At 42.5% G+C, this 142,936-nt stretch overlaps 4 protein-coding genes across 14 annotated transcripts in view; 3 read left to right on the top strand and 1 right to left on the bottom strand.

Moving 5' to 3' along the window:
- CDKN2AIP (CDKN2A interacting protein) overlaps nucleotides 1-3,710 on the top strand; it is a 4,768-nt gene extending 1,058 nt beyond the window's left edge. For 2 of the 4 annotated variants that reach the window (XM_074992964.1, XM_074992967.1), the window contains one exon: nucleotides 553-3,710. In XM_074992964.1, the coding sequence (XP_074849065.1) occupies nucleotides 553-2,675 (2,123 nt within the window). In that variant the 3' untranslated portion in view covers nucleotides 2,676-3,710. The remainder of the gene's footprint in view (nucleotides 1-552) is intronic. The other 2 variants (XM_074992965.1, XM_074992968.1) reach the window with 2 other exon arrangements.
- Nucleotides 3,711-12,372: 8,662 nt separating this feature from the next.
- ING2 (inhibitor of growth family member 2) lies at nucleotides 12,373-23,304 on the top strand. 2 transcript variants are annotated; one of them, XM_074991851.1, is made up of 3 exons: nucleotides 12,373-12,729; nucleotides 13,493-13,546; nucleotides 21,990-23,304. In XM_074991851.1, exons 1-3 carry the CDS (start codon nucleotides 12,534-12,536, stop codon nucleotides 22,655-22,657), a joined length of 918 nt encoding a protein of 305 aa, XP_074847952.1. In that variant the 5' UTR covers nucleotides 12,373-12,533; the 3' UTR covers nucleotides 22,658-23,304. The 2 variants fall into 2 exon arrangements, with proteins under 2 accessions (XP_074847952.1, XP_074847953.1); XM_074991852.1 differs by lacking the exon at nucleotides 13,493-13,546 and having other exon boundaries at nucleotides 21,990-23,300.
- A 54,915-nt stretch (nucleotides 23,305-78,219) lies between these two features.
- On the bottom strand, nucleotides 78,220-85,298 carry RWDD4 (RWD domain containing 4). Of its 3 annotated transcripts, none has more exons than XR_012645248.1 (7): nucleotides 85,134-85,298; nucleotides 84,165-84,245; nucleotides 82,165-82,274; nucleotides 81,931-82,075; nucleotides 80,492-80,609; nucleotides 79,861-80,058; nucleotides 78,220-78,700 (listed from the first exon to the last, which is right to left on the bottom strand). XR_012645248.1 is itself a non-coding variant. In XM_074991849.1 (7 exons), the coding sequence occupies exons 1-7, from the start codon at nucleotides 85,155-85,157 to the stop codon at nucleotides 78,668-78,670; spliced, it is 561 nt and encodes a 186-aa protein (XP_074847950.1). In that variant the 5' UTR covers nucleotides 85,158-85,298; the 3' UTR covers nucleotides 78,220-78,667. The 3 variants fall into 3 exon arrangements, 2 of the variants coding, with proteins under 2 accessions (XP_074847950.1, XP_074847951.1); XM_074991849.1 differs by having other exon boundaries at nucleotides 80,009-80,058; XM_074991850.1 differs by lacking the exon at nucleotides 85,134-85,298 and having other exon boundaries at nucleotides 80,009-80,058; nucleotides 82,165-82,270; nucleotides 84,165-84,215.
- A 358-nt stretch (nucleotides 85,299-85,656) lies between these two features.
- Nucleotides 85,657-142,387, top strand: TRAPPC11 (trafficking protein particle complex subunit 11). 5 transcript variants are annotated; one of them, XM_074992961.1, is made up of 31 exons: nucleotides 85,657-85,951; nucleotides 86,237-86,383; nucleotides 86,850-87,073; nucleotides 89,225-89,394; nucleotides 90,141-90,211; nucleotides 91,345-91,459; nucleotides 95,108-95,207; nucleotides 96,210-96,283; nucleotides 98,715-98,811; nucleotides 99,760-99,893; nucleotides 100,742-100,889; nucleotides 108,476-108,569; nucleotides 112,866-112,945; nucleotides 113,040-113,118; nucleotides 113,211-113,265; nucleotides 117,350-117,495; nucleotides 118,932-118,993; nucleotides 119,090-119,222; nucleotides 119,952-120,082; nucleotides 121,130-121,285; nucleotides 122,324-122,511; nucleotides 123,198-123,346; nucleotides 127,200-127,321; nucleotides 128,418-128,537; nucleotides 132,943-133,008; nucleotides 133,116-133,272; nucleotides 136,675-136,786; nucleotides 139,063-139,154; nucleotides 139,484-139,617; nucleotides 139,915-140,082; nucleotides 141,359-142,387. In XM_074992961.1, exons 3-31 carry the CDS (start codon nucleotides 86,870-86,872, stop codon nucleotides 141,401-141,403), a joined length of 3,402 nt encoding a protein of 1,133 aa, XP_074849062.1. In that variant the 5' UTR covers nucleotides 85,657-85,951; nucleotides 86,237-86,383; nucleotides 86,850-86,869; the 3' UTR covers nucleotides 141,404-142,387. The 5 variants fall into 5 exon arrangements, with proteins under 5 accessions (XP_074849062.1, XP_074849061.1, XP_074849063.1 ...); XM_074992960.1 differs by having other exon boundaries at nucleotides 86,175-86,383; XM_074992962.1 differs by lacking the exon at nucleotides 86,237-86,383.
- The last annotated feature ends 549 nt before the right edge of the window (nucleotides 142,388-142,936 follow it).

Genomic DNA, 142,936 nt, shown 5'->3' with positions numbered 1-142,936 from the left:
TTGTTTTAAAGAAATTCCTAAAAAGAAAATGATGTTTTGACTAGGAAGCAAAACAGAGGTGTCCAAGCCAGAACTTTGCATTTGAACCTTATATGTATATTTGTGTCCTTGCACCCAGTTACGTTTTACATCTCTGAGATTTAAATGTCCTGGAAATTCCAAGGTGACATTTGGACTCAGATTTCAAATGCTTGAGTTTGTGGGTGTTTAATGGTTCCCTTCCTTTCCAGATTGTTGTATACCTTTCAAGAGTCTGATATATCTTCCCTACACCAAGCTTCACCTCACTTAAACACTACTTGATTACAAGATCAGACATAAAAATACAAAAGCTTTAATATGTTGTAGACGAGTTAATGTACCACTTGGCAGAGCTCTGCCCAGAATTAAACATATCCTTGGTTGAGAGCCACCTGTTTAATCAATTTTAGGGCCAGAAGAGATTTTTGTTTGCTCTAATTTCTAGAAACTTTCAATCAATTTCCAGTAGACAAGGAGCTTACATGTCGTAGTTCTGGATTTAAGGACATAACTCTTATTTGTGTTTTTTAGAAGGGGTAGAGGAACCTTGCAAGAAACGAGCTGTTGACAAAAGCAGCAATTCTAAGAATGTTGGAAGTGATGCTAAGGTGACAAAGACAGAAATTTCCAAGGCGACAGAGAGCATGTTGCTGAAGAAGCAGGAAAAAGATTCTCGGAAAGATTCAGAGTGTTCACTTCCGTGTTCTAGCTCGAACCAAGAAAAGAGCACAGTGTCAGGAACGGGATTGGAAACAAAAGTAGCTAATTACGAAACCACTAAGAAGCATAATGTAACTTCAGCATCTGCTTCATCTGGAACGGAATCAAAAATGGATTGTCATTCAAATCCATCCATGGAAACTAAATCTGAAAATATGCTGCTACCTGAAAAGAAAAATGCATTGGCCACAGCCCCGCCGCCGGCCGCCAAGCCCGCCGCCTCCCAGGCCGGCGCCCCGCCACCGGCCGCCAAGCCCGCCGCCTCCCAGGCCGGCGCCCCGCCACCGGCCGCCAAGCCCGCCGCCTCCCAGGCCGGCGCCCCGCCACCGGCTGCCAAGCCCGCCGCCTCCCAGGCCGCCGGCGCTGGCAAGCCCGCCGCCTCCCAGGCTGGCGCCCCGCCACCGGCCGCCAAGCCCGCCGCCTCCCAGGCCGGCGCCCCGCCACCGGCCGCCAAGCCCGCCGCCTCCCAGGCCAGCGCCCCGCCACCGGCTGCCAAGCCCGCCGCCTCCCAGGCCGCCGGCACTGGCAAGCCCACCACCTCCCAGGCCAGCGCCTCGCCGCTGGCTGGCAAGCCCACCGCCCCGCCTCCGGCCGCCAAGCCCGCCGCCTCCCAGGCCGCCGGCGCTGGCAAGCCCGCCGCCTCCCAGGCCGCCGGCGCTGGCAAGCCCGCCGCCTCCCAGGCCGGCGCCCCGCCACCGGCCGCCAAGCCCGCCGCCTCCCAGGCCGGCGCCCCGCCACCGGCCGCCAAGCCCGGCAGCGCCCCGCCACCGGCCGCCAAGCCCGCCGCCTCCCAGGCCAGCGCCCCGCCACCGGCTGCCAAGCCCGCCGCCTCCCAGGCCGCCGGCACTGGCAAGCCCACCACCTCCCAGGCCAGCGCCTCGCCGCTGGCTGGCAAGCCCACCGCCCCGCCTCCGGCTTCCAAGCCTGCCACCTCCCAGGCTGGCGCCTCCCAGGCTGGCGCTCCACCGCTGGCTTCCAAGGCCAGCGCTTCGCAGACCAGCACTCTGCTGCTGACTTCCAAGACCAGTGCTCCACCGCCGGCTTCCAAGGCCGGCACTTCACAGACCAGCACTCTGCTGCCGGCTTCCAAGACCAGTGCTCCGCCGCCAGCTTCCAAGGCCAGTGCTTCACAGGCCAGCACCTCACCGCTGGCTTCCAAGTCCGGCACCCTGCTGCCAGCTACACAAGCCAGTGTGTCACAGGCTGGTACCCCACTGCCAGCTTCCAAGGCTAGCGCCCTGCCTCCGGCTTCCAAGGCCGGCTCCCAGGCCAGTGCTTTACAGGCTTTTACTCCAGTGGCTTCCAGGGGCGGCGTGCTTGCCAGCACTCCTTCAGCGCCTTCCAAGGTTAGTTCACTAGCCAGCGCTCTGCTGGCAGCTTCTAAAAGTGGCACCAAGACCAGCACTCTACCAGTGGCTTCCAAAAGCGGTTCACAGGCTAGTGAAAGTCCTGCTAAAGTATCATGGAAGCCATTAACAAATGAAGATGCAAAAGAAAGACAGCCTTTTTTCAACAGACTGTACAAATCAGTAGCCTGGAAACTGGTTGCTGTTGGTGGTTTTAGTCCCAATGTGAATCATGCAGAACTTTTAAACTCATCCATTCAGTCTGTGAAAGCCACTTTAGATGTGATTTTTGTTCCACTGAAGGAACTTACAGACTTGCCTCAAAATAAAAGCTCTCTAGAAAATATAGTTTGTGAACTGAGATGCAAGTCTGTTTATTTGGGTACTGGCTGTGGAAAAAGTAAAGAAAATGCCAAAGCTATAGCTTCAAGGGAAGCTTTGAAGTTATTTCTCAAGAAGAAAGTTATTGTAAAGATATGTAAAAGGAAGTACAAAGGACGTGAAATTGAAGATCTGGTACTTCTTGATGAAGAATCAAAACCCTCAAATTTACCTCCAGCTTTAAGACATCCGCAAGAGATCCTGTAAAACACACAAGAACTGAGGGGAGTTATCTTTGTATTCTGAAAATGTAGGCTTCCAGATATTTTGTATTTCTCAGTTTTGCAGAACAATTACATTTGTGTTCTTTCACGCGGTAGCAATTGTAAATAACTTAAGGATCACAAGAAGTGTGCATTTAAAGGTATGCCTTAATATAGAGCACACTATTGTGCTGTTTTATTTGCTATATAGTCTACCTAGGTCTTCTATTTTTAATTGAAAGATTAAGGTACAATTTGATTCAAGTGTAATAATTTTGTAATTCTTACAATTTGGGGGCAGTGTGTTCAGTTGTCTACTATGTCTTTTTAGCTGCATAGAAATGTATATAGGGACCATAGGTGGTAAATATCAATGAAAAGGTTGTCTGTTTGAAATTTGTTCCTCATGATGTTCACTATTAGTGTTGAAAAGAAATAAAATAGTTGGCTAGCTATTTTTATGAAAAGTTGTAACATTTTAAAGTTAATCCTAAAATATGTGACCCCATTTAACATTATTAAAATAGCATGTTGTCAATAAACAATCTCCAGGGTGATTTCAACCACCAAAAACTCATTAAGCAAATTAAATTTACATTTTGTGAAATACTGTTTACACTTTGTTTTTCAGATAAACATGGATTTCTATATAAACACATTTTATGACTGCTACTATTAAAAACAATAAACTTCTGGGATGTGTCCTCACTTTTAATATTTTGTTTTAGCTATTAAATGCTTTAAAACCAGACCATTTTGATAAATATTGGTAACCTCTTTTTTCAAAATGAATAATCTTTAGACATTAAAGTGAGTCAGGCGCATCTGTAAAAATGATCAACAGACCAGTACTTCTTTCTTTTGATATAATAATGTACACTGTCTTCAGTGTGGATGGGTTTCAGATTGTCGTTATTGTTGGTTCTTATTCTGATGCACAAGAGATACTAATGTAAAACTAGAGTAAAAATATTTTCCAATCAGTAATGGAATGTATGCTATTCGTACTCTACTGTCGTAAATTAAATATGAGGGCAGATGAAAATGCAAGTGCTTCTGTTGTCTTATGTGTGTGTTCTGAAACTCAGAATTGACTTTATACATCTTGAGTGTTTTACTTTGTTTACACACTTAGTGCTCACAGTAATATCAGAAAATTTCATACAAAGCTCAAGGAAAATCAGGGCCCTTTAGGTGCATCAGTCTGGAGAAATTGTATAAACAAGATATATAAAACACTGGCTGGTAAAAGTAAATGCTGAGCGCATATAGTTCATAGTGTTTTTCAATAGTGTGAGGAGTATCTCAACTTTAAAACAGTGACAGACACTTTTCCTGTGTAAAAATGATGCTTTCTTACTCCACAGAAACTCTGTATACCATCAGTATCTGATTCCACACCTATGTGTGTGTAGAACTAATGAAGTTGAGGCATAGTGTGCATGGTACACTTCAGTCCTGTGAATTGACAAAACTGAACTACTTTGTTTCCTTAATCTCTGTTGGTATTATAGAAGGCAGAAAGCAGTTAGGTGGTGAGTTTGCTAGACCAGATGGAAAAATCTACTTGCCATCAGACCACCTTGGAAGAGGATAAGAAAATGTACTGGAAGGATGGGGTAGTGTAGTGGGTAGCATAGTGGCTTTTGCTACTGGAGATATGGTTCACATTACTGCTTTGCCCACAGGCTTCGTTTCATCCTTTGATAAAGTAGATTTCTAAATAAGAAAGTAGTCAAGTTGCACTTTAAAGACTAACAAAACAGTTTATTAGGTGAGCTTTTGTGGGACAGACCCACTTCTTCAGACCATAGCCAGACCAGAACAGACTCAATATTTAAGGCACAGAGAACCAAAAACAGTAATCAAGGTGGACAAATCAGAAAAAAAATCAAGGTGATCAAATCAGAGAGTAGAGGGGCAGAAGGGTGGGGGTGTCAAGAATTAGATTAAGCCAAGTATGCAAATGAGCCCCTATTGTGATCCAGACAATTCCCATCCCGGTTCAGGCCACGTGTTAATGTGTCAAATTTGAATGTAAAAGAACGTTCAGCAGCCTCTCTTTCAAGATTTCTCAATATCTTTAAAGACTGACCTCTAATCTGTCTTAGTTTCCCATTTGTAAAAATGGGGTGATGGTACTTCTCTACTGCAGAGGATTGTTGTTAGAATAAATGTTAAAGATTATGAGGAGCTCAAATTCTATGGTAAAATCCTAAAAGTACCTGATCTCTAGATAAATGATTGTAATATATTACTGTGGTGGTTCTGTAGCTGCTTTGCACAATGAACTTATGTAGCTTTTGATTTCGGTAAGTGGGTGCAGTGCAGCTGAAGAAGTGGACCCAACAAACAAATGTGAATAAATACTAACCAAAGATCCAATTTCACTCCACTTCAAGCAAACTGGAGTCAGTCAGAATTTCTCCTAACTTATGGAAGGAAATGGTGTTTGCTGGACACATTAGAGCACTGAGTCAGAAAGCTGTTTTTTTTCCTCTAGTTCTCACAATCCCTTTGTAACCTCCATGTCCCCCAGGGCAGTGGGTTGGAGTGTGGGGATTGCAGGAGTCAGGGCAGGGGTTGGAGTGTGTGTATGGGGGCAGGGGAGCTTGGAAGTGGTGTGGTCATGGTTGGTTACCTGCTCCTAACTCTAGTCTCCTCCCATGCAAGCTAAAAGAGGTGTGGGTGTTCAAGTGATTCATGCAGGCAACAGCAGGGATGCACAAAAACCACCCTTCCCTCTTGGGCTGCACACTGGAGGGACAGCACATGCGTGTGCTGCATCCAGACAGCATGATAAGGGACAGCAAGATGGGCTGGCAGCCCCATTGGAGCATATCTGGAAGGGTGTACCTTAACCTACAACACCCTCAGATGGCTCCTTTCATGGCATACATGTGCCTGCTCCTCCCAGCTCAAGGCCACCAGGACAAGGTGGATGCCCAACTGAAAGCACACACCATGTGCAGTAGTGGGCCCTCCCCCAAGGTCCAGTCCTTTTCACCAGCCTATTTTCATCTTTTGAGAGTTGCTGGTACACAGCAGAAAAGCCTTTGCTATTTGGTATGCATGGGCTTCTGTCCCCCACTTATCTATCTAGCTCAATGTTGCACACACTACAAAACTAACCAAGCCTGTGTGATGTTACCACGTCACAGGCTACATCTTTACTGTAAATGGTGTGGTTTTAACTTTTGATGGCTACTGATGTAAAATTAATGAAAATGAAGCGCTATAATTTTTATCCTAATCTGCCTACTTGAGGTTAAGCCCCTTTGGTGAGGAGTGGGTGGGTAATAAGGGTTGAACTTGACATGTCCTAGTCCCTGCTTAATTTTGAGGCTGAATAGTCCATAGCAGCGTGATATCCTTAGCAATCTATTGTTTCGACGGGCTAGTATCTGTGCTATGCTTTTGTCTCCAAGGTCAATGACGGGGATGAGTTACCAGTGAGGAGACAACTCTCTCATCAGAGTACATTTATTCTTAGGACAAGAGCATCACAGAGAAAACATTAATAAAATAAAATGACAAATATACAGTAAATATACCAAGAATCACCCATCTTCCAGGAGAAGTCTGGAAAGCCAATATCATTTCAGCACAACGGGGGCCTCCTTGAATAAAAGTTCATTTCTGGTTACTGGATCAGAAAGAAGGCACTAAGGCTGTTTAAATGCAACCTTTTATACCAAAATCCCTTCGTCTCTTAGTCTTTGGAAAACCCAGTTTGAACCCATATGTGCAAAGGACCCATACACTCTTCACATACATGTGTACAGCTGTTCGTATACTGAATAGTTCTTTATTAATATCCTACATTGGGAATCTGGGCAAAAGAATGCATGATATTCAAATTAGAGACTCCAAAGTCAATGACATTATTTAGTTACATTTCAGGACTGTTTGCATCTAGAATATCTGTTTGAATAGGGTTGATATGAAATATATTTTTAAAATACATCCTGAGCAACAGGCAGCAAAAACCATCTCCAAATAAATATGTTTTATTCAATGTAAAGGTTTTACACAGAGAAAGCTCATAAAGATACTTGCTCCCCAAGATATCAATGAAAAATACGTTCAGGGATTGCTTTCCCTCGCCCCCATATCAATTATTTACACAGGGGTTGATAAAAAGCAAGTGTTTTTGAGTATAGAAAGGAGGATTGAGGTGGCTGCAGGTGAAAGCAGACTGATCAAAGTAAATTACTAAATTAAAATAAAAGATGCTAGCTAATTCTAATATACAAAGAAACTTTTACATGCAAATTCATATTCTAACCAGTTGTTTTTATCTCAGGTAAAATGTTACAAGTCAGAATTTCCCTCTTTATGGGACTGGGTTTACAACTTTTCAGAGTTCTTTATATAGTTATTTGATTTCAGCTTTCTTTACGTGTATCCTCAGGGAGGGCAAGCAGTTTCAAAGGCTGGCTGAAGACAAAGACTGATTGCTTTCCAGTCCTTAAATAGACTTCCCCTCAGGGTAGGAAATGCTTGTTCAGGCTCCCCATCACCATGGAAAAGAACTAGATTCAAGATGGATTCCAGTACCAAGTGGCCTGGTCACATGCCTTTACAGGACTAACCAGTTTGGGCTTACAGGAAAAATAAAACCATTCACAGGCCATTGATTTGAGTACTGAGTCATTAACTCCCTGCCCCAGGTCACCACACAAGCCCTCTGCATCTCCCATGTCTCAGGTCACACCTCCACCCTAGGACCTGCATTCCCCATCTCCACCCCTTCCCCAGGCCAGAATCCTCTCCTCCACCCACATCCTTCCCCAACCCTGCAAGGCAATCTCCTGCCACCCACACTTCCTCTCAGACCTCACACCCTCTCCTACACCCACATCCTGTACCCCAAGCTCCTTTCTGCACCCAGACTCCATCTCAGACCCTGCATCTACTCTGTAGAAAAGTGTGCTCTTTGACCACTTACCAAAATCTTGAATAGTAACAGAGATAGCTGTGTTAGTCTGTATCTTAACAAAACAAAAAAGTAGTTATATAGCACTTTAAAGGCTAAAAATAATGTATTAGGTGATAAGCTTTTGTGTGGCAGACTCACTTCTTCAGATCTGGAGATAGAGCTGTACTGGAAACATTGCTGAAATGAATTGGCATGATGATTATATAACAGACATACAAACAAAAATCACTGACATGAAAAGGGACAAATCAGATATCTAGGACAAAAGGGGGTGGTGAAGAGGTGGGAGGAGCGGGGAGAAAATTACTTACGGTGTTTATTCAGTGACTTGCCTGCAATCACTACACATATCAAAGATGGGGAAACTGTCTTTGTACCGTGTAAGGTAATTGCTATCTCTATTGAGGCCAAGTAGCAAACTATCGAATTTGAGCATAAACTCTAGTTCAGATGTTTCCCTTTGTAATCTGGTTTTAGGCAAGAATAGGCCTCTCACTCCAAGCTTCTCAGAGTGTAGCATTGTGTGGCAGTATAGGCTGTACAGTGCTGATAATGCACTGGAGGGGTTTCAGCTGGGGCTATAGGTAATGACAAATGGTGTTTTGTTATTCACCTTCTTGTGCCTACCTTGAAGTAGCTGGTTTCTGGGTATTTGTCTGGCCCTGTCAATCTGTTTTTTCACATCTCACAGTAGGTAATTAAGTTTTACAAAAGCTTGGTGGAAATCTTGAAGTTTTGGTTGTAGCAGGATTAGAGCAGATGCGGTTGACTATAAATGATGGATTGTGTGGTGTGACCTGGATGGAAGCTGGAGGCATGTAGATAAGTGTAGCAGTCAGTGGGTTTCTGGTAGAGTGGTATTGATTTGGCCATCAGTGATTTGTACTGTGGTGTACAGGAAATGGATCTCTCATGTGGAATGGTCAAAGCTGAGATTGATGGTGGGGTGCCCATTGATAAAATCTCTGTGGAATTCTTCCCGTGTTTCTTTACTATGGGCCCAAATAATAAAGCTGTCTTTCATGTAGCATAAGTAAAGGAGGGTGAATAGGGGAGGAGAGCTGAGGAGTAGTTGTTCTAAATCAGCCATAAAAATGTTAGCATACTGTGGGGCCATCTGGATGACCATAGCAGTGCCGCTGATCTGAAGGTATAAGTTGTCCCCAAACTGGAAGTAATTGTGGGTGAGAACAAAGTTACATTGGTCAGCCACCAGATTTGCCATGGTAACATCAGGAATAGTGTTCCTAATTACTTGTAGTCCATCTTCATGTGGAGTATTGGTGTAGAGAGCTTCTATATCCATGGTGGCAAGGATGGTATTGTCAGGAAGGTTTCAGATGTTTTGTAATTTCCTCAGGAAGTCAGTGGTATATCAGAGATAGCTAGGAGTGCGGGTAGTGCAGGGTTTGAGCAAGGAGTCTACGTAGCTGGATAGTCTAGTAGTAAGGGTGCCAAAACGTGAAATGATAGGACATCCAGTGCTTCCCTGGATTTTGGAAAGCATATGGAATACTCCTGGCTGGGGCTCAGAAGGTGTGTCTGTGTAAATTTAGTCCCGAGTAGAGGCAGGGAGCTCCTTAAGAAGATGGTGTAGTTTCTTTTGGTTCTAAGGTGGGATCAGGGGAAAAAGGTCTGTAAAATGTATTGGAGAGTTGTCTATCTGCCTCCTGTTCATAGTCTGACTTATTCATTATGACTACATCACCCTCTTTGTCAGCCTGCTTGATTATAATGTCAGAGTTATTTTTGAGACTCTTGGACACCATAGCATTCAGCATGGCTGAGGTTATGCGTCACTTGGTATTGTTTAGTAACAGAGAGGGAGCCGTGCTAGTCTATACACTATCAAAACAAAAAGCAGTCAAGTAGCACTTTAAAGACTAGCAAAATAGTTTATTAGGTCAGTTTTCGTGGGACAGACCCACTTCTTCAGACCATAGCCAGACCAGAATAGACTCAATATTTAAGGCACAGAGAACCAGAAACAGTAAGCAAGGAGGACAAATCAGAAAAAGATGATCAAGGTGAGCAAATCAGAGAGTGGAGGGGTCGGGGGGGAAGGTCAAGAATTAGATAAAGCCAAGTATGCAGACGAGCCCCTGGTATTGTTTGCACACAATGTCAGTCTGCATCGTTGCAGAAGCACTGAATATAGAAATCCAGACTGCCACTACGACCATCAGGGGTAGTCCACATAGAATTCTGTTTCTTTTCGTGTAGGTAGGGGGGATCTAGTGAGTCAGTCTGATGTTCATTGGTGTTGTAAGTATTCCCTTAGATGAAGATGGCCAAAGAAGGCTCTTAGATCACCACAAAATTGTATCAAGTTCTTGGGGGGGGGTGAGGCGAGGCAGAAAGAAAATCCCTGGAAAAAGACAGGACTCTTCTGCTGGGCTGAGTCTGTAGCTGGAAAGTTAACCATATTATCCAGTGAGCTGAGGTTGTTGCAATTGTAGTATCCTGTGGTGTGAAGTAGTTTAGATTGTTTATTTCCTTTCTTTTCTGTAGGGAGTAGAACTGTGTATTATAGATTTCTTGTCTGGTATTATTAAAGTCCCACAGTGTGGCATCTGGTGTGGATGTTTGTTCCTTGAAGAGAGTTTCAAGATTAGAGAGGTCATTCTTGACCCTCTCCTGTTTGTTGTACAGGATACTGATCAAGTGGTTCCTCAGCTTCTTAAAGAGTGTACCCAAAGGACTGTACCCAAAACTGTACCCAAAACAGACGTTTTGTCAACAAAACCCACAGAGCATCCACATTACCAAGGCATTCTGTCAACAGTAAATCGACAGAACATGGCACTTTTGTGCACAGCATTCTGCCGTTCCCCCCCATGAGGCAGAACACCTCTCTCGGCAGAGACCTGTCAACAGCAAGCCAGTCTGGATGTTCCAGAGGGCCTTCTGTTGACAGAAACGATCTCCAGGGCACTGCCCCATCCACAGCAATCAGTGATCTATGGTTCCTGCCTCTAGCCATTCTTAAAGCTGCAGGGAGTCCCAGAAAACCCACGGCAGGAAGCTGGGACTGTGGAAGCAGCAGAGCCACAGGTAGCTTGTCCCCCAGCCCTCACAACCACTCCCTCCTGATGATTCCTGGAAGACAACAAAGAGCCAGACACCCCATGACACCCCCCCACCCCCGAGGCCTTCTAGGGCCCAGACAGAGGGATCCCAGGATCCATCTTGAGCCACGAAACATTGGGCCCCCACCCCATCCTGGACTGAGCCCACAGCTATGTTTTGTATTTCTACTAGTGGTGCACCTTCACACATGCCTTGGTGCACACAAAATTTATCCTGCACATGGAATTCACATATAGCTCTAAAAAAATAGAGATACTGTTTCTCTGTGTTCCCTTTTCCTCCACATCAAGATTCACCATTTGCCTTCCATCCATGCTAATTGACCAGGGCTGTGCAAACTTCCCACTGCCACCAGCCCCTTTTCTCTCCTACCGCCTCCCTGATCCCCTCCTCTTCACGTTCCACAACATGCAATGGCCCTTTTCTCTCTGCCCCTACAGGCTAGTGGGTGCAGCTCCTCCTTCACTCGCCGGGGGCAGCCTCCGTGCCTCAGAAGGAGGGAAGGGGACACTCTAAGCCGGGGACCTTTAGAAGACGGGCGATGGGCTGGGCCGCAGAAAGCAAGCGAACACTCTGAAGACCAGAGACAGCCGGGCGCGGAAACTGCCATTGTTATTGCAGCCGCTGCACCCCTGTGACTTAATCCGAGTGTACGGGAGCATCAAAAGGCTCCCCGCAGCCTCGGCTGTGTAGCTCCACCCTATGGGGGGAGTGCCCAACGATGTTAATCTGCATAGCATAGTCACACGTGACGTACATCAAGGTGTCTGGCGCTCTGTGATAAATGTTTGTCTGTATTTGGGACACTACGTCTTCGTTTTAAATCGGACGCGGACCATGTTGAGCCCCGTTGCTATGTGGTTGTCGGGGCAGCTGGAAGAGAAACACCATCCTGCTGTGGGGCTGTGGCCGCGGCACACAGCACTCGCTGTAACCGAGAAAACAGCGGGACTCAGAGGCTGATATAAGGCAGCTGGCAGCACTGAAAAACAGGGCGATCCGAAGACCTGCTCTCTAGGCCACACACGGAGGACGTGGTTTCTCTAGGGTCCCGAACCCGCCTAGGGGAAAGTCCCCGGACCCCGGGCAGAGAGTGCCGCTCGCTCGGTAGCGCGCAGTGTCCCGCCTCGCAAGCTCACGTTCTCCGCTAAGAAGCCCCCAGGGCTGAGCGGGTGGGCGCGGGATGGGCTGCCCGTCACGCTTACAGTAACGCAGGTAGTGCGCAGGGCTCGCCGCTGCTGCACCAACAGCACGGGGCTCATTCTCGGAACGCTCGGTTCTTTTCCGCCCGGCCACTGGGAGCGAGCACGGGCTGACACGCCCCTTTGCAAACAGCGGAGAGAGCTTCCCGGGAGGATCCCTGTAGCCCACCCCCGTTGCATGGGGCGGGGCGGGGACCCAGCACCCTTGTCTTTCAGCCCCGGAGGTGCGAGAGTGGAAGGGGAACAGGGCCGGAAGGAGCGTTGCTTTCCCTTTAAGAGAGCCCCGCCTTCAGACTGACGTCCAGCCCAGAGCCAATCGGAGCTTCCCGCAGGGGAAGGCGGGAGAATGTGAACCCCTCACAGCGCCGCCAGCCGTGCCTTATTAGGGCAGGGCCCCACGCATGCGTAAAGACCACCGGGTAGGGGCGGGGACTCAAAGTGACTTGGGCTCGGCGGCCGTCGCGAAACCCGGGCAGCGGGAAGCCCGGCGAGCAGCTCGCCCCGTGGGGGCAGCGGCGGCTCTGCTGCCGCCGCCGGCCCGTGCGCATCCCGCCGGCAGTCGCGGTGGGAGGGCCCAGGGGCCCGGCCTAGGGGCGCCTGGCCGGGTGCCAGCGGCCGGGTCGGGTGCATGTGCATGTGCTGCTGGGGCGGGGGTATGATGCTGGGGGGGCCGCAGCTGGTGCCGGGCCTGGCGGGGCCCGGCGGGGAGCGGGCCCGGCTGCTCTCGCTCTATGTGCAGGACTACCTGGAGTGCGTGGAGTCGCTGCCGCTGGACATCCAGCGCAACGTCTCCCTGCTGCGGGAGCTGGACACGCAGTGCCAAGGTGAGCGGCGGCGGGAGCGGACCAGGCCGAGCCTTTGCCGGGCGGGAGTGGGGCGCTGGGGGATGCACGGCCCGGATCCAGCGGTTGAGGGTCTGGCTGGTTATCGGCCCTGGGGCGGGGCCTGGTGGGCCCTGTCCGCCCGCCGTCTCAGCCCGGTGGCCCCCTGCCCTCGGGGAGGGGTCACGGCCAGCCTCGCGGGGAAGGATGCTGGGCCTCCGGGGCAGGGAGGACCCATCTCCGCAGTGGGGCGACCAGGGAGCTGCGGGCAGCGCCGGGCTTTAGGCCCCGAGGAGCTGGGGGTGGGAGGAGAGCGGCTCCGGTATCAGCCCCGCTCTTCTCCCTCCGTTAGCTGCGGGGGTCCCCGTGTCTCGGATGGGGCGGAGCTGGCAGTGACAGGCCGCGGCTCTTGGGTGTGGCGTCTCGGTGGGCGGCTGGAATGGGTCTGTGCGCTGCCCCAGGCGGGGCAGGGTGGCCCACTCGGTGAGCGGCTCCATGTTACGTGCGCGCTCCGGCGGCGAGTGCCAGTCAGCGTTTATTCGGCCTAGGGCGCCGCACCAGCAGCCTCTGAAAGTTTGGTAAAATTCCCCCTCGCCCTTTGACACACGGGTTCGCCGCACCCGAGCCTGCCTGCCCTGCTAGGCCTTTGTCAGCTCCTGCCAAGCTGGGGTGCGCTCGAGATGCCCTCCCAGGGTCAAGGCAACGTTGAATGTAGAAGTCAGGCTGCAAGCAGGTCCCACTGCTTACAGTACGTTGGTCTTGCCAGGAAAGAGGCTGCGGAGGGGGCTGCCGTGTTTCCTGGCTGACTTATACATCTTTGGTAAGATCTTATAAACAGGCCAAGGTTAACCTAAAGCCTTTTTGGTTAATTTTAACCTGCTCGTAGCTTTCCTTCATCCCCAGGCTGTTTCTTCTAGACCTCTGTCTTGCTAGATTGCACATTTAGGTCCCAAGTCATGTGCTCTCTGAGGCTTTATACCCTGCAGTGTGAGGCATGCTAGACTGAAATTGCTTCTTGAGGAGTTGCTTATCTCTTAACCTCACCGCATTGGCATGGTCTGTAGGACAAAGCATGCTCCAGAACGAAGAGATGTGTGAAATTTTTGGATGGGGGCTAATAAACTTTTAAGTATTTTACTGAGATGCTTAAGTGTTATCACAGATTTACAGGTGGGGGGCATGGGGATGTGAAGGTATTTACATGGTTCCAGTAAGATCAAAGTGGAAATCTTTTTATCTGCTAGGCTGTGCAGCAGGCATGTCAGATGCCCTGTTATGGGGCCACATGTGACCCTATCACATTTTTCCTACCTCCGGCTAGATGTTAATGAAACATCTAAATGCAGCCTGCCCTAGCACTCCTGTGCAGCCCAAGGAACCCCTGCCCCTCATGTGGGGAAACAGGCTCTCTGGGATCTTGTCAGGGGGTGGGACTCATGACCTCCTGAGGTCCCTTCCAGCCCAATGCTTCTATGAGGGCAGCTTGCATCACCCCACACAGAGAGTAGGGTAGTCAGTGGAAAGTGTGTGTTTTTTCTCCAGGCTGAACATTGCCCTTGGGGTGGGGGGGCAGCCCCTGCCAGAAAGTAGGAGTGGGTGTTGTGTTGGTTTCTTTAATCCTTCCCCCTGCAGCCTGGGAGCATCAGGGCACTTCTGGGGGGAGAGGAGGAGCGGGTCTCTCTTCCCTCCACCCAGCACAGCACAAAGAGCTCCCCTGCTGCTAGTGCATGACAGAAGGCTGTGTGACTGCTCCACAGTGTGCAACTTGCAACCCATGTGAACTGAGATGGAGAGAGGTACCTACCCCTGGCAGTTGCAGATAGGAGCCACATGGGATGGAACAAGGGGCAGAGGAGGGTGAGGCAGAGTTATGCGAGTGGGAGTATGGGGGCATGCATGGAGTGGGGGCAGTGCAAGCCTCAAGGGGGCCCATCTCCCTGCTTCCTCCATGTGGGGGGGAAAAATGTTGGATGGTGATGTCTTCTGTGGTCCACTGAAAGCGGGTGGGGGAAAGGAGAGGCGTTCACTGTGTACCCACCCTGTACAAGGGTGAGAGGGAAGTGCATAAAATCAGCTGAAGCATCATTTTTATCAGCGGTAATTGGAGTAGTATCAGCTCAAAATAGCAGGCCAAATATTGAAAAACTGGTGTCACAAAAGCAGTGTCAGCTGTCTGGAAAGAAAGCTCTGTATTGAAATGCTGCAGGTTTTAATTTGAAAATTTAATGCTATTATATTTTATTCCTATGCTACTGTTGTATTTGCTTCTCAATGCTGAATAGTTTAAAAAAAAAAAAGTGATTTTAATATTTAGTTCCTGAGTAAAATCACAAATTATATATTTTATATCAATAACTGTAGGTCTATTTTTTGCAATCGTACAAATTGTTTATGCAAAATCTCAAATTTTATCTCAGATTTTCACAAAAGACTATTCTGTTTGATTAACCTGAATGGGCTTGTTTCTATTTCAATAAAACAAGTTATGTATCATAAAAATTTAATTACCTAAATTGATGATTGAATTAAAAATATGTGCAAATAACTATTAGTATGAATTTTATTGTTTGACATTAATATAAAATCTGAGAAAATTATTTATTATATTTAAACAAGACATGAAAAATATACTGAAAACATAATCTCTAATAATAAATACTGGCGACTTGCTGATAGAAGTACATTTTCTTTGGTGGCCCGGAAACCTATCTGTTTTCATTTGTGCAGCCCTCAATAGGCTTTGAGCATGACATGCCTGCTGTACAGCGAAGAATAGTTTGAATACACAACTCAAGAGCTGCATTCAAAGGAAACTCTGAATATGGACCACACCAGAACTTTTGTTTTATAAAGAATTTATTTGTATTATTGTAGTATCTGAGACTCCACATTACAGACATTTTTTTAAATGAAGCAGTAATGTACTGTTGGGACGTCTAAAGGTAAAAGTCATATTTCTACAGCAGCTGTAACTTGCTCTGTGTGTGTTGTATCATTAGCTTGTCAATGAGTATTACCCTATATGATATGGTAAAGGATTAAAAGTCTGGCTATAAAACTACTTTGAATATAAACACAATTTATATTATTTGCTCTGGGATGTGTGTGCTCATGCGCTTGACACTGATCACTTCTTTAAATATTTAGGTTTGGCCAAAAACAGGTGTCATAAACACTAAAAGCAATTTGTAGTACAGCAACCCAATTTGAGCTGTAGCTAAAAATGTTATCTGCAGCTGAAGTAAATATTAGACTAGATTAGAAACATTCCATTCCAGGAAAACTACTCAGATTCTTTTGCTTGGGCTATCATAACATCCTTCCTTCTAATTATAATGGAGATGTATTACTCAGTGGAGTTATTACCTAAGATTGAAGAGACACCACATTGCATCAAAAACTTAGATATAAGAGTGGGAAGTTCCAATCCTTATGGTGCATGGGTGAAAAGGCTGCAGAGCAAAACTTGGATACATGTTATCAGCTTTGTAACAAAATACTAGTCTTTTTGGTTTGGGCGGAAGGAATTATTTAAGGTGGGCCAGTTACCTTAAGGTGGCCTATGTCAGGGAAAAGGGATTCTTTGAATTATCATTCTAATTAGTCAGGAAAGATGCATGAGACCAAAGTTCTGTAAACTTTTTGGATTTCAGAATTTTAAATTACTTGCCATGTTTGCTAAGGTACACTGAGTCATTATGCCACCGTCTAACAGTCTTTGTAATTTCTCTTAACCACACGTTTATGTTAATGTTTGGGAACAACCACTTCATGGATTTAAGTAGACTTTAGTCTATGAGAATTGGTATATATTCTTGTTGCATAAATCAATGTGAAATTGTTTTCCTGGTTGGCCTCATAGCTAGTTAATATATTTTATTTGTTTTTTGAGAACAATGAATTTTAGATGAGTTTTCTCAAAATATTCCCAGATCTATTTTGAAGCTGTTTTGATAGCACTGCTAGTATAACTTACGTTGTTTGACTGCCTCTCATTTCCCATGCTGAAAGCAGCACCAACAGCTCCAATATGGTGCATCTCTTGCATGATGATCAAACCTTAAGTCTAAACTGATCTGTCTATGGGAGTCTCAAACTTAGAACATGAGGCAAAAATGATGGCTGAGTCACAGTTGCCAAATAACTGATTTTTTTAATGTTCTTCCACCTTTAATCGTAATATTTACATATTTGGAATATTTTTCTGTTTGTGGCTTTTTTGCAATAAAAAAGCAGCATCAGTGAACAATGGTGAGGTTGGAGTCTAGGAGCTTGGGGAAAGAGTAACCTGGAGCATGTTGTCCTTCATCTCAGGCTCCAGGACACACTGTATTTATCCTTCTATTAAATTGCATTGCAAGAATGAATTTAAAAGCTGTCTCAGACCTGGGTTTTGTTCCCAAACCAGCAGTATACAGATTGCAAAGGCTCTTGGGCCTCTTGCAGAAATATTGCATTATGAACAATAGCTTAACCTGTAAACAGCATCAGGTAATCAAATACTATCAAAGCACCTAGCCCAAAGAAGCCTAGGTAAGTGCTCTGTTGAAGACAGTTTTCCTTAACTTACTGCAGAACTGACTTTAGTAAGAGTGGATTGAATGTACTGTCCAGTCCTCCAGGAAATTAGGGGTTGGCTGTTTTTTCCCAGGCTCATTTTAGTGTTTTTCTTTCCCACAAAAAATATCATATTGTTAATTTTGAGAGAGCTGAACCACAAAGTGCTATAGCAGCCTCTTGTTGGGGGGCGCAAGTTCATCCAGGCTAATTTAGGTTAAGAAAGTCTGGTGAGATCACACCATTATCCAAGCACCAAGCCGCTGGCACTTTATGCTTGGATAAGTGATATGTGAATACAGTCATACCCCAAGATATGCCCATTAGAGTTACGAGAATTCAACTTTACAAGGAGTTTCATTTAATACCCCTACTTCAGCTTATGAGGCATTTCTTCACATTTACAAGGACCAATTTGGAGGCTGGTGGCTCTGGTAAGCAAGCACCAAGGGGATGGAGTCGGCTGCGTTGGTCTTGACGAAGAGGCCGTGCAGGGGGGCAGCGGCGCCCTGAGAGAGGGCAGCAGTCTGGTGCAGGGAGGTACTCATCCAAGTCCCAGCAATAGATCACGCCACTCTGCGAGACATGGATGCTGGGCACGCAGCCCATCCCAGCCCTGCTGCTGCCGCTCACCCCTCAAGGCGGCTAGGGGGCTGCCACCGCCTGCCCTGCACAGCTGTGCCTCGGGTGCCGCTCACCATCTGTAGCGCTCCCTCCCATTTAGCGCCTGGCTCGCCCTCCGCTGCCACCGGTGGGGCCTCTCTGCCACGCAACCCCGCACAAGAGAGGCATTGCCCCTCGCCAGCTGGGGGCACCCTGTGCCTGCCTAGCTCCCCATGCAACCTGCCCCTGGCAGCGCCCCCCACCTCCCCACTTAACCTAAGCTATGCTCAGGCCAGGCTGCCTCCCTGTGCCCTGCCTGCCCCCTTGCACCAGATTTAGTGCGATTTGGTGGTGTTTTAGCATAAATAGGTGTACATTTTGGGGCTCAGGAACACATGAAATTTATTCTCGTTTGAAATTAATGGTAATTACATTTTGACTTATGAGAATTCACCCTAAGAGGGGTTTTTCAGGAATGAATTACCCTCGTAAGGCGGGAGAAGACTTTAATTGAAGTGCTGGTAAATGTGGTTTAGCTGAGGAAGCTAGACAAACATGGGTGAAGTAACTAAGGCATACACCCAAGGAATAAAGTGGGCATCCTAATGGTGTGATTATTCCCTTTCTTTAATGTAGGGATGGTCAATAAGCTGCCAATGGGTTGGAGGCAGATTGCCAGGGTTAGCCCTTGTGAACCATTGGCACTTTATTTACCTGCATGGCTACCCTTGGCGAACTGTCTCCAGCTTGCTGCCCCCTCCTGCTATAATTACTTATCCATGTAGATTTTAGTATTACATCAAGGTCCTCTTACAGGCTTGGCCTGCATGGCTTTTGTAATGACATTATGATGTTGCTTATAAGTGAGTTTTTTTCATTTTGCCAATATAAATGCAGCTATATGCTGTTATCTTGTGGCTTACACTGGTATCTTATTTTCCATCTCATATGGAAATAAGCTGTACAAGCATATTTATACTTTGTCAGTGCTAGGACAGTTGTATGCTTTAATTATAAGGGTGTTCTTAAAGCTGTACAATTTTTGTAGATATGGCTTATTGCTTAAAGGATCTGCCTTCCAGGTTAGAATACAATGTGAATGCTTTCCCAAAGTAGTTGCATGTATATACTGTCTCCATCCCACATTAAAGGGATACTGTCAAATCAAACTTATTAAAAGCTTCTTAATCAATGTTATCTAATGCCTTGGGTTGTTAGAGCACCAGTCACATAACATTTTTCCAGTTCTTACTGCTTTTTTTTTTTCTTGCATTTGTTGTATGAACTGAAATACTAATTCCCTAGTTCTTAAGCTGTAGCACCTCTCTTGTTGAGGTCTTACAAAGATTCAAAAAAGAAAATGGGGAAACAGGCGGCTGGTTATTTTCACTTATCGTTTGTTTGTTAGCACAGTGCCCCACTGTCTGCGGGTTGGTGTGCACTAGAAACTTATGGAGACATAGTCAGGTCTAGTGTCATTTATACTTGTTCATAAGCCAAATTTTTTGGTTTAAAAAAGGCGAATGAAAGTTAGGGTCAGCTCCCAGATGGGTCAAGTTGGCTCCTAATCTGTCAGGGAAAGTTGCTGGCATGTGCCTGAACATTTGAGTGTACCTGAAGTATTGTCAGGCATGGAACTCTTCAGCTGCCAGCAGCTGTCTTTCGCGAGTCACAGCTATGGCAACAGTGGGAAGTGGCGACCAACATGTTCCTCAGCCTATGTGGCTTTCCACAGCTCCCATTGGCTGGGGCCAGCAAAGCACAGCTGTTGGGAGCTGAAGGGCTGGCCAACGGTCCAGTCAAATGCAATGTCTGGGCAGAGCAGCCGCTTTCTCTGACAGGCTGGGAGCCAAATGTTTACTGATCCTGCTTTTCCCTTGACTACAGATTTTAAAAAATGGGTTCTAGTAGATGTGTTTTAATGTAAGCTAATGGGAAAACCTTGTTTATAATAACTGAACAAATAGATATAGTCCTTCAAAATTAGTCAGTTTTAAAGTTTTACTGACTTTAAAGTATAGTTCTAATGTAGCTATTTAGTCTTAAAATCCTTCAAAGTCTGAATCAGTTTCCAATTTACCAAACAGTTCATTAACCTCTGCTTCAGCTGCTCCTTCATTGTCATCGTAGAGGTCAGCAATGTCCTCTTCGGACTTGGACTCCTTATCAGCCTGCATATTATCAACAAGTATGGTGTCTTCTGACCTATAAAGTGCATTGCTAATACAGCTTTTCCAAAATGATTTTCTATAACTTCTGAGGGAATGGGCTCCCATGCATTCTTGACGCACTGGGTGACCAGGTTGCTTCAGGTTTCATAAGATTCCCACCTTTTGTCACCCTCTCCGTGCCTAAGCACATCCAACGACGTTTTGTGTAGCCTGTTTTTAAAGGATTTGGCCAGGCAGACATCAAACAGATGTAAAACAGAAGTTAGGACTCCAGGTGATATAGCCAAAGTAGTTTCTCTTTTTTTTTTTTTTTTGGCCATGTTTCTCTTCAACTATCTTGTATGCCCAGACTGTGTCGCAAACAAGCATAGCAGGTTTCTTAAGAAGTGCTCTACGTTTCTTCTTCCACACTTTTCCAGCCATTCAGTATTCCCACTTCCATCCATCTGTCCTTTTTTCATGTTCACGTACAATGACACCTGCAGGAAACTTCATGTGTTTAGGCAGGCTTTTTCTTTTAACAATAACAGGAGTGAGCCAATCCATTGGCCAAACACAATAAAACCACAATAAAATGGATTTTTTTTTTTTCATGGCCAGAGTTTTTACTAAAATTTTCACCAATGCCAGTTACTGCTCTGTCACTGGGCAGATCAAAGGTCATTGGTGTTTCATCCGTATTTCCTACTTGATAGCTCAAATACAGACTCCTTTTGATGTTTTGTAACAAACTTTTAGAAAATCTTTTTTTTTCTTACAGTTCTCTTGGCAGCTTTTCTTCTATCTTTGCTGTTGAAGACAGAGATGGTGGTGGTTCATGAAGCCAGTACACCAACCCACTCGTGCAACAAACTTTGATGTCTTTACTGCCTTGTATTTGTCTTTCAACATTTACAAAGCATGTAGAATTCCAGCTCTCGTGACGAGAGCCCATTTTGTGGATGTTCAACAATCCAGTCATTGAGGTCTTTGTCTCAAGAAACAAAGCACACCTAGTTGGACGCTTTTTTTTTTTTTCTTGCTTCTTGTAATGTCTTAGTGTGTGGTTTTTGTTTTGTTTGATTTTCTTCCTTACTGTTCTCTTAGCTGCTTCTCCCTGATACAGAGTTCGTGACAAGCAGCATTATTATTGCTCGCTTCTGCATATATGACAACTTGAAGTTGGAACGCTGCATGATAAGCAGACTATTTCTTTTGATTGCACCATTTTCATACTATGGTTCATTTAAAATCTGGTAAAATAATTGTTATAGTTTCTGTAGGACTTCACCTAGGAATGTCACTTGCTTTATCACTTAAGTTATTTTTCTTTGTTCATTTTAAAGCAGCTTTGTAGATAACCTGCTGTTTTGAATTTTATTACAGATTCCATTGATTCATTATATTTCCAAGATTGGCTTGAGACTTAAGAGGTCCAGTGGCTGACACATATGAAGAGATCAAATTACACAGTAGCAGACTGACACCAGTGCCATAGCACTGTTGTTCATTGTATTTTCTTATTGGCTTGTAAGAGCTAGCAATTTGTGAAACGGGCGTGTCAAATGCCATGCCGATCTACAGCACTGCTGTTTAGCATGCATTTCAAACCAATCTACTTCACTAAACAAAGTCTTTGCAAGGTCAAATGGCTTCAGTAATGACACAAATTATTTCACAAGCCATATAAGTATCATATGCTGTAAAAGTACTGGTAATTATAATCGAGTCTCATAGTCTAGCCCCACTGGCATACTCTGGGGCGTCTTGTTTTCCTGGAGGGTCGGGAAGCAGGTTCCCTTTAATACTCTGCGGCTGAGAGTTGCTGTTATAAGCCAATGGGAGCAGCAGGAAGTATATCATATGCATATTAAACTGTATTACCACTTCGGAGAAAATATTCCACTTTGATACATAATTCTTTCCAAAACTAAAAACTGTTTTTTCTTATAGAAGCATTAAAAGAAATCGATGATGTCTATGAGAAATACAAGACAGAAAGTGATCCCATTCAGAAGAAAAGATTGCAACAGCATCTTCAGCGAGCGCTAATCAACAGCCAAGAACTGGGAGATGAGAAAATTCAAATAGTTACACAGATGCTTGATCTAGTAGAAAATAGAGCTCGGCAAATGGAGACCCACTCTCGGTGTTTTCAGGAGTCAGATAACGAAAAACCTCTAGAAAAGGCAAAAGTGGAATCTTGCCAACCAGAAAGATCTTCACGTAGACCCCGTCGCCAGCGGACCAGTGAAAGTCGTGATCTTTGTCACATAACAAATGGGCTTGAAGACTGCGATGACCAGCCACCTAAAGAAAAGAGATCCAAATCGGCCAAGAAAAAGAAACGCTCAAAAGCCAAACAAGAAAGAGAAGCTTCACCTGTTGAATTTGCAATAGATCCCAATGAACCAACTTACTGCTTATGTAACCAAGTGTCCTATGGAGAAATGATAGGCTGTGACAATGAACAGTGTCCTATTGAGTGGTTTCATTTTTCATGTGTTGGACTCACTTATAAGCCAAAGGGGAAATGGTATTGCCCCAAGTGCAGAGGAGATAATGAGAAAACTATGGACAAATGTACTGACAAATCAAAAAAGGATAGAAGATCGAGGTAGTGAATGCTATAAATGTTTTAAAGGGTTGTAATTTTATATAAAAACTGTTTAATTTACAGAAAACAATGTTTTAGGAAAATGCATAGGACTATGCAATATTTTTAATCTGTAGTATTAATGGAGTATTAAAATCTGTTATACTCTCTGTGATCTTTAACTTTTTCTGCACTGAATAACCAAATAACTGGAAACAGGGTGGCCTCCGAACTGCACAGATGGAATTAAAAGTGGTGGTGTGGGGTTTTTGGTTCTTGTTTCATTTAAACTCCCTGTTGCCATTTTAAAAAAACAAAGAGATCCTGAAATGAATGGTGGTGAGGAAGCATAGAGTCTGGCCATGCTACATTAATAGTACTTAACTGCTCTAGCACTGTTTCACAACCTCCGACAGTTAATAGAACCTTCGTTTTGTTGTGAACTGAGTCTCTTCTATGTCTCGTGCCTCAAGTTTTCATATCCTATGTTCACATCACATAATACCTGGAACTGGGGATTCAAAAATTCACCAGTTAATTGTAAAATAGTCTTCCAAGCTAGAAAGAGACCTGTTTCTTCAGTGGTTTTCATATGACAAATGTATTTACGGGAAGAAAATGCCACTATCTTATGCTTTTTATGTCAATATTAAAGTGTTGCCTTGGTAACATTACACTTGAGAGTCCGGTTTCTAGATAGGGTTGAAATTATGGTCGTTTTGACTATCTTGTGTGTACTACTTACTTCAGGGTGGCAGTATTCTAGCAAGCATCCCAAAGGGCTTTCCTTTGGTCTTGACTTAAACTTTTTGTGTGCAAGAGTGCTGGTCTGTGATAACGCGATTTTCTTGCATTCCATTCTTTGTAACCTGCTAGAATTGTGCATCAGTATGCAATGCAGAATTTGCATAGGATTAATTATCACAGATTTCACCCCCCATGTGATTTTTTCCCCCTTCACTTTGGCTCTCACTATAGATAGTGGTCTGTTGACAACTTTAACATTCTGAATAGATTATATGCACAGTTTTTGGCATAGAATTTCCCCAGGAATATCAGTCTGATAGTTCTGTGCTCCACAGTTGCAACTATACTCTATCTTGCTGCTACTTCTACATGTCTTGAATTGGTGCTGAGACTGGAATACTGATATATTTCTCAACGCCTTCTCATATGTTGCTCACATTGTATAGTTGTGCAAAATATGATTGTGTGCTTTCTTGACTTGCTCAAACTTGCCTCTACCTTAGTGGAGTTGAGATATCCATAAGTGTATGCCAATGGCTAGAGCTTCCAGAGTCCTGCAAGTCTGAGATGGAAACTTTTCTCTTTTATAACAGATGGTTTGTAGCCACCAGAAATACAAAAGCTTGAAAATGTGACCAGCAACTGTATGAAACACAGAGGGACTGTGTTCCAGTATAGGTAGTAAGTTGTCAATGATGCACTAGAGGTGGTTTAAGCTGGAGGCTGTAGATAAGTGGTGTTTGGTATATTCCTTGTTGGGCCTATCAAAGTAGGTGACTTCTGGGTACACGTCCTGGCTTTGTCAATTTTTTTTTACTTCCCCTGGTGGGTAATTAAGTTTAAGAATGCTTAAAGCTCTTGTGGGTTTTTGCCCATTGGTGGAATTGGCGCAGATACGGTTGTATCTTGAGGCTTGGCTTTAGACAATGGATTGTGTAATAAGTCTTGGATGGCAGCTGGAGTCGTGTAGGTAAGAATAATAGTCTCCATGGACCATACCACAATCACTGACCCAGGAACCTGTCCATGCAACAAGTCCCATTGTCAACTCTCTTCACCTATCCCTGCCTTTTTATATTTGTAGGAGCAAGACACATCTTACTTAATTTACTTCACCAACTGGTCCTACTAATGACAGGTAATGCCCCTTTTTTTCTTCCTTCACTCCTACCCCTGCTATATAAACCCTGGCTTCTATTTTTTTTTTTTTTTTTTTTTTTTTTTTTTTTTTAATTTAAACTCCGTTTGAAAAAGTGAGTCTTTCCCACAAAAGCTGGGAAGTAGGGAGGTGCAAAGAGCTGGTCTCTTTCAGATGGGGAAGTGTGTGGCCCATGGAGAAGATACTCATGGCATATCTCTTATTTGTCAAGGAATGTGATAGAAGAGTCGCGCAAAGAGCATGACCAAAAATTATTGGGTACATGGTATGCACAGTATACATAAAACCACTTCTCTGGTCATGTGTGTCCTGATACCTAATGCTCTTCTGTGCAAAATTGCCTCCAAAATTGGCCAGAACCAGCAGTTGCAGCTTTATGCTGCCATTTGTAAGATGGTCACTTTTGTCTTTTCCTGCTGGTGAGTGCCTGTGTTTGCTTTGTATTGGAGAGAAGATGTCCTTTTCTTACAGTGCATTGACTTTGTTTGCCACCTCTCACAACGTAAGCCATTATAAATTAAATGGGGTTGATGGAGAAGTATCTGGACCAAGGGGCTTGTCTTAATCTGGTCAGTGTGTATTCTGGAAACTCTAAAATACTATTGCTAGCTATTTTAACGTGCTGTGCTATTGTGGGCAGTGTAGTGAAAACATCAATTTGGCTTCTGAAAGGGGAAAGTACCATTTAGATCTGCAGAATCCAGTATGTTTGCTACTTGCCACATGTGGTGAATAGGCATGCATGCATTCGCCACAACAGTGTCCTAACTCATGAGGGTGGCCAACCCATTGCTCTCAAACTGCATGCGGCTCTTGGAGCCTTTTAAACATGGCTCCACCTGAGGGCCATACGTTGGGAGTGACGTGTGCCTGCTCTGGGCATGCACCCCACTTCTTGGTGGGAGAAGCCGTGGCAATGACGACAGCTCCAGCAGCAGCTCTGGTGAGTCGCCAGCATTGAATTAGAACATAGGGGCTGGAGGTGCCTGACTGTGGCGGGGGGACAGGAAGCTACCAATGTTGTTAAAGTTTTGTGTAATATAATGTGGCAAATATGGAAAGATGACAATCACAGTGTGGCGTGCTTTGAATTCCTATTGGACGCCACTGATTTAGATATTTGAGTCTGATAATGGCAGATTCTTAAATGTTTCAAAATAAAACATTAAGCATGTAGTATTGGGGAAGGCATTTAGCTAGTTCAATATTCCCTCATCTTCTCCAGGTTACTAAAGGTGATAAGCAATATTTTGATATGAAGTTAAACCCAAGATGCTACATTAACCCAGTTTTAAACAAATTTTTGTTTGTGCTTTCCTTAATGATGCTCCAAAAGGAGTATGGCTTGTGAAATCAAAGTATATTTAGTACACTACTCAACTAAGTTCTTGAGCCTAAAGACCCGGGGAAGGGAGCCTCACTATTTCAGTCTTAGCTCACCAAGAGAATGGCCAATATGGGAAGCCTTGTTCTTCCTTAGTGGCAGGTACACCAAATGGGTTGTGTTACCTTGCAGTGTTGGTAGTCAAATTACTCCCTATTTCTTAGTGTCCCTCTGGAACCACCAAAGGATAACTCATTGGAGATAATCAAATGAGTATCAGGCACCGTGACTGCTGCAGAGCTGGTGATTTTAATTCATTGCCTTCCAGGCTAATGACCTCTCGTGGATATGAAATTGGTGAATTTAAGGAAAACCAAGATGGAAATCCTTTCAGATCTCTACTACAGAGAACTTTCTGGGCTTCCAACTTCCAGTATGATTCTAAAATTAACCTTTTTCTAAGTCTCTAAGTTAGCACTTGAAAGAGAAACCTTGGCCTGAATGCTGTAAGGTGCTTAGCATCATCAAGTTGGCGGTTGTCACTGAGTTTGGGAACACAGTACCCTGCAGCATCTGGGTTCATTTGTTTTGGAAAACAGCAATTATCCACAAGTGAACTAAGAGTAATGAGGTGTAATGATTAAAAGTGCTAACGAAAAGTAGCCTACCAACTAGTAACATCTCTGGGTAACTCACTTCCATCTGCTCTTTGCAATGCGTGTGCTGCACGCTTTTGACGTATCTGAGAATCTTGTTTGAATTTGAAACCGTGTTGGTTACAACCCAAATTTGAGTTCTTTTTCCATTTAATGAATTGATCTAAGATGGCTTACATAAAATAAGCAGGGAACTAAGAGCAAAATGTGTAGTGATGGGGTGAGAAAAGTCCTCTTTGTGATCAGGGTCTTGGACTGCAGTGCTGTCCCACCTGGATTTCCAGCATATTTTCCCTAGCTCTTTGATCAGGGCATTGCCTCCCTAATGTGGAGGATCTTATCCAGGCCCTCCACCAAGAGCAGCGTGTTAACTGAGTATAATTGGCTTTTATTGCCAAAAAGAGCGCCCATTGTAAACTCTCTAGACATTGACATTTTCTTTAACAAAGACCATGTACAAGAATTGCATTTTATTTTCAGAATACAGTTCCTGGTCCATAGCAAAAAGACTTAAATTCTCCATACAGATGAGAACCCATCTTACTCCACACCTTTTGATCCAGCTTTTCTAGTATCCTCTTTTATAATGAGCCAAATTTTGTGAGTGTGTGTATATTTGGGGGTGGGGGGGTCACCCAGTTAAATTTTGGCTATTAAAACTACAAAATGATTGAAAGCTTCTTAACAGTAACTTGTACCATTAACTGTTATCTGTAATAAAGAAGTGCATGTTATAAGAGAACGGTAGATAGGCAATTTTCAATCTTTTTTTAAATAAGCCTCTAAAGATAGTTAGTGACAACCAATTCTTTGACAATGAGTCTAAGAAGCCCCCAAGGAGACCTTAATAAATTTTAAAGCCATGCTTTACTTTTAGACAGCAGAAGGGTATCTAATCCAACTGCAGGTAGCCTGACTAAACACACAATCCAATCAAATTAAAACTTACCTTTTAACAGAACAGATATTTAGAATCTCTAAATACATTTTGATATTTCAATACCATGCTTTCACCAAATAGTCAGCAAATCCAACATTTAATGCTATCTCATCTAGCTTCCTGCACTCATTCTTGTCTCATGGTTTGTTTGCTGTAATTCCTATGTTTTTGTTCTGGACTTGATGGACCCCTGACATTTAAATTTTGCATACTCTTTTTCAAAAGCAGGGATGGATCTTTGTTTTGCTTTAGGTTCAGCAAATTTTTCCTAATGAAGCAAAATTATTCCCCCCCACCCCCCCACCCCTTGGTATTTATTCCATAGTACTGGATTTAGTGTCCATGTTCCAATTTTTGCGTCATGACTGAGACTTTGTTTGCAACACTATGTCAATAGCATACATGCACAGAAATGTGCATAAGTGTATTTGCTTGTACAAATTGTTTCCTGTCAGAATTATCTTAAATTAGTTCCTTCTCAGAGCTGTGAACTCTACTTCCATGAGGCCCACACACAGGGTAACGTATAGCAATAACGTACTTGATGGCACGTACTAGTGCCACTTCTGTGGCATACAGAAGGTGTAAAGTAGGGTGGAGGCACAGGTTTCTTGACTAATCTCCCAAGTCACAATGAATATCCAAGGGTTTCTTAGAGATTTTAGGGACTCCAAGAGGTTGAGCAGCATACTAGATTGGTTGATGGAAGTTGGTAAGTGCAGCTTTGCTGAAAACATCACATGTTGAGGAACGTGCAGTGTCTCTTCCTTTGTGGTTATTTCCCCAACGGCATGCTCTCCCTCAGTTGAAGCCCCTGTGAACCTTGATTATCATCAATTTTTAAAGGGTTATCTGCTGCTTCCTAGCATGTGAAAACCTTTTGTTTCTCGCTACTTTTAACAAGTTAAGTAACTTGTATTAAAGCCAGCTACCACCATCATTTCCCAACACACATTCTCTTTCCTGTCACATGCCCTCAAATTTCAGAGCCTCTTTTTTAAGTAACCTGGAAATCTGGGGGTTATGTGTGGATTATACTCAGTGGGAGGGTGGAAAGGGTAAGTCTAGGAGATGGGTGGGAGAGCAGGCCAGGCAAGATCCAAGTACCAGGGAGAGAGCGGGAGTGGTGATGATCAGTACAGGGAAGCTGGTGCATTTAGCTCTTAGTCCTTGGCACATAATGATTTCACCTAAACTTTTTGTATATTACAGGGGAACCTCTTTCCCACAGCACTGTATGACTTGAAGGGTAGCTGAAGATTGACACATGGTGTAATCTCCTATAGCAGAAAACAAGCTAAAGGAGGAAAACTACACATGGACAAGCCCCTGCATTTGAAACAAAGATCTAATCAATAGCCCTATTTCTACTTTCCATCCCTTCCACTGTCTGCAACTCTTTAGTACCAAAAAGAAAAGATGCAATGTCTGCAATAGGGTAACATGCAAGTGAAGTGAGAACATTAAACAGCTGTAATACAGAGATGGTTAGACATGGGTCTCAAATATTTCACCTGCTCACACTACAATTTTCACCCCAGTCACTTCACAAGCTGTACAATGAAGAGCTTAGAAAACTAGGGCCAGGCTTCAGATACCTAACTACTCAGCTTTGAAATGTCAATGCTGAGAAGTGAGTGGCAAATGATATCACTTTTGGAAGCAGGAATACAAAAGAACTGTTCTTCCACTAGTATTAGTTTGGTTACATTGTCTAAGTGCATGTGCATTTATTGCTTGAAGCTATTTTAACATCTAATTGATGACCTTTTTCCTTTGGTCTTAATTCTGTGCCCTTTGCCATGCTTTGCTCTTCAGCAAGGGATTCAGTCGCACTCATCTGTCCTCTCTGGGTACCTTAAATGTTATGCTGCTGTGGTTCACAGTTCTGATGCTCACAGACACCTACAGAATCACGTTTTCCCCCCTTGACCTTCCTTGTCCAGTTGCTGTTACTCTTTGCAGGTGCAACTCACAATCTTTCTTGCCCCCTTTTTGCATTGTTCAGCCCCTCTTACTGTAGCACTAACAAAACCTTTATCAACTTTTCTGCTCCTTTTATAGAGAACACAGTAGTTGAACTAGGGTTGATAAACCCTCCACTTCAAAGTACTTGAGTTGGCTTATGGTATAATTTAAACATTTGTGCTTTTGTTAGTCTGTTTAAATGATGCTAAATGAAGAAATAAGGTTAAAAATGGCTGCAACCAGAGGTAAAAGTGTACTTAGACTAATGTTGAGTTTTAGTCTTTTTGTTCAAAGAACTTTTCTCACCAGTACCCCTTCAGACTCCACACATGGACCTCAAACTGTTTGGTTTCTTTACTCCTCAAATGAAAGATAATTTAGCAGCTTTCACCTGCTCTTTGTGGCCCTGTCACAAATACCATGTTCTGAAATGTATCCCTAGGAAAAAGTTCCTTTTCCCTCCTACCTGTTTGTCGTGTGTTTTTTCAATACAAATTTATTTTACTAGCCAATACAGCTTCCCCCCCGTCCTTGGGGCACACCTAGCTTTGGGTCATACCTTTCGCCCCTTTCCTTTGTGAAAACCTCTTTATGAGCTTTCTCAATGTGCCTGGCTTAAACACATTTTAGTTATATTTCAGCACGTCTGTGTGTTTGTTGGCTAACCCTATATTCATCATACAAGAATGTTAACTCATAGGTCACTGATAGTTATCTACTAGAATACTAGATGCATTTTTAGGATAAACATGAGAGGCATTATGTGAGGTGCACAGAGCATATCGGACTTGACAAGCATTGCTGAAGCAGAGTGAGCCACCAACAGGCCCATCACACTCAGCAGTAGTTCTCTTTATTCCAGATTTTGTCACATGTCGACAGACTAATGGATTGGGATATGTCCAACTGCTCACGCTATGCAAGCAAACATGAAACGTTTATTAAAGTGGGAGCTGGATGCATCCCTGCTATAACTAACTACTTCAATTGACTGGTTTTAAAATGATGCATCATATGTAACTGGGGCAGCAACCATTTGTTGTTAGACGAATGTGGTTAAGTGTTGCATTACTTGTCTCAAAGACAAGTGGGGTGAAATTTTTATTCTTCTGAGCTCAGAGGAGTCAGGGTTATATGCATGTGTGACTGTGCACAATTAAACACTTTAGATTCTTCAGATTCCATATTCTGTAACGTTTTCTTCAGGTTCTTCCTCATTACTAGTAGATTCTTCTCTGTCTTTCAGTAGAACTTAGTAGCTTTAGCTTTTGATCTCTTCAAGATAAGAGCAAGGCTATCACTCATGCCCCCAAGAATTATCTTCCTGGCCAGCACTCTGGTGTGTAAACACAAGCATAACTGAACCAGTTAAGTCCCACAGATTTAATTTACCTAAAAGATTGGGCAGGTATTTGTTCACCAAATAAGCAGCTTTGATATTTGTGAATTTTTGCTAGCCAGTTGATTCATTACATCTCTTACTCGAATAGAATTCCATTATAGCAAGCCAGAAACTGACCATTCTCATTTGCAGATCTTTCCGCATACCACAACCTTGAGGAAATCTTTCAGACACCATCAAAGCGGTAGATATCAAATTAAAATTATCATTGTCCTGAGCTTCTCTCTCCCCTCTCCCCGCCCCCAAGGCAACCCAGGACCTCTGTGTCAGCTAGTCCAGGTATCTTCCCAAGGCATTTTGGTTTTGACAATTAGTGTGGGTTTTTTTTTTGTTTTTTTTTTTTTTGACAAATGTTAGGTCAAATCTTGTGCTTATTTCTAAATTACACCTCTTCCTTCCTGGGAATTGTTTCCTGACAATTCCATTAGGTGCTAGTTCAAGATGCAAGTTTGCCCATGGTGTAAATTAGATAGGACTAACATTTTGCTGCAAATGCCTCAGATAAGTTGAACCATTGCTCCCATATGAGGCACACAGCCTTTGAACAGCAGGCAACGGTCACTTATCTCTGACCTCCCTGTTTTCTGGATCAGAGTATAAGAGAGGGTGGGTGTGGTGTGAGTGCAAGTAATTTTTCCCCCCCTCTAACAACTTCCTCACCTGTTGCTGGGGCCCTGATTGTTACTGTTTTAGCTATAGCTATAATAGCTGTCAGCAGAAGATGGTGCTTTTTCTAGAGTAGAGGATGGATTGCTGGGCTGTGGGGAGCCTAGCCTGACTGTCATTGGGCAGGAGAGTGGTAAGTTCCTGTCTTGTTATCTCAAAAGCAGCACTAGCCACTGGTGCCACGCGTACAGGCCCCCTCATGGCTGTATGGGAGTTGAGAGGCTCTTGCTTCATGGTGTCTCCTAGGGAAAATGAGACATGCTGGGTTCAAAGGCTTACAAGGGCCCTACTCCCTTTTTTACCACTCAGACCTCTAGTAATCTTACTAGCTTTACAACAAGTTCTTGGTTTTAGTATCACTAAAATACATACAAGTCAAATGTTACAGTAAAGTCTCTATTTATCATTTGGTCTATTATTTTTTGGAGAATAGTATAGAAGGATAGGTGAATAGTAAGTTTCACAAACTTGCAAATAGTACAGCTTTTGTCCTAATTCTAACACATGCACTTCATAAATGTCTTCAACTCACTATAAACAAGCGGGAGTAACCTTTGGTGAAATGTATCCCAAACTTTAATCCTAGGAATAGTCAACAATAAATATACGTGGTCAACTTTGTAAGAGAAGCCATGTATAAAATGCAAGTGACAGTTTGCCAGTGACCTAATATGGAGAAGTAGTGAATACTGCAGCTCTTACTGAGTCAATGACCAATAAGAGCCAGGCAGCTCAGTTCAATTGTCAAATACAGGTTGTTATGCTTAATAAATTGTGGATCATCTCTGACTTTCGAGGGTTTCTGAATTTCAGAGATCCCAAATTTAGATATCTGGAATTTCTCAGTATCTACTGAGGACTTTGATTGGGAGCTACTCAGATTTTTTGTTTTAAAAAGATAGAACAATCTGTCCAGGTTATTCTGCAAACAGAATAAATTTGGAAATATTTGATTTGTTATTTCATTCTCTAATTGACAGCCATATAAACAAGCAGCTGTATTTAGATGGTATTTAATCAATTATTCATACAATTAACACCGAGGCGCCCCCCCCACCCCACTTTCATCTCCTTGGAACTGAATTGGCCACCTCCTGCATTGCAAATGTAATGATCTCTGGAATGTTATTGGTAAAGAACAGTATAACAAATACTGTTATATAATAAAACTGGACTTTGTCCACATTGCTGAATGCAGAGACAGAACTGAGAACCCTCTGCTCTGAACACTTCAGCAAAAAGAATCTGTGTTTGCTGTCATGACTCTGAATCATAAGGCCCACAAACGTTTGTCCAGGGCAGGGATACCCATGCATACAGCTAGTTAATTATAAAATTAAGGCATTTTAAAAACCCCCTGGCTTCCTATAAGCGTGCTACCAACTTCTGAGGTGTACTTTGGAAAATGAAATCTGATGCTTCAGAAACAACACTTCATTTTTCAGTGTCTCTGCAGATGAATTCAGAAGTGCTCTATTGCATACCTTTGATTGCTGTCATGGAAACAATACTGACTCAGGGGATTTGGGGCAGACAGAAGTATCTGTATTGAGTGATTCTTCTGAAAACTATCTGACCTGTTGTTAATCTGTTATCTGCGTTTGTTGGCAAGAGCTACAGTGACAGTAGGTTGAACAATTGTAGATTCCACAAGCTTTGCAAAGAGCAAGGGGGTTTGAACTACTGCTTTAGTAACACTAGCAAAAAGGTGACTGAAATTTGCAGTGTTCATTAAATTAAAAATCTTTCCTACTCAAAGTCTGACAATTCAAGAAGAAAGGAAGCTCCTGAATGTACCTGGTTTACTGAGGAAAGTCTGGGTAATTCAGGAGAACAAAACTGGTGATTTTTAGAGCCATGGTCTGTGCAGAAACTTCTATGGCAAAGTATTTTTGGTGGGGGGGTGGTTTGAACTATTGTTTATATAATAATTGAGACCCCAATTAAGTTCAGGGTCCCATTGTTCTGGGCTAGGGGTTGGCAACCCCCAGCACTTGTGCCATGTGTGACACATGAGCCATTTTTCAGAGGCAGGTGATGGGAGCTCAGCCCTACTCCTCCTCACCCTGTGCAGTGGGGCAGAAGAAAGGGACAGGCAAGCCTTTCCCACAAGTTGGCTGGCAGAGGGGCACACACCGTGTTTGTGCTGCCCCCCCCCGCTTTCTGCTCCCTCCACATGGAGCAGTCCAGCCCCTGCCTGTGCTCTGTGCACCATGGGAAGTCAGGGGCAGGGTGGGGGCACTGGGCTCTGGGGTCATGGATGTGGGGCTTTTGGCCAGGCACCACACTGCAGGGCTGCCAGGTTTACCCCAGCCAGGCTCCCAATGGCTGCAGGGCTGCTGGCAGGCCTCTGTGTTACTGCTAGGCTCCCTGCTGGCTCCTCACTGCAGGGCTCCCAACTGGGGCGTGGGGGGCACTGTCCAACCCCAGCTAGCTCTGGGGGCGGGGGCAGTGCCTGACCTGACTCCCTCCCTTGAGTCTGCACCTGGGCCTCAGTGGGGCAGGCTGCCAGTGGGGCCCCCTGCCACCAGCCGGGCTCTGCTGCGTTCTGCACAGCTGGAGCTCTTGGGTCCAGATGCCCTTTGGTCCAGCAAAATCCATTGTCCTGCTGGGCAGACATGTTCCTGGATACGAGAGTGCCAGAGGAGAGAGTTTCAACCTGTGCTATAACAGGGTTCCCTACCTTTCGCACTTCCCTACCGGTTTCTGCCTCAGTCCAGACGGCACACAGTAAGAGAGGGTGGGGGTGAAGATGGCCCAGGGGGTGGGGAAGATGGCTCAGCAGGGACCCTGGTGTGGGATGGCTCAGCAGCCACACCTGGGCTCTGGGCCTGCACTACTTCCTCATTCCTATCCTGCCCCCTCCTAAGGGGGCCACCTGGCTCTGCATAGCCTCCACCAGTGCCCTGCCCAGCCTAGGGTGGTGACCTGCAGCCAGGTGAGTCTTTGCACAGGGCAGGGGGGGCACTGGCCAAAAAAGGGACCTGGCAGAGGGATATATGGTGCCAAACCTGGGCTCTGGGCCTGTGCTGCCCCCCACTCACTCCTCCCTTGTACCCCTGCCCTGGATTCCGAGGGCATGGGTGTGTTTCACATCCACCTGCTCACCCCAGCACAGATGGGGGGTGTCTTGTGTCCACACTGCACAACACCGCTGCCCCCCTCCCCCCATGGACAGGTGAGGTTGGAGATGTCTCGTGTCCCTCTGCTTCCCCCATGGACAGATAGGGGCAGCCCTGGGAGGGTGCTGAGGTGTGTCACCTCCCCCTGCTGGATGAGGGATGCTGCTGACCCCGAGAACCCAGGATAACAGAAGTTCAACCTGTATTAAAATCCCAAACATTTTTAGATATTTAAAAAACCCAGTTGGATGGAGATTTAAGGACAGACAGTAAAGTGCTGCATCTTTATTAATTAAGCTGTTATAAGTAGCACTATTAGTAATTTTAATAAGTATCACCAGCACTCATAGAGGTCAAAAGGTCATATTTCAGCACTCCACCTTGGAAAGGTTGGTGACCCTGGCCTTAGGTTTATACATTGGCATTGCACATCACTACAGTATGGGAGCACCCATGTTGGCTGCATATGTGATTTCAAAGCGCTTGTTACGCATGTTTGTTGAATTCCCTACATTTCTGACAGATCTGATCTCTCTCACCTGGATAGTGGGTCCCAAGCTGCTTGCATTGTAAGAGCTGATAAGGTCACAGCATGAGAAGGTACAGTAGCAATGGCAGAATCAGATGGTCAAATTGTTACTGCACCACCTTACTAGGTAGTGCAGGTGTCTGAAAGTGTAATTTTGTCTGCAGCCTTAATTGGGCTAATTATCAGAATTTTCAAGTTACAAAGCTGTGGAGATCTGAAAAAATGAGCAACACGAATAAGGTCCAAAGGGCTGTTGGTAGTGCTTTTGTATGGAGATTGCTTCTGTAACCAAAGAGGAATAATTTTTCCTATTGACTCTGCTCTGTGCCCCTCAATCTCCTTTCAAGATAGGCCTTGTAGTCATGGCTTTAACCTGTAGCACGGGAGATTTAGATTAGTTATTAGGAAAGACTGCCTAACTATAAGGATAGAGTTCAGCCTGACTTTCAGAGTCCCCAGTGAATTTGCAGAGTATCATTCAGAATAGATTCATCTTTTTCTCACAAGCCAAATATCTGCTATGGTGTCAATGAGAGAAAAATCCTGTCACAGACCATGTGTAGGCTCACTTTTAAGAGTAGACTTTTTCATTTAAATTAAATAAATATTTTTGTGCCAATAGGACATTTTATGATGCAAGGAAAACAAGAATAGTGATGTTTTCAGTTAAGTGGAAGATTTTTGGTCCCTTGACCTTGAAGAGGTGTTAGGATAGCAAAGGGCTACGTACCAGATTTTCATCAGTGCATTGAGTACATGAACTCTGTATCTGCCTCACTAGATTTTACAGTAGTTTCAGTTTTATTTTTTTCCCCATTAATATTGGCTCCAGAGTTGATATACACCATGGTTTTGTATGTATCTTTCCTCACCAGCCTGTATCATTTCCTTGTAACATCCCGTATAATCTCTCTCACAAAATATCTAAGTCAAAGTAGTGTTAAGGTTGCAAAGTTAACCATTCAAAAGCAAGAAAATGCCAGAAGGAAGGAAGGTTGCCCTCTTGTGCACATGGAATTTGATAGTCTCTTATTATACTATTTTGCAAATCCCTCTTCCTGTTCCCCCTCCCTGCACCCTGCCCCCAGGATTCCTGTCTCATGTAGTACATAGGATGGATGGTTTGATTGCTTTTGTTGATACCTTCTGGCTCATGATGACTGATCTCTAACATTTAAAATGATCAATTTCAAATTTTGAATAGTGGAGGATTCTGATCTGAAGCTCAGCTGACCTGGTTCTGACTATTCCATTGTCATGGTGCTAGGCAAATGTATTAGAGCCACATAGTGAATAAGTTTGGTTGAATATAGTGCTTCAAGGCAAGTACCACATTGAGTAAACGAGTTAACATATTTTTAGAAATATTAAATTCACTATTTAAAAACATTTTTTCCAAAATAGTTCAGATTTTTCCAAGGAGGACGCACTACAGGTTCTCACACAGATGACAGTAAACATGAGTAAATGTTTGTAATTAACATGCATGTTTGTAAATAGACACACATTCTAACAGATTACTGAACTCCTGTGACATCGTTACTTCTCATTGAAAGATGCTGCCTGAAGGACAGTTTGGCATGTGGAGTGTATTATGAGAATTTTTGCAGCAGACTTCTCTGGAGCGAGAGAAATCAAAACACATGTTTTTCAGGAGTGCTGGAATGACTTGGTTAGCAGAAATTACAAATGGTCTGGAAGAGTTATAAAGGCATTGTTTTAAATCAGAAACATTGTGTCTACCTTGTGTTTCTTCTCTCTAATTTTGATAACTGGCAATTTGAAAATTGTATTTCCTTTATTGTTTAAACAAATTCAGAGTCAAGGTAAGCTGCTTGCAATATGAGCACACAAATGGCCTAATCACCTGGTATGTGTAAATACTTGCAGTAAATACTCAATTAGGCCAATTAAAGAGCTTAATTTGGGAGCCATCTTCACAATTGTGTATATCTTGGGATAGGTTTTTGACAAGGATTTTGGAACAGATAGAAAAGGTATTGCTGCCAGTTAGTCTGTATCTGAATATAAGACTGTTTTGCTCTGAACCCAGCGGAGGTTGGAATGGAAGTCTGGCCAGTGCTATGGGGATATTCAAGCAATACATCCATAAATGATACTTCAGTGCAGAGTCCCAATGTGGTTGTTTAATGAAGTTTAAGTAATCAAGGATGCTACTTTTCACTCGAGAGAAGTGGTAGGTGGGGACCTTAGGAGAAGGGACACTGAAATAGAAGTGCCAGGCGGGGTTTTCAAGGGAGGGAGTGAAGAGACATGAGCGGCAGTTGAGAGGGGCCTTCATGGTAAGGGGCAGAGAGGCAAGAATGGCAGGCCTCAGGGGAGGGGGCTGAGCAAGCGCACAGCCTGGGGTAGTGTGGGCATGGGTGTAGCCTTGGGCAGGGAGTAGAGCCACAGTCTAGGAACTGATGTCCTCTCCCTGCTTCTAGGGAGCTTCCAATGCTCATGCGCAGTCTCCTCGTATTCAGGCGTCAGACCCTGCACATGGCAATAAGGTTACATTCTGACTTAAGTCTGTTCTAAGAAGGGAACAGCCATATATGTCAGCAGACACAGAGCTCATTTAGGGCCACGGATCCTTGGCTGACTAGTGGACTGCAGCAACATTGTACTGTCCTCTAAAAATTGGAGTAAGAAAAAAATTTTCTCCTCTTTTTACATTTTAATTATGCTTGTGTGAAACAATTCCACAAAATATTTGTAGCCATTTTGATGCTGAAATACTGAGGTGACAGATTATTTCATAAAACATCTATTTTTAAGGACAAACACACAAGCTTTAAAACAAAATTCTGTTTCACAGTGGGAAAGGGGATTTGTGGGCTTGAGTTGCCAAATGCAATATTGCTCTTCTAACATCTCTCCCCATCTGGAGAAATAACTCAGAAGTTATTTTCCTGTTGAGCTGTTCAGTGCTTTGCTATGAATCCTGGCAGCCATACTGTTTGCATAGGAGCTGTGTGTGTTGACAGGGTGGATATAATTAGCAGAGAAACTCCATGTGTTTGGAAGGCAAAACCACCCAAACAGAGTCAGAGGATGTTGCTATGGGCTCTAGAGCTACTTCAGAGCCAGTAAACTCAACCTCCTAAGGATCAGATGACTTGACAGGAAAAGCAAGAATGTTTTTTCTCTGCTGCTTGAGAACCTAGGAGAGGACACCACCACCCCCTCATTTCATGGGCACTTTGGAAATAAGTGCAGCTGCTCCTGTTTTCTGGGTAAAATCCAGGAATGTTGAAAATTTATAACAGTGACATTCATTCATTTAAATAAGAACTTGAATATGTTTTGTCAGCTGTCTTGACTACTACTTTACTGTTACTTTTACAGTTACTAATTTTATTTTCTTGGGTGGTGTTTGAGAAGATGCTCAGAAGAGAATTTTGCCTAGAACTGTGATTTCTCCCAGTTGAAAATAGCTAGTGAAGCTGGCAATATGAAAAGAAATGGAACATCACCCTCTTTTCAGAATTTAATTGGGTTCATGTATTGAAAATCTGTGCAAAAGCATCATGTGGGAAACTTATACAAAAGGGATTTTTTCCTCAGAAATCTCAGCATGAAGTGAGTGGTATTTGAGCAGCTTTGATATGAGTGACATTGGATCACTTAAATTGTAATTATGCTTTAGTGTATGTGTCCTATTAATTCTAATTTCACTAAGGATTTCCTTTTCACTGCCGCAATATAATTGTTATATTGTATAAATGTGTTCACTTGTATGCTAAAAGCCTCATGTAGGCAAGCCCATTATTGCACAAAAGTCTAGTACAAACAAATTTTGTCAATGTGGTTAAATGAGGCTTGTTCAAAGGACATTAATATTTTCCAAACAAGGTATAAAATCTGCTTTTCCAGCTCTGCAGTGGGGCTGAGAAATTAGTTAACTTGCCTCAAGTAAAAATGTTGTTGCTAGATTAGGATATAACATTTCATATTGTAGTGTTTTCCTGCAGGCATATAATGAAAAGACTGCCTTCCCTTCAATTTTCAAGAAGTCCCTGGAAAACACAATCAATGTAAGTATCTGACTAAGGTATTTGTTAGGCTATCTCCAAAAGCAGCTTGTGATGCTCCTAAAAGTCCTATAATTAGGCTATAATTTTATGCATAGTTACTAGAGCATAACTAAGATTAATAGCAGGAGAAAATTGTCAGACTTTCTGAACCAAGCTTTGCTTTGGTACACTCACACATGACTGTTTGTTTGTCTTGAGTAGGGAACTTATTCCATTCACTTAGAATCTGTCATTGATTCTTAGTTCTCCATTCCCATACCATGAGTGTCTCATAGTCCTTAATGGTTTATCACCATGATGTCCTTATGAAGTAAGGAAGTACTGTTAGCCTCATGTTTCGAGTGGAGGCACTGAAAGGTGAGGTGACTTGCCCATACACGCAGTCTATGGGGGAGCCGGAAGTTGAACCCAAAGTCACCCAGGTTCCAAACTAGAAGCCTGAATGCTGGTCCAGATCACTGAAATGTCAGCTCTTCAGCATGTAAAATGTGTGACTCACTAGCTGGCACCCACCTGGTGGCTGGGCAGGCACAATAAGATCATCTGTATTGGTGCCCTATCCAGTGGTCTGCTTTTTCTTGTGCCTCAATAGCTACATACCTCATTTGGGGTATGTCTACACAGCAATTGGGAGTGAACATCCAGGCCTGGATAAGCAGTTAATGCTTGTCTGCACAGACCCATTACCACTTCCTGCCTTGCTCTAGGCCTTTCCCATAGCCTCTTCCCAGGCTCACAGCGTATTGGCACTGCTCTCTCTGAGCTATTTCTCCAGGTCCTCCTATTGTCATCTGTGTCAGGATATGGCATTTCCTTAGTGTGTGCTTCTCCCTCCCACTCTGTGTGGGCAAAGTATTGACATCATTGGGTTCTTCCATACCAGGAGGGATTAACAGAAGTAATACCACTGAGTATGGAAAAGAGACGTGGAAGAGGAGAAATAATAGAAAATGCTAATATAAAGCGAACATGTTACACTTTGTACTCTGTGTTTAATTGAAATAAATATATTTGAAAAGGTAGAAAAATATCCAAAATATTTATAATAAATTAAAATTGGTATTCTATTTTTTACTGGTGTGATTGAAACTGACTGATTTTTTTCTCTTTTTTGTTTTTTTGTTTGACAACTGTAAACCTGACATTTCAGAGATCTATCGTGAGATCATGAGTCAGCTGTAATTTTACTTAGAAATTGTGTCTCACGAGTAATTTGTGAGAGATGGTGTGTCTGCTATACCTGTGACTCATAAGTTTTGTTTCCTGTAGGTTGTAATGCGTTGGTCTAATTTCAATTGCTGGGTTTAGTGACAGGGTGCTGGGAGAAACTGGTGGCCTGGGTTATACTGGAGTCACATAGGCTGTGTCTATACTAGACGTAGAAGTCGACCCCAGACATGCAATTTTAGCTACGCCAATTACGTAGCTAAAATCAATTTATCCATTGTCAACTTCCATGTCTATCCACTCAGTGGAAGGTTGACGGGAGTATTTCTTCCATCAATCTTCCTTATTTCTTGCCTCTTGCGAGGCGTTTAGGGGTTGACATCAACCAGTGAGAGCGTCATATCATGCATGTGCAAAAGGAAACCCTGGAAGATCGACCCTCTGCGCATTGATCTTCTGTTGTAGTGTGGCTGTAGCCATAGGAGGCCTTCTGGTTTTACACTTGTCAGGAGAAAAAGGCAAAGGGATTGGGGACAGTATAGGAAATGACATGGGATGCAGAAGGAAATTAACTATTCTGGTGAAGGGAATATTATTTAGAATCTTGTAGATGAGGAACAGGAGCTAACATTAAATGTAGCAAAACAGTATTTCCCAAACTTAAAACATCCACGTACCCCTTTTGGGACTTCGGCCTTATTGACGTGACCCTTCTGCCCAGTGCTGTCACAGTGCTTATCTCCTGATTTTTGTTATTTATTTTCTGCTATGTACCTCTTGAAATTCTTTTGCGTACCCCCAAGTGATACATGTACCACTCTTTCGGAAACACTGTACTAAGAGATAAGTAAAATGAGATTCTAGGGGTCTTATTATTATTTAGCAACAAAAGGCCCTCCCTTTCCCACGTAGGCTTTATGTGCTGTCTGCGCCACTCCCAAAGGAGACAAAGGCTCAAATGTAAGGTCTTTCACATGCCAATGCGGAAGTCGCCAACTAAGTTGCTGGTTCACCCTCGAAGGGTGCAATACATATAGAGAGGAAACTCCCACTGAAGGTGATGACAATTTTGTGCACATTTGGGTTGTAGTATTTAGCCCTAGGCTGTGTGTACTTTGACAAGGTGCTCTAGTAAGTGTTCTTACGTGAAATTTTTATTTCACTTCAGCCCGCCCAAACAAAAAATTTCACATTAGGCCAGAGGAAACCATGCAAATTCCAGTGGGTCTCAACAGAAAATTAAAAACTCTGGTTACCTATTTCTCTGTAACTCTTAAGAGGAATTCATGTTCAGAAGGTACATAACAGCAGTGCAGATGGGGCAAATGTAAATAATTGGGTTTTGCCAACACTGAGAACAGATGAATTACATCACTGGAATTGCTTGGAGGCTAGCGATGACAAGGGAGATGACAGGGTGATGCCAGACTTATTGGAAAGTGCTTTGTTAGAAACAGTTGCTTTAGCTGGAAATAAGCATGCCGGTAAGGAGAATGGAGCAGACAGACCTGTCCACAGGGAATCCTCATTTCCAGAGACAATTCAGCTGGAGGCCCAGACTGCAAAGAGGGCTGAAAAAACCAAGTCATCTACTCCTTTGTTACTAAGGAGCTGGGATGTGCAAGCTCATCTGGGAGACAATGAACAACTTCACCTTCCTGATAGTGACAGAGGGAACTGTAGGGGGACACATCAATATGCCATATTCAGCCCAAAAGAGAGTCTTAATGGTGTACATCTGTGGAAGTTAGGAAGGTATAGTAATCGGAACCCAGCCTCATTCCCGTTACAGACACTCCCACACCCCGCAGTTCCTTGGACTATTAGGTATCACATCTTGGCTAATTGTTATTAAAATTCACTATTTGTGTGGTGCTCTTAATTTTCCTAAAATGTCTGGTCTTGGGGGAAAGAACATAAGACTGGTGGTCAGGAGGTTGTCCTAAACCTGGCTTCCTTTGACTTGCTGTTTGGCCCAGGGCAAGTTGCTTCCTTTATTGCCTCATTTTCCCCAACTGTAAAATAAGAATAGGAGGTACCTACTGGTTGACCTCCTGGGGGTTAATGTTTTAGTGTCTGTAAAGTGCTTTGAACATAGGAAGTGCTAAATGGGGGAGGGTAGAGAAAGACAGGTACATGCCCTGAAAAACTTGCCATCTCAATGGACATCACTGAGGGAAACCAGTGTGTGTTAGGGGAAATAGCAGACATCGAGTTCCAGGACTCCAGTGAGTGAAGCATCAAATGTGTATAAGTTAGTTAGTCTACATCAAAAAGAAACACACACAACAAATTTCACATGAAGTCAGCACAAAAATACTCCTAATCTGCCAGACCTAACTGAACCCTTCAGAAAAAGTTTGGGTACAGTTCTTTTTCCCTAACAGTGGGGTGCAGGTTCCAACAACTGGACCTGTGCATTTGGCCTTGCTATCTCTCACAAACATGGGAATTCTCCTCTGTCCCTTTAAAACTACAGCTGTCAAACTTTTTGCATTGCTGTATTTATGCCTAGTATGTTTCAAAGATGATAAAACAGTTTTCAAAAATGATGATAAGAAGATCAATATAAAGAAGGGAGGGGAAACCACCTTACAAAGGTTGCACACGAGAACAAATCTGCTCTGAGATTTGTGTGTGCCTTAGGCAAGCACAGTTCACAGCATGTAAAGCGGTGGAGATGGACTCCCAAAAATTGCCTTCAGATTTTCATCTACATTTTGATTAACCCAGTATTTAAGGGTGCCACAGTCTTGGGGTTTGGATGTCCTATTTTAAAGAAAGGAGCCATTCACAAAACTTGTGTCTGGATTGTGAACCACCAAATGGTTGGGAGTGTTAAATCTTTAGTTGCTGTGTACACCTGATGAGTAAAATGGCTAGAATGCAGTTTGGAAGATGTGTGGAGGTGGTGATCATATGAGTCTGCCCCTTATGAGCCTGTATAGATGTAGTACCATCTGTTCATGAATGAATGAACAGGTATATAAAAGCATGAAATAATCTCTGAGCACCTTTTTATTTGGGAAATCTTTATCTCATTGACTCTTGAATATTTACATTAGCATGAAATGCTACAAAGCTATATTTTTTTTTACCAATATAACAATGTATTATGCTTGTTTTTTGAGCCAGATTCTCAGGCAGAAAGAAATGCATTGATGAAACAGTCATATCCTCATCAGTAAAATTACTGTAAAGAAAGAGGGTACAACTTCCAGATGCTGAATCTAAGACGCGGGCTAGAAGATGGTGTCCGCAATGATCACCACTTGGTTTTACATCACTTGAAAAGGCTGAAAAAGTGCCAGGAATTGGGACACCAAACGTTCTTTGTAAGTTTTGGTTTAATTTACTATGTCTACTTTTTAGTATCATTTCTACAGATTGTATATTTTGCTTGTGAACAATATAGATCTAGATACAGGTAATTGGTAAATACTGAGTTACACCCTGTGGAATCTTAATGGCCCAATTTTTGCATCCAGTGCGTACTGTATTTTATCCCCTTTTCATGGCTGTTTACTCTCTTTTTTTCAGTGTTCTATTTTTTGGCAAAAGCACAACAATCCTGTCATCCCAGATATCATATGAAAAGAAAACTTAGAGGCTATTAAAGATACAATTAAAAGCATAAAGCCGTCTGCAATAAAGCCAAAGCAAAACATGCCAAATGGTGTATTACATGGTGGATCAAAAGAGACAGCTCCATCTGAGAAAACAGAGCCAGCATATGATGATCATGCTGGTGTTACCCAAATTTTTCTGGGAACTGGCAAGCCATCAAAAGAAAAGACAGTTGAGACCAACCCCAATAAAGAACAAGAATTGAATATTGTAGATGAGTAAGATTTGTCTAATGTATCTCCACTTACACAACAAAAGCCTTCGGTCAAATCTGAGAAGAGATGCAGCTTCTTAATCAGTGGTACAAACTGGATGAAAACTACAACCCGAGTGTTTACAGCTTTTACCCATCAAGTTAGTGTCTTCTGTCTGGAAGTCCTTTGGTGAAGGCTATAAGTGTTTCTTTTCATTCCAAACCAGCAGACCAAATTGGGTGATGAAGCCTAGCCAGGTGCCATCTGAAGCAAGTTGTGCCTCCACTAAGAAGGTTCCAAATCATTTAAGAGATTCATTTGTGTCCCATTCATTTTAAATGGAAACAGTAGGGAAAAAATAAGGAAAAGCTCCATTTCTAAACACCTATGTTGAAAAAATATTTCAGCCTGTAGAATTGCAGAGGGGAGTGGACTCAATGATCCAGGCAGTTCTGTTCAACGCTGAGAACACAGTTCCACTTGTCATCTATGAACTAAGGTTGTTGTTATTTAAATGAACATTGATGGTGTTCCCTTATTGTACAAAAAGCAGCAGCAGCAGGTATTTCTTAATAATGATGCTAATAATTCTGACATTTTCAGATGTCAGACAGATACTTTTCCATCCCCGGTTTCAGTTGTGGGGTAGCTGAGGCTCTGTGAGACCCAGTCAGGAAGCCAGTGACAGAGTCAGTACTGGAATCAATGTCTCTTGACTCCCAGACACGCGCCCAATTCACGAGGCCCCTGCTGCCCTCTCCTGAAATAATGAATGTTTTTCTCTCATCACATTTTGAGGTCAGAGCAGCTTTCCCAGGTCAGTTTTCCCAGATCTCATGCACATCTGTGGGTCTCTTTTCCTTCCACAAAGAACCTTTTACCAGGGTATTTGAGCAAGGGCTCTTTATGCAGACAACAAGCTAAGAGCAAATGACTGAGCCCTTTCCAGAAACTTATGTGCATAAGATATTTCAGGAATATGCTCTAACTGGTGTCAACCAAGAGACCGCCACCATGCTACAGGTGAGACTGGAATCCAGAAGTGCAGAACATGTCTGTTAATTGGAGTGATCAACAAAGCACTGTTCTTAAGAAAAATGAATCGAACAGTTTGTTCCAGTAGGTTCCACAAATCAGTTGTAGGAGTTGCAGACAGTTACAAGCCCAGCATAGGTCTGAAGTTTAAGGGCCAGGACACTACTATTATTAGTGCACCATAAAGACCTAAGAGAAGAAATTTTCCCACAGTAATCCTAAATGCCTTTGTTCAATGTATGGCTGGATCAATGCATTTAGCATACGTAACTCCCGCTGCAGTCTGTAGGCTTATCATTTGGGCTTAACTAGAGGAGCAAGAGACCTGTTTTTTGGCCAGGTAATATGCACTGCAAAATACTATTCTCTAACCCAAATAGTAACAGAGAGTAAGCCGTGCTAGTCTATACACTATCAAAACAAAAATCAGTCAAGTAGCACTTTAAAGACTAGCAAAATAGTTTATTAGGTGAGCTTTTGTGGGACAGACTTCAGGGACTTTGAAGTAGGTGGGGTACTTTCAAAAAGGAGCCCCATCGGGACGAGCCACGCGGAGGCGAGGCGCGTCAATTTCGAAGTGCCGCAGCCGCCCGCATGCTAATGAAGCGCTGAATATGCATTTCAGCGCTTCATTAGTAAACTTCGGAATGGCCATTTGCGTGGCCATTTCAAAGTTTGGGGCTAGTGTAGACAAGACCAAAGTGTTCTAAGACTAAGTTTTAAAAAATGCATTAAGAATCAGAACATATTTTCCCTTTATAAGTATTGCAGCAAGCGGTTGATCAAAGTCCAGGTCTAGGGCTCTCCAGAAGATCACTGAAACATTATAAAGAAACATTAGTGACACAGAATACTACAGAACTTCATAGACAGCATCCAAGACAGGATATGCTAATAGTCACTGTCTATTATTTTGGTTCTTACCACCATGTCAGAGGATCCTCTTTCATCCTGCATTAGTGCAGTAGGTAGGAAAAGAAGAAAACTAAAGAGCTTTTTCATCCTCACTTGTACTCCTTATGTGTGTAACAACAACTGTGTTCCTCAAAGCTAAGTGTCCCTTCTTCCTTCAGATCCCCTCTTCAGAGTAACCACTTTAACCTGGCTTATCCTCACCTGACTTTCATTGCTGTGTTGTTTACTTCTTTCTTACCACATCTCAGTCTTCTAAGATTCACTCACCAGTAAACTTCCATTTATTTTAGCCTCTGTCCCTCTTTTCCCTATCTTTATGTTCAATATTCATGGTAACTGGACTGGAAGAAGTCATTTCTTTTTACAGTCTTTAAAATGCTAAATTATGCTATATAAATCTCAATTTATGCCATCCTTAATTCACTTTGAATTCACTTGCCCCACAAGAAGTCCTGTAGATCAGTGGGCCTAATCATAGGCTAAGATACTGCTTATTGTAAGCTGGGAATCTGAACCTTAATGTTAATACTAGTGTTAACAGTTAGTTAATATGTAATTACCAACAGTATATGGCCACTTATTGTTATCAACAGTGCTTTTTTGTGCTGGTACTTGCCTGAACGGAGTACTGTCACCTCAGCAGCCCCAGCTGTAGGACTGGCTGGGAGTGAGAGGTGGGGAGCTGGCTGAGTACCAGCACTTTTTTTTTTTTTTTTTTAAACAGAAAACGCACTGATTATCAATATCTTTTATGCCAGAAGTGCTCAAAGCATGTCGGGATGGCCAAAAGAAATGCACAACATATTAACATTTGGCCTGTGGCGTCCTATATTCCTATAACTGTAGCATAAAAATGAAGCTGACCTATTCTAATTTATTTTATATATAATTTTTTTTGTTTTGGGACCAGTTAACTCAGACCCAGTGATTGGCATTCGTCGGTCAAAAATAAAATGCAAATAAACATTCCATGCACATTGTTATTTTGGTGTCTCGATCTTCTCCCTCCTCTGCATCATCTAGCACCAGATTGTGCTCAATAATGTGAATCTCAGTTGTTTTTTTGTTTTTTTTTTTTTAAATGCACAAACATGGCTTCTGTCTTTTCTTTCCCCACTACTAGTTCTCCACCTTCACTCCTTCATCTCAATTTGACGTTTCATCTGTCTAATTGTTCGATGTTACCCCTTGACGATTTCCCTGCTTTCACTTTCTGGCATCTTCTTCCCTGCTTTCCTTATCTTTAGCTGCTCTTTCATTTCTCTCCTCTCTAATGTAGGCTTGCAGACTATATCTACATGAGAAGCCTCTGTCGAGAGAAGTGACTGTAGGAAGGGATTTTCCCGCAAAACTTCTGATGACATATTGTGTCTGCACATAAAAGCAGATTGAAAGAGCAATCTGCTCTGTTGACAGAGAGCAGCCAGACTGCCTGGCCCTCTCTTGACAGAATGGCTTACCTGAAGCTTTGCAAACATGGCTGCCCAGTGAACTAGAAGCCCTGCCTAGCCACAAAAGGGTCTGGAGTGTTTACACAGCTTTTTTGTTGACAGAACACTGTCAAGAGAGGCATTATACCTGAACGGGGAGCAGTATAACCCTGCTGGCAGATATGCCAAGTTTTATGGACACTGTTGACAAAGCACATTTTGCGTATAGACGCTCCACGGGCTTTTCCAATAAAAGCCCAGTTTTGCCAGAAAAACCCTCTCATGTAGCTGTAGACACAAAGTACATATCGTCTGATAAGGGGCTACATCTACACTTACCAAAAACTTTGCAATGGCCATGCCAATGTCCAGACTGCAGAATACTAATGAGGTGCTGAAATGCATATTCAGCGCCTCATTAGCATGCCGTCGGCCGCCGCACTTCAAAATTGCTGCATTTCACTCCCGTAAGGCTCGTCTACACAGGGGTCCTTTTCAAAAAGACCCCACCAACACTGACATCCCCTTATTCCTGTGAGCTCATTGTATGGGGCTAAGGGGATGTCAGTGTTTGGTGGGGTCCTTTTCAAAAGCACCCCCCATGTGGATGAGCTGCGTGGGAGCGAAATGCGGCAATTTCGAAGTGAAGATGCATTTTAGTGCCTCATTAGTATTCTTCAATCTGGCCTTTAGCATGGCCATTTCGAAGTTTTTGGTAAGTGTAGACACAGCCAGGCTGTTATAACTTAAACTTTTCAATATCTTGTGGCAAAAATTCCCACCCAATGACAATGTTATTGCACAATATTGTAATGTGGAAATTATTTTATTATGAGAACAGTCAACCTGGGATCCTTTATGAGATTTCTTTAGTAAGCTAACTTTAGTAGCTATGTATACATACATTATAGCTTTCTTCTTTCTTTACAGCTTCATCACACTAATATCTGTGAGACAAGAGTTCGGTGGGGAACAGATGGCATCAACCCTGTCAGCAACAGCTCCCATGCCTATTCCCTAGAACACCAGTGTAATCACTTTCAGAAAGTTGTCATCACCCACTTCAAAATGTCAGTAACATAGTGACGCCTATGAAGATGAGCCCACTGGAGGGGAATATATAAGTAGCAGACAGTAAGAGTTATGGCCATCACAATGAGCTCCAACTGCACAGAAGAGCTGCAAATGAAAAATCCTTGTGTTAGTCCCAAAGCAGGCTTTTGTTAAAAGAAGTTGGAGGAAATTGGGATAAAGCAGACAATGAATTTCTCATCAGCTGACAAATTACTTTTGTTCAAAGATTACACATTGCTTAGCATGTCAGAGCTGCAAATACATCAAGTTCTCTGATGTATTAGTAAATGTTCTGATCTCAGGCAAGTCCAAAATATTGTGGAAATAATGCAGTTGAACAGAATACCAGATTTTGAGAATACAGGGACTCAGGCTAAATTCTGTTGTCTGTGATCCTTCTGCAGCCCTATTGCCTTTATATGTCCTGTGTAAAAACCATATCCTGTACTGTAAAACATACCTAGCCAGTGGAGGTCAGGCTAAGTGTACTGTGATGGAATTAAGACTATAAAACTGCACATGTGAAAGCACTTAGGGGTTGTGTGTGCGTGTGTGGGTGGGTGGGTGGGTTTTTTTTCCCCAGAAGTGCTATGGAGTTGGTTAATTCAAATTCGGGATTGATTTGTCTTCTTGCACTCACTGAGGAAGGCCTGCCTCTCCTGTTTCTCAAAATGTGTAGATGAGTCAGCTATGGCTAGGAGCAAAATTTTCAGACAGAATAACATTCAAGTGTTCTTTATACATCTTCAAAAGCCAGAAAGGTTCACCTTTTAAAGGAGAATTATTCATTTCCTGTTAACTGTACCGGTATTTCTTCATGCTAAAAGAACCCCTTTGCTTAACTCTACCAAAGGCTTTTTCTTTGCTCTTCCTTTACTAGAACAATGAGTTCAAAGAATTTCCCGGAGGGGCTGGATGTAAGGAAAAGAAAACAAGTGTACAGAGCACATAGCGATGAGGAGATTGTGGAGCACATCCAGCATTGTCAGGCACTGTAAGTTCAGCAATGAACTGCTGTTTAATTTACATAGTTCATGCTTCTAGACAAAGACAAATAGCACATCGCATGGTGTGCCCTTTCAAGTGTGGGTATTGCCTTATTTTCTCTCCAGCCACGTAAAAGGTTTGTACTGTAACATCCTAATCTGGGCCACTGCTTTTTAAAAATAGTTTACAAGTAAAATTTTTAGATCAAATTCTCAGTCCCTTCATGCATTCACAGGTGCTGGAGTTCTGTTCCTCTCTCCACGCTGGGCTCACTGAATGGCCTTGGACTAGAGACAAGTGATCAGTTTGTATCTCCTTGGGATAACGTGCACTTTTAGAAGGCACTGTGAGAACTACATATAAGTGTTGTATTGTAAGGAACTGGGGATAGCAGTCTGGCCTAGGAGTCAGAGCTGGGGAGGAAACCACACAGAAGGGATGGTGGTTGGTGACCTAAGGTCAGAGTACCCACTAGAGCCAGTTTCAATAAGCAAGAGTCAGGGTACAAGTCAAACCAGAAATCAGAGGTAGTTCAAGGCTAGAATCAGTAGCAGAGTCAGGCTGCAGTCAGAGATTGTGTAGGGGGAGCGGTCATAGACAGTATCCTGCTAGAATTAGGAGGCAAGAGTCAGGGTCAGAATAAGGCTAGGGTCAGAGACCAGAGATATGGAGACCAAGCGAAGTCTGTGTGGTTGCCAGGCAACTTCTGGGGCACCTTACAGAGATAAAAGCAGGCTTCAAGATACTGTTGTGCTTGTTCTCTTGGGCAACACTTCCTGTGGTTCCTGCTCTCCACAGTGCTCCTGGGCATGGCTCTGTGAGGCCTCCTGCTAGCACTGTGGGAACGTTGACTTCCAACTATTATTTCCTGTAGGCCTTCTTGTTTCAGTCTCCCGGTCTCAAAGCACGCAAAACACTTTGGCCCAGTGAATATCAATATTCAGATCATTCAGCTATCATACATGCAGTATCTGGGAGCACAGTTCGTGCAGTTTTCAGGTCTGCTGCTGCCTGCTAATGATACATAGGAGAGTAGCATGCAATTATTCCTAAGCATACACCCACTGCTAACCTGCAATGGAAGGTGCAATACCCAGGTACTGCAAATGCCAATAAATACAAGAAAATATTATTTCTGTGACTGGATCTGTCAGTGAGCAATGTTTATGTAGCAAGATTCAGAGGGACAAAAGTGCGTAGTGACTTTCTGTGGAAATAAAAATGAAGTCATAGCATATTCCCTCTACATATTCATCTTCAGTGTGACCATCTGAATGTGCTCCCTCAGGCTTGATAAATGGAAAAGCAAATGAGAGCTTGGGACAGTCATTCATTGGATCTGTCCAGATAGGAAACCAAGAGACTTGTAGGTGAGGTCTAAGTTTCCCTATTCTTGTTTCCTCAATGGAATATCAAAATCGGGGAGCAAGGAGGTTAGTTTGATCTGGTAGTGTCAAGTCAGAAATAACATGGCACTGAGATATTTGAGAATACAACGGCATAACAGATGTTATGTGATTGACACAGCGCCTAGAAAAGTTTCCCTAGTAACTTGGCATAAGGAGAGACATTTTCGTGCAAAAAGATGAATTAATGGAAAAAAACAGTACTCTTGTTTGTGACCGAGGACTACTAATGGTGTGTTAGAGTAGATTATCTTGACATTCTTTCTCAAACTTTATTAAGCATCTCTATTACTCTTCCTGTCACTTCCCACCCACCCCCAGCCCCCTAGTAGGGTTACATGTGTTGTAAAAAGAGAAACTTTTCTGTGTGACCTGAAGAATCTGTTTTTTTAACAGAAGACTGCTTATAGCACAGGGTGAAGCTGGGTGTGGAAGAAGTGTCATAATGGCAAAGGTAGCATCTTTTAGTTTCTAACTGGATACCCTGGGTAAGGATCTCTCAGATTCACTAAGGAATGGGAATTTATATGGCTAAGTGTATAGAAATTCTCTCTGACCCTTAATCGCCCGCCAGCAATAGTTAGCATTTACAGAGATGGAAATGGGAGAAGGAGGAACAAAATAATTCTAGAGGAATTTTACGGGCTATTTTTGGAAATCCAAGAAAGGAAAATTGAAAGGCAGTAAAAGTTCCACATGTGGAGGACTTGCAAGGTGATGTTTGTTATTTGTACATGCAGTTTGGGTAAAGAAAAAAAAATCATGAATTTAAGAGAAGTGCCTTTTATAAATTATCTAGGTCTTTTCAAAAGGAAGTTAGAGGTTCAAGACATACACAGTTGTAATTTAACCTTCTTGAATGAGTTTGTCTTGGAAAGTAACAGAGAGGGAGCCGTGCTAGTCTATATACTATCAAAACAGAAAAGCAGTCAAGTAGCACTTTAAAGACTAACAAAATAATTTATTAGGTGAGTTTTTCATGGGACAGACCCACTTCTGTCCCATGAAAGCTCACCTAATAAATTATTTTGTTAGTCTTTTAAGTGTGTTACTTGACTGCTTTTTTGTTTTGTCTTGGAAGTTATACTGCTAATATCTTAAGCAATTTCATAAATGAAATAATTGCAAAATGCATCAATTTATGGACTTCAGTTTACAGACTTTAGTGGAAAAACATTAATTAACTACTTTCTAGAGGTGAGCACTTTTTGGAAAGAGAATGTGTCAGTCTGCCAACAGACCAATTACCAGCTCCTACTGGAGATGAACAAGCAAGCTTTTGTGCAAAAAAAAAAAATTTCAACTGTTTCTCTTACCACAGGGACCTCAGCATCATTATTCGATTTCTTTGTGTCACCAATGAAAGCAAAAATATCTGACTGGTTCTCTTGAGCCTTTGCTACTGAATTGCTGATATTTGTCTTCATAAATTTATCTGAGATAACAATAATAAATCTCAGCTCTCCTTTTTCAGTTCTCCTTTTCCAGTATCTATAGGGTGATGCCACATTATCATCACATCACACAGGAACTGCCCAATTAAAATAAAACACATGACTGTGGGAGCAATGGATTTTTGTGCTAAAGCCTCTGAATATAAAGCATTCTTTAATTTTCACAGTCCTCTTTCTATGGATAATCTTGTATACATGAACACTTTATAAGAGGACAGATTTTAAAATATTGCTTTATTTATCTACTGCAAGAATGTTTCTTCTGCTTTTGTTTTCCAGCAACTTATGTTTTTATTGTAGCAGCATTTCAAAACCCATCAGGAGACTGTATCACTCCGATCACAAAATATGTGTTCCCACTGCAGGATTTGGTGCACCACACCAAGATCCAGACAAACAAAGTCTGGGCAAGGTTCTAGGCAGATGCTCTACATACAGTTAAGCAGATTGAAGCAGATCATCAGCTGGTGTAGATTGTCATGGCTTTATCAGCTGATTGGCCATCTCCATGAACTGAGAATCTGCCCCTGTTACTTTAGGAATGATACTTCTGTCTTTATTCTAATAAAGCTACTTGTTTAGTGTTAGAACGTAACTCTTTCTGCAATTTTTCATCCCAGTCCTGTGACTGGCATCCTTATTATAATCAAGATGATGACAACTAATTAATTCTGTTTTGGTTGTTCATTTAAAACAATGCCCCAAACTAACAGGAAAGTCAGACTATTTTTATTGTTAATAGCAACATTTTCGTAATGCACTATAACTGTACACAGCACTTCAGAAAACAACCTGCTGAACATAAAACAATGCTTCTTCCATGAGGAGATAAAAATCTAGAAGACTCCCTTTTGAGCTTTGGCTCAGACACTGTGTCTTCAAGTAGATATGGGAACAGAAACCTACTAAGTGCCTAACTATGCTGATCAAACTTTTCTGATTAACCCCTAGATACCACAAATTGAACTTCTTTAGTCCAGTACCCTAGGGACCTGACCAGTGCTGAACGAGAGAATTTTATGGACCACAGGAGGTCAATATCATCCAGCACATTACTAACACTTCCATCGCTTATTGGGCTTTTCAAAAGACATTTAGGAGGTAAATTACAGATAAGTAACAGCACAGAACACTGAGAGCCAGGACTGGTGGCAGTAAACAAACTTTATGGGACCATGGGAAATGTGGCCACACCCATGATAAGTGGTTGTCCTGCTAACTAAAGTCATGCCAGATTATGGATGTTGCCAAACAAGAGTGCCGGGTTAGAGAAGGTTCAACCTGTACAGTCATGAGAGCCTCAGAAACCCCCTGAAACAGATATATTTTGCCAACATCAAGCTCTAGGTAGGGCCATACTTTATTGCTGCTCAGACAAGCAGTAAAATGCATTCAACAGCTCAGAGAAGCGGCTGTTAGCAACCTGTGCTTGCTAGCAGATATTTTGCAGAGGATAACATGGGCGGCATAACTGTTTCTCCTTTTTACAGTAGGCAGGATTTGATTTAGACCAAAATCTATTTATATACAGTCATAAATGGTTTTCAGAACTATCTTTTACCAAATGTAGAGAACCTGTGCTGCAACCAGAAACCTGTGTGCGATTTGTAGGATTTGTGGCCTTCTTCATTTTTTGGATCTCTCCCCTATCGGGTCCCAACACTTCCTGTGTGTACCAGAGTAGTGGTGGTCACACATCCTGGTGTTCTCCATAAGAACCTCACCTGGCTTTCACGGTTTCTGCTGAATCACTTTCCCTAATCAAACTCTTATGCCTTACTTTTATATTACTTTTGTATTATATTATAATTAACGCACAAAAAACAACTACAAGACACAATATGTGAAATGAAACTATATTTGGCTAAAATTACTTTTTTTAATATAAGGAGTCTGAAGCACTGTTGAAGGAGTTCTCATTGCTGGAGTTTGCACAGAGGATAAAGCACTGTTGGTGGATATGTCTACACGGGCAGCGTCTGTCGACAAAACTCGCCGAGAACCTACATGGTTAAAGTGCTCTGTTGAGAGTTTGTCAGTAAAACTCAGCTGTACAGCTAGCAGAGTTATACCTCTCTCCAATCAGGTATAATGCCTCTGTTGACAGTATTTTGTTGAGAGAGTGCCTGTGTAGCCACTTCTGTTGACAGAGAGCTTCTGGTTCCCTGAACAGCCCTGTTTGCGGAGCTGCTGGTCAGCGGTTCTGTCAACAGAGGGCAGGGCAGTCCGGCTGCTCTCTGTTGACAGAGGCTGCCCATGTAGGCATAGCCAGTAAGTCTGGATGGTATAGATGAGACATTGGAGGCATATGGAACTGGCTTTTTCCGGGTACCCACTGAACTGCTGGAAAATGTATATTTTTATTGTTTCTACCTCTACAGAATCAAACTGCTCATCCTTGAAAACACTGAAAGTAAAATAATATGTTTAATAATGAACATAATGGTGGTAAAGTTCAATGCATTTTTACATTTGTTTTAAAATATTTTATGTTATAAGGGAATAATGGGATGTGTTTAGAAAAGTTTTATACAATTATAATCAAACATAAAAATCCATAAAAAAAAAAAAAAGGGAGGGGGGAGAAATAGCATGCTAACTTTCCAGAAGAACAACCAAGAACCATTCCTGTTCTTATCCTTACACCATAATTTCAATCTGTTTGAACAATACAGTGCTGAAAATTAAGTCAGATCCTGTGGACCTTGCTCACGTGAGCGATTTTTCACTTGCAAGCCGACTTCCATTGGTTTCAATGGACTTAGGCTTGTAAACATGGGCTCCCCCTGTGGAAGGCTAGCTCCCTGTCACGTCCCTTCTGCTCACAGCCCCACCACTTCCGCCCATGGCCCTGCCCACACCCCACCAGGCCTGCCCGAGGCCCTGCCTGTGCTCCCCCTCTGCCCCTTTCCTGCTCAAACCCGTCTGCAACACACCACATTCCTCTTCTCCTCTTCTCCAGGAGGCCCCCCCTGCCTGCAGGACATGCTGAACTACAAGCAGCCAACAGAGATGGCTGTGGAGGAGAGGGAGGATGCAGAGAGCAGCGGGGACATCTAAAAAGGGGGATAGAATTAAGGGGAGAAGGGACTTGCCAGGCAGTGGGGGCCTTCCACTGGGGAGGGGAAAATGGGAGCACAGATGGGGCCACCACTTAGTAGGTATCCAGAAGGCTTTTAACAGCAGCTGTGCCAGGAGAGAGATAGCCTCATCTGGCCTATTACACCCACCTCCTGTGTTTGTAAATAAGGTTCTTCTTCGAGTGTCCCCGTGGGTGCTCCACATTAGGTGTCGGGCTCGCCCGGCGCCGCAGATCGGATCTTCCAAGCACTTTGTGCTGGACCGCGCATGCGCTGGTGCGCGCCGCTCCCTTGCGCGCTCCTGGCCACGTGCGCGATCCGGTCCCCGCCAGTTCCTCTTAACCGCCATCAGCTGCAGACGGAATCCGACTAGGCTACGGCCAAGTTAGCGTATTCAATGGTTTTAACTGTTTTTCTTTAAAGTTTTCAAGTTCTTAGGCTACTGTTAAGTTAGCCAGTTGTTATTTTCAAAAAAAAAAAAAAAGAAACAACAAGCGGGACGGCATTCAGTCCAGTCCTAGTAACAAGCGGAGCACCGGAGGCCAGGAGCCTAGGGCCATTAGCCCTCCTGCCGCGGCAGGCTATCGGAGAGGGGGAAAACAGCACAGAGAAGGTGCTAAGTACCCCATTAACAACTGAAAGACTCACCAACAATGTCCTCTTCAGGATTCAAGAAATGTGAGTCTTGCCGAGAGGCAATGCCAGCGTCTGATGGGCACAGTCACTGCATAAGGTGCCTGGGGGAGTCCCATGTCACGCAGAAATGCTCCTTCTGTGCAAAATTAATAGCCAGAGCAAGGAAGGACAGGGAGATGCGGCTTAAAATGCTGCTCTTTGACAAGGCCCTCCAGCCAGATGTGCCAGAGCGGCCGCAGCAGGAGGGACCCTCCAGGGCCCATAAAAGGAAAGCCGCCTCCCTCACCCCATCAGCGCAAAAACGGAGGAAAATCTCCCCAGCCCGATCCCTGCCGGCAGCAACAGCGAGCGGGACGGGAGGAGCGCACGGCCCCCAGCCACAGCAACAGCTGATCGGCGGCGGCACGGAGAGCCACGTGGAGGCGGCTCAGCCTCCGATAATCAAACAGCCGCCCCGCACCGCAGGCAGGGCGGCAGCTAAACAAGCGCCGGTACCGGTGGCACCGCAAGCAGCGGCACCGACCCCCGGGGAACCAGCAGTGCAGAGCACGCAGGCATGCAGCCTTCAGGCACTGGAGGACACCACCTGTGCGGCACCGCCCATAAGCGTGCCGAGCACGGCATGGACAGGGCCGAGTTCCCCTACACGTCACGGGGCGGAGCTACCCCCTCAAGGGAGGGGGAAGGCTGCACACAAAACAAGGCACCGCAGCCCCTCTCCAGACAGGGCTGCAGAGTTGCTTTCTCTCAGCCCTCTGCTCATGCTGCAGACTCCAACTAGAAGGCAGGGATCCCCCCTAGCCTACCCGGAGCCCCCGTCTCCATTTTTACAACCAGCCTCGCCCTGGCTGGGACCACCTTCACCCTTCCTGGGGTTTGAGCCGCTGGAGTACTATCACAAATCGCTCTCTCCAGTGTCCCAGGTCTCTCGACGATCTCGCTCCCCCAGATGCAGAGGGTATGCACCAAGGGAGTGGTCTAGGTCACCTTCCCAAGAACAGTGCCCATGCTGCCATGGTCGCCCCTATCATGCGGGGCATAGACACCACCAGCAATCTACCAGGGAAAGATCCCCACAGACGGTCCCGTATCCCCGAGGGCAATCGCGAACGGGGACAGAGACTCAAGTATCTCAGGGGGAACTGGTTATGGAACCCCGAGATTTTCCCTCGCAAGCTTCCAGTGAGCAGATGTACCATCACCAACAGGAACCGGAAGGGTCCAGAGAGGCGTACCCTAGTGGTTCCTCGCTCTCCTCCCCGGACGAGGCTACGCCCCCGGGGGACGTCCATCCTCCGGATGATCTCAAACAGTTTCAAGAGCTGTTTAAGAGGGTGGCCTTCACGCAAGGCATCCAGACAGCAGAGGTGCAAGAGAAACACCATAAGCTCCTCAAAAATCTGAGACCTCCGGCCTCCTCCAAAATAGCAATACCGCTTGATGAAGCAATCTTGGAGTCCGCCACTATGATATGGCAGACCCCTGCGACTATTCCACCTGTCCACAAGAGAGCGGATAAGAAATACTTCATGCCGGCGAAGGGCATGGAGTTCCTGTTCAGCCACCCACAACCATATTCCTTGGTGGTGGAGTCGTCGCAACAAAGATCAAAGACATCTCAATTCAAGACAGGGGGAACAGACAAAGATGCCAAGAAGCTAGAGCTGTTTGGCAGAAAGGTCTACTCCTCCTCCACTCTACTGTTGCGAATGGCAAATTACGCAGCGCATTTAGCGAACCATAATTTCGACAACTACACTAGGCTAACCTCCCTCATGGACTCGCTTCCAGAGGACAAGAAACCGGTGCTCAAGGCCATCGTGCAAGAAGGCTACGCGGCCTCGAGGACGAGAGTTCAGATCGCCCTGGATGTTGCGGACACAGCAGCATGCTCTACAGCTACGGCAGTGGTGATGCGAAGGGAGTCCTGGCTCCAGACTTCGGGTATACCGAGGGATCTGCAGGCAAAGATAGTCGATCTTCCCTTCGACTTGCAGAAGCTGTTTGCTGAATCAACTGACTCGGTCCTTCATTCCAGTAAAGATTCAAGAGCCACACTTAGGACCCTGGGGATTTACACCCCTCCATACAGAAAGAAAAAGTACTACCCTCAACAAAGACAGTTCCAGTACCAGCAACAGCGTCCCCAGTACCACAGGGGTTACGAGCAAGGGTGACATCAATAGCACCAGCAGTACAGAACTCCCAGGCGACGTTCCCAACAGGGCCGTGCGTCCTCGGGGCAGGGCCAAAGGCCACAAGTTTGACACACAGATCCAGGGCTGCACCATCACTACCATCGCACAAGGTCATCCAAAGCGGTTATTCCACCATCGCCTCCAACCATTCTACGACCAGTGGCAAAGGATCACCACAGACAAATGGGTGCTGGAGATCATAGCCACGGGGTACGCCATCCCCTTCCAGTCGCTCCCACCGCCACGACCTCCACCCAGGCCCCACCTCCAGGAGGCCTCCCACGTAGCGAGGCTCAAGCAGGAGGTAGACCATCTCATGCTCATAGGGGCAGTGGAAAGAGTGCCGGAGCAACTGCAACGGAAAGGGTTCTACTCGAGGTACTTCCTCACAGAGAAAAAGACAGGAGGCTGGAGGCCTATCTTAGATCTTCAAGGCCTCAACCGGTACCTGCGCAAGCAATGCTTTCGGATGATCACAATCACCTCCATCCTTACGGCACTAGACGATGGAGATTGGTTCGCAGCCCTCGACTTACAAGACGCATATTTTCACATAACTATCCATCCGGCTCACCGACGATTCCTCCGGTTCATGGTAGGCAAAGAACATTTTCAATACAAGGTCCTACCGTTTGGCCTCTCCTCAGCCCCCAGAGTCTTCACCAAGACCTTGGCAGTGGTGTCAGCCTACCTGCACTGACAGGGGGTATTTATATTCCTGTATCTGGACGACTGCCTACTCAAAGGGGCCTCGAAGGAGGAGGTACTACGCATGATACGCGTCACAGCAGGCATGTTCTTTTCGCTCGGCCTGGTTATCAATCTGGCAAAATCAAAGAGAGACCCCACACAGGACATAGAGTTCATAGGGGCACGCATAAATTCTATTACAGCGAGAGTGTATCTACCAGAGACTCACTTTCGGGCCATCGGCTCCCTCGTGCAAGTCATCACCTTCAGCCCTACAGTGCCAGTCCTGACGTGCTTACAGCTGCTGGGCCACACGGCGGCAGCGACGTTCGTAGTACAGAACGCCAGGTTACACATGCGCAGCATGCAGCACTGGCTGGCGAGCGTATACAAACCGGCAGCACACACCGTTCACAGGGTGGTGTCGCCCACAGCAGAGGTGCGCAAATCCCTGCAATGGTGGGTAAACCCCAAGAACTTGCTAACGGGGTACCCTTCCACCAACCACAAATATCGGTTTTTTCTTACTACAGATGCCTCCCTCATAGGGTGGGGAGCACACATGGGCGAAGAGGTGACTCAAGGGCTATGGTCCTCCACAGAGCAGTCACTGCACATAAATATACTGGAGCTCAGAGCAGTGTTCAATGCCTGCAGACACTTTCGAGACCATATACAAGGCAAAGTAGTCGGGATCAGTACAGACAATACCTCCACCATGTTTTATATAAATCGGCAAGGAGGAGCTCGGTCCCGTGCCTTATGTGCGGAAGCAGTCCGGTTATGGAACTGGTGCATCGCCAACAATATAACCTTGAAAGCCTCGTACTTACCAGGCGGTCACAATGTGAAGGCAGACCAGCTGAGCAGGTGTTTCGCACTCATGCACGAGTGGCAGATCCGTCCCGATCTGCTACGACCAATTTTTCACGCATGGGGCTTTCCCCAGATAGACCTGTTTGCCACTCAACACAACAAGAAGTGCCCACGATTGTGCTCCAGGGCAGGACTGGGACGGGAGTCCCTGGGGGACGCATTCGCGATCTCCTGGAGGGGCCCCCTGCTTTACGCTTTCCCTCCCACAGTGCTGATCCACAAAGTCTTGCAGAAAGCCAGGAGGGAAGGAGCCCGAATGATCCTGATAGTCCCAACGTGGGATCGACAGCAATGGTTCCCCCTACTCCTGCGCATGTCGGGACGTCCACCAATGCCCCTTCCGGTGGTGCCGGATCTGCTCACGCAAGCCCAGGGGTCCATAGTGCATCCGCACCCCCAAGGCCTGCGACTACAAGCGTGGTTAATCCATGGCTCAGCTCCCTAGAGAGCACATGTACGGAGGAAGTGCAACAAGTCCTAGAAAGTAGCAGGAGGACTTCCACCAGGAAGACCTACAAGCAGAAATGGACTTGCTTCACGGCATGGTGTTCTACCAAACAGCTGGCCCCCCCTTTCGGTGCCTATACCTGTAATATTAGAGTATTTACTGGACCTCAAGAGAGGAGGACTCTCACCATCCTCGTTAAAGGTCCACCTTGCCGCCATTTCAGCATTCAGACACGAAGAGGAAAGGCACACGGTGTTCGCCCATCCCATGGTTATCAGGTTCCTCAAAGGGCTGGTAAACCTATACCCCCCTCGGAAACCGCTTCCACCTTCGTGGAACTTGGACCTGGTGCTTAATGCGCTAACGGGACCACCGTTCGAGCCTTTGGCCACGGTTTCCCTCCGCCTCCTTACGATAAAGACGACCTTTCTTCTTGCAATCGCGTCAGCTCGCAGGGTGAGCGAGCTTGCAGCAGTTATGGCAACGCCACCCTGCACTGTTTTTTCCAAGGAGGCAGTAACCATACGGCTGCATCCAGCCTTTGTTCCTAAAGTTTCTTCTGAGTTTCACATTAACGAACCTATCGTTTTACCCTCGTTTTATCCAAAGCCTCATAACTCTAACAAAGAGGCGCACCTACACCTCTTGGAAGTGAGCAGGGCGCTAGCCTTCTATATAGACAGGACCAAGTCCTTCCAGAAAACGGATAGACTCCTAGACTCTCTCGCTCCCAAATCGAAAGGAGAAGGTCTTTCTTCGCAGAGAATCTCGAAGCACATCGTATCCTGCATAAAAATGTGCTACGAACTCAAAAAGACTCCTTTACTGGCCACGCCCAGGGCTCATTCCACTAGGGCAGTGGCGGCATCAACAGCCTTTTTCAAGGGCGTTGCGCTAAAAGACATTTGCAGAGCGGCGACCTGGTCATCCTATGACACCTTCTCCAAACATTATGCCCTTCACAGGGTATTCCAAGAGGATACCCGTCTCTCGACAGCGGTCCTCTCGGGGACAAGCTGCACATAATCCGATTACCCACCTCCTATCTTGGGTTACTGCTGGGTAGTCACCTAATGTGGAGCACCCACGGGGACACTCGAAGAAGAAAGAAAGGTTACTCACCGTAGTAACGGTGGTTCTTCGAGATGTGTCCCCGTGGGTGCTCCACTACCCGCCCATCCTCCCCACTTCGGATCTCTGTTTAGTGTTTTGCAGGAGCATCCGAGGCAGTTGGTCAAGGAACTGGCAGGGACCGGATGGCGCACGTGGCCAGGAGCGCGCAAGGGAGCGGCGTGCACCGGCGCATGCGCGGTCCGGCAGAAACTGCTTGGAAGATCTGATCTGCGGCGCCGGGCGAGCCCGACACCTAATGTGGAGCACCCACGGGGACACATCTTCTTCAGACCAGCATCACGAAAGCTCGTGCTCTAAACTTTTCTGTTAGTCTATAAGGTGCCACAGGACCCTTCGTTGCGTTACTACAGTGAGTAACCTGTCTTTTTGCTGGATCATCTCCTTAATCGTGAAAGATCCAGTCCTGCACTGACCTGAGAGACCTCACCTCCTGTTGATTTAGGCCCAAGTACTAGAATCCGATCCATGTCATCAGCCCCCCTGCATTGTTCAGAGAGCCCCTGGGGTAAGTGCAGATTTGTGGGATCACAGGCCTTCCAGAAAAGCCTTGTAGGGTTGGAACAATAGGCACTAGTGTTGTCACAACTGACACCTACAACTGTGGGGGGCCTCAATTCTCAGCTCAGCTGATTGGTGAAAGAGAGAGTGATTTGTTTTTAAACAGCTTTTTCAAAAAGGTATTTGGTTTGTAGTTTTTAAATCTACATACATCACAATATTCTGCTAGTAATCTAGATTGTTAAATTGGTAATGCAAATTTATGACTTACATATGACAGGCATTTTTGTGGATGTTTAAGTTTTTAATATATTAAGAGTACATGTAATATAAAATATTAAAATACAATGTAGATTTTTTCTTATTATGCTCAATAAGCATGTTCACTGTCAACAATCAGAACAATAGCTAGAATAAATGTAGTATATGTCTATTGTGTGTCACATCAATGCTGTAATGCAGATGTTATAAGTCAAGTTCACCTTTAGTATTTTGGCTAGAAAGAGTATACAACCCAAATACACAGTTTTGCTTCTGCTTGAAGGTGAACTGGAAAGCAAAAATGAAAGTGTAGTTAAGCAAAGACTGCCTTCCCTCCCAAATTAGACTGTGGTAGGCGTATAGCATAGAAGTAATTTTTGGCTTTACTGTTTGGAGAGGAAAAAAAGAAAAAAGCCCTCTGTGAAAATACCTGGCTTTTCCTAATTTACTCAAGATATCCATAATGTCAGATCACAAATACTGTAAGTCTTTTATGAAATGTAAGTATAGAAGTTTTAGTAATTAATTGAAACTACAATATTGTCAGTGAATCTAGAAATATCAAAAAGATTAATGTGAGGTTAGTTGAAATTTGTTTGGGTGTTCAATTCTTCACAGTAAGTTTGGGCATGCAGTACATAAATTTGGACTAGATTATGGTGCTAGGCACAGCATTAAGAGATGATAATTAGGAATGAGTCATATCACCTAATTAGCCATTTAAAGAATTACTAATAATAATAATTAGCACTTGAAAGTGCTACAGGACTGCTTTTTTGTTTCACGTAATTAAGGTCAGGTTTTGGAGAGGACATCACTACTAAATCTGTCTGACAGAACCTGTTGTATTCTAATTAAATTAGAATTATTTCATTTCTGCAGAAAATTACAGTGGAAAAATGGTCTAAAAATACCTCACCTCACACCTACAGAAATAAATTAAATGATTTCTTACTGGCTGGAATGGGACCATCAAAGACTGTCAAGTTACCAGCACCAACTTTTAATGGAAGCCTGGGCAGCCTGCCCCATTATCTCTCCATGTGTTTTGTGCTTATAAAAAATCATGTTTATGGACATCCTTCAGCCCAGGTTAGGAGGTGTATCTTCCACCAAACCTTTCTAAAATATACTCATGGTTACAGGACAGAATGGGGTGGGGGGAAAACCATGGGGAGCAAGTCATCAAAAAAAAAAACCAGCAGCCTACATCACCTTATCAAGAAATGGAATAGCACTAGAAGAACTACTAGATGAAGCGGATCTTTGCTCATGAAAACTTATGCTCCAAAATATATGTTTGTCTGTAAGGTGCCACAGGACTACTTGCTGTTTTTGAAGATACAGACTAAGTTGGCTACATCTCTGATATCAAGTCTTTTGTCTCTGGGTGATTCAGTAATTCAGGAAGTAGCAAAATACTAAAAGATATCCGTTTCAGTATTTCCCTAGTGTTAGGGATGAAACTTCAGGATGATTTTTGGAGATCATGTGATACATCAAAGGATGGATCACACTTACGTTTTCAACTGGGCTCATTTATCTCTAGATGGAGAGAGATCTAAGGGTGTATGAGTCATAGCTGTCTTTTCATGCTACCTTTGCAGATTACTACCTAGGTCACAGGCTTCCTTGTGGTCGTGGGAAGTATAATGAAGTGATCACTTCCCAGCCTCTGGCCTGAGTTTTGAAGAAAGAATTCAAAGTCAGTTAATGCTTTCAATCTTTGTAAACTTTTAAGAACTTCATATTACCTCATCAGATCTAATAATGTTCCCTTGCTAATAACAGAATGTCTATGAATTTCCCTAACATAAAGCATGGGCTTCTTCAGTTATGAATATAGAAGAGGATTTAAAAGCAGCTACCAGTACTGGGAGGTGAGTTCATACTCCTACCTAATAAATGCAATAATAATGGACCTGGAAAATTACTGAACCCTGAGCTGAGTCTGCACTGCTTTTCTTTTTTTCGAAAGAAGCTCTTTTGAAAGAGGAATATGCAAATGAGGTGTCAGATATGTAAATCTGCACCTCATTTACATTTTTGATTTCCCTCATTTGCATGCCTCTTTCAAAAAAGGAATGCAAATGTAGACGCACCCTAAGTATTCAGTATCTCTGGATTTGTTTTAGAACCCACTTCTCCAGTTAGCAGTTTTTAAAAGCACATAGCGGTAATATTTATTTTTCAGCTGTCATTTGAGAAACTATCTGCATGACTGTGCGGTCATCTCTAGTGAGACAAATACTGGTGCAGAGCAACACTGCAAATCACTGGGATGGGGGGAAAATGGGGCCAATTTTGGCCAGTGCACCTCTTGCTTAATACATGGGATCTCCACTGTCTTCATATAGGAGGCAGTTGGTAAGATGCCTCATTGTTCAGATCCTTTTATATACGTATACTCTGGTCACTTATAAAAAGAGAGATTATTTAAGTATGCAGTGTTATTAAAATGGTTGGAAAGGGACCATTTTAGGGTCCCTTTATTCATCCACCAATAAAAAGCATACCATATTATAAATTCCACCTGACATTTTTTCATGAAAAATTGCTTAGCCTGGTCTCAAAAATTTACTTGCCTTCTTTTGCCCTGGTGATCAATGGTAATGAAAAAAATGACATCTTACCAATAAAAAGTATTTATAGTGGTGAGTAGAATTAACAGGGCTGCTGCCTGCATGATATACCTTCAAAATCTATTGCACAGAAAACCTAAAGCCAGTAAAGAAAGCTATTGTGGTATTTTGAGACTAGATTGTTAGGGATTTTTTTTCCCCAAATCAAACTGGAATTCAGAACTAGAAACCTAAAAGGAACAACAAAAACAATTTTCAGATAAAGCCATTTCTTCTGACACTTAGTTTCAAAATACCCCAAAATGACATATCTCTCTCTCTCAATCTACCTGGTTTGAAGGAATTGTGTCAACGTGAAGCCTTAAGCTATGATGGAACTGATAGCGTGTTAAATGCATTGTTAGAGTGAAAAAATGAAAGTGATGTTCTGAATTACCACCAGGCAATTGCCTGGAAGGAGATTGTTACATTCTGTAGTTACTGAGTCACAGTAAACAGATAAGATAAACTCATCAGGGTTAGATATTTCCTATAGTCACATACACCTCCAACCTATTCATCCCAATGGAAATAGGGCTTCTAATGGATATAATTTTTGTGATCTTCAAGATAGTTTGAGGTCCCTACTTCAGTTCATTATGGGGGCCTGTACAATTCCAAATAGGTAGGGATGATTGAAAATTCAGTCAAAATAGCTTTTCTCTGGAAAATTGTCATTTTGACAATTTTATGAAAAGTGTGTGCTTTTAAGTTTCAACTTTAAATTCAAAATAAGGGCAACCAAATCCTAAAACCAAAAAGTGTGCAAACACCAAACAAATTTAGATTTAGAAATAAGACCGGGGGCTTTGCCACAGTTCAGGTGACGTGTGCCCTGCTTTATCTATGGCGCCGTCTATGCTACAGCCATCTGTTGATAAAAGTTACTGTCGGAATAGATCCTTCTGGCAAAATTTCTGTTGACAGATCACGTCCACACACAAAAGCAGACTGAAAGAGCAATCCTCTCTGTCGACAGGGAGTGGCCAGACTGCCTGGCCACTCTCTCGACAGAACAGCCAACTGGAAGCTCAGCAAACAGGGCTGCCCAGTGAACTGGAAGCCCTGTCTGTCGACAAAAGGTCTCCCAGAGCATCTACATGGCTTGTTGACAGAAAGTGTCGACAAAGGCATTATTCCTCATCACAGAGAGGCAGAATGCTGTTGGCAGGACTGCAGAGTTTTGTCAGCAGACTGTTTGACAAAATGCATTTTGTGTGTAGATGCTCAGAGTTTTGTTGACTAAAACCCTGTAGTGTAGATGTAGTCTATAAATGAAGTTCTCTAGCTCTATCGCATCTCCTGTGAAGCACTGCAGTGATGCAGTAAAAGGGAGATTGCATTGCACCATGAAAGAGAGTCAGAGGGAGCCTAGCCCATAGAGGAGAATATGGACATGGGGCACCTAAACAACAACTCCTTTGTAAAAATGCAGTGGTATTTCTGAACGCAAGTTTTCAGTCAAAAGTTTCTGGAATTTTTTTAACTTGGCATCATTTATTTTCTTGCTATAACATTAGAATTTTGAGTAGCTCTACAAGTAAGCTAGTGCTCACAGAATTGGAGTTGTAGCTAATACATAATAAAGGGCAGATTCTGATATCTTATTCCTTGAGTAATCCTACTGAAATTAGTGCCTAGCTCTAAAGGCTGGATTGTCATATCCTTGCACATATTAAGGGGCTCCTTACTCCAGGAGTGATCCCATTGATTCCAGTGGGGCTGTGAGTGAAGTAAGGCAGTATGCATTAGGAGCAAAGCTATCAATCTGGTTTTAAGTGGCCATTTGTTACTATGCCTTATGATTTTAGCATAAACTTTATTTGAAAGACTACCAACATAAATGTTCTCCAATTTGGTTGTGGGTTTTTAAGTTGTATTTATTAATTATTTAATAAATAATCATGATCTCTGTTGGGTACTTGGTTAAATAGCAAAAATAATTACTGAGCCCATTTGCAGCTATAGAAGTATTGGCATCCTTTTTAACAAATTTGTCAAAATAACTGCAAAGCTGAGTACAACTTTGAGACCATAAAGATGGATATTTCAGCCTTGAAAACAATGAAAGCTGACTTGAAGCACCCAGGCCTCGTACTGAGCTTATATATTAAAGCAATATGGTATCTGATAGGTTTTTTAATCCACAGGGCAATATTTGATTTGAAATTAAATGAAGCTCTCAAGAAAGTTTCACTGAAGGACCCTTGTCAGCTGGCTTCACAGCTTAGCCTGTTTACATCAAACTGTAGCTTCAGATAAACAAGTGGAACCAGGTACACTCTCTCTGTCTATCTAATAATTTGTGTGTGTGTCCACGTTCACCTGTGTCTGTTTTCAGTTTAACTTTCGTAACTATTGCATGCGAATTTGGCATTCTCTGCTGACAAACTGATTTTAATCTGCTTATATTTTAAAAACAGGTGTAAAATAATGGGTTTAAAAATCAAAGTGACTGAGTCAAAAAAGGATGTTTTTGATCAAGCTGAGATTGAGTGAGTGTACAACAATATACACTGTTGCTACATATTCTCTTGCATAATCACTCATCTGGAGTTCTGGAGGTGGTGGTAAAATCTTGTTGTTGTTATTACAGAAAGCTATTGCTTATTGTCTCACTGAAAGATGTCAGAAAACCTACTTTACTACAAGATTTGGCTCATTCTCAGCAACATAGTTTCCAATAGACATTACAGCATGGTAAGCCAGACTAATGGGTTGTTTTCAATGGTCTGCAATATAAAACCACAATTTATAGAAACAATTTTATTTAATTAAGGTGATCCTAATAAACACCTCCATCTGCCAGTCCTGCTCTCCCAGTGTCAACAGTCTTCCATCCCTGTTATTTATCCCTCAACATCCTGCCTTCTTGCCTTGGCTGGCCTTTTCTGTGACCATTTTCAGGTAAGAGGAAACAGCATTTGTTAAAACAAACAAATGCACACAACAACAACTTTGTAACACCTTTAGGGCTAAAATCCACAGTTCTTACTGAATAGCCTGACTAGTAAGAGTAAAAGCTGTAGGATTAGGATTCTTGTCATCAATTTGAGGTTCTGATGGTTAGAGGCTGTGTGCTCCCACACAAAACATCACTGAAAAATCTTATAGTTTAAAATAATCTAGCTGAAATCTTTCCTCACCAACCTCTTTCCCAATTCAGCAAAAGGAGCCTATTCCTCGAAGTAAGGACTATGAACAAAGAAATATGACATTTTTAGACTTACAAGTTTCATTTTTGTTTGCTCTTTGATTAGAAAAATAAATATAACAGGGCAAGTCTCTGTTTTGCATATTCATGAGTTACCTCCACGCTATCAATAACTTTCCTTTTTCATGTTATCTGTTGTGATCAAAAGGAGCATGTTTGTCAACTGTTCTGTTTTACAGGGCAATAATAAAACAAAATGACCATTTCTGCTGTTGAGCACTTCACAGGCAAACAGCTTAAAGACTGCGAGGAAAAGAAGGATGAAAAAGCTTGAGGAAGACAAAAAAGAGAACAAAAAACAGATGCTAGATAGTGGGTATCCCATCTCAATCTATCAAGGACCAAAAGGTGGGCGGGGGGGTGCAAAAATCCAAAATGAGACTAACAAAAATATTTACATAGGAAACTTAAAATGCTGTTTCACAATCTGTTTCACAGTTAGGTGTTTTTAAATGTGAATCATTTTTACCCATAAACATGTGGTGACACTAGAATTGTGTACAAATAATGTGAATTTGGAACTGAAAAGTGTGATGTTCCTGGGGGTGGCGGGAAGGGATAGATAAGAGGAAGAAAGGATAGTCTATCCTGCTCTTCTGGTATTAGAAGATACACACTAGAGAAGGGGCCAGCAACCTTTCTGAGGCGGAGCGCCAAAATTTGACCTTTTGACCTCTACCTACAGTCCAAGTGCCGGTGATACGTTTTAAAGTCACTAATAGTCCTACTTACAACAGCTTCATTAGTCAATAAATAAAGATTTACCATTTAGGTATTATTTGCTAGCATTAGCTGGTCTTTTATTAATCCACAAGGCCACATGGCTTTAAGCAAGCTCCCAGCTGCACAGGGGCAGAGGGGCGGGGCTGAGCTCCCACCTAGCATGCCAATGAAAATTGACTCGTGCTATATTTAGCACCTGTGCCAGAGTTTGCTGACCCCTGCACTAGAGGTTATTTAGCACTGAGTGCTGATCAGGAAATTTATTTTATGGAAAGTGCAGTTCCTATAATATGGATTTTTTTGATCCTGTTCAGTGCATCAAAGAGAAGATTTGGGAATGTTGAAACCATTTTGTTTTGATTAAAACATTTTGTTGGAATATTTTTTAACATTTCTAAATCTAAGGCAATTTTTTTGGTCACAGTTTGGGATGAAAACAAATTGTTGAAATACCAGAATTTCCCACAGGATGTAAATTCTAATTTTCACTCATCTTTGCTTATTACAATACTAGGGTTTTTACCTCTTCAGGTAGGATTGTTAGCCCTTTGTGAACAAATCAGCAAAGGGCTGTTAAAGTTCAGGCTATTTTTTTAATTATTTGAAACAAAAGACTGGTCTAAAAATGCTTTAAAACTGTAATTTTCCATGCTAGATTAAATTTGCTAAAAGACTGAGAAGTCCCCTTAATAAACAGTTCTATTTAATTACTGACGTATAAAGAGGTCTAATTCTCCAGTGGATGCATGGAGGATTTATGGTTTTAGTTCCCATTAGCACTGTTGTTCGTGTTCATTTTTTCCACATGAATGAGAAAATAGGTCCCAAAAGGTAGAAAGCACGCAAGCATACTTTTATAGCCCCACTGAGCCATCACATTGAACTGAATGATATGTCTTTCATTAATGTGAGGGATGAATAAGTAAAATACAACTTTGAGTGGAATCTCTAGAGCAGATGTATGAAAAGGAGTTCATATATGGAGCAGAGCTAATGGGTATTCTGTGCTGTTTCTATGAGACCTGACATCAGACTAACAATTTTAATTTTGCAAACTGAAGGAGTGGATCCTATTTTGTTCCCAAGTATACTGGGGTAAATCTGCCTATTAATTGTGATTTTTTTTTTCTACTAAAGGTGGGAGTAGCATTGGGCCTCTCCTTTTTTGTCTTGACCATGATTAAACAAAACATCTGAGTCATATTAAAAAAAAAAGTCTATTCTGATTTTTTTTTTTGAGCTGCTCAGACTTTTGTTAAACAGGTTTCCTTTGGGTTGAAGTTTACTGTGCTTGCTTATAGACTGGGGGGGATTTCTTCTGAAAAGTCTGAACACAATCATTAGTTCAATTCAGTGTTATGAACATAAGGAGGGAGAAAAGGGCGGAAGGAAAGGTTCGGTTTAGATGACGGTGAAACTGTACAGCTGAGAAGTGACTGAAGGTAGAAAGTTTGTATCACGTCATTATTTTGTACATCTTATTGAACATTAAATGATAAGTCTGGTTTGAAACAGTTGTTTGAGTAGTTTTGAAGTTATGACTGTTTCAATTTTAAAATTTGAGGAGCAATAGTAGAATTGTGCACTGTGGTTTTTGATTAAGCAGGAATTAGGAGCCCATAGTTGGAAGTTACCTAATTTCTTCAATCCTGTACTTACTATATGTATGCTGTATTCATCTTTTCAATCTGTGCTACCCATTTCATGTATTTTGGTATTAGTTGGCAAATACAAAGTTCTCCTTCCGGATGATGTCATGGTATCCTCTTGCAGTCCCCTGGGGGAGTGGACCCCACGTAGTAGGAAGAGCTAGGAAATAGTAATGGGAGATTCAGTTGCCAGAAATATAGGTAGTTTGGTTTTGTGATGATTGGGAAAACCATGGCTAGTTGCCTGCCAGGTGCAAAGATTGTGGGTCTCTCAAGATATCTAGATAAACTAATGTGCAGTTCTAGGGAGGAACCAGAGATTGTGGCCCATGTGGGTTTCAGTGACACAGGGAGAGGTACAAGAAAAGTCCTAGAGACTAATATAGGCTGTTAGGTAAGAAATGAAACTCCAGGGCCTCCATGGTAGTGCTCTCTGAAATGCTTCCATTTTGAGGTACAGGTCAAGTTAAACAGGCAGAATTGCAGGGCCTCAGTTCATGGCTGAGATGATGGTGTTTGGAGGAGAGAGTTAGGTAGATTAGAACCTGGGCAAAGTCTTTGGGAAAGGAGAAGCCTGTACAGGAAGGATGGGCATCACCTAAACCAAAATAGGAACCATTAAACAGGTCTTCCCTGCAAGATAAGAATACAAAAGACAGCAACCAATATAGTACATGTCGGGGCCCTCAACAAGTAGACAAATTTTCATTGTACTGAGGCCAGCACAGGGTCCTGACATACATTTGATAGGACCCGAGTCAACGGCAGTGTCCAATCTCCAAATCTCATCAACCTTATGTACAGAGTGTCAAATAGTCCTTAGCTCAGTTGTCGTGTTAAGGTCAGGAGAGAGCTAGTTTCCAAGGTAGCCACGGCACAAACCATTTAAGACTTAATAAATGGCAAACAGCACCATGCATTTCAGTTACAAGAGAAACTGACAGCCAGTGCAGAGTAGAACACACTAAGATAATATGGTGCATTTGACCAATTTTCCCTAATATGTGGGCAACTAAATTTCAGCTACAATAGGTATACAGCAGTGATTCTCAACCAGGGGTATGGGTACCCCTGAGGGTATGCAGAGCTCTTCCAGAGGGTACGTTAACACAGTGTTTCTCTACCTTTCTTATGAATTAAAAAATTGGACTTACTTGATGTTGATCTAATTTTTTTATTTATCCCTTTTGCATAATCATAAGTACAATGGCAAGTTTATTGCCTATAGGCAATTTCTTCCAACCAACCAACCAACCAGTTACAATTAAATTGTTTAAACAAATGTGTTACGGTGGTAGAAAAAAAATGTGTCTAAAAAGTGTATAATTTTTAAAGGGGTACTTTATAAATAAAGATTGAGAACACTGGTATACAGGGTTGGAGAATGCCATTTACAAAGACTGTTTGAGGCAATTACTGCTTGGACGTAGACTGACATGTGACCTGTTTTTGACTCTAAGGCTGTGTTGACACTAGCACAAATCTTTGAAATAGCCATGCAAATGGCCGTTTCAAAGATTACTAATGATGTGCTGAAATGCATATTCAGCATCTCATTAGCATGCTGCCAGCCGCAGCTCTTTGAAATTGTCATGTTTTGCTGCCGCGCGGCTCGTCCAAATGGGGGTCCTTTTTGAAAGGATCCCACCAACTTTCAAATCCCCTCATTCCTATGTGCTGGATCCTATGTGCTAATAAGAATAAGGAGATTTTGAAGTTCTGGGGTCCTTCATTTGGACAAGCTGTGCGGCAGCAAAACAGCAATTTCAAAGAGCCACAGCTGGTGGCATGCTAATGAGGTGCTGAATATGCATTTCAGCGCTTCATTAGTAACCTTTGAAATGGCCATTTGCATGGCCATTTCGAAGATTTGTGCTAGTGTAGACATAGCCTAAATGTAAGACTAGATTTTCAAACTGACATCTGGGACAGAGTCTGTTTTGCTGCAGTCAAGGTAGGCAGCACAGGAGCATTTATAGCAGTGGGATGAGCAGTGTTAAGGAAGTCCACTTGTCCCTCTGCAAGCATGTAACAGTCAGTTCTCCCTCCACCCTAAGTCCTCTCCCCTTTCAGAATAAAGCTGCAGCTATGGTGTATAGAAAAGGAATACCTCAGTAGGGTAGGAAACAGTGTCTACGCTTCAATCCTTTGTTCCATTCCAACCTCTTTACTCAATTTCCAGTTGGGTAGCTGAAGACACAGCTTTTATTTTAAGATTTTGGAGCAAGGCAGATTTATTTCTTGTCCTCCTTCCTTCTGCATTGTTTGCTACATTCTGTAACTCATTTCCTATTCACATCTCCTCTAACGCTCCCTTCCTCCACCCCAAATTCTCACCCTTCTAATATTTAATGTATGTCCTTTACATGCTATACATGCCATTTCCTCCCTCTCTCTGCAGCTCCCTTTCATGGTCTGATTTGATTTCAGGCCTCATCTACGTTTAAAATTTAAACTGACATAGCTACATGGCTCAGAGGTCGCACCTTCTAACACAGTAGCTATGCCAACTTATCTCCTAGTGTAGACACAGCTAGGTTGAGGAAAGGATGGCTCTGTGGACTGAGCTCTTACTGCAGGTTCCCATTCTATGATACTACACTGCTGTAACTGTGCCTCTGTCCTGCCTCAGTTCTTTCTTCTACAGGCTTCCTACCCTCCTACGTCTCTCCCAATGAGCAGAATGGTGATAATTTCTGCCTGAATATGGAAGTGATGAAACTACGTTCTCAGAGGCTTGTGGGCACCACTACTACTGCCCAAAATCCAAATCTCTGCATTTGACTAAACTAGGGGAAGAAAGATAGGAGTAGGGTGTGACAGGTCTTCTGCAAGGCATATATGCTCTTAGTCATGCTGCTGTCCCAGCATTCCTGGTTCTGCTTCTTGGCGGTTAGTGCAGGTATCCTGGCTGTACAGTTCATAAAAATCCAGGAATACACATTGCTTGTGTAACTGATAGGAGCATCCAGACAGATCTGGACAAAGTGGATGTTTCAGGCTCACCAATCACCCCAAAGTAAAGGATACACATGAGCAGTGCTACTGTTATAGAGAGGCTGGGAAGTGCACTACCCCGCCACGTAGCAAGTGATTAAGGGAGTTGTATAGCTTGTGGCAGAGAAGGGAATACAAGAGATCTGGTGCTTTTTTGCTCATTTTTCTAGCTTTCTGCACAAATGTAATGTTTGCATCAGCTAAAATAACTTCACCTAGTACATTAGGATAAACAGAATTATTCTAAAAGTTTATTGTTGACACAGGTGGCTCACCAAGTGAGCTACTGGAACATGGCTGCATTTTATTATTCAGAGAAGTGTTTTCATTTGAAATATTTTTTTGCTCACACACACAAGTATGGTACTAAAATATCTCCCAAAACAAACAACAAAAACGCAAAACCCAACCCTAGCCCTCAGCCCCTGAGAATGAATGCATCAAATATTTGCTCTCTAAAACATTGTAAGAGAAGGAATTAGAGCCAATGTGGTTGAAGCATTATGTACCTTGCTTAAGCGTAAAAACATCTTTCCTAACAAAAATTATGCAGGATTGAATACTGGTAAAAGAAATATGTGTGCAGGAGCAAGTAAAGTGCTGTTTAAAGTCCATACTTTGCTATGGTTTAAAGATTCTTTTTAATATTTCTTTCAACTGTGCTCCAGTAGGATGCCTGTGAGTCAAAGAACTACATAAATCCATTCTTTCCTCTTTGTTCCTTTGAAAAAACATCAGCTGAGCCTGTGTTCATTCTGCAAATTGGATATTGTAATTTCTTTTCTTTGGCAATCTTCACCCATCATTCTCCTCCTCAAAAAAATCCCTCTCCACCGTTACCAGATACTATGGCCCTACACTCAAGAAACCCTTGCCCCTGAAAATTCAAGGGTTCCATGACCACCCTGTTCCTGTTGTCAGCTATGCTTCTTGCTGGTGTACTAAGTTTCTTAAAGCCTAAGGTGGTACTCCTTCAATAAAGTTTTAGGTCAGCTGCCAGTAATTCAGATCCCCTACTTTTAATGAATGCCTTTCCATATGAGGAACCAGAATTAAGACTTTAGCTCTTGCATAATACCATATGCTTAAAAAAAAAAACCCTTTCCCCTTCCTCCACACCCCATTTTCTACCAGAACAAATATTACCTTTCCGGCTCACAGAAAACAAGCAAGTGTACACAGCTGAACTGTTCACTATGCCGGCTACAGGCTTAGAGATGGGCTTGCTACCTTTACTAAATTAGTAGAAAGAAAATAGAAGTGTGTTTACTGCCACAGATCTGGAGTATGAAGGGTGCAGAGGTAACTTCAGATCAAACATACTCTAGCCAGCACAGAAAGCTGTTTGGAAGCCATTTACCTTTTTGTACAGCAAAGGGACAAGAAGGGGCTGGAGATGGTTCTTGGGTTCCTTCTCCCACACCACAAACTGATCTATTCAGATAAATTGTCATGGTAACTAAATTCAGACCGGGAGGAAACCATTAGCGCACACAGGGAAAATTTGACTAAAGAAAGCCAAATCCCTTTTGAGGCTGGGAGAGAGATTAAAGCTGCAAGAGTTGGGTTTTTTTTTTTGTCCCCTGAAACAAATAGACCAGCCTTCCTCAGAGACTTTCTCCTAAAGTGTTATTGGTTTCCCAGTGTTCTTATCTTGATTTCTTATAGAAAAGTATTTTTAGTCCTAGAAGCCAGCCAGTATACTTGCAGCCATAAGTTTGTCAAACCTTTTAGTTTTCCCCTTCCGTGACCTTGCACTTTCACATCCTGTTCGTGTTTGGTTTGAAACAACCTGTGTGTCACTCTAATACAAAGCGCAACACCCTAATTCAGGGATGGGGAACCTATGGCCAGCTTTGGCCCATAAGGGTCAGCCCTTTCCCCGCACCGTTACTCCCCTCTCCCTGCTTGACTGAAGCATCGACTCCCCGCTGCAGGGGGTGGGGAAGGGAACCCTGAAATTCTCACAGGCCAGATACGGGTAGTCAGGTCAGAGTGGACTCGCAGCCTCTGCTTGGTAGGGAGATGAATTGGCTGTTGCTGTTTCTCTACAACCCACTTGTCCAGCTGGAAGAATGGCAGCATAGGGAGGTGCTCACATGGAGGAATCATGGCCCATGGGAGCAGCAGGGGATAGGCAGGCACTTGTGCCCCCAAGGAGCTGCACCAGGTAAGTGTCCATCACCCTCATGCACCTCCTCATGCCTAGACACTGCAACCCCAGTAGCTCCTGCACCCCACTTTCTGCCCAGATCTCACACCCTCATCCTGCACCTTCCTCCCACCCAGACTCCATAGTGGTAGCTGGCTCCTGCACGCCCTCCTGTCCAAACCCCCACACCCTTAGCTTACCCCTGCTTTCCCCTTCTACCTCAACCCTGCACCCTTAGCTTGCTCTTGTACCCCCACCCCTGCCCAGACACCCCCCCACCAACACCCTTAGCTCGCCCCTGCCTCCCCCTTCTACCTAGGACCTGCACCCTTAGCTTGCTCTTGTACCCCCTCAGCACTCTTCTGCCCAGATCCCCACCTCAGCCCTGCCTCCCACACCCTACACAAGCATTTCGCTCTTACACTCAACCTGCTACCCAGACCCTGCACTCCCCCTCCCCTGTCTGCTCCTGCCTTTGTCTACCCAGAACTTGCCCCCCCTCCCATTTCCTGGAAGCATCCCTCCCCTAGGCTGAACCTCTCATCTTTGGCCCACCCAAGAGCCTGAGGGGGCCACCCAAAGCATTAATTGGGCCTGGGGGAAGGTAAACCCTGAACCTCACTCCTCTCTCCCCTCCTGGAGTATGGGGGGAACAAGGTACCTCAGGGTCACAGCAGTGAGGACTGCAGTTGTTTGGGTTTTTTTTGGCTTACTTTTGAATAGCTCTCAACTGAGTTTTCTGGGGGCTGTAGCCCACTCAAAAAGGCTCCTCACTTCTGTCTTAATTCATTATTTGACAGGAGACTTGTCAGATACCTGTTTTATAAGTCTCCTGGATCTCCATCACTCTTCGGAAGAGCTTGTAAGCAGACAGCAAGGCAGTTTCAGCAGACTTGTTTTGTGCAGACTTAATTCCATACCATTCCTTTTTCAGAAGGAAATAGAGCTGTCAGCATGAAGTGATTTTAGTCCAGCAGCCTGGAACAGTAGATGCATGCTGGAGGAGTACTTTGTTAGAATTCCCAACTGCATTTGTGGGTGCAGTTCATAACTGCTCTGGTGGCATATCAGTAATCTATACTTTCTAATACCAATCAAGTCCAGTGGCTGAAACTATAGTTAAGTCTTGTTATAGGTGTAACAAGAAATCTAATACTTGGCTGCTCAGAGGCATGTCTCAGCACAAGTCTGCTAGGGCCACCCTATTTATACCCTTAGCACTTCTTCCTTCACTACATGTTGTATTACATGCAACAGGGTGTACTCTTTAAATGGAGTAGTTGCTGTATGCCTACTTTGAGCATACCATAAAGCTCAGCAGATGCATATCTGATCATACAAAAGTGTGACTGAAGCCCCAATAAAGAAACCAACCATTACCTTGAAAAAGCATACAGTGTACATACAGAAGAAAAAAAAAGTTGTGCTGACAGCTTTGTAATGGGAGGAATTTGATGCAAACCTACAATGTACTGTTAGGTGCACAATAGGTATTCCATGAGAAACCTTATGCCTTATCAGATAAGCAGGCATCTATTCAGATCAAAATCTCAAATATTAAATGACATTTAGGCATTTAATATTGTTACTTTTTATATAGTAAAGTTTTTTTTCTGTGATACAAGGCAGATCTGTAACAAATTTTTTGCCCAACATATGGGGAAAGGGGCTTTTTTTTGCCAGTGTTCTGTAATTGATACACTAAAATCCTTACTGTGAAATTCTAGCTATCAAATGGAAAAAAGCCACCAAAAATCACCTCATTCAGAAATTCACTGTCAGTAAACAGCTCCAAGCAAACACCCTGGCCTCTAGAAAGGAACATATGAGGAGGGCTATTACACACTGGGCTAAACTGAGACTGGTATTCTAGCCCTTAGTTCTTTTACTTTGAATTTGTTCAGACTAGGGTATGTGGTCCTTTTTGAACTAGCATTTACAAGTCTCTTGTGTTGCTATCGTCTCTACCCTCATCCAGCTGAAACTTTGAGTTAATTAGTCGAAACACTTAGAGCAAAAACCTACTCTTATTTCAGAGAAGAGTGTTACTAGCAAGCCCATGGGAACTTAGCTCCATCACCACCACATGCAGGCAGTTCAATTAGCTTAAAAACAGAACCAAAAGCTTCACACGCTCTCTATACCAGCACTTTTGTTGGGCTGTAGCGTGGGGGAGAAGAAACTTTTAACTTCAATCAACATAGTTTCACTGGTGTGGGGGGGGGGGGGGGGTAAAACTCTGGGCAGTGCAATGGTGGCAGGAAACACTCTTACACCAACATAGCTACTGCTGCTTACTGGGGATTATTTAATTATGCTCACACAGAACACTGACATGAGGGAATCTCTCAGCTATGTGGCTATAACATCCCCTCTGTAGATGCCTCTCTCTCCAGGTGACAAAGGTTGGCTACAGTTTTTTGCCTTACAACAATGCCACTATAGGAGTTCAGCCATGTTGTAAGCAATGCAATGTAGACATATCCTAGGTCCAGACAAATCCTTTGATATAATTATGTTGTGTTCCCTTTCTGCAGCTGTAGAGGAACAAATCAAGAAGGCTTTGTTTAAAGGGAGTTTATTTTTAATGAACTATATGCTGTCAAGTGATTAATCACTTTTAATATTTTATTCCATTGGAATGAGAACTTCAGGAAATCACCACACTATCAGAGGATTCACTTACAATCTTACTACAGAATAAAACAATATAAATTAACACTGCATATTTCACTATTCTTTTCAGTATTTGATAGTTAGAAACCAAATAGGTTCTTTCAACATTCAATATAAAAAATGTCACACTTCTCTTCCCTTTAAGGCAAGTTTTTGTTTGTGAAGAAAAAAGTAATACCAGAATAATCTCTGGATAAACATCTATTGTCAGGCTTAATAATTATGAAATTGTCCTTTTATAAAATGTTCTGCTCGGAAAAGAAGAAAATGCTATTAAGAGGAAGATGTTGACCCAAATTACACTGTATTAAAAGATGGCGTTTCCTTGTATCAAAATCCATTATTCATCATCTTTAGAACCCGTTTTGCTTAACTATAAGAGACAAAAGAAAAAATGTTCAGACATTTTACATTTATTAGCAATTAGAAACTATATTTCTCTTTTTCACCATATACAGGAATATTCACTTATTACACACCAAGAGAAGACATTAAAAAAGTTCAAATGACTCAAAACTATCCTTTACAGCTTATACATTTATGCTTCATTATCCTTAGTACTTAAGACTCTGCTTTCACATTTTTACAAGCTATGTTACACCCAAAATTTAGGATAAACACTTGTCATGAGTGGATTATTCAGCATTTAAAACCTTGGCAGTGGACACTAAATTAAAAAACAAATGTGGTAGGCAGTGACCTAATTTCTGAAGATCAGATGTGATTTTCCAAAAAAAGTTCTTGTTCTCTCAGGAAAGTTCTCTGTAATTCAACTGTTTATTTTGAAGCCCCTTGTGCACCAAAAATATGTATTATTCATTTGTTGTGATTTTGCCACAGTAGTCAAATGTTTTGTTGTAAAGTAGAACTTGTTAAAAACAGCAATGTCAATTTATGCTCAGTAGTAGTGAGAGGGAAACGACAAATGGAGGAACGAACACACTTTTCTTGTGCTCCTCATTCCATCTGTATTCTCTCTTGTCTTAGATTATAAACTCTTTGGGGCAGGGACTGACTTTTTGTTGTTAATACATCCCTTAGCACAGTGAAATCCTGATCCTAGGTGCTAAGGTAATACACATCAAAAAAGTGGCAGGAGAAGAGATTTTTGTGGGGCGAGGAAGGCAGAGGGGGCAGGCATGACACAGACAACATGGGGCTACTGCAGAGGAGAAACACAGTTGCTGATGTGGCCCCTTGTTTCCACTTATCCAGGGCACTGTCAAGCCTGGCTGCAACTCTATTAGTTGCCCATGTGAAAAACACCATTCACCCCATTCTGTAATTTACAGCTAGATTCCATACTGGAAATTTTCCTCAAAAACTTATTCTGAAGTTCAAGAGAAATCGTGAGTTTAAAGGAAGAATGCAAGACCATAACTGCTTTCACATTAGCTACATCTAAGATTCAGAAGAGAGGTATTTTTGAAGACTTGTGAGGGACTATCCTTAAGATCGAGAGAGAAATGGGTAACAATAGTCAATAATTCTTGCACATTTTAAAGACTATTTCTCAAACTTGAAACTACTTACATGCTGGATGTATACAGAAATTAATCAGAGACCCCAGTCAAATCCAAATGTTGTTAGGAAGAAAAGCAGAGAGACACATTAAATAAAGTTTATCATTACATCTGCAGAAAAACAATGTTTTTACACAATAGTTTCACAGTTGTATTACCTTAATTACATCCACCCAATTCCATCCTCGAGGAAGCTCTCCTTTGTGATCTATAGAAGAAGCAGTGCTTATTTTCAGCTCTCACACTGTAGCAGCTAGACTCTAGCAAGATGTCAATTTTAAAAGCTGAACTGTCATATTACTTGTCTGGCCAACACAGTATCCTACAAATGAATGCGTGGAAAGCAAGAAACTCACAGTACTAACTTGAGGCAATTGTAGAGTGCAACTCTGCACAAAAACATCCCCATTCAGGAACTGAGGTCAATAAGCAGAGCTAACTGCCAGATCACTGCTTCGGCAGTCAATGTCTCCTTCAGATGCAGTTGTTTGTGAAAAACTGTTTGGTAGTTTTATGAGCAATGCCAATTCATTTTCATTCCTGACCCAAGCTGTATCTGAATCTGGCTTTGAAGGTACACAACTATCCTGAACATACTTCCTCAAGTCTGTTAAAGGAGAAGTGGGCTGTATTGAACAAACCTGTTTTATCTGCTAGCTTTCGTTTCTGGGTTTTGGACAACTGTTCCTTTTTGTCTCTTTTCTTACTTGATGGAGCTATTTCAGGCGTTCCAGTTGAGATGTTATTGCCGACAGATGTCTAAAAAGAATAAAAAGTATCATCTAAATGTCTCCCTAACAGTGACCAAACAATTGATCTCTGTATATCAGCCTGATAAGTAAACTACAAAATTGAATTTCAAAGTCAAACATGAACCAACTTTAGCAAACATTAACTTTTTCACTTAACTTCCTGAGTTTATTTTCAAACTGAAGGCAGGTCTACCAATGCAGAACTTTAATGACGACGATGTTCTGTGCTGATGGGAGAGAGCTCTTTCATCAGCACAGTAAATTCACCTTCCCTAGAGGTGGTAACTATGCTAAGGAGAGAAGCTCTTCTTCTGACAAACCACTGTTTACCCCACGCATAAGGTCGATACAACTGTCACTTGGGGGTGGTAGTTTTATTTCCAATATTGAGATGTGTCCTATAGGAACCAGCCTGAGATCTGTGAATCACTATCTTCTGGCCATTACTATAGATTTAAAATCAGAAAACTTGTCATCTAGCAGCTAAGGTTCAAGGTCTTATTACCAATGCCATTAACCTCTGGTCCCAGACTCCTTTCCTATTTATATTTAGTTTAAAAAAAAAAACCAAAAACCAACAACTTTCCTGTGACTGCTACAGAGGAAAAACTACATCAGTGGCCCAAGCCTAGAGGCTTCTCTAATTAAAAAGAAAAAACAATAAAGGAGTGTGCAAAATTTGAATAGGAGGCTAGATAATATGAAGGATAAAGCTTCAAATTTTGTGTTGTCTAGACTACTGAGCCATCTCAAGTAAAATCTGTAAGTATCACCTAACACAATTTAATATAATTTTTATTTTCAACAGCTACATGATTTTTACCTTCACTGTAATTGACTGGTTTTGTCTGTTATTCCTTCCCTCACTCCTCTGGTCAAATATATAAACGTTCAGATCACCAAGACCACCTGCATAGCTTATTCATTCAAAACCCACATCAGCTTTAACTGACTGTCTCTGTACTAGTTCTGTAGTCATTCTTGGCTGTTAGGTGGCTGTGTTAGCTAAGCAAGTGTTTCTACTCACTGCTCCTCTCTCATTTCTCTCCTAGAAACTTTTTGGTAAAGTGGGGGAACACTGACTAAACATCCAGGTTACACCCACAGAGTAGTGCTATGCTTCCTTCCATCTACTACTTTCTAGCTACTATTTTGGTGACATAGCATACTGACTTCTACCACACAGACAGACATTTTCCAAAAGTTGTCCTTAACAGTGAGACATTTAACCATATAACTTTACATTCCTTTCGTTGCATTAACAAGTTCATATTTAGAAAGACACTTTATAAAATGAAAATAAATCAAAAACCAAGTTATAGGCTTACCCCAGTATGCACAGGTTGATTTTCCATGAAAGATTCTTTATTATCTTTGGCATATTCAAAAAGTGTGTACGTCATGGCAGTTCCAAGATTAACTTCAACTTCTTCCATTAATTTATCTAATATACTTTGTTTTATAGCTACAGATCTAGAAAAGACCACAAAATCCAATAACAAACCCAAAAGAATATTGTAAGAGAGACCACATATGAAAAAGGAACTAACTGAAATACTTACATGGTGTTATTGAAGAAAGCATTCATGGATATGATTGGAGCGGTCTGTGGGTATGTTTCTGGCCATGAAATTTCTATTAGGAAGGCCTTGGGATCACCATTTTCACCTATCTGAAAGATAAAACACTTTAAAACGGGCAGTCTTAATCAATCAAACCTTAAAACAAGGTGGGTGGGGTAGTATCTTTTATTGCACAGACATCTGTTGAGACAAGCTTCTGATCTCCACAGAAGCTTGTCTCGCTCATCAACAGAATTTGGTACAATAAAAAGATGTTGTTATTTCACCCATCTGATCTCCAATATCCTGGGACTGACATTGCTTTACCAACACTCCATTAAACCTCATTGTTGTTTAATATGTGAATATTTCGACTTATTTGTTTAATTCACGTTTAGCTATTCGGTTACCAGCCATCAGGCTATGCTTACAAAAAATATTGATTCTGTAAATTTCAATTTAGGTATAGAATAGTATAAACTCTACTCCTCAAACTTTTTACAAAATTCAATAGAAATGTTTAAAATTTCTGTAAAAAGCCTAATATGAATTTAAATATTTTCTGTCAATATTTGCAATCCACATATTTCAGCACGCTATATGCGAGCAAGAAAATGAAATTCACTTTTTTGTAGTGAAATCTAAATACAAACCAAGCATCATAATGCTAGAAAACACTCTAAGTTTTGGTGACCCTTCGATGTCATAAGCAACGAGTAAGGTTTGTAAGACTTACTAAATTGCAATAATAGTCTCTAGAGTTGAGGGAGGCAATAAAGACAAACTCACAAGTCAACTTATAAAAACTGATCACCTAAGCCCATCATACTCATGCAACTTCTAAGGGAAAGTCTTGTCAACACGGAAAGCTTGCATCAAGTTAAGTAAAGGTGTAATTTTAAATGGACTTAATTAAACCTTCTGTAGCTACCACTTATTTAAGTTTCTGTGGTGTACTTCTATATGTTCCCTCAAGTGTTTCTGCTGGCATAACTATGGATTTTAAAAGCACTAAGTTAAGGTGTTAAAGTTCTCCTTGTGGACAAGGGCTAGACTTTGGAAGATATGCTGCAAGGCTAATTCTGACTTTTTCGAACCTATGTGGAAAGAGCACAAGAAAGGACAAAGATTAGGTAAAGGTTAGTGAGCAATAGGAACTAAATATACTCTGTATTACATGTAATTTGCATTGACATTGACTCAGAGTTTCAAATTCTTCATAATAAGCTTTCTAACATTAATGTGTTACATGTGACAAACATTTATCAGATAGTAGCAACATCTTCTTTTGGCAGTACACTAACTCTGCTCAGGAGAATGGGAAATGAATCTTTTTTCAAATTTATTCCACTGACATTCTACTTATTAAGTACTGCCAGATCTGCTGCTGTTGTATTAATCTCTCTTTCACAATGGCTTGGTTTTGTCTTTCAGTAAAGATGCAGCAACATTACTGCATTCACTTGATACTTTCCATTTGGAAAGTTACATGCTGCTTTTAAGACATTTTCTAAGTTTCATGATCTATTTTCAATATAGCTTGTGCATCTATGATAAGAACCCAAGCCCACAAACATGTACAGACATATGTAACATTACTCTTATGGGAGAAGTCAGCAGGACTATTCATGTGAGTAAAATAAGCCTTTTAACTGTGTTTCTAGGACTGGACCATATGTTTACTTAGAACCGCTATATGAGTTCCTTTCAAGTTCATTTACAGCTGTCCTTTTTCTTTTATGAAAAGTTATACTTTACTTGTTCTTCTGTTACTACTGTAATAATTGCTATTGTAATGTTTACTTCTGTTCAGAAGGTCCCCCCCCAGATATAAGTTTTTCATGGCAAGTTATTCTTTAATTATGTAAAAGACACTTACTGCCTGCTTATTGTTAAGCAAGTGAATAGTCAACTGTTTAAAGAAAACACCTTGTAACAGACAGACAACATGAGAATAATTTAAAATGATTACATCCATTTAAAGCTTCATGTGGTCTTACCCTATACTGAAAGGAAACAGGGCTAAGTTCTTTGAAACATTCATCGCCTTCATAAATAGAACGTAATGCTTCTAGCTCCATCTAAAAGAAGATTTGCAAAAAAAGGTTAGAAGTTTCAATCAGATGATAAACTTAAATTCTTACACATACTTTGTATAAATAGACAAGTATTAGCATAACAACCAGAACCGCCACATCTTCTATTTTCCATTAAAAAAGTTAAAGCTGGTATGCCAGTCTGAATTCAGTTTAACATCCACAAAACCCTTGCCTAGGGTTGCATTATTTACTGAAATCTAAAAGACCACTTTAAAAACAACAAAAAGGCTTTATTCTTAGCTTCCCTCAAGAAAATATCAATCATCTGTTTCAACAACGTTTTCATCCTCTTCCTCCTCTTACTTTCTACAGAACTAAAGGGAAAGGATTTCGTAAGTGGGAAGGGCCCAGAAAAATTTATTAAATCCCCAAGTACGAGTCCCAGAATGACTTTCTGCAGCGCGTTTGCAGTTAATAGACACCAACAGTGCTGTTGGCTGAATTCATGCAGTCGCATACAGTGCATCCAATGCAGGCGATCACCGCATTAACCGTTTTTTAAAGCATTCCCCGAGTCCGGAGAAAACGCTATCGGCCTGTGCCCTCCAAGACACAATGGGACTGATGCGGCCGGCACCTGAAGAGTAGTAAATCCGCGGTCGCTGACCAGACGGTCTCTTCGCACGCACGAGACAGGACACACTGCATAGCCCAGCCGTTTGGGCTGCTGGCAGAATACGCCAGCTCAGTCTGGAGCAGGTGAGCTGCTGCCTGGCCCCAGCTGCGTGAGACGGGACAGAGGCGAGTCCAACCATCCCGCCAGGTTAGACGTACTGGGGATCCCCGGTCGCGAGGCAGCCTCGATCCCGCAGCAGCCCCACAGACCAGCCGAGCGCTACGGCCGCGGGGAGGCCGGGGTCGGTGTCTCACCTCCTGGTCCTCATTCGCCGCCATGGCTCCGAGCCGGGAGCCCCCGCGCGTCCCCCACCTCGGCCCCGAGGCTCCCGCGGGCCGCTCGCAGCCGGTTACCTACACGACACGGGAACGAAGCGCGCACGCGCAGCCCGCGAGACAGCACAGACCTCCCCGGGTCCCCTGGCCAAGCCTGCTGTATCGACTACCTATCTCGCATTAGGCTCGGGCTCGCCTTCCGCAGAGTTATGAATCCCACTCGCCAATTGGCTAATTTGTGGCCACGCCTCTTGCTTTTCTTGTCATTGGTTCGTACGACGGTTTTCGGGTCCTCGGAGCTTGACGTTTATCGGTGAGCGGGCACGGCTGATTGGTGAAATGGGCTGTCACTCCTGTCCCCTGGCTCTAGCTTCCGGAGGTGACTCCCTGCGGTCCAGTAGCAGCCGACTGGGTCTCTGCTGGGGCGGCTGTCCCGTTCGTGCGGGGGGGAGACGAAGGCGGAGCTGGGGGGGCCGTTGGCATAGCCGGGGCCGGGGCTGGGGCGGAAGCTGGGGGTTGTTTCCCGCCTGGCCACCCTGCCCGCTGCTTGCTCCCCGCGCTTGCGGCCCATCTAGTGCTAGTTTAAAGGAACCCTTTGTCTCTCCCTCCCCACCCCGGTGTGTCCGTTAGCGGCCCATTGGGCCTTGCTCGTGGCTAAACCCCTCTGACCGGAACCGCCTTTTCCTTAGTGAAGACAGCAATGGCTCTTATGTCGGCATAACCCCCGTCTGCGCTCTGCTCTGCTAGTCCGTGTCCCCAGCGCCTGCTGTCTGCCTGTGGATATCGTGTTCTTCAGGGTAGGGATCATTTTTGTGCGGGTTAGCAAAAATCGCAGTGCCCCCATGGCTGGGAGGCGCATGGGTGCTGCACAGGGCAGGGCGTAGCCGGTGCAAAGTTTATCTAAGCAAACTGCTTAGCAAAAGATGCATCTGACAAAGCAGGTCTTTGCCCAGGATAGCTTATGCTACAAAATATCTGTTAGTCTATAAGGTGCCACAGGATTTTTTATTGTTCTTGAAGGTACAGACTACCATGGCTACCTCTCTGATACTTAGCAAAAGGATGTGTACCCTATCCCGCAGGTGACTCTGCCTGAGTGGAATCTGGGCTCCGCAAGATCCTAGGTTTCTGTATGTAAATCCAGCTGCAGCATTGGAGCTGTGCAGTCCTCAAGCCAGTCCCTTCCTATCTTTTCAACTTCCAGCTGCTGCCTGTTTTCCTCTCTTGAGGTAGAGGAGAACACTTGATGTGATTATTTGTATGCATATAATGAGTAGCTCTTCTCTACTTTGCTAGCAGTGCCTGTATGAATAAAACCAGAGATGTCTGACCTCGATTGAAATGTATGTGTGTTTTTTTTTCTCCTCCCTTTTGTTGTTTTCCACCCTCCAAAAGAAAATTGTTGGCTGATTCTTACTGCCGTTTCTGAAAAATTCCTGCCTCTTTAAATTGCTTATTGTGTTTTGCATAAATGCACTTTAAGTGGCATGGATGCTCTGGTTTAATTTGCAAAACAAAAAAGCAGTAAAGTAGCACTTAAGACGAACAAAATAATTGATTAGGTGAGCTTAATTTGCATGTTAAATGTAAAAAGACTGGCTTAATCCAGTTTTCTTAAAAAGATAACTGCTGTATCTAACAGGAAATTGCATGTTTGAAAAGAGATTTGAAATATGGGGTACTTTTGTTTTTTAGGCATTCTGTAAAATTTCAAGATGAGCCCAACGCAGTGGGACTTCCCTGTGGAGCTATGTTGTCGGCCTATGGCCTTTGTAACCCTCACTGGCTTGGATGTAGTGTATAATGCTGTTCATCGTGCAGTGTGGGATGCTTTTTGTGCAAACAGAAGAGCTGACAGAGTACCCATTTCTTTCAAAGTGCTTCTTGGTGACCATGAGTATCCCAAATGCAGAACAAAGGTATGTAGTCTGTGGGTTTTCTTATAAGGATTTAAAATATATTAAATATTATGCAAACTGTAAAATGACTTGAAGTGTTTGCGGTTTGTGATTATTTTATGTAAATCTTCAGTTATCGTGAACTATTAGAAAGTTAATTGAAATCTGGAAGCCCTGCATGATAATGGCACAGTCAGTCTTAAGTATCCAATTTTTAGATGTGCTTTTTGAGTGAGAGACAACAAAATACAATATATATGGACTACTTGCAGCTTTGTAGTAAAGTTGAGACAGTGTAACATTAGTTGATAAATACCATACTCCAGGGGTTACAGTGGAGAGCTGGAAATCAAGAAACCTGGACTCTATCCCCTTAATTTTGCTTTTAATTGACTGTGATTTAGGTCAAGTCACTTGCCTTTTTCTCAGTTTCCCTCTCTGTGAAATGGGGGCAATGCTTATGTAAGTTTAAGGAGTTTAGTGGTACCTTAGCCTTTACAAATTTTTGATGGCATAAGCTTTGTTGAGTTGCAACTCACTTCACCACATGCATGAAGTGAAAGGAAGAACAGAGAGATAGTAGGGATAGAGAGATGAGTGTTATGTCAGAACTAACTCAATCCAGATGGATGTAGGCAAGAAGGTGAGAATACCTAAAGTGGAAAATAACTTATTATTGTAATGAGAGAGCCATTTCCAGTTTCTAATCTGACCCATTTTGAAGGTGTCAAATTTGTATGAAGATAACGCTTATTTGATAGAACTGGAGGGGACCTTGAGAGGTCATTGAGTCTAGTCCCCTGCACTTACAGCATAGTTTATCACCATCCCTGACAGATTTAAAAAAGAGAAAAAAACATTTTTTTTTTTTCTCCCAGATCCCTAAATGGCCTCCTTAACTTGAGCTCACAACTCTAGGTTTAGCAGGCCAATGCTTAAACCACTGAGCTTTCCCTCCCTCTTTGTATGGATATTGATTCCAGTTCTATAGTTTCATGTTGCAGTCTGTTTTTGAAGTTATTTTGCTGGAGAATGGCAACTTTCAAGTCTGTAATTGAGTATCCAGGAGGGTAAAATGTTCTTCCACTGGTTTTTGCATGGTATCAATCTTGATGTCTGATGTGTGTCTATTTATTCTGTTATTTAGAGACAGTCGGGCTTATCTACTGTACATGGCAGAGGAACAATGCTAGCATACGATGGCACATATCTCATAAGTAGATGTGCAGGTGATCAAGCCTTTGGTATGGCTGATGGGGGTTAACTGCTATAATGGTGTCTCTGGGGGTAGATGTGTGGACAGTTGGTTGTGTGGTCAGTAAAAATACTGTGGGGTATGTGGTGGTGAGCAGAGCCATCCTGCCCATAGGATGAAGTGGGGCAGCCACTCAAAGCCCTGTGCTTATGGGGGCCCAGCAGTGGCCACTCCAGCCGTCCTATGGACAGGGGGGACTGCGCAGGTGACAACAGCTCAGCAGGATGCTCCACTCTGCTGCGCTGCCCTTGCATCACAGTGCACCTCATTTCTCTGCAGCAATGGGAAGCAGAGTGCCCTTTTGGTGAATGGAGGGTGACCCCTGGTGCTGTGACACCAGGCCCCGTAATATCTCGGGCAGCATTGCGCTAGAGAGGGAGTCGGTAGGATTAGGGCTGAGAAAGGGCTGGGACCTGCAGAGCAGCAGGGAAATTGCCCCAGTCTGCTGCTCCAGGGAGAGGGCGGGTGGCTGGGGTGATGGCATAATTTTTATAGTAGGGATGCCGATAGCCACTGAACCAAACTGTAAACCCTATATACAATGGCAACTGCTTTGTTGGGTTGCTATGATGGCTGCTTTGGGTTACAGCCTTGTTCGATGGTGTGGAAGTATGCACTGAGTCAGAGATGGTGAAAGTAGGCTTCCAGGTCACCGCAGAACTGGATCACGTGGAGGGATGTGGTGGGACAGAGAGAGCATATTTTTGGCTCTTAAGCCAGCAGTGGGGTGTGATGGTTGGAAAAAAGTCCCATCACACTGTCTTCATTAGGAAGCAGACATTTGGGAGGGAGCATGATTGTTGGAGGAAAGATAAGGTATCCTCAGGACTGTTGTGAACACATGAAATTCCCCGTGCATGTGGCAAAGCGCAAATAACCAGAGCTGGTAGCTTGTTTTAATGAGTAAATATTTTCAGAGAACTTCCTATGAGTGGTACATTCCAAAAGGGATATTGAAGACTGGATGGATGAACAAACATCTAAATCTGGTGCCAGCTCTTGTTGTGGTTTTCTATGAACTGGACTGGGATGAACCACAGTGGAAAGAAAAACAATCAGAATGTGCAACTAGAGTTGAAATTGTCAGGTATGTTGTTTCGTTTGGGATACAAGAATTAATTAATTGTACATGTTCTAAAACACTTTATTCTTTTCTTTTTTCTTTTTATAGCATAATTTTGCACTGGGGTGGTGGGGCTTTTTAGATAATATCGTTGACATTTTGCGTTGACAATTTGATATCTATTTAAGGGGCAGTAAAGAAGTTTTATTTTTAGAATGTAAATGAGCAAAAGTTGCTTGGGAGCTGCTTCCTGTTTTCTAAAATCAGTGAGATTAAAATGTAGTTGTTGTTCTCTCTCCTTTTTCAGACATATATGCATCTAGTGCAGGGATCAGCAATCCCCAGCATGTATGCCCCGAGTGGCACATGAGCCAATTTTCATTGGCATGTGAGGTGGCAGCTCAGTCTCACCCCTCTACCCCCATGCATCTGGCAGCTTGCTCAAAGCCAGGCCACCTGTGTATTAACAAAAGACCAGCTAATGCTGCCAACCAACATCTAAATGGTAGAGCTCTGCAGCTTAACGTATTTGCTAATGAAGCTGTTGTAAGTAGGACTGTTAGTGCCTTTAAAAAGTGTCACCAGCACTGGGACCATACCCAGAAGTCAAAAGGTCAAATTTCTGCACTCTGCCTTGGAAAGCTGGCTGACCCCTTATATAGTGGATGATATGGTTGCTTTTCAGATGCAGTTTCGTAATGCCATTACAAAGTAAGTCATTGTACAAACATGGAAGGTGAGATGTTCATTACAACACTCTTCTATTTCAGGCAAAGCTTGCAGGGGAGAAACACAAAAGTTGCTGTGGTCTTGATTCAAAAGAAAACACCCTTGCCCCCAGGTACAAAAAGGCTAATGAAACTGCAGAGTATGCAAATATGAGGGCCAAATTTTCAAAGGGGCTTTAACCTAGCCGTCATTTGTGCACTTATAATGTTACAGGCACAGTTCTCATGAACAATGTGCACAAAAATTCACTTGTTTATGTGCCACATACCCTTCTATTGTGTACACCTGAAAAAGTGGCCCTAATAGCCCCAGTACTTTTTAATTATTCCTCAGGACTGTGGAGCTTGTCCAGCTTCTGATACAGTATCGAGTCTAGTGCAAATATGACTAACTTGTTCTACCAATTAGATGTAATTTCATGCTTACTTGAAATCAGTCAAACTATTATAGCAGGTGATTTCAAAGCAGTACAGAAGCTGAAGCATATGGTCACTGCATGAGTGTTTTAATATATGACTATTGAATGTGATTTTGAATATTTCCTTTATTAAAATGTCAGATTGAAACATGTACAGTGCTTAGGGCTTTTTATTAAGTCCATGCATTCCACTCTTCTCTGTTATTTCTGCTCAGTCAAACTGTTATGAGAGCCCCATTTTAAGTTGGGGGTCAGAGGTGTTTATTTTATGAAGTGTACATAGTGTATTTTTAACTCTGTCCAAAATTCTACAAAGGACAGATTTTTCTATGCCTGACTGAATGTCAGCCATCCAGGAAAGAAGTTGAAGGGGTTGCATCCTGAATCACTTCATCGTAGGTTGTAATTACATGAAGTCATGAAAAATGGAGCCTTTTTTTACTTGTTGTACCTCTAAAAGTTGTTGGTGCAGAGCTACAGAAGAGGGAAATTTTTCTGTCATTAGCAAATCACTTTTTTTTTTTTTTTTCCCCACTTGGGATAAGTTGGTCTGCCAATCAAGCTGATTTTTTTTTAATTAAGTCACATGACTAGTTCCATAAATTAATAGTGCTGTATGAATACCCAGCTTCTTGCTGGAGGGGTTATTAAGCCACAGTGGTGTTTTGCTAATCAGTGTTATGGTGTCTCATGTGAACTGAGAGAGAATCTCTTTTTAGGTGTAATATTTTTTCCGTAACTTATTGTAGTCAGGCTTTGAGAAGAGGTGCAAGTTGACACTGCTCTGCTGATTGATGCTTTCTTGCATGCCCTTTTGATTTCCTTAGGGGAAGACGTTATTGCTTCAGAAAGAGCAGCAGCTTTATGTAATGCTTGTGACCTCTCTGGAAAATCTTTGTTTGTGTTGCCACACACTGATCATCTGGTTGGTTACATTATAAGGTGAGTGAATTGATAAGAATACTTCTTCTAGTGTATTCTTCCAGTATATTAAGAGCAGTTGAAAACTTAAATTACTCTTATTTTATTCCTTCATTGAAATCATCCACATCATGCTGAATCCTGATGAACCCAGTCAGGACTTTTTAATCTTAGTCCTTTTTCTGTAAGGTCATGTTATAATTGTCACCTGCCATCTGAGAAGGCTGTAAAACGTGCTACTAAATGAGCTTCTGGAAAATACTATCAAGAAACCCAAAGACTGCCTTTAGTTCACTCTGGGTCTTTTTAAGACCACATGTATAATACCACTAGCACTACTGGGTCAAAGAGGGTAACGCTATGGCTAGCTTACTTCTGATCTATTTTCCTATAATGGTAAGGCAGAAACGTTGTTTAGATCACGGAAAGTGTTTTCTTTTTCCTTTTCTTCCTTCGTTAGGTTCCTGTCTTCTGTATAGGCCAAATACATTACCTTTTATTTTATTATAAATACATAACGTCCTCGTCTTCCTGTGCATCCATATTCCCTGTTCATTTGCTTTACTGTCCAAAGAACACAAGACATGTATGGTAAAATAAATAAGTAATAGAGAAATAACAATGAAAGGGGAAAACAAGTTCCTCATCCTTGGTTTATAAGACAGAAACACCAGTTAAATCAGAGTTAATTAATATTTTGTTTTTGTTTAAAGTTTTCAAAAAGTATTCACTTAAAAAAAAAAAGCTCTAATCAAACATAAACATAACCTTCATGTACAGGCAGATTGCCCTGTCCATCATAGAATACTTTCATGGGTTAGTAACTCAAAGTACACGTGTACTAAAACCTCACAAAATGAGCTGAGAGGCAATATCTAAAATATGGACTGGAAGGGGAGAGTCTTTGGAAAAACTCCTCTTATATTTTGTTTGTATCTAGAGAAGCTGGTTGCTGTTCATCAGGTTAAATGATATTCATTTTTTTTTTTTTTTTTAAATTTCTATATTAGTGTTTACCTGCTGTATATTTAGTATCTTTAAAAATAAGTTGCCCCTTGCTTGGTATATTCCATGTGATCTGTAATGGCATCTACATATAGTTGCATTCTGGAAATGAGGATTTGCAGTAATTCTTTCCTGTGCCTGTAGATGAGGATATATGGCAAAAGATCAGTATATCTTTTTGAATTGCTTTGAACCTATAGACGTGCTAAATATTTGTGTGTGTTTCTGTCCAGGCTTCATACTGATAGAGACTGCTCAATAAAGAGTAGAATATGTCAACATCCAACCTTATTTCTCACTCTGACCTGGCCATGCTTCTCTTACCTCGCAGCACAGCAGTGCTAAACAGCAGGCACGTGAACACTTTCCAAAAACTGATCGCTCTGTATCTGACCTCTCATCTTCAGAGGAAATTGGCAAAACACCTGCCGAAGATGAGCCTTGGAACTTAAATCTGTAACTTTGGTAGTCACTTGAAATTCTGGTCTTGGGCATCTTTATGCAGTTAAACTCTTTTTCATATCTGGCAACCCTGGGACCAGAAGGTTGTTGGATATGCAAATATTGCAGTTTATTGAGAGTAGGTGGGGGGAGGCACAGGCAAGGGTCAGTGCCCCTGCCCCCCAAGAAAGTTGATCTCTTCCCACCCCTTCCCCCAGCACTGGCTCCCCCCAACCACTGCCCTGTTTACCTTTCTTGGGGGGGACAGTGGGAGCAGCTGGCAGGGCTTGGAGCTCGCCTCACGGTGCATTGAGCCACTGATGGGGCTCAGAGTTCTCTGTGCAGTGTGGAGAGCCCCTGACTGCCATCCTGCAGCCAACCCACTGCTTGGACACCAGGGACCTGTGAGGACCCCAGCTGGCACCGGAAGGAGGAGCCGTGGCGCAGCAGGACTCACCTGGCAGCTCCAAGCAGAGAGCTACCAATAAACCTGCTCAGCCTTGCGGGACTGTGTGGAGGTAAAAAGAGGAAGCTGCATCATGGCTCAGGTTTTGCTGGCATTATGAGAGTTCTGGCTGATTAAAATACAGAATGAACAAGAGTTTACTGTACTTGAAAATCCTACAGTGGCACAGCTGCCACATTTCAGCTGGTCCATTGTAGTGGCTCTCCATAGATTCTCATTGCATGTGTAGGTGCATTGCTGTAGTTAATCAGCTTCCCCGAGAGCAGTAACTAAATCATTGATAGAAGAATTTTCCAGTCTTATGGTGCCTACACCAAGGGTAACAGTTTCATTTTTAAGGGGGTGAATTTTTCAGACACGGAATGGTACAGCTATGCCAATGTAAGGTTTTTCCATTATAGACCAGGCACTGAAAGTCATGGCCTTGATAAATACACTGAATTTATAGCTTATTAAAACAGTCTGTAACTTGCTAGTATTCAATCCATGCTTTGTCTTGTGCAGTGCTTTTTTTTTTTTTTTTTTTTTTTTTTTTTTTAAAAAAACAGAAAAAATGGAGCTGGTACTTGGCTAGCTCCTCTCCCCTCCTGCTTTGGGGTTCCCCGGAAGGGGCTGCTGGCATGGCTGTGGGCTCCAGTTGGCTACCTGTTGCAAGGCTATCAGGGACCCCCACCTTCATCTGGTCCTGGAGCTGCCAGCAGGGCTCTGCACTCCAGGTAGCTTCCAGCCATGGTGCTACTGGCGCTCCCCTGCCTACAGCTGTGGATCCCGCGGCTGGAGCTGCCAAGTTGCTGGTACAGAGTACCGGCCCGTACTGGCACAAGAAAAGCACTGCTCCTGTGAATGAGCTGTTAATGCATCTCTTCACCTTGAATGGACGCTTAATATGTGTTAACTATTTCTTCTAAATAGCCAGTTGCATCTTGCGTTTAGCTATGACACCGAGGGCTCATTTTTGCTATAAAATTAGGTGATCTTAATTTAGGCTGATCCTCAGCCATCACAGCAATTTATTGTCTGTTGGTGTCCACACTAACCTCCTCTTACCCTTGGTGCATGTGCTACCAGGATTGCTTGCACTGATTGCATTCTGGGGCACCAATAGCCATGTGAGGCTTAGAGCTGGAGGTCCTCACCTGACTGGAGTGACAGCTTGAGTTGTGAGCCAAGCCTTGGCTGAGTTTCATAGTATGGAGCCTACCGTTGTCATTCTTGTCAGATTCATGGCTTCAGCTGTGAACCCCATGCTGCTGCTCTGAGCCACAGGCACCCATGAAACTGACAAGAACAATAGGCTATAATGATGACTCTGTGGACACTGCGTCTTCTTAAATGTGCTGATAGAAGTGCTATGCTTCTCATGGAGCAGGTCGTTTACTTCCGTGGAAGCAGCATTCAAGTGGAGAAACTGACACAATGAAATTGATATAAGCTGCCTTTTGTCAACCTGACTCTTCGTTGTGTAGACCAAGCTTCAGTGCCTCTTCCAACCTGAAGAGTTTTCTGTAGCTCAGAAATATGTCTTTGACCAACCAATCTCACCCATCTTGTCCTAGAAATATTTTGGGCAGATATTTGAAACACAAATATCACAGAAACTTTTAATTTTGTGCTTTCCTGTTACCAGTAACGTAGGTTGGTTTGTTTTTTTGCCAGTTCGCATCAATTGTAGAAGGAATAGTATCAAAAGTAACCCAATTTAATGTACCTTAGACCATATTGAAAGAACATCTTTATTGAGCAATTTTCTTTTACAGATTAGAGAACGCTTTTTATGAGCATGCACAAACTTACTATTATACAGAAATAAGAAGAGTAAAGTCTCATAAAGAATTCTTGAATAAAACAACTCATCAGGTAATGTTACTCTTTGTAAATAAGAGACTTCCAAAATATATATTTGATTTATTACACATGGGACATATTATAGCTTTTTAAAAATATCAGTGTAGTGAAAGAAAACAATTATTTCCTTTTTCAGTTTTCTTCTAGATAGGGTTTTTTCCTTACCTTGGTGCAATTAAAGTTAAATTTACCTTCTTATAGGTGAACTTCAAATAAAAAATTACGGTGGAATTAAGTTCTTAAAGGTCCCAGTTGTTAGTCTTTGGGAGGTGGGATGGATGGGAGTGTTTGTCAGCAGAGAAACAAGTTTTCAGCTGACTTTTTGAAAACAAAATTTCTGTGCTGGAGTTGTTTGATATTTGTCTGATTTTTGAAGTGTTCCAGAAACAGCACCCCAAATTCCAAGTGTCTTGCTGTAATCCTTTTAATCAGTGCTATCTGGGATGTCACATATTGAAGTATTGTGGGCTGTCCTCTGTAACTGATGTGGGACCAAGCAGATTTTTAAAAGTTTGCAGGATGGGACAATTTTAAGCAAGTGTGTTAGTGGTTTTCTGTGCGGTGCTCTAACTCAGGCTGCAGAGGGCGCTTACTACAGACTTCTGTCCTTAACTTGGTTCTCATTTGTTGTTTTTTCCTCAATTCAAATGCTGATTTTGACAAAAGAACTTGGGTTACAATGGCCAACTGTCATCACTTTTGGAATGTCTTTTGGAATCCCTCAGTGTTGCAAGATGTATCCTTAAAGTATCTATTTAAGATTACTAATACATGGTATAGGGTTGTTCCCGATTCTTTTTGGGGGCAACTTGGAGTGATAAATTAGGTTCAGCGAAAGAGCTCTGTGCCTGCTGTTATACTACTCATGTAATTTATTTTTTGTGATAGATATTCTTATATTCTGCGTACTTCTAACTTGTCTGTGGGTTTCTTGATTATTAAATATATTTTAATTTTGTAAATGTAGTATTCAGTTTAGTTTATTAACATTATAAAAAAATGATTGTTTTGCAGCTTTTATTTGTTAGACATCAGTTCAAAATAGCATTCTTCAGTGAGTTGAAACAGGATACGCAAAATGCTCTGAAGTAAGTAAACTTTCTTTTATCACAGTGACTTTTGTTACTATTATGTTTAGTTTTAGGATTTGTGGTGTATAAAACTTGAATATATATTTTGGCAGTTGTAACAAATAAAAGTCAATCTTTTAGCTCATTCTACAATGTAAGGAATTATACTTTGGTTTGTATTCAGCATAAATATTAGTACCAGTAATATTCTTGAGTTTGTGTTCAGTTTTGTCCTATGTCAAATATGCTTCTAAATTTATGGAGATACACCTATCTCATAGAATTGGAAGGCACCCTCAGAGGTCATCAAGTCCAGTTGCCTGCCCTCACTGCAGGACCTATCATCATCCCTGATGGTTTGTTTTGTGTTTTTTTTTTTTTTAAATAAATCTACTTGTTCCGTATCCCTAAATGGCCCCCCTCCCTCCTCAAAGATTGAACTGACAACCCTGCATTTGGCAGGCCAGTGCTACAGTGATGTAAAATGAATTGTAGACTAAACACCAAACAGGTGTTATCATTTTTAAACTTATCTGAACAGGTTTTTGGTAAGTTCACTTGAATGAATGAAAGATGGTTAAAGGCTAACATCACAGGAATTATAAAGATTAAGGTTCGTACTTCAACATCAGCTGATGTGTTGTAAGACATACAGACTATACAAAGTACATTAAGATCTAAACAGCAATGAATTAAACTCTACCTTTAAAACAAAGGATATAGAAAATACTCTGGCTGTGGCTACACTACCCCTCCCTTTTGCAAGGAGCATGTAAATGAGAGATTTCAGAAGATGCTAATGAGGCACTGATATGAATATGCAGTGCCTAATTAGCATAATGAAAGCCACATGTGATTCGACAGTGCCGCTTTCGGAATGCATTCTACCCACCTGTGTAGCTGGGGGCCTTTCGAAAGGACCCCCTGATTTCGAAAGCCCCTTTTTTGTAAAACCAAATAGGAAAATTCATGTTTTTCATATTCATGCTAGCGGCTCATTAGCATCTTCTGAAATCCCTCATTTACATGCCCCTTCCGAAAGGGGAGAGGTAGTGTGGCCACAGCCTCTGTGCGTGGGCTGAAACTCTCCCCTGTTCCCATTGCTTTGGGAAGCTTTACAGTTATGTTCCCTTGACAATGTTCAGCTGTGCAACTGTAATATTGCATTAAAATTACTTCTGCACCTAATTCCATTTTTGTTACTTTCTTTAATGACTATTTGGAGAGACATGTGTTGCCTCTTCTTAATGACAGCATTTCAATGGGCTCAGTTGGGCTCTAAAAGTCACTTGTCTGTTGAGGTTAATGGGATAGAGGAAAGATAAGCTCCCAACTTCTTTACCATCCATTTGTCACCATTGCTGTCACTTATTTAAAAAAGAAAAAAGGTGAGGGACGGGGAAAGAGAACAAACCAGTTAACTTGTTGACTACTGACGTTTCAAGGTCACAGCAGTCCAGCCAACAACTGTATTTCCTCCAAGATTGCACTTATCGCTTATTTGGAAAATCAAGGCACAAATTGGGCTCCTCAGTTACTTTAAAAACCTCCTAATAAACCCAAGTGAACAAATTGGGCTCCTCAGCCACTTAAAAACCAACCCCCTTGGCAGTCTTCATCCTCTCCTCAAAGGATAGCTGAAAAAGGATCAGGACATAGATTTCAGAGTTGGTCCATGCCTAGAGCTGACTGTGATGTGCTATTACCTAATGTATCTTGCTAAAGAAAAACATTTCCAAGAAGGTATCTATGGAAGATTTCTGAATTTCACTTTTGAATATTTTTAGATGTATCTCTCTCTCTAAAACCCAAAATTGTAACTGAATCCAAACTTCTTAATATTCTAATTTGTTGCTTAACGAAAACCAATCACTGAGTAAAATAGTCAGTTTTTGACTTCTGTGGTGTCTCTCTGAATATGTGCTACTATCTTTTGACTCTTAAGTTTTACTAATATTTCAAAAATGTTTTTAATGTTCTTTTGAGAACGTGTAACTAGAGCCCTGCAAATCCACATATATGTTTTTATATCCACAGGTTTATAAGCAGATATCTGCAGCTCAGTTTTGTGGATGAGGATACAAATTTTGTGTCCATGCAGGGCTCTATGTGCAATGCTGCTATTCGTTTGACTGTTGCCATTTGTGTTCATTCTCCCTGTTGGTAGAGAGAAACGTAACACAAGGCTTGGGAAGGGGGTGGCCACTTTTTCTTTTGAAATAATTCCTAAACTGCAGATGGAAAAAGTCAGGAAAGTTGTGTCATGATCAATATAGACATCAAAGTTTGCTCGAGGATGTCATGAATGCAGGATCACCTGTATGTATTATTATCAGTGAATCAAATTATTTTCATTTTGACTGCAAATTCTATCCTTTTTTCAATAGTTTGGTTATGAATAATTGTTTTGGTATGTCAACACGCTCAACATATAAACTTTCATATTTAGAAATTACAGAACAGCGTATAATCTTGTACATGAGTTGAGGGCGCATGAAACAAACATGTTGGAAATCAAGACCATGGCAGGATTTATAAACTACAAGGTAACAGATGTGTTTAACGTTTAGCAGATCTATACATTTTAAAAATATAAAGGTAGCTGGAGCAGGATTCAGACTCTGTAATGATCCAGTGTTAAAGCATTATCTAGCATTAAATTACTACTCGGCCACATACCCTCCTAAATTCCAACTTGTGGCAGTTACTTCCAGTTCCAAGGAGAAAACATTAGAATAAAATAGTAGGAGTTGGGTTCAAGTGTTTAGAATTGAGTTTGCTTTTTCTAAGGGGCTAGAGCTTACATGTGGCTCAATCCTGTGGAAAGTATTTTTTGTACCCCCTCAGTTCCCACTCGAAGTCAGTGGGGAAAATCAGCTCCTTAGAGAAACAAATGCACGTGTAGTGTATAGATGATTCATCCCCCATTTTAAAAGGCAGAGAAAGAAAAGCAAACTTTCTTTTGGACTAACAGGGTTTAGAGAACCTTGGATCAGTCAGCAAAGTGTCTTTCTATATACCAATTGGGAAAAAAAAACATATTTCTGAAACTGTTCCTTAGCAATGCCCTTAAAAGGGACATCCAGCAGGTTTGCATTACTGCAGACTTCATAGCCTCTGTGGGAAAGATCACTGGCTAATCTCTAAGTAGCTCAGTAATTCTACTTTGAATCTGGGCATGTGTATGGTGTTCGCTTTCTTCTGTGGTGTTTTTACGCTGTTCCCCCTTTTTTTTTCCTCCCTAGAGAGGACTAATCTTTCTGTACTTGGCATAATTTTTATGGCTGGGAGGCCATATGGATGATATATTGCTCTGAACCCTGTTTGCTGCTGTCAGGTTTTTTCATTTTTATATCGTTTTTTTTTGTTTCTGTGTTTTGAGATCTTATGTACCTACTTATACTACTAATGTTAAATTTACTTCTAAAAAACTTAACTTTGATAAGACTGTGGCTAAAGATTTTAAAGTCTTTCTTTTATTTTGATTCTTGTAGATTTGTCGACTCTGTTTTCAGCATAACACCCCATTGGATGCAATTGCTCAGTTTAGGAAGCACATTGACTTGTGCAAGAAAAAAATAGGGAGTGCAGAGCTGGCTTTTGAGCATGCTGCCTGGATGTCTAAACAGTATGTTTCTGCTAAAGTAATACTTACGCTGTAGCTCAAGTATAAACATTTCACAAAATGTACAGAGAAATTCTGAATTTTCCTCCATGAAAGAGAAGTAATAGATATTAAAGGATATAATACTTACACATTTTATTAATTGTCCTGTCTCAGTGCATGCTACTTTAATAATTGACAGTAGTTCATAATGATGGGAATTAATATGCGGTTTCTATTGTGAGACTTAGTCTGTTCCTATAGTTGTTGTTGGAAGCTTTGTCTGATTTCAGTGGGAGTTGAATATGAGCAAGGACTGCAAGGTCGGATCTGCAACTTCATAACATACACCAAACTAACAAAGTTTTTCGGTCTTATAACATTACATGGTGTTTTAAACATACAACAGTCAGCAGGCCTTAGCTGTGATGATTTCTCTCCTCTGGCAGGCTGGGGCGGTTCTACATATCAAGATTGACTCAAGTTAGTTGGGGAGAAGTTAGGAAGCAGTGTCACTGTCCAGTCTCTGCTTGATCTTCATGTAAATAGAGGGCTTCAGTCTCCAGAGCTCTCAGTCAGCATCACTCATGAGCATTAAGTGTATATGGAAATTAAAACTAAAAAATAGTTTAAAAAAAAAAATTGGGCCCTGATCTTGGAAGTTCTGCACCCACATCAGTGCAGTTGTAGGAATGAGTCTGTGGGGTTCAAAAACCTGTGAAAGCTTTGGACGAACTAGAGCTGTAATTTGATTTTTGAATGTGTTAGTCCAAATCTGTTGTAGTTAGCCATAGCCACATAAATCGTGTAGTTAAAGCTTTATCTTAAGTTTTATAATAAATATTGAGGCAATAATGTTTTATTTTTTACAGATTTCAGGCCTTTGGAGACTTGTTTGATGAGGCTATTAAACTGGGCTTGACAGCAATTCAGACTCAGAATCCAGGCTTCTACTACCAGCAGGCAGCATACTATGCACAGGAACGGAAGCAACTAGCAAATACGCTCTGTAACCATGATGTAAGTTCTCAGTCTTTGTTTATTAAAGCTTTTCTCTAGTGTAGATGAAGCCGAAGCCAAAAATATGCCTTTGTGAGCAAACCCAGGAACAGAAAAGCTTAGTACAGTCTTTGGAAGGATTAACAGTAAAGAAATTGGTCATCAGTTTATCTCAAATGACCTCAACTGCAAAACTTTTTTTTTTTTTTAGTTATGAAGCAGAGCTTATGTAAAATACTTTCCAAATGTATGTAAGTTCAGCAATTACATGGCAAAAAAGGCTTTGAAAAAGGAGCCTCGTTGCATTCTGTTATGAACACTCAATTACATCTAACTCTACTTTCATACTGATATGTGTGTCATTTAAAATAGCAAAACAAAAAAGCAGTCATATAGCCCTCTAAAGACTAACAAAATAATATATTGGGTGATGAGCTTCATTAAAATAAGATGCTGAATTCCTACTGATGCTCTTGGTCGCTGCTGGCTATTCTTATTCAGAATCGGTTAAAAAAGGTACGGGCAGTTTTAACTGAGTAGCCTTAAAAAGGAAAATCGGATAGTTTACTACACTAGATTTCAGTGGTTATGAACACAATTGAGCAATTTCTTCCTGGTGTCCAGCCCTGGCTTCTGGCATTTGGAGGCTAAGGGGCTTCCAGAGCGTGTGGTTGTCATCATCCGTCTTGGCTAATGACCACTGATGGACCTATCTACCATGAACAGAAGACTTGAAAAATTATCCGTAGTCATCAGTGAGACAGATGCAAGTGAATAATATAGCAGTCCTTAAAATGTGTTGAAGCAATAACCAGAAACCTAGAGGTAAAGATTGCTGACAGTTTCTTCCAGAAAGCTATAGTGAGACATAATGTCTTTAAACTAGGACATTAGTGAAGACTGATTTTTAACAGGAGTGTTATGAGCAAGACACGAGAAGTCATTCTTCCACTCTGTACCTCACTGATTAGGCCTCAGTTGGAGTGTTGTGTCCACTTCTGGGCACCATCTTTCAAGAAAGATGGGGAGAAATTGGAGAAAGTCTAGAGAAGAGCAACAAGAATGATTAAAGGTCTAGAGAACATGAGTTGTGAGGGAGGACTGGAAGAACTGGGCTTGTTTAGAAAAGAGAAGATGACCTGATAGTGGCTTTCAAGTACCTAAAAGGGTGTCACAAGGAGGAGGAAGAAAAATTGTTCTGTTTGGACAAGAAGCAGTGAGCTTAAACTGTGGTGAGGGAGGTTTCAGTTGGACATTGGGGAAAAACTTCTCAGCTGTCAGGATGGTTAAACACTGGAATAAATTGCCTAGGGAGGTTGTGGAAACTTCATCACTGGAGGTATTTAAGCGCAGGTTAGATAGACATCCGTTGGGGTGTGTAAACTAGGGGGAGCACGTGCCCCAGGAGGGGCATGAAATTTCAAAAGGGGGGTGTAGTGCAATCAGCTCCATACCCCTGCCAGGGACCTCCTCTGCCTCCCCACAGCCTCTGTTAGTTCAGCAGCCCTGTGCGGCACTGCCTGCCTCCCTGCTCCTGCAGTCTCTGCTGCTGGCAGAGAGCTGGCTTCATTTCTGGTCCTCCCCTCTCCCCCATGGATGGCTTCTGCAGTCTCCCTGCAGATTATCTAGGCTAGGCTGACCTGTGGTGCCAGCCAGCCTGTCCTGTAGGGGTCCACTGTCCCCTGGGAGTGCCGGGATCCTTTCTGGTCTCTCAGGCACATTACTTGAGTCTGCCAGCCTGAGCAAGCTGTGTGGCAGAGGCAGCTGAGTGGGGGTAAGAGATGTGTGCTTTTACCAGGACAATCCCTCCTTTCAACTTCCTGGAGAAAGTTCAGGCGTTTTTTCTTTTAACTTGAAAGGGCTGCTCAGGGAGGTGGGAGGGTGGTGTCTCTTTTAAACAGCAGTGAGCTGTTGGTTACTCTTTCCCTCTCTTCCCCCTCCCTCCCCACCCCAAACCTGGATAATGGGTGGGACTGACAGTTGAAAAAGCAAGATAAAGAGCTACCTAAATCTGCTGGTGTTTGGAGGGCTCTTTAAACAGCATCTTGGAGCTCAGGGAGGTAGCTTCTGCTGCTGGGAAGCTCCTCTGGGGGTGGCTGCCCAATTCCCCAGTGTGGCAGCTTCCATTGCCAGGGACCCCTGCCACAGGGTGGCTACCACATTCCCTGTTCCCGAACTCCTGCTTCACAGCCCCTATTCTCTGCAACCCCCTGCCAGGATGTTGTGCAGCCCCCATCTCTGGTGTCTCCCCATCAGGTTTGTGCAGTGCCCCCATCTCCAGTGATTCACCATGGGGCAGCAGCCCACATTGGTGTGTGTGTGTGTGTGTGTGTGTGTGTTTATATATTGATAAGGTTTTCACATTTTACGTACTGATTGTTCTCATGTGCTAAAAGGTGTGGTGTTTCTTTTGTTTGTTTGTGTTTTATATGAACATAACTGAAATTTCCATTGGTTTGGATTTTATTAGGCAGGCTGGGGGGCCCTGACTAATTGCAGGGATGAAAAAGGGGATCTGACATAAAATGGTTGCTCACATCTATCATGACTTTAATTCATGATAGTGTAATCATGGAGCTCAGAATAACTAAATCATTATTAAACTAATAAAGCTACCAGTGAAGACACATTGAATCAATAGCATATGAAAGACATGTATAAATATGGTGAAAATAGCCTCCCCACAAACCTGGTAGTAGGCTACGTCTATGCTACAGCGATCTTTTGAAAGATCTTCTTCTGGAAGCTCTCGTACGAAAAAACTCCTTTCAAAAGAGCACGTCCACACGCACAAAAGAGTGGATCAGAAAGTCGATACACTCTTTGAGTGCCTGCATGGCCCCTGCTCTTTCCCTTTCAGATGGAAAGAGTGAATTTTGTGTGTAGACATGCTGTGAGTTCTTTTGGAAAAGGCCCATTTTTTTTTTCAGAAGAAGCTGCTAGTATAGATGCAGCCCTAGTTTGCCCCTCTCCCTATACATACTTTTAAAGCACTCACCCATTTAAAAAAAAGCCAGTGCCTATGGTTCTTTAGTAGTTTCCTTGTTTCTGATGTGATTTTAAAAAAAAATTGCTGTTAATTTTAGTCTTTTGTTTATTGCTCTTCAAATTCTTGTTGTGGCCAACCTAATTATACTTTTTACGCTTGACTTGCCAGAGTTTATGCTCCTGTTTTCTTCCGGGAGATTTGACTTCCAATTTTTAAAGATGCCTTTTTGCCTCTAACCTTTTAATTTGGATATACACTTCGTTTGAGCCTGCGTGATGAGGTTTTAAATAGTTTACATGCTGCTGGCAGGCATTTCAGTCTTCTGACTGTGCCTTCCAATTTCCATTTAATTAGTTTTTCCCATCTTTGTGGTGTTTCCACCAGAGTAACATTTTAAAAGTTTTCTTTGGTATTTTTTGCTCCCTGCAAAGATATTAAAATTAATTATCTGTTGGTTGCTACTACTGAGTGGTTACACTGTATATTCACCTCTTGATGTAGATCCTCTGCTACATATAGGACTAAATCAAGAATTACCAGTCCACTTGCAGTGTTCCAAGAAGCAGCTACTAAGAGTGTCTAGAAATTTTGTCTCTGCATCCCATTCTGAGGTGACATGTAGCAAGTCAATATTCATCTCATCTCTCTCATCTCCATCCCATAACCCCTTTTGAGGGTCACCGCAGATGACTTCCTGATCAACTCACTCCACCTCATCCGGTCCTGTGCAGCTCTCTGTAACTCGCTCACATTCAGGTTTGTCCATTCTTTGATGTTATCTTCCCATCTCTTCTTTTGCCTGCCTGTCCTTCTACCACCAGGTACTGTGCCTTGCAAGACGGTCTTTGAAAGGCCTGATGATCTGATGACGTGGCCGTACCAACTGAGCTTGCACTTCTGCACCACAGTGAGCAGGTCGTCATGTGGGCCTATGACATGCCTGATCCTAAGTCGTACTTCTTCGTTCATGACATGCTCAATATAAGAGATGCCCAAAAGCCTCCTATAGCACCTCATCTCCATGCTTTGGATCTTTTTCTGCAATTCTGCTGTAAGGGTCCATGTTTCGCAAGCGCATAAGAACACTGAGATGACCAGTGAGCGCATCAATCTTACTTTCGATCTCAGACTGATGTTCTTGTCCCTCCAGATGGGTCTAAGTTTTGTAAGCACTGCTGTTGTTTTTTTACGCTATTCTGGAGAGGACTTCTGATCTGGATCTCCAATCTGACATGATTGCACCTAAGTACTTGAAGCTGGACACACATTGAAGAGCTTGTCCATTCACCATTATATCCCTACTGATGCCATTGGTGTTGTTGGTCATCAGCTGTGTCTTTTCTGCATTTATCTCCATTCCATAGGCTTTCGAGGTGGTATCCAGCCGTTCTACCAAGCTGGCAAGTTCCTCTTCTTCTCCAGCTAATCCGTCTATATCGTCAGAGAAGCGAAGGTTGGTGATTATTCTGCCCCCTATGCTGACAGTTCCTTCGTGGTCTTCCAAGGCATCAATCATGATGCACTCCAGAAAGATGTTGAAAAGCGTGGGGGAGAGCAGACAACCCTGACGAACGCCCACTGTCATTCTGAACCAGCTTCCAATGGTACCGTTGTGGAAAACTGCACTGGTGACATTGTCATACAGGTGTTCAACAACTCGGACAAGGTTGGGGCTGATGTTGTACTTTCTCATGGTGGCCCATAATGCTGCCTGCCAAACTCTGTCAAAGGCCTTTTTGAAGTCCACAAAAGCATGGTACAGGTGCTGTTGGTGCTGCAGATATTTCTCGCAGAGAATTCTCAGGTTGAATATTTGTTCGGTGGTACTCCGCCCTGCCCTAAAGCCGGCTTGCTCCTCAGCAATAATCATCTCAGCTGGGGGCTTCAACCTGTTCAATATTACTTTCAGTAAGGCTTTACTTGGGTGGCTAATGAGGCTTATCGTACAATAGTTTCGGCACTGTTGGAGGTTGCCCTTTTTGGGAAGTGCAATCACTAGCGACTGGGTCCATGGCATAGGCCATTTTCCTGTCTGCCAGATCTTATTGCATATGTTGGTAAGGGCACTGATCATGTCTTCTCCCCCTGCTTGTATCAATTCTGCTGGGATATTGTCCACTCCAGCTGACTTTCCTTTCTTCAGTGATCGCACTGCTGCCTCTACTTCTTCCTGAAGGATTGGGAGGCTGTCCTCTTCAGTAGCAAATGGACATTTCAGTATTTCTGGGTCTCCATCGACCTTATCATTGTACAGCTCAGAACAGTATTCTGTCCACCTGTCAAGGATCTCTTTCTCTTCAGTGAGGCAGTTCCCTGCCTTGTTCTGGACGACGGAAACTCTAGGTTGTCTAACGTTTGTCATCTCTCTTACTGTCTGGTATGCCTTCTTGCTGCTGTTTTTATTAAGGCTGTCTTTTATTTCCTTGCACTGGTCTTCTACCCAACTCTGTTTTGCCGCCTTCATGCCTTTCCTGCTGGTCTTGTTGATTTCTCTGTATTTCTCAATCCCACCAGCTTCACCTTTCTTCTTTTTCAGTTCTCGCCGTTTGTCACAGAGGTCAAGCGGATCAGCAGTAACCCAAAGCCGCTTCTTTGGGCGGTGTTTGCCAAGAATCTCAGTAGCTGTTTCTACTACTGCTGTATTAAAGATGTAGGCCATTATGTCCTCATCTGCTTCTTCAGCACCAAGGATGAGCAGTGGTGCGAGTCTCCCTCCTATTTTTACTTGGAAGGCTTCTGCCACCTCGGGATCTTTGAGCTTTTCAAGGTCAAACTTAATTCTTGTGTGCCTTGATTTTAAGATCTTCTGCAAGCGTAGGCGGAATGACCTCATCACTAGATCATGATCACTTCCAACATCCGCTTCCAGAAAACTGCGTGTCTTTGCAATGTTAACGCTTGTTCGGAAGCGCTTCTTGACCAAGATGTAATCAGTCTGACTGTGGTGGTCTCCACTGGGGCTGTGCCAAGTCCATTGTCTGGATGCCTTGTGAGGGCCGAATGTATTAGCCAGCATGAAGTCGTTATATCTGGCAAACTCCAGAAGTCTAAGGCCTCTGTCATTGGTTTCAGTGTTGCAGTATGGCCCACACGTTCCTTTCCAATTACTATATGCATCCACTCCAACTTTTGCATTCCAGTCTCCTTGTACAATAAGTATGTCCTTTTTTTGGTGTTTGCTTCAGGACATCCTGTAGCTGATCGTAAAACTCTTCTACTTCACTATCATCGTAATCAGATGTTGGGGCATAAGCCTGAGTGATGGTGATGTTGAAAGGGGATACTTTCAGACGAATGGTGATGAATCTGTTGGAGACTGGTCGGCATCCAATGACAGTATTCACAATGTTGCTGTGTATTAGAAAGCCAACACCGTGCTCATGTTTATCCTCCTTTCCACTGAAGTACAACTTATGACCCCCTTCGACTGATTGTTCACCAGAGCCTTTCCAACGCAGTTCACAGATACCCAAGATGTTCCAGCGGTATCTTTCCATTTCATGGGTCAGTTCTCTCAACTTCCCTGCTGCTCTCAATGTGCGTACATTCCAAGTACTGATAACAATGCTGTCTCTCCCATGGATCCTGCTTGACTGGTCACCAGTAACATACTTTTCACCTCCGTCCTGGTGTGCAATGGTGGGTGCGGTCACTGTTAACCTGGGCTGCGACCGATATGGTATGAGTTGGGTAGTGGTAGATTTCATTGTGGTGTGTCATGGGCAAGATAGCCTGACGGAGCCCAACCCTCTTCAGGCTGTTGCCCACAGCCGAAATTCCACAGTAACTTTGTGGCTTGTCTTGGTCCTGAACACACGGCCGTTGAGCTTATCTTGAAGCCCCTCCGCCCTGGCCAGTGACTTCTATGTGGAAGACATTCTCCCAGTGATGCTGTGTTAACACCACCCCCACACGTTGTTTAGCCGGCCAGCTGAGACCGTTGCCCAGGGTGTGGCACCTGGAGCCAGACGTGAGAGATAGGAGATGGATGAGGACCAGTGTTTCCATCCATCCTACAAATAGGATGCAGCTGCCAGAGAACAAGGGTACTACCTCTATCCAGAGCTCCCTACACCCCAAGTCAATAATAGGGTAGCTAAAATCCCCCATTATTCTGGGGTTTTATCTGTTTTGTAGCTTTTTCATCTCTCTGGGCATTTCACTGTCAGTTGCCAGCTTGATCGTGTGGTTAGTAGTAGAGGGGGCAGTGCAAGCTTCAAAGGGCCTGTCTCCCTGCTTCCCCTATGCAGGAAAAAATGTTGGATTATGATGTCTTTTTCTGGCCCACTGAAAATGGGTGGGGGAAATGGGACTCTGTGAGGGGAGGGATTTCACTGTGTACCCACCCTGTGCGAAGATGAGAGGGAAGTACATAAAATCAGCCAGTGCATCATTTTATCAGCAGTAATTAGAGTAGTGTCAGCTCAAAATAGCAAACCAAATATTGAAAAGCTGGTATCACAAAAGCGGTGTCAGCTCTCTGGAAAGAAAGCTCTGTACTGAAATGCTGCAGGTTTTAATTTGAAAATTTAATGCTGTTATATTTTATGCCTATGCTACTGTTTGTATTTGCTTCTCAATACTGAATAGTTAAAGGCTATATTTGCTGAATTTGCAGTCTTCTGTCACCTACCCGAATCCGGATCCTCTGGAAACTCAAACTGGAGTGCTTGACTTTTATGGACAGAGAGCCTGGCGTCAGGGGATACTAAGTAAATAATTTTTCTGTTTTTAATTCCTGTAGAGTTCAGATAAAGGGATTGAGGTCCTGATCCTGTAATTAGCTCTGGATTGTCAGACTCCCAGCACCTGTGTAAAGCCAGGTGACTTCATTATGACTAAGTAGGTGCTGTGGTCTGCCTGGCAGAACAATTTGTGGGCCTAAGCCCTTCGTTTGCCCTTTTAGTGGGCAGTGTAAATCTGAAGTGAGTGCAGGAAGGTGTACATCTGGTCCTGGAATGGCCAGATTTACTGATGCTTCAACCTGCATAACAGTCTTCAGAATTTTAAAAGCTGGGTCCCGCTGATGGAGCTCAGGGATTCTGTCCTGCAGGAAGCACGTGCCAGGGCTTGGGACTTCAGTCCTGCTCCTGCTGGAGGCCTGAGCCCAGGCAGGCACATCCCATAGGGCTGAGGCCCTGAGCACTCCTTCTGCCCCCTCTGGACTGAAACTCCTACTCCATCACCCTGCAGCAGGGCAGAAGTCCTGAGGTTATTCTCCAAGTCTTGTAGATAGTGCATGGGATGGTTTGGAGGTTTCACAGTAGCACTTAAACTGTAAAAGAGCCACATGCAGTTCACAAGCTACGGTTTAGACACCCCTGTGCTAGACTCTTATTTTTGTAAGATTTTTTTTTTTCTATCTATAGATAAATACATTTTGTACGTAACTAGAGATGTGTTTTAAACTAATTACTGGTGTAATACAAAATAAACAGTACACAAAATAGTGATATCAGTTCTAGGTATCCTCTTATTCTGCTGGCTGTTATATTTTTATGTGTGGATGTCTTGTTTTGTTAATACTTTCTTTCTTAAGACATATCGGCTACGTCTACACGTGCACCCAACTTCGAAATAGCTTATTTCGATGTTGCGACATCGAAATAGGCTATTTCGATGAATAACGTCTACACGTCCTCCAGGGCTGGCAACGTCGATGTTCAACTTCGACGTTGCTCAGCCCAACATCGAAATAGGCACAGCGAGGGAACGTCTACACGCCAAAGTAGCACACATCGAAATAAGGGAGCCAGGCACAGCTGCAGACAGGGTCACGGGGCGGACTCAACAGCAAGTCGCTCCCTTAAAGGGCCCCTCCCAGACACACTTTCATTAAACAGTGCAAGATACACAGAGCCAACAACTAGTTGCAGACCCTGTATATGCAGCACGGACCCCCAGCTGCAGCAGCAGCAGCCAGAAGCCCTGGGCTAAGGGCTGCTGCACACGGTGACCACAGAGCCCCGCAAGGGCTGGAGAGAGAGTATCTCTCAACCCCCCAGCTGATGGCCGCCATGGAGGACCCCGCTATTTCGATGTTGCGGGACGCGGATCGTCTACACGTCCCTACTTCGATGTTGAACGTCGAAGTAGGGCGCTATTCCCATCCCCTCATGGGGTTAGCGACTTCGACGTCTCGCCGCCTAACGTCGATTTCAACTTCGAAATAGCGCCCAACACGTGTAGACGTGACGGGCGCTATTTCGAAGTTAGTGCCGCTACTTCGAAGTAGCGTGCACGTGTAGACGCAGCTATCAAGTAAGATGGAGCTAGCCAGAATTGAGAAAGTAAAATCCCCTAATATCCCCAGAATTTTATTAGACTGAAAATAAGTACCGTGAATCAAATAAATATCAAGAAGAGATTAAACAATAGAGTGTGAGGACTAAAAAATGAGGCAGGAGGGAAGATACTCAATGAAAAACAGAGTGGCAAGAGTATCATAAAATGCTTTACTGTTTAAGAGAAACAGGACTGGAATACTCATCCCACTGTAAATAGTGCCTCTCTTTGGCAAACGAGAACTGCCAGTTTCAGCAACATGTTTTCAAGTATCGGATAGATTTATAGGGGAATGCTGAATCTCTAGCTGTGAAGTAGCGAAGGCTATATGTGACGTTTTCACTCTCAATGTTTCCTGACACACCTCTGAGTTTATGCATAGATATGTACGTGACTTTGAAAAGCGCATGCTGTTGAGTCCAAGCTGTTTCTCTCAGGTTGCACTTTTAGGCAACTCTTAATGTCCTTGAAACTGTTCTCCCTTCAAGCTGTTCAGGATAGTCAAAACCAAAGTAGATTGTGAAGAACTTCAAAAAGATCTCAGCAAACTGAGTGATTGGGCAGCAAAATGGCAAATGAAATTTAAGGTGGGTAAGTGTAAGGTAATGTGCATTGGGGAAAAATAACCCCAATTATGCATACAATGTGATGGGGGCAAATTTAGATACAACAGATCAGGAAAAGGATATTGGGATTATAGTGAATAGTTCTCTGAAAACATCCACGCAGTGTGCAGCGGCAGTCAGTAAAGCAGATAGGATATTAGGGATAGAGAATAAGACGAAGAATATCATACTTCCCCTATATAAAACTATGATACGCCCACATCTTGAGTACTGCATGCAGATGTGGTCTCCTCACCTCAAAAAAGATATATTGGTGTTAGATAAAGTTCGGAAAAGGGCAACTGAAATGATTAAGGGTTTGGAAAGGGTCCCATACGAGGAGAGGCTAGAGAGACTGGGACTTTTCAGTCTAGAAAAGAGGCGATTGAGGAGCGATATGATAGAGGTATATAAAATCATGAATGGTGTGGAGAAAGTGAATATTGAAAAGTTATTTACTTGTTCCCATAATATAAGAACTAGAGGAACCAAATGAAATTAATGGGTAGTAGGTTCAAAACTAATAAAAGAGAATTTTTCTTCACACAGCACACAGTCAACCTGTGGAACTCCTTGCCGGAGGAGGCTGTGAAGGCCAGCACTCTAACAGAGTTTAAAAAAGAGCTTGATAAATTTTTGGAGGTTAGGTCCATAAATGGCTATTAGCCAAGGGTAAAGTATGGTGCCCCTAGCCTTTAGTCAAAGGCTGGAGACAGATGGCAGGAGACAAATTACTTGATCATTGTCTTCGGTTCACCTCTTCTGGGGCACCTGGCACTGGCCACTGTCGGCAGACAGGATACTGGGCTGGATGGACCTTTAGTCTGACCCAGTATGGCCATTCTTATGTTACCAGTCATAATTAAACCCCTACTAATTTCACAGGAAGCAAAGAACACATCCTGAATCCATGAAATAAGCCCTTCCCTTGGAAATCCAATGTCCCCTTGTTCCTAGGAGCAACCCAGAGAAAGGAAGTATGAGCTCCACATGGGTTGGGAAGGGACAGCTGATTTTGGGGAGAGGAGATGAGATCTCTGGGGTGTCGCCTCCTGCTGCAACTTAATCTGGGACTGGGCAGCAGTACTAGAGAATCCTTCAGCTAGAGGAAGTTTGTGGAGTTGGTCTGATCTTCCCTGTGCTGCTGGGAATGCCCCACCTGGAGAGTTCTAGCTGCTAGCCCAGGCAGAGCTTGGGTAGGACAGCATTTGCTCTTTCTTTGCAGGGCTGCTCTTGGTTGTCTGTCCCTTCTGCAGATATATGTGCACCCCCACCTCCCCACTGTGTCCAGCCAGGAAGGCAGCGCAGAAGTGATGGTGGCAATCTCAAGGCCATCCTACAACAGATTTCTGACCCCTCACATCTGCTGTCTGGTTGGGACTCCCACAATAACAACACAGTGAATTTTCAAATCTGAACATGTGACACTTACTGATTTTTTTTAAGTCTAAGGCCATGAAATTGACCATAATGGATTGTGAATGTGGTAGGGCCCTAGTCATAAGGTGAAAACAGAATTGTGTTTTTTAGTTGTGTGATTTAAAATGTGGGTCTTCAGTCAAAATTACAAGTACCAGTGCAGTTTAAAAGTGAATATAACTTTTGTTTCCTGCTAAGATGAGAAATCAGGGTTCTGTTTTCTTGTCACAGTTGATAGCTTCATAAATGCATAAAATAAGGAGAGAGCAGCATTCCTTTCCTAGCTCTAAGTGTTGCTGTTGTCAGCTATTGGGAAAGAAAAACAACTATGAAGTCGTTATTTAGATGGCAAAGAAACAGTTTGTATTTGTAGATATTTGTATTTTCTATCCAGTGATCTTGGTATCTTCTGAAAAGGCTGTGTTAAAACATTTAAATTTATTTTTAAATTATTAATAATGTGCTGGTCAGAAAGAATGTATGTTTGTTGTGAAATTCTGTTTATCAAACAGAGAATACCATGGAGTTCTCCAAACATAAACATTCTTTCTCCTAAGAGATGGCAATGTTAAGAATCTAAGTATGCCTGCAATAGAACTGGCTTCACATACACTTATCTTGTTACTGTGGAAAAAAAACTAGTCGCTTTTGGGACTAGACAAAATTCCAATTCAATGGACTTCTCATTATCATTTGCAGGTTTTGATCTCTCTGATCCTGAAAAAGAGAAGGTGGGAATTCTAGCCCTACAGCTAAAAGAGAAAAATGTTCCTCACTCTGTAAGTTTTATTTTCAAAATGGTGTTAGATATAATTTCTATATTGTTTATAAATGTACACATTGCTATATCACTACTGCTGATTTATCTGCTAGGAGCTAATAATCACTTTGCTGAGTAATGCTGTAGCACAGTTCAAGAAATACAAATGTCCAAGGATGAAGAGTCACTTAAGTAAGTATCAATTACCAGACAAATTTCTGAAAATCTTTGCAAAAATATTTCAAGTATTGTGTTGTAGACAGTATGACTTTGTTTTTTTTCAGTGGTTCAGATGGGTGAAGAATATTATTATGCTAAAGATTACACCAAAGCGCTAAAGTAAGTATTTGTGAGTGATTCCTTAGTGAATTATTTTTCTTGTGTGGCACATGGACCTAATGAATTGTATCATGGCATTTGAAATTCATGTGAGAGAACTTCAGAGTTTTCTAATTCTCGCTGTAAGAAAGTGTAAGTCTCAGCCAATGGTTCACAAATAGGAAGAACCTAAAATTTGGAATTTACTATCAGAACATTGTAAGGAGAACTTTAAAATACTACTAATACTTAGGGCCCTACCAAATTCACAGTCTATTTTGGTCGATTTCATGGTCTTAGGATTTTTAGAAGTGTAAATGTAATAATTTCAGCTATTTAAATCTGAAATTTCATGGTGTTGTAATTGTGGGGGTCCTGACACAAAATGAGTGGAGGAAGACAGTACTGTACTGTTACCCTTAATCTGTGCTGCTGCTGGACGCAGTGTACCAGAGCTGGGCAGCTGGAGAGTGGCAGCTGCTGGTTGGGAGCCTAGCTCTGAAGGCAGAATCACCACCATCAGCAGCACTAAAGCAAGGGTGGCATAGTCTGGTGTTGCGACCCTTACTTCTGCTCTATTGCCTGCATATCTGGGCCCTCCATCAGCAGCAGCTACTTTCTGGCCTCTGAGTTCTGAAGGCAGCAGTGCAGAAGAGTGGCATGGTATGGTGTTAGGCCTTGTCTGCGCAGAAGTTCTTATAAGTTATACTGACATAATTATTTTTTCCAGTTTATCTTAAAATCTTTTCCCAGTCAACGTAACATAGACCAAAAAAGGCACTTTTTTACCCTAGAATAAGGGTGACTACACAGTTATTCCTTGGGGAATTTTGCACCCTGTGTGGGGGCACAGACCTTCCACAGATTTCTAGAATTCCCCACTCAAATACTGGAGAACAAAGAAATCTGTTGTGGAACACACACCCCTTCTGCAGTAGTTAGGACATGTCTGCTAGGAGCAGCAGACAGCAGATCACCATTGCAGGGAAGAGGGAGGCTGGGCATGTGAATCTACATTTGTCTGGGTGCCTGCCTGTGTGCAAACAAGTGAGAGAGAGAGACTCACTCTCCCTGTATCTTGGGTTTGGAACCATAAGGGTTGTGAGGCAGGCTCTGTCCCTGAGGCAGAACAGATTTGTAACAACTGACAAGGCAGGCTGCTAATTTTTGTTAATAATCCATATTCTTAGTCAATTAATGGTTTTACTTTGCCAGAGCACTATAAAGGAGTTTTATTGCTGTGTGCTTTTGCTTTCCGCCCCCCCCCCCCCCCTTCCAGAGAGGCACAATGAGGTTAGATTGTACCTCAAGATCCGCTTTATTTATCCGTTTAAAAAATGCAGGACAATGATGAGCAAAACTGTATGACTTGTGTGAAAGTCTGAGCAATTTAAAGTGACACTCTACTTTGCAGAACACCAAAATAAAAGTAATTAATTTAAATGAAAATCCAGAATTATAAGTGGAATGCTGGGTCTTGACTACCATGTATTTGTAAGTTAACTTTTCATGTGTTTAGGAAATGGACAGTTTTTGTTTTTGTTTGTTTTTTTTTTTATCTCCTGTCTTGTAGTTTAAACAGATTACCAATTTAAGTGAAACTGTTGTAATTTATATTGCATAATTTTGATAAAACTACACAGAATTTGGATTTATTGGGTGCAGAATCCACCCCGCCTTTCAGTCCTCCCTCCCCCGGGTATCAGTGTGTTTATACTGGTAAAACTTTATCTGTTAAATGTACTCATTTTGGTTATACTGATTGGACGTCCCTTGTATGGCACCCTCGGGACCAGACCAGTCTTGAATGAGGGAGTTTGCTGGACCTGGGTGGTCCCCTGCTGCTGGCCACTCAGCACTTCTAGCCCTGGCTTCAGCCTCCCCACCCTGTTCCAGTGGCCCCACCCTCCTATTTTGCCATGGCTGCAGCTCGCAGCTCTGCTGCGGCCACCCACAGCAGGGCTGGGAGCCAGGGCTGTTGCTCCCCAGTGCCATGGCCGTTTGGCTCCCCCACCACTCCCTAGCTACGGCTGCTTGGGAATTGCTGCCTCCCCTGCAGCTGGTAGGCCACGACTTCTATCTGTGGCTTCCCACTCCAGCTGCCCAGCTCTCTGGTCTGGATGTTGCTAGATGAGAAAGTACTGGATTTCAGAGGTGCAAACTGTACTTAAATTTTCCTATGTAAACAAAATATAACATCAGTTTAATAGAGTGGCGGTCCATTTGTTCACATAATGCCACGTGTAAATTAGGGAACTTTTTGAAAAAACCAAAAGCCTTCTCTTTGTTGTTAAACCTTCACCATTGATTAAGATGAAATAGTGTTACGATAGTAAGAAGTTTTTGCAGAATATCTCTGGTATAGCCAAAGCCTGTGGTGTGACTCATTTTAGCAATTAAAAACACAGAAATTAAGCATACTTTCCTTTTCTTTTGACGAAAACTTAGAATTTCATGATACATTTCAGCCAGACCCTAAAATAACATGAAGTAGGAATTCTTTCCGTCTCCTATTTTTAATTCTGTACCTTATGTCAAGGGAGGCAATTTGAGGATTTTTACTGTTGGTAGATTTCCTTCATGCAAGTTGTCCTAGTAACAGCCTGATAACCGAGACTGGAGATCTTTTTGTTCTAAGTGTTTGCTTCATTATAGCAAGACACATACATGTTTCTCTAGTAGTTTACATTTGTTCAGTAAGTTCAGTTTAAAAAGCTAAGGCTACGTCTACACTAGCACAAATCTTTGAAATGGCCATGCAAATGCCTGTTTCGAAGATTACTAGTGAGGCGCTGAAATGCATATTCAGCACCTCGTTAGCCTGCCGCCGGCCGCAACTCTTTGAAATTACCGTGTTTTGCTCCTGCACAGCTCGTCCAGACAGAGGTCCTTTTTGAAAGGACCCTACCAACTTCAAAATCCCCTTATTCTGATAGGGGATTTTGAAGTTGGCAGGGTCCTTTTCAAAAAGGACCCTTGCCTGGATGAGCCATGCAGGAGCGAAACACAGCAATTTTGAAGAGCTGCGGCTGGTGGCATGCTAATGAGGTGCTGAATATGCATTTCAGTGCTTCATTAGTAATCTTCAAAATGGCCATTTGCATGGCCATTTTGAAGATTTGTGCTGTTTGTAGATACTGTGTAAAACAATACTATCCACAGACATTAAATTTAATCGTAACACTTAACGTTTTGTGCCTATCCAAAGGCAAATACAGGAAAATAAACATCCTTTTTAAAAAATTGTGTTTGCTGTCCAGCAGTGATGATTCATTTATTTTACCCAAGCTTCTTGATCAGCTTTTTTAAAAAAAAAAAAGGGCAGCATTGTCTGAGTTCTAATGTAGGTCAATAATTGATAAACTATTCGGTTTTTTTTTTTGTTTTGTTTTGTTTTTTGAGAGGGATTTGTGTTGGTATCAGTACTGTTCACAGTACAAAACAATACCAAGTATTAGCAGGTGTGTTGTGAACAAGACATGAGAAATCATTCTACCGCTCTACTCTGCGCTGGTTAGGCCTCAGCTGGAGTATTCTGTCCAGTTCTGGGCACCCCCATTCAGGAGGGATGTGGAGAAATTGGAGAAGGTCCAGGGAAGAGCAACTAGAATGATAAAAGTTCTGGAGAACATGACTTATGAAGAAAGGCTGAAAGAATTGGGCTTGTTTAGCTTGGAAAAAAGAAGATTGAGGGGGGACATGGTAGCGGTTTTCAGATATCTTAAAGGGTGTCATAAGGAGGAGGGAGAAAACTTGTTCTTCTTGGCCTCTGAGGAGACAACAAGAGGCAATGGACTTAAGCTGCAGCAAGGGAAGTTTAGGTTGGACATTAGGAAAAAGTTCCTAACTGTCAGGGTGGTCAAGTACTGGAATAAGTTGCCAAGGGAGGTTGTGGAATCTCCCTCGCTGGAGATATTTAAGAACAGATTAGATAGATGTCTATCAGGGATGGTGTAGATAGTGGTCGGTCCTGCCATCGGGGCAGGGGACTGGACTCGATGGCCTCTCGAGGCCCCTTCCGATCCTAGTGTTCTACAATTCTATGATTCTATGTAATCCATTACTTTACTTAGATTATACACTTGTCCTGCTTTTCCTCTTCCAGGCTGTTGGATTATGTTATGTGTGAATATCGTAGTGAAGGATGGTGGACTCTTCTTACTTCCATATTGACCACAGCTCTCAAATGTTCTTATCTCATGGCACAGTTAAAAGATTACATTACTTACTCCCTAGAGCTGTTGGGAAGAGGTATCCTTTAAAGAAGTTTATCTCATGCCTATGAGTCATAATATTTGAGTTGTCAACCTCATTACAGATCATTGTACCAATCATATGCCTGACATTAGGCCAAATGTACATTTACTTTGTAATTCAAATTTTACACCACAACTGAATTTGGTTCCTTAATGCTATCGTAGAAACTTGCACATTTTGCTCTCCTGTTTGATGCTCGCTGAAGTTTAGGAATGAATTGGGACATGCTGTAAAGTTTAAGAATGAATTGGAGTTGGAGAAGATCTAACATGTTTAACTGGAGACCAAAAGCTCCATAAGTAATGTAGTATATAAACCTCAATATTAGAAAGCTGTTAACCAGTTGAAATAAAACATAGTGGCTGTGTCTACACTAGCCAAAAACTTCGAAATGGCCATGCAAATGGCCATTTCGAAGTTTACTAATGAAGCGCTAAAATACTTATTCAACGCCTCACTAGCATGCGGGCGGCCGCGGCACTTCAAAATTGACGCGGCTCGTCCAGACGGGGCTCCTTTTCGAAAGGACCCCGGCTACTTCCAAGTCCCCTTATTCCTATGGGGAATATTTCACTGGCTATGAATATGGAATAAGGGAACTTGGAAGTAGCCGGGGTCCTTTCAAAAAGGAGCCCCGTCTGGACGAGCTGTGTGGCAGCGAGCCGCATCAATTTCAAAGTGCCGCGGCCGCCCGCATGCTAGTGAGGCGCTGAATATGTGTTTCAGCACTTCATTAGTAAACTTCGAAATGGCCATTTGCATGGCCATTTTGAAGTTTTTGGCTAGTGTAGACGTAGCCAGTAAAACATAATCATAGAGAGAGAAGCTTATTTCTTTTGTAATCACCTAGCTAATACCACTTTCCTGGTGCTTCATATTAATTTGATTTCATTCATTATTCCCTATATTTTCCTTCACTTCAAAAGAGGATGTCCTGCTGTCAATACACTTATTTTCATATTTCCCCTTAGCTACCATTTGCAATCTTATCAGAGTTTACTACTCTCTACTTCACTACTCCAAATCATTTTGCTTTTACTTATGAGCAGAAACTATATAAGATCATTGCCAATGCTCAGAGAGCAAATTGCTCCCTTTGTGGAATGTTGTATTTTCTTTGGATCTTGTAAACGTTCAAATACTTCACATAGCTAGAGTTTGGAAACAGAAGTTTATTTTGCCATAATTGGGTGTCTTCTCTTTGGCTGAGGTAAGAATAGGGGGAAAGACTTAAAATGGATATAAATATTAAGTAACCTAATTTGTATTAGGAAATACCCGAGTTCTTTTGCACAGTGTTGCATGAGAGCTGTAATTTTCTAAAGATTCATGATTTAAGTGTCATAGTTCACTTTCTTTTAATGCTGATGAAAGATTGGGATTCTACTGGTTTTGTGGCCTGGTTTGCTTTCCTTAATTCTGTTCATTAGCATCTACTCTAAAAGAGGACCAGAAGTCTCGGATAGAGAAGAACTTAATTAAAGTTCTTATGGTAAGCAAGTAGAATTTAGCTTGCTTGAAATGTGTCAAGAAATTTTCCAATGTTTGATTAAACCTTTATTTTATAATATTTTCTATCTGGGTATAGAATGAGAGCCCAGATCCTGAACCTGATTGTGATGCTTTTGCTGTGAAAACTGCGCACAAACTGTGGGCTGACCGTGTTTCCCTTGTAGGCAGCAATATTTTTACAATAGAAGTTCAGGATTTTGTACCATTTGGTAAGTAACAAAGCTTAAAACTTAGTTATGTTCCAGTAAAAGATACTTGGATTATTTAAACTGCACCTTTGTGCTGTAGATGCCATTGAAGAGAATAAGTATGCAAAATATATATTTTAAATGCCAGCATTTAAACTTAAGCGTGTGGCAACAAATCCATTTATTCTTTATCTATGTCACTGGGGTGGGAGAAAGGTGAGAAAAAACAAATTATATTTTCCCCCTTTCTTCTTCTCCCAAATGGATAAATGTAATTGATATAGAAAGAGAGTTTGAGAGACCTGCCTGAAGAAGAATCCTCTGAGCAGCAGCTGGCTGACAGACAGCCTAAAATATAGTGAAAGAGAGCAAGTTCTGCTGAGAGAAGATGTAGTACCACTGAAACAGAACTTCCCAGGGATGGGAGCAAGGATGCGCACTAGCTTTCACCTCGCAGATTCAAGGGAATATGGGAGAGGCATTAGCAGCTGCTTAATTGCAGTGAAAATATGCTGTGTTCAGCTGAAGTGCTTTTAACTTCGGTCTCCTAAAGTCCTATGTAGGTCCCCAGCTTTACCAATTATCATGTAGAAGTTCTATATTTTAACCGTAGTGTATTTATGAAATTGTTCTGTGTAGATGTGTCATGTACAAGTTGTACCCAGGAAGAAGGAATTTATGGTGGAGTTCAGTGTTACAGCTTGACCATCTCATCAACTTAACAAAGACCATTTTTCTTTTAAATTTTAGTGCAATGCAAAGCAAAATTTCTGGCTCCAAGTTTTCACGTTGATGTTCCAGTTCAGTTCGATATTTACTTGAAAGCTGATTGTCCTCATCCAATCAGGTTTTCTAAGCTATGTGTTGGCTTCAATAACCAGGTAACTACATTGTATATGTGAGCATATTTTAGGGGAAGATTATTTACTTTTATAATGGATATTACTGTAACTTGCCAGCTTCATTATTCTTTTTCCATTTTAAATATTGAAAAAGGGTCACTTTTTTTCCCCTCTCTGTAAGGCCACATTTACACTACAGTGACCTTTTGACAGATGATCTTCCGGAAGATCTCTTCCAGATGATCTTCTTTTGAGAGAGACCATCAACACCCAAAAAAGTGGATTAAAAGAGCAATCTGCTCTTCTGACAGAGAGCGTCCACACCGTCCCCGCTCTTTCAAAAGAGTGGGCCAGGGATCGAAAAAATGCAGTGCCACGAGGACTGCTCTTTGGAAAAAAGAAGCTTTTGAAAGGATGTGATCTTCCTGATCCAGGAGCGGAAGAGGGCTTCCAGAAAAAGAGACATGCATTCTTTTGATTTCAGATCTGCTCCTGGATCAGGAAGAGTGCCTCCTTCCCATTTCAGATCAAAAGAGTGTATTTTGCGTGTGGACACTCTGCTTGCTCTTTCGGAAGAGGGCCTGATTTTCAGGAAGGACGTGCTAGTGTAGACTTGGCCTTTTAGTCTTCTCTTCCCTATCGCTTTTCTGCTGCAGATTGTGCTGATTTAATAGGGTTAAAACATCAGCGACTTAGTATAGACCACAATACAGCTTTTTGTCTCTTTGTGGTATTTGTAAGCAGCGTTTTTAAAATCGGCCATTTTATTTAAAAGCTAGAATTACCAGTGAGACTTTCTGTAAGTTAAATTAACTAGGATGATTACATTTTTATTACTGTGAAGTGCAATCGTGCAGTACTATTGAGACATACCAGAGGAAACTTTTTTACCCTAAATAAACTTGTATCTATCAGTTGCCTAAATACGTTAGGTTTATGATGTATAACACTAGTTGTTCACCAGTATGAGAAGCAGCAAGCTGTAATAGGATTTCAACTTCAGTTCACTAACACAGATTATCAGCATTCACTATATAGCTATCCTATTGCTGAGAATATATTTAACTTTTCTACTTTTTACTATAGGAATACAACCAGTACTGTGTGGTAGAAGAAGCATATGAGAAAAGTGATATTCTGGAACATTCATCCCAGGGACCAGTGTGCCTGGTCCCTGGTAAAACAAGAAAGTTCACTTTCAGATTCGTTGCGAACAGTGAAGATGTTGGAAAGAAGGTTGAGGTTAGTTATCTATATTCATAAGTCTGGCTTCTAAAGCTCAAAATTGAAAGGCTGACTGCAATTCTTTACTCCTTAGTAATGTCACAGCATTGTCAAAGTTTAACTGTAATTTGCTTTGTTAATAGAATTGCAAAGCTGACAGTAAGATTGCCTGGCTTACTTTTGGTATTTAATAACTGAAATAGTTTTATAAACATTATTTCTCCAAAGCAGATAAGAAAAAGTTGGATTTTTTTGGCACCAACATGAAAAAAATGATGTGGAAAAGGGACAAGAGAGAGTGCAAAATATCAAGAATTTCATATTAAAGGGGGGAGAGAGGGAGTAAGTGTACATACAGAAATAAATGTTGCTTAAGTGAAACTGCCTGAACTGTGGAGCCTGTGTTTGAGCTTTTACTCTCTTGTGCTGCAACCAGTTTTAGTGTAGGTATGTATGCTGTATATAAAATGTGTGTTTGTGTGTACAAAAGAGCCCTGAGATACACGCATTTGACTTGCACGTATCTGGGGTTAACACAACTTAGAGTGTTGAAGAGCTGGCACTTGGCTCCAGGCTGCCAGGTGCCGGCTCCCCGCCACTCAGAGGAGTGGTAAAACTGACAAGTTGCTGCACTGGTCAGTTTCCCAGCTCCTGTAAGGGATGGCAGCTGAGAGCCTGACCCTTGGCTGCCGACTGACAGGAGTAGTTTTCTGGTCCCCGGGAGTGGCGATGTGCTGGTCAGTTTCTGAGCTCTCACCAGCAGAAGAGAGCGGAGAGCCAGGTTATTACCTAATTCCCAGCTCCCTACCACTCCGGAGCCAGGAAACTGACCAGTACACCAGAGCTGGTCAGTTTTCCAGCTCCCACAAGCCTAGGAGAGCCAGGAGCTGGGTTGCTGCCTGTTTCCTGTCTCCTCCAACTTGCGTGATTGAGTTAGGCGAGATTGTCCAGGAATGCAGCCTTCACGGAACTTGGGAAGGGGGGTGGTGCTACTACATACTTCAAAATGTCTGAAGGACCAGGGGAAAGCATTGTATTTGAATAAATATATTTCAGATCACCTCTGTGGATTTAATCCTGGGCACTGAAACTGGTAGATGTGTGATTCTGAACTGGCGTGGAGGAGGGGGAGATGCTGCTTCATCTCAAGAAGCGTTGCAGGCAGCTCGCTCCTTCAAACGGCGACCTAAACTTCCAGATAATGAGGTTCATTGGGACAGCCTGACAATTCAGGCGAACACTATGTAAGTTAAAGCTTAAAATACATAAGGATGCATATAAAATTATCTCCCATCTGTATTAGGCCTTTGTAAAATAAAGAAAAAATAAAATGTAAATTGTTGGAAAAATAAGCATCTCTTAAGAACTTATTTTCTGACTTCCCTACTGCCCATCCCCAGTCATCATCTTCACTTTTTTAGTACAAAGCCAGAGCTTACTCAGATCTCCCTCTTCCATATCTCATTCATCATGGCCCAATGGCAGATCAAACAGGCTTTAGTCCCCTTTTAATTCATCTTGCCCAATTGCTTTTCCCAGGTAAAAGAACAAGGAATTCTTATTTATAGCAGTATGTAAATACACAAAGAGGTCTGAAAGTGCTACAAGGAAAAAATTTAATATTAACTGTCCATTTTCAGAATTAAAGCCTCACTTTCACAGCCTCTGCTGTTCAGTGTGGGATTCTGTATCTCTAGTTACAGAAATTTGAGCTCCCAACTCTTACTGGGCCCCCAGTCAGTTTTACTGGCTGTGCCAGGGTTCTGTGCCACTGACTTTCAGGCATTTCAGATATCCCGTTTCACTTGTGTACCTCCCCTGGAGTTCTCATTTGAGTAGTAGGCAACTTTAAGCCTGATTAAAATGAACTAAAAATAGAGCCATCCAAAAAATGTGGAGTAACCAGTTTGTTTTCTTTTTCTGATTAAAGGATCACTTCTAGAATGCCCAATATCTCTGTTCAACTGCAGCATGAACCGCCTGCCCTGACTAATGAAATGTATTGTTTGATTGTGACTGTCCAGTCACATGAGAAGACAGTTGCTAAAGATGTGAAGCTCACGGCTGGTTTAAAGCCAGGTATTTATTTCTGTTATGGCAGCATCTTAAGAGTCTTATTGTAAAAAAAAAAAAAAAAAGTAGGGGTGCCAGATTTTCAGAATGCTTATGAGGGATAATGTCCTCCCCAAGAGCCAGGTACCTCCAGCCCTCTCACTATAACGCAGTGCTCCATCCACTCCCCCCAGAGGCAGGTTACCCACAGCTTCGACCCAATGACCTCCCCCAGAGACAGGCGTGTCCAGTCCCTCCATTCCCTCCAGCTCCCCCAGAGTCCAGCACCTCCCCAGTAACCCAATGCCACATTCCTAGCCATGAGAACCCCAGCTGTAGGGCTGGGGCCCCTCCCCCCAACCCTCTGGGTGGGAGCTGTCTGGGATGGCAAGCCAGCTGGGAGCCCTAGCTGTGGGAACCCTGGATGGGGGGAAATTTCCCTGACCACTCTCGTGTCCTCCATTTATGCAGAAATGTCCAGTGGGACATTTTTGTGTAAATGCAGGACATGGGACTTGTCATGGGAATTCCAGACTGTCCTGCAGGCTGTGGGATGTCTGGCAACCCTAGTGCAAGGAGTCCCAGTGCTTCAGTAAGGCAAAGGAAGGCACTGCCTTCCCATACGGGGACAGCAGACCAGCTGCTTAATTCCGGAGCTGTGCCGGCGCTCCCCACCCCTCGTCACCTCCCACTTCCATATGTTGCTAGGCCTCTTTATAGTATGGTTCAGGCAGGTTCTGGGGCAGCTGGGAAGGCAGAGTAGCTGGGAGCCTCCTTCGCTCTCATCCTTGACCTGCATGGACCACATACCAGGCTTGAATTGCACTCGTATAGGCTTTTTCTGCTGCTGCAGCCTGCAGTTTTCCTTCTTCATGCCTTCTCCACGGGAATGCCAGCCCTGCTCTCTAGAGTTCCCACCCAGCTTATTTTGCTGCTTGCAGGTTCCATTTCCTCCTTGCCTGCTGGCTTCTCACCCCATGCAGTCCGCCTCCATGCACCTTGGCCCAGGTTGGGCAAAATGGGCTTTGTCTTTGTTGCCCCGTCCTCCTCCTTTGCCCTCTCACTGACTGGGCAACCTAGCAGAAAGTGCCCTTCCCAGCCTCTGCTTGGCCTCCCCTGTTTACTTTGTGGGAGGGGGTACCTCTTCTCCCTATCTCCTTGCCCCAGCCCAGCTACTGCTCACTCCTCTGAGTCCTTCCGCTTTTCTTATGGCTGCTCAGCTTCCCTCTACCCCATTCCTGCTTGCCAATGTGTGGAGAGGTGGTGGGTTTGGTTTCCCCCAGGCTGAGCTGCTGCTGAGTCCTCTTCTCCTCCCCTTGCCCTCTCCCCATAATCCCCCTCCTCCTGGCCAGTTTGTGGAATGGTGATGGGGGCGGGGGTTGCCTAGCCCAACCAGCCCTTCAGAGATAGCTGCCCAGTCCCCTCCCCTTCTCCCCACATACTTGCCACAGTCCTGTATCTGCTCAGAGCTCAGCTTCTCCACCCTTACTAGTGTCTGGTGGGTTCCTGTGGCACCCACCTGCTGCCTGGTTCCTCTTCCTCTCCTGTTCTTGCTGTTGGTTAGCCTCCTGCCACTCACTTAGTGCAGTCCCCCTCTCTCCAGTCGCTCACCCTCCACCCCCAATCAATAGGTGCATTTGTCCACCCCTTATCCCTCCATCCACCCCTCTCTCCTCCTCTCTGTGTGCTCCCTCCCATCCCCCACTGCTCACTCCTTTCCAGTTCCACACCTACTTTCCCACACACCTTGTCCTCCCTGAGTTTCTTCAGCATCGGCATTGGCAGGCCTAGTAGCAGGAGGGGAGTCCCACAGCTGAGCCATCCAGGGAAAAACAGATACACATTTCACTCTGGTCTCTGAGTCAGCTGTCCCCTGTAAGCTGAGCGCTTGGGCAGCTACCTAGGAGGAGTCATGTGCCACCCAGCTGATTAGCAGACCACCCACAATGGGCAGCATGTGTTTCCATCGTGATGCACATCTGCACATGCCTTGATGCATATACCAAAATCTATTTCAGCCATGGATGGAAGAAAATAGAGGGAACACAGCCTGGGTCCACCAAGTCCGAGCACCCCTTAGCTAGTTGTTTGACTCAGGACTTGGATATTCAAAACTATTTTGGGTGGATTCTAACAAGCCAGTTTCTGGGGGAGAAAAAAATTACTTGTAGAAACCACGCATGCGCTGAGAACAAATGTGAAGAATGCACTGATGTTCTGTGGGAGGGGGGAGAGGAGGCAGGGCCTGAAGAGAGGAGGGGCAGGATCCTGGGCAGGGCAGGGATAGAGGGAGGGGCATGATCAAAGGCCAAAGAGGTGGATTGGGAGCTACTGCCTCCCCAGGCAGAAGTGTCACCCACCACCCACACAAAGAGTTAGCACATAGCCACAGAGAGCTCACAGTCTAAATCTAGGCTTTACGCAAAGCATGACAAGTCAATAACTGCTAAGCAGGATGGAATCTAAGGGGTGGAAAGGACTATAGTGGAGACAGATGTGTATGAAGAAATGAGTTATTCATGGGTGATTGCCAACTTAACCTATACAAAAAAGGCAGATTTTTAAGGAGGGATTTAAAAGAGAATTTTCTTGTGATCTAATAATACAGTAAAGTTATTTTTGACAAACAGATTTTAGATTTTTTTTCTTGGTGAGCTGCTAGCCAGTTTCAGTTACAGAACTACATTTACAGTTGAATTTTTCTGCTGGTTAATGTGGGACGAATCATGTCCCATTTAAAATTATGGGAACAGGATCATGGTCTGTATTTCTCACTAGGTAACAGTTACATTCCAGGTAGCTTCACATAGTTACATGCTGTTAGTCTTTGGCTACGTCTACACGTGCCCCAAACTTCGAAATGGCCATGCAAATGACCATTTCGAAGTTTACTAATGAAGCGCTGACATGCATATTCAGCGCTTCATTAGCATGCGGGCGGCAGCGGCGCTTCGAAATTGACGAGCCTTGCCGCCGCGCGGCGCGTCCAGACGGGGCTCCTTTTCGAAAGCACGCCACCTACTTCGAAGTCCCCTTATTCCCGTGAGCTCATGGGAATAAGGGGACTTCGAAGAAGGTGGCGTCCTTTCGAAAAGGAGCCCCGTCTGGCCGCGCCGCGCGGCGGCAAGGCTCGTCAATTTCGAAGCGCCGCTGCCGCCCGCATGCTAATGAAGCGCTGAATATGCATTTCAGCGCTTCATTAGTAAACTTCGAAATGGCCATTTGCATGGCCATTTCGAAGTTTGGGGCACGTGTAGACACAGCCTTTGTGTTTTGATGTTATACCTGTTGATGATAGTAGTGGTTGAGAAATACACTTTGCTTCATATGGATAAGTGCTTTATTTAAGTTCTGTAAATATTTTAAAAGAACACGTCTTCCATAGTCTTAGACACTGACCATAAGTAAAACCAAATTTGTAAAAGTTCATGGGAATCTTGCCCATAAGCGAGTCCGCCCATAACCGAGCAAGATTCCCATGAACTTTTACAAATTTGGTTTTACATATGGTCAGTGTCTAAGACTATGGAAGGCTTGTTCTTTTAAAGTATTGGTTGCAGAGTAAAGTTAAATTGTGAACAATTTACCCTCTGTGTCTATGAATAGTACATTTTTCCACCAGACTCCCTTAATCAATTGGCGTAGGTTGCTGAAAGACCCTCAGTCCAACTGCTTGCAAAAAAAAATCTGATTCATTCATGTAGTCTTGTGCCTTCCTGTTGATCATTTGGTTGAGGTGTATTTCTGGTAGCAGTGGTAATTCTGGTTTTTGTGATGCACGCTTTAATATGCGTAGATAGTGTCTACTTGCCACAGTGGTAGGTAACACAAATTAACAGAGTAATCTTGGGAGTATAAAAACAGAATATTTGTGTCCTAGGGCAAGATGCTAATCTGACTCAGAAAACTCATGTGACTCTCCATGGAACAGAAATGTGTGATGATTCTTATCCTGCATTACTTCCTGATATCCCTGTAGGAGATTTACAGCCAGGAGAAAAGGTGAATCTAAATACTACCCCCACTCCAATTAGAAAAAAATTATTTTAATAGCTAAACTGAAACTGAACATAAGCTAGTAAAAAGACTTCCAGGCAGAAATCAGAAGGACTAGAATTTAATTTCAGATGTGGTGATGCTTATTGTTTGGACTCATGTCTAATTCAGCAGTTTGCAGGAGATGAGCTTTTCACTTCCTTACATTTTAGTAATATGGGCTAGTTTTGATGCAGTGGGTATGAGTGCTGTGTATGCTACTGAGAGAAAAGCGATCTAATTAACATAATCAAAGGAGACTGATCGCAGCCGTGAATCCTTTAACCCAAATATGCAGCTGAGATAACTTTTGGCAGACGGAAGATTTTATTCTTATTGTCTTAGTGCCTGAGTGTGCTGAAGAGTCTAATTGAATGATTAAAGTGGTTGGAAGAGAATGGACCTAGAGGGATTTCATACTGTGATATCAAACTAAAGAGAAGGAAGAGGATAAGGAATCATTTTGAAAGAGTAGAATGATTTCAGGATGCACTTCTGGTTGTGGGTTGACTTTGTGCTACATATCATAGGAGATGGCAAATATTAAAGAATCACTCTCTCTTCTACAAGTGCACACTGGAAACACTATATGTTCACTGATATTTAACAGGCCGAGTGCTAAATCTCATAAGGATACAGAGTTGAGTGACTCATAATGGTGTTTTGTTTTTGTGGTGGTAGGAGGGGGAAGGATTGGGTTCATGAAATGGACAGTAATTAATGTTTGCTACTAAAACTAATTGTTTTTCTACCTCTTCTACATAGCGTTGTAGTAAAACTCATGCACTTTGAACTAATAGCTAGTAAATCATAGGTTTTGTTATGGCAAATGACATTTACTAATGGCTTCAACCTGTTGCTGTAAATAGCAAAGCAGTAGTGGAATGGCTAGAGCTGTGCTGCTCTTATATTGGTATCACACTTTATGCAACCCATAGCTAGTTGCTCTTTATGGTTTCACTTAGTCTGTGTTAACTGAGATACACTATGTCGCTAAAAGGCTAGCTCTGGACATTCTGCTTGAATTTTTGAGTACTATTTAATTTCTTCTTGTATCTTACAGCTGGAAAAAGCAGTATACATTCGTTGTGGAACAGTTGGTACCAGGATGTTTCTAGTCTATGTTTCCTATTTAATCAGTGCTACTGTTGAGGAAAAAGAGATAATCTGCAAATGTCACAGGGTATGATCTGTTGATTTCAGCTGTTTGGAATGACTCTTCAATTTGTTTTAGTTCATATATGAAATGATTAAGGGATTTGGATTACTTGTGTGGGATTTTAAGGGCAAGCCTAATTTCAGTGGGGAATAGTACGAAATGGATTAATTAGATAACATTGTCAAATGTATTTTAAATGTATTGATTTTCATACTCATAAAATATGCAGAATATCTGAAATAAGACGGAAATGCAATGCATGGAGCTGTCATTTGAGATTGTGTAAATGAGAAATCTATAAATTTAGCTTTTGCTCTAGGGGAAATGTTGAGCCCAGAGGTGATACGGTTGCTACTGGAGGGCATGTCTACACAGCATATTTGTTTCAAAATAGTTTTGTGAATGTCTGCACAAAGCAACCACTATCTCAAAATAAGCCTTTTTATCCAGCCTGCGAAGCCTTTTCCAACAGCAGCAGTACCATTTTACCCAAGCCAGCCAAAGAGAATGTGGGGCACAGGATGTAGTCAGGCTGGGGCAGAGGTCGGCAACCAGCAGCTCCAGAGCTGCAGGGGGCTCTGGGTGCTGCTGCTGCTGACTCCTCTTGCGTCTTTCTGCCCTGCTGCAGCTGAAATAATAGTACTAAATTTAATGGGTTTAGCAGCTGGCAGGGTGGCTGGAGGGATGCAGAAGTTAAGCCAATTAAATTTAGTTCCATTATTTCAGCACAGCAAGGCAGGGAACCACCCATGCTGCAGGTGGGGAAAGTGAGCAGGAGAACTGGGGAGAGAGGTGGCCGAGTCTGTCCCTGCTGGAGCCATGCAGCTGCGCTGAGGAACAAGGGGAGGTGATGGTCATAAGGGAGCAGTGGCAGCACACACAGCTCATCATCTGAGGCAGGTTAATCCTGGGGGTGCTGGGGACAGGTTTGGGACTGAGAGGGTTAAACCTGGGTTTGGGGGCAGGTGGTTTGGGGCTCAGAAGGGTTAAGCCTGGGGATGGGGGGGTTGGCCCCCAGAACATGTAAAAAAATTGCTGTCTGGCCACCACTGCTGTAGATGCTCTATTCTGAAATAGCTCAGTGCTATTTCGAAATGCATTTTATGATATTTCAGAAAACCATTTCCAGAAAATCCAGAGGCTATTCCAGAACATCTCTTCCGGAATGGCTTCTTTCAAAATAATACTGCTGTGTAGACATAGCCGGAATAAGCAGAATGATGTATCGTATTGCCTTGACTGGTAATTCCCAGTATGAAGTCAGGCATCTCTGTGGGACAAATTGAGGAAATATTCCTTTTCTGATAGCTGTTGTTGAAAGGGGAAAGGTTTAAGGGGCAGAATCGGAGTGATAGAGAGGAATAAATGGGCACGAGAAGCAATAGTTTTGCGATGACCCAGGTTCTGGCAAATGTGGAGGAATGTAAAATAACAATGTTACTTTCAGTGTAATGTTGCAGCAGCAGAGCTTTATATCTGGAGTAGTTGCGTGTAGTGGTGCTGCCACTGAACTTTACAGGGAGTCTGTGGAATTCGATTTTTAAAAAAAAAAAAAAAAAAAACAGGAGAAAAAAAAAGTGAAAAGTACAGGTTGAACCTCTCTAATCCAAAACTCTTTTTTGTCTGGCAGCATCTGTAATCCAGCATGATTTTGATAAACTAGACAACCACTGTGCTGTTCTGTGCTGTTAGTTGGCTGTAATTTACCTCTGAATGTCTTCTAAGAGCCCAATAAGTAGTATAGAATCATAGGGCTGGAAGGGACCTCAGGAGGTCATCTAGTCCAGCCCTCTTCAAGCAGGATCAACCCCCACTGAGTCATTCCAGCTAGAACCTTGTCAAGCCGGGACTTAAAAATCTTGAGGGATGGAGAATCCACCACCTCTTGAGGCAACGCATTCCAGTGCTTTGCCACCCTCCTGATAAAGTAGTTTTTCCTAATCTCCAGCCTACCCCTCTCCCTCTTTAACTTCAGACCATTGCTCCTTGTTCTGCCATCTGACACCATTGAGAACAGTTTTTCATCCTCCTCTTTAGAGCTCCCCTTCAGGAAGTTGAAGGCTGCTATTAAATCACCTCTAAGTCTTCTCTCCTGTAAACTAAACAAGCCCAGATCACTCAGCCTGTCCTCACAGGTCTTGTGCTCCAGACCCTTAATCATTTTTGTTGCCCTTCACTGAACCTGCTCCAGCAAATACACATCCTTTTTATAGTGGGGGTCCCAAAACTGGACACAGTATTCCAGATGTGGCCTCACCAGTGCCGAATAAAGAGTAATAACTGCTTCTCTGTATCTACTCAAAATGCTCCTCCTAATGCACCCTAGTATGCCGTTAGCCTTCTTGGCTACAACGGCACACTGTTTACTCATATCTAGCCTTTCATCCACCATAACCCCTTGGTCCCTTTCCATCGTACTGCTGCTGAGCCAGTCGGTCCCCAGCCTATAACAATGCTTGGGATTCCTCTGCCCCAGCTGCAGGACTCGTACACTTGTCCTTGTTGAACTGCATCGGATTTCTTTTGGCCCAATCCTCCAACTTATCCAGGTCACTCTATTCTCTCTCTACCCTCCAATGTAGCTACCTCTCCCCTCGTTTTGTGTCATCCACAAATTTGCTGAGGGTGCCATCCAGTCCCTCATGCAAGTCATTAATAAAGATGTTGAACAACACCGGCCCCAGAGCCGAGACTTGCGGCACTCCCCTTGAAACCAACCGCCAGCCAGATATTAAGCCATTGACCACTACCTGTTGGGCCTGACCATCTAGCCAGCTTTTTATCCATCTTATAGTCCATGGATCCAATCCATATTTCCTTAACTTATGGGCAAGAATGTTGTGGGAGACTGTATCAGAAGCTTTGCTGAAGTCAAGGTATATCACATCCACTGACTTTCCCCATGTCCACAGAGCCTGTTAACTTGTCATAGAAGCTGGTCAGATTGCTACTTTTGATCACTTTCTGCTCCTCCAAGTGCTCCAAAATGGATTCCTGGAAATTTCCCTCTATTGTTTTCCCAGTGAAAGTGCTGGTAATGTGCTGGACAATATCGCTCTCCTGTGGTTTAGCAAATTCTGTTGTCTGACACCAATCAGATTCTGATGGCTCCAGGTGAGAGGGGTGCAACCTGTAGCTTCTTATTCCAGAGTCACCTGCCATTTTTGGTTTTGGAATCAAATTTTCCTATGTCTAAAAAGTGTTTGTTTTTGTTTTTCCTCTCCATGTTGGTGTCCTAAGTATTCAAGAGTAATATTGCACCGTTAACAAAAGAAAATTAGGCTTTTTTTTTTTTTTGGTCTCTTAGGTGTTATTTGGAACAGATTTGTCATAGTTACTGTAGGGAAGGGAGGAATGTTAGGACAGAAGTGCAGTGTTTTGCGTTTTATTTTAGGGAATTTTATTGAGAACTGGTGTGTTTATCAACATTTTATTTTACACTTCATAGAACTCAGTTTAAAATATAGCATATTTAATAAATTAATAATCAGTATACATTTTTTCCTAGAATTGTATAGTTCAGTGGTTCCCAAACTTTTTGGCATCACGCTCCCCCTTTTGATTTTGAGAGATCCTCATGCCCCACAACCTTTTTTTTTTAAAACCACAGGCCAGCCAACCCCACCTGCCTGAGCCTTGTGCCTCTTCTCCCCCAAAGCCAGGCACTGCCAGCCCCTCATCCAGCTCCTGTCGCTTCCTCACCCCTCAGGCACACTCACTCACCTTTGCAGGAGGCAGCTAGCTCCATGTGGGCCTTTGCTGGCTGTCTGCTTTTTATAGCAGCTGCACCGGGTTGCCCATGTGAAATGGCAGGGGCTGAGAGCTGGAAGCAAGGGCCAGCTTTTTCTTTGGGGAAGGGGAATAACTGGAGGGGGCTGGGTTGCCTCTCTCCCCCTGGAATTTCTTCATTTCCCCCCCCCCCCCTTTTGGGAAACTATGGTATAGTTTATGTGTTGGGGGCGGGAGGGGATAAGCAGGCACCTTTTTTCTCTCTAGTTGAGTGAGCAGCTTTATAAATATATCCAGGAAAGGAAATGTATTGACTTCTGCAGTCACCATTAGCCAGAGTTGCTTTGTATACTGCTTGTACAGGGGAAGGCCAAAGAGGATGAAGACCTGGGGAGGGATGCGGCAGGTGGTGATGAATTCAATTTTCTGTAATACAAACTACTTACTGTAATCTGGTGTCAGCATCTATAGAGCCCTGCACTGATACATCTGCCTCTGCAAAAATGAGCCGTGGATATCCCTGTCCATGTCCATGAATGCGAATACCCATGGTTATCCCCAAATTTGCAAGGTTCTAGATTTTTTTTTTAAGTGTATCTGCATACATAGCTGCAAAAATGAGCCCTGGATATTGGTAGGTTTGCAAATCTCTAAATATCTAGACTTGAAATTTAATTCTATCTTTTCACCCTCCATGCAGGATGAAACTGTAACTATAGAAACTGTATTTCCCTTTGATGTTGCTGTTAAATTTGTTTCTTCAAAGGTATGTGTTTTGAAAATTGATTGACATAGCTTAGAAGCATAAAAGTGTGAGTAGCTATATTGTGACCACTGTAATATTGACACATTCTTTTTCTCTTTTCTTGGTAGTTTGAACACTTAGACAGAGTCTTTGCAGACATACCCTTTTTGCTGATGACAGACATTCTCAGTACTTCACCTTGGGCTCTCACTATTAAAACAAGCCAGCTACAACTTTCGGCTTCCATGGTACCATTAGATCAACTGGAATCTTATGTGGAGAATGGTGAGAATTTAGATTATTCCTGCTTCTTCAATAAAACTTTTTTTTTCAAAGAACGTAGTGGAATTATGAAGAAATACACTTTAAGAGCTTTTTGACAAATTCATTTCAAGTTTCTCTAAATTAGTTGAAGTAATGTTAGCACTTTGAGATGATCTAACAAATGGGAAAAATTAAAGGTAAAACTCCCTTTGTATCCTTTTCAACAGTTCCTGGCTCTTTGACATAGAGAAGCATGGAAATCTAATTTAGGCAGTGGCAGATGTGAATTGGAAGAGAGAATAATACAAACTGATAGAATTTTGCTTAGCATCACTTTCTTATATTGATTGTGATGACTTTTTTCATACACAATAGACATTCTACATTTTGTATGGAAGTCTCTGAAATGGCTGCGAATTTCTCAATATTATAAAAAACAATCCTTGTTGAAAGATAACATTTATATGAGAAGTATAAAGCAGTTTCTTCAAAGATGAGTTTTACTACATGGAGCCACCCTCAAGTTTTATCTAGCTGTCATTTCTGTTATATGACACAAATAGGTTGGCTGCAACCAATGTTCTTTTTGTGTTCAAAAGGTGTTTATAGAGAGCAAAAGTACTCTCTAGTTCTATTGACTATTTGAGCACCAAATAGGGCACAAATTTTAAATAGACCTGTTTTTAAAATGAGCTAAATTATATACCAAAAAAAAGTCCAAATAAACAGACCTGAAAAGTTCTTTCCCTTCTCTAAACAGAGTAAAATAGAAGTAAAAGGTTGGTAGCCCAAATCCTGAAAATCTGATCTCAAGTGAAGCACTTGCGAGCACAGCCTCTCAAGCAACCATTCATGAGCAAAGGCGTTTTTGACAAATTTTGGCATACAAATACCTTTTTGAAATGTACGTAGAATGGTAGGCTTTGAAATTGTTAGTCCATACATATGGTTATATGCACAGGCGTGAAATAGTGTGTGTGAATTTATTCAGGCTAACCTAGGAGGAACAATTACATGCGAGAAGTTTCCTTTATTGAATATTGTCTTACCAGTTCAAGTACTTTGTAGTTAATATTCTCCATCCTTCTCAGTCTGATAAATTGAAGACTATGCAGTAGGGCGGTCAAAAATTTGGACTGCAGTTTTTAGTTGGAGAACATTGGTTTAATGAAATTGATATGTTCCACAGGAAGGAACGTATCAGTTCTTGTAACAGAAACCAGCCCACCTACCAACCAGTTTCTCAGGCTCCCACCACGCTGCACTTAGCTTACAAGGTTCACAGCTCAACTAGGACTCCCTTTGTGGCTTCCATTCCCTAGGTTCCCTGACTCCTGAGATGGTTCCTGTGGCTTTTTACTTTATTTTAAATTAGATACACCTATGCAGTCTTCTGGAAAGTTGTCTCAAGCATGGTGGGGCTGAAACATGTTGTGCTGGGGTGTCCAGGAGTGTGGGGTCAAATTCCCTGTTTGCAACTCTCTCCTTTCTCTTCCTGTCATCTGTATTCCATTATTTTTGTGCATTTTTGTTAAAAAACCCACATTATTTTTGTGCCTCTTTTCAAAATCCCTCCTTGGATGCTATCTCCAACAGAAGCATGGAACAGAATAACTGAATCAGTGGGGAACATAATAATTTCTTGTCAGACAAATTGCTGTAAGACACAGCAAGAATGAACTCAGGATTGTTGGTGGCATTCACAAACATGCTACAGATGATGAAACACCACTTCTGAATAGCTGAAAGAAGCACTAACTAGTGGGACTGCATTGTCATGAAGGCTTGGGATGACGAGCAATGGCTTCAGAACTTTTGGATGCACCAGGCAACATTCCTGAATCTGTCTGCTGAGCTTGCCCCCACCGCCCAGTTCAGGGGCCAAAAATGAGAGCTGTGCTCAAAGTAGAGAAGCAAGTGATGGTTGCACTGTGGAAACTTGAAACCCCAGATTGATTCTAGATTGACTAGTAACAAGCTGGTACTGGAAAATCCACCATGGGACCATAGTTATGCATGTGTGCAGGGCTAGTAATTGCCTCCTTCTATACAGAACTGTTACTCTTGGCAATGCTAAAGACATAGTGGATGTATTTGCTGCAGTGGGGTTTACTGACTCCAGTGGAGCAATTGGTGGCACGTAGTTTGGCACAAAATAACCTTGCCACAGAGTACATTAATGTAAAGGGCTACTTTTCTACGCTCATGCAAGCAATGGAGGATCACCGAAGGTGCTTGACTGACATCAGTGTGGGCTGGTATCTTTAAGAACACAGGACTCTTCAGAAAGCTGCAAGCAGGAACTTTTTCTCTACTTGCAGATTTACTGGTGAGAATATTAAAATATCAATACTGCTAATGTTGAAATGCCAGAATCGCTACTGACATTTCAACATTCATAACAGTAATCTGAATCCCTCCTGTTGCTCCCCTGCCTTTATAAAGCCATACATCAGCCACCTTGACAGCACCAAGGGACAATTCAACTACTAGCTTACCAGGTGGAGAATTATAGTTGAATGTTCTTTTTATTAGTGGAAGGGATGCTGATATTGTTTATGTGCAAGATTGGACTTCAGTCAGAAAAATATCCCAATGTTGACAGCTGCCTGCTATGTTCTGCATAATGTTTGTGAATCCAAAGGGAAATCTCTCCACTGATCTGGAGTTCTGCATGATTCTTGGGCAGCAGAGTTTTCAGTGATGATAGAGCAGTCTGCACAGGGAATTGTTGGACAGCTGCTGGAAGCCTGTTAGGCTCTACATAGATAATGCAGTGTCTAGGTGTGTTGTGTTGACGTCTGTACATTAATCTTGGCACAGTGTTGTATGGGGAGGCATTGCTATCATGTTGGTGTATTAAGTCACTTACATCAATGGGAGACAAATTTAAGTGTAGACACATGTACAACTAGGTTGATGCAAGGCAGCTTACATCACCTTAACTTTGTGGAGTAGACCAGGCATTAGTCAGTTCTACTCCTGTCCTGGATCACCTTGTATCAGCGAACCACCACCAGAGTTAGCTTCACTCTAGTGGGATTTCCTTCTCCAGCTTCAGCTTATATCAGTCGCTCTGTCCACCCTTTCTCATTTCCTGCCCTTTATAGGTCCAGGTGTAGCCCAGACCTTTTTAGTTGACTGGATTGGACTAACTTGCTTTGTGCAGGAGTCCAGCTTTACTCACAGGGATCAGAACCATATGACAGGCCCCCATTACTGTGGTGTCTGAGCACCTAACTATGTTTTTGTATCTGGTTTGTGGATCGGTTTGGAATCCCTCACACTGTATATAGTGCATATATACAACAACTCTATTCTAAAAATGCATATATACTCTGTAGATGTTAGTAATTTTAGTTTTTCAGACTTGAATGGTTAGTGTGTCTTTTACTCTAAACGTAAATAGAATATTTCTGATAGTTGTTTTGCAGACAGGTGAGAGTGCCAGTGAATGTTTTTGTCTTCGGTGTCCACCAGTTACTAATGGTCAAGGCGGAGTGGCTACTGGGCGTTATGTGATCTCCTGGAAGAGGTAGGGATTCTTGGTCTGATTATTTTGTAAGCAGACTTTACTTAGGGTGGAGGGGGTAGTGAGGATATGTTTTGCTTCTTCTTTCTCCTTTACTGATTTTTTTTTTTTAAACAGTGGACTTGTCTTGTTTGAAAGCAATAGGAACCATTTTTAAAAGTGCAGAGTGTTGAAATTGCATCTAAATAGTGTTGTTTAAATTTGTATTAAGTTTTCATTTCCTACACTAATTTTTAAGTTTTCTAAAGCAAAGTTTTCGCATGTGGGGAAGAGAGGAAGAAAGATAGGCTGAAGACCATTTCATCTGTATTAAAAAGTACTGTTTAAATGGTCAAATTGAAAAAATAAGCAAAATGAGCGCCATCAATTTATTGCAGTTGTCTCTTTTGTGATTAATTCAAAAAATTGTGATTAATTGCACTGTTAATAGAATACCAATAGAAATGTATTAACTATTTTGGATGTTTGTCCACATTTTCAAATACATTTATTTCATTTGCAACATAGAAGACAAAGTGCTCACATTATTAATTTTATTACAAATATTTGCAGTGTAAAAATGACAAATAGTAGTACAGTAAAGTCTCTGTTATCCAGCATTCAGTTAACCAGAAAAGCTCTATTAACAAGGGTTTCTGATATTTTCCAATACAAATCTTCAATCTTGTAACTGGGAACATAGACTATACCTAGCATGTTGTGCAACTCTACATTCTGCACTCTACTTTTTTGCAAAAGAGGCATAAGACAATTAAACAAGCTTAAATCACAAATTTATTAGTAAAAAGCAGCTTTCAGCTGTCATCACAGCTCAGTTGCTACACCTTCTACATCTACAATGATAACTGATGTTGTTAATGACCTAGAGGCACTTCAAGATCTGGAAGCGCTTTCTGAATCATTGAAGACAAGTTATATTATGTTCAGCAGAGCTCTAGTGGTTAAGTATATCTTCAGTGATCTGTATGTAGGCCAAGTGCTGCCCTTAATGATGTTTAGTGAGAGCAGGTATTTGCATGATATTCTTATAGCCGGGGTTGCAAGGTATTTGCATGCCAGAAATGCTAAACATTCATATGTCTCTTCGTACTTTGATTGCCAGTCCAAACGACATGTTTCCATACTGATACTTGTTGGGTTTTTTTTGTTTGTTTGTTTGTTTTTTTAAAGTTTTAATTACATGTGTGATTGAACTCCTTGGAGGAGAATTGTATGTCTCTTGCTTCATAGTTTTTTCTCACATTCTGCTATACATTTCATGTTGTAGCAGTCACAAATGATGGTCAAGCAGATGTTTCATTTTAAGAATTCTTTCACCACAGATTTGACAAAACTCGAAGGTTCTAATATCAGATTTCAGATAGAGTTCTAGCATTCAACCCAATGTTTAAGAGTCTGATGTGCCTTCCAAAATTGGAGGAACAAGGTGTAGAGCATATTTCCAGAGGTTTTAAAAGAGCAACACTTTGATGCAGAAACTATAGAATTTGACCCACCAAAAAATAAAATCAGCCTTATGTTGGTGGTGTCTGATTCAAATTGATGAAAATGAACATGCGTCAGTTTGCACTGCTTTGGACTATCATTGAACAGAGCCCATCATAAGTACAGGCACATATCCATTGGAATGGTGGGTGAAGCAAGAAGGCGTATATCAATCTTTAGCTCATTTGGCATTTAAATATCTTGTGACATCAGCTACAAGAATGTTTGCACTCTCAGGTGATGCTGTAAGCAAGAAGGGAACAGCATTATCTCCTGCAAATGTATGTAAACTTGTTTCTGTTAGTGATTGGCTCAGTAAGAAATAGGACTGTGTGGACTTGCAGACTAAAGTTTTTTGCACTGTTTTGTTTTATAATCAAATAAAGTGAGCACTGTACACTTTGTAGTCTGTTGTAATTAAAATTAATATATTTGAAAATATAGAAATGTCAAATATTTTAAATACATTTTAGTATTTAAACAGTGCTGTTAATCGCAATTAATTTTTATAATCACTTGACAGCCCTAAAACGAACCTAATTTTTTTCCCCACCTCAAACGTTAATTTCTACATCTGGGTTTGTTTTCAAAGCAAATATTAAAAGGTACATCTGTCTTTTCTAGATTTTAACATCTTTTTACAAGATTATTGTAATAAAACCACTCAGCTGCACTTTTCTCCTTATTGAACAGTTAAGATGACTGTAAATATTGCTAGGTTGAACCCAATTTTCTGTTGGCTTAGTGACTTGATGTCAATAATAAATTCAGTTTACCTGTGTTTCCTTTTGTAGGAGTTCAGCTGCAGAAAGCGTACCTGTTGTTTGTACTGTGATCACTCTACCACATGTGATTGTAGAAGCCATCCCACTCCATGTTAATGCAGGTAATAACAACATGCATGAAATATTTAGCCTTGGGCTGCATGCAAGGCATGCTCACCTCAAGGCTATGAAAGTCTCATAAGTACATCCCAGGCCAGAATTTGATCCCCAGATGAACGTTTTTGCTTTATTGCCACAGATTAATTTATTATGTATTTTCATTATCTGTTCCTGAAATTGATCAAATGTACTTTAGATAATTTTGTGCCATTTTTTTTTGTAGACCTTTTGTACTACTATTGAGTCAGATTTGATTTTTCTGTGTGAAACCAATACATTTATTGTGTATCAGGTTATGTAACCTTTATAGTCATTTCATTTGTCTCCAAAGATCTGCCATCGTTTGGTCGAGTCAGAGAATCCTTACCCGTCAGGTATCGCCTGCAAAACAAGACCAGTCTAGTCCAGGATGTAGAAATATTAGTGGAGCCAAGTGATGCCTTCATGTTTTCTGGTCTTAAACAGGTACAGAGTGTCCCCTTTGTTGCTATGGTGGGATGAGACTTTTGATATTGCTGTTACTATTCTAATAGATTTCAACATACTCTTTCTCTCAGTGATTTTTCAACCATTTCTCATTTGCAATGGAGGGGCAGATCCCTTTGGAGATCCCAAACATGATTTTTGGACTCCCAAATGCTGACCCTTAAGACATATTTGAAATCCAAACTGATTTAGGGGAATGTTTTTTAACTTTGGAGTGTGCAGATATTTAACACATGTAAAACAGCTTTCTTTCCTGGCCTTTTTTTATGATTTTAGATACGATTGCGAATCCTTCCTGGCACTCAGCAGGAAATGTTATATAACTTCTACCCTCTCATGGCTGGATATCAACAGTTACCATCTCTTAATATCATTTTGTTGCGGTTCCCAAACTTCACAAATCAGTTGCTCAGACGATTCATACCAACGCACATTTTTGTAAAGGTATACTTCTAATGGAAGCTTTTTTGGCCTCTTTTATATAATGAATTAATTCTTGGGGTTTATTTTGCTTTTGAAAAGTGCAACTCCAGTTCTACTGACTGGATAGTTAACTCAAGAGAAGACTTGACTTGCTTAAAGATGCACAGGAACAATGCTGTGTGTACATGGATTTCCGTGAGGTGGGCAGGTCTGGGTGGGTGCAGCAATTAAATACAAAGTGCTGGACTCTACTCCATATGAGCATTAGGCATTTGCTTTTTAGTTTTTGTGGGGCTCCAGAATATTTCTGGATATAAGTTACTATTAGAGAGAGAAATCTCCAAATGTCATTCGGACATATACCAGACTTACAATGTTGCAGTTACTCGTATATTATGAAACCCTTATGATTTGAAAATTACATTTCATTCCATTATGGCAGACTTGTTTCATTTAGTATTTGAAACCTTTTACTGAAAACAGGGCTAGCTAACTAGATAGTGTCTTTCCTTTATAGGATCTTGTGTTAAGGTTTCCTATTGGAGCAGTACAAGATCTGAAGTGCTCCTTTGTGTCTTTGAGAAAGGCTTGTTCGAACATCTGTAATCCTCTGTTCCTTGCAAACAGGCTTTTCATTCCTCCAACTTTATTGCAGCGAACAAGGCTGGGTGGAATTCAATATTTGGTCTCACTGTCAATCAGTGTATCTCCTAGATCGGTCATCAAGACTTGCTTTTAGGTCAACACAAAGTTCTGCTCCTCCAAATGGGTTCTGAGCATTTGCAAGAGAACCTCTGTAGGTTTTTAATTCCTTCCTTCTCTTCTTCTCTGGGGTTATTAGAATCCCACTGCTCTTCCCTGTATGCTCCTATGTACAGCTATGCTATTCCTCTTATTATATACCTTTTCCCGAGGGACATCACTTCACATTTATTCTAGAACCATTAGGGCTGTTCCTCCTTCATGCATGTATTTATCATCATTATCAGTATGACATTTTTATTGCAGTAGTTCCCAGATACTCTAATCAGTGTCAGGCCTATGCTAGGTGCTATACAAACATGTATCAGTGTATACGGCTCCTGCCCTGAAAAGCTTAGAGAGGCTGTTGGTAGAGTTAGAAGACATAAGTGTAAATAACATCACAATGTTTTGTGCAGCTTTTAGAAATGCTTTGAAGGTAGAGAAGATAGAGAAGTGATTGTACATTATAGCATGCTGTTCATTTATGGCTTAGTTGCTAGATGAATTTTGCAATCATGCCTAATCTTTTAACTGATTCTTTTTTTCTTTAAAGCCCCAAGGTCGACAAGCTGATGATACGTCTATTGCAGCTGCATAACTGCAGACGTGGACTTACGCACTAGAAAGAAAAGGGATTTTGCACAGAATGTATAACTTTTTTGCTTTTTGAATCATACCCTTAATCAAACTTTAATTCATAAACTTCTATTTTTAATTACAATTATGACAACTGTCAGCAGAACTAATATTTAAACATTTAGTTTTTCATAAACTTTCACAAATGAATAAATATACCACATAAGCTGGTGCTCTTCTTACCATGAACATTCTTTTTCCTGAAGTTACTTTCATGAATGTTAAATAATATTTCTTAAAAAAAATGTTTATCTATGGAATGTCTGGAGAATTAAAATGAAGAGAGCCCAGTTCATTTGACCAAAAGAGAAGTGCCACTTTCTTCATTCATGATGGCTTCAGGTGTAGTGTCTCTGCTGCTTGTTATCAGGATTTACAGCACTGAAAGCGATCATATCTGATAGCTTATTTTTGTGCCATTAGTAGTCAGAGGGTAGAATAGTATGTAACAACCGGGACTCCCAGAGCTATAAATGACTTATTACAGATGGACCTGTTGGCATTGAGCGGTTTCCTCATGCTGTTAGCAGTGCCATTAATTTAAGAGGTGCACTCTCTCTGTCTCAGTACTGTGCTTCAAAATGTTTCACTCAGCAGTGACTTGTCAGTAAAATATGTTCCCTTTTGTGAGTAGCTTCATTAGTTACAGTTGTACCATAGTACGTTAACCTGGAATGGTTTGACTAGTTAAAAAACACACTGCTTGCCTGAATAAAGAAGCATTTTGACAGTATTCTGCTCCGTTAGTTTAACGGTACAACCTTGTGTAGCTTTACAAGCTGGCATTAAAAATATTCACAGTAAATCATGTAAATAAAACTGTGTTGTGAAATCTTCCATTGGTTAACTCTAAATAGATAAATTAAACAACTGAATTTTGATTGCCTGGAAATTATCATATTTATTGTCTAAGTGATGTTATATTAAATATCTTATTGTAACTGAATATTTGTGAAATGAAGCTGGAGGTGTTCATTTCCTAACTGTATCAATTTGTATGTAATAGGTAACTTTGCTGTGGCTTAGTGGATAAGCTCTGGAGTTGCTTCTGTTTAATGGCTGCCTTCAGACTTTGGGAACCTCTGCCCTACAAGTTGCAGATTATTACATACCCCCTTCCAGATCTACCTGGTGGCCAAATAGCTCTCCCCTTCTCATCACTGGTATTTTGTGTATTTGTAACATTCCTTGTTGCTTGCCATCTGTCCATATTTCACTGTCACTTACGGGTATAGTTGTAGTATGATGTACATAATAATAATAATAATAAAAAAAGTACTATGTCAGTTAGACTGAACAGCTGCTAGGCACCTGAATCCTTGCTGTACACTGACTGGTGGTAAGGGCTGTAAGCATTTTGTGTTCTTATTGCTGCATCTTGAAATAAATTAACTGCCATATTTTATTCAACAAATTCCCACAAAGTTTTGAAGCTTAATCTGCGTAACCTATTACAAAATTGCTATAAAGAAACCAATTAATGAATAAAACTCAC

This window comes from Carettochelys insculpta, chromosome 4 (assembly GCF_033958435.1).
Source record: "Carettochelys insculpta isolate YL-2023 chromosome 4, ASM3395843v1, whole genome shotgun sequence".
In the NCBI taxonomy this organism is placed as follows: Eukaryota; Metazoa; Chordata; order Testudines; family Carettochelyidae; genus Carettochelys; species Carettochelys insculpta.
Note: the sequence above shows the minus strand (reverse complement) of the source record. Positions and strands in the feature narration are given on the sequence as shown.

What these genes read in the sequence shown, in the direction of transcription:
- ING2 (XM_074991851.1), top strand. Translation starts at nt 12,534, where the DNA reads ATGTGCATGTGCTGCTGGGGCGGGGGTATGATGCTGGGGGGGCCGCAG. An exon ending in GCTGGACACGCAGTGCCAAG is followed by an intron (nt 12,730 to 13,492) that starts GTGAGCGGCGGC and finishes TGGTCTTGCCAG; the next exon opens with GAAAGAGGCTGCGGAGGGGG. An exon ending in GGCTGACTTATACATCTTTG is followed by an intron (nt 13,547 to 21,989) that starts GTAAGATCTTAT and finishes TTTTTCTTATAG; the next exon opens with AAGCATTAAAAGAAATCGAT.
- TRAPPC11 (XM_074992962.1), top strand. Translation starts at nt 86,870, where the DNA reads ATGAGCCCAACGCAGTGGGACTTCCCTGTGGAGCTATGTTGTCGGCCT. An exon ending in CAGGATTTATAAACTACAAG is followed by an intron (nt 98,812 to 99,759) that starts GTAACAGATGTG and finishes TGATTCTTGTAG; the next exon opens with ATTTGTCGACTCTGTTTTCA. An exon ending in GTGTTGGCTTCAATAACCAG is followed by an intron (nt 120,083 to 121,129) that starts GTAACTACATTG and finishes TTTTTACTATAG; the next exon opens with GAATACAACCAGTACTGTGT.
- RWDD4 (XM_074991849.1), bottom strand. Translation starts at nt 85,157, where the DNA reads ATGGCGGCGAATGAGGACCAGGAG. An exon ending in GCTTTCTTCAATAACACCAT is followed by an intron (nt 82,076 to 82,164) that starts GTAAGTATTTCA and finishes GGTCTTTTCTAG; the next exon opens with ATCTGTAGCTATAAAACAAA. An exon ending in ATTGGGTGGATGTAATTAAG is followed by an intron (nt 78,701 to 80,008) that starts GTAATACAACTG and finishes TGTCTCTTATAG; the next exon opens with TTAAGCAAAACGGGTTCTAA.